The sequence below is a fragment of the Chrysemys picta genome, chromosome 8 (assembly GCF_011386835.1).
Source record: "Chrysemys picta bellii isolate R12L10 chromosome 8, ASM1138683v2, whole genome shotgun sequence".
Classification (NCBI taxonomy): domain Eukaryota; kingdom Metazoa; phylum Chordata; order Testudines; family Emydidae; genus Chrysemys; species Chrysemys picta.
This window is the reverse complement of record NC_088798.1, coordinates 73,913,217-74,035,280: the sequence shown is the minus strand read 5'-3', so window position 1 is coordinate 74,035,280 and position 122,064 is coordinate 73,913,217. Positions and strand designations below refer to the sequence as shown.

Genomic DNA, 122,064 nt, shown 5'->3' with positions numbered 1-122,064 from the left:
GACTACTGTACCCTTTCAGGAGTCTGATTTGTCTTGTGTATCCCCAAGTTTCCCCTCACTGAAAAGGTACTTGCTTACAAAATCAGACATAAAAATACAAAAGTGTTATAGCACACTGTTACTGAAAAATAGCTGACTTTCTCATTTTTACCATATAATTATAAAATAATCAATTGGAATATAAATATTGTACTTACATTTCACTGTATAATATATAGAGCAGTATAAAGTCATTGTGTGAAATTTTAGTTTGTACTGACTTTGTAGTGCTTTTTATGTAGCCTGTTGTAAAACTAGGCAGACATCTAGATGAGCTGATGTACCCCTTGGAAGACCTCTGCGTTTTCCCAGGGGTACGTACCCCTGGTTGAGAACCACTGATGTAAAGCATCATATGCTAAAATCCTGTGACTTCCATTGATTTTAATGGAAGCATTGGCCAATGCCTGATCCATCTAGGTTCTTATACCCCAAGCAAGAGAAGATATAAACCTCCCATAATGCACTTGGTAATTTGTGCAATACTACACCACTTGGAGAAATTTATTCCTGACCAGGCAGTGATTAGCTTACATCCTGAAACATGAGGATTGACAGCTCCTCTAAGTTACTGTAATTGCAGATATTATTCATAGAAATGGCTGTTCTTTTTACAAAGTGTCTCCCAGCCTTTTTGGAAACTTACCTAACTACATGCATCAGTTTAATGGGACATCATATTAAAGTCTTTATCCATTTAAAATTTGCTGCTTTCCAATTTTGTTGAAAGGATCTCTGCCTTGCTGTTGCAGGCAACCAGCAACTGTTTCTTAATTTAAAGAAATAGGAAGATCTTAATCCAGTTCCCTGTGGACAGGTGTCCACATCACAGAAACCACTGCTACGGTAGGGACAAATTGCCATTCCTATTGGTAGACTCAGCTGAGAGCCAAGAACTGAAAGAGCCACAGGTATACTACCTAAAGGAGTCCTTCCAGGTCAGGGTCAAGGCTCTTGGCATGACAGGACTGGAGAGCTTGCGCTCTGCTGCCCACACTATTCATGTCCTATGCAGGGTTCTCAGCTCAGCACCTTTCACCAGCAGTATAGCTGCATACAAGTGGGATTTTAAAAAACTGAAAAGCCTCCCAATGAAGTACAACCCCAGAAATAGTCACTGAACACTCCCCCCCCCCCCCCCCCATCAATGAACTACAGGATTGCTCATTGCTGGGCCAAAGCACATCTTGTCCAGCAGGGCTACTGCAATGTGTGTGGTGATTACTGGAGAACAATGGAATACTTTTTTATAAGGAGTACTTGTGGCACCTTAGAGACTAACAAATTTATTAGAGCATAAGCTTTCGTGGGCTACAACCCACTTCTTGTAGCCCACGAAAGCTTATGCTCTAATAAATTTGTTAGTCTCTAAGGTGCCACAAGTACTCCTATTCTTTTTGAGGATACAGACTAACACGGCTGCTACTCTGAAACCTTTTTTATAAGGGTTGCTCCCTGCCTTCACAGGGGGGTTGACATACTGAGCTGAAGAATCAAACGTGGGGGTCATGTGGCCATGTGGAGTGACAGAGCTCTGAAGCGGACTCTTGATCAATCAGTTTGAATTCCTTGAAGGTGATGTGCAATGCAAAGAGCCCTGCAAAATAGCTCCCCTGTGCTGAGGACCGGAGCTGCTTTGTTTGAATGTTGTTAGCAACAAAATTGCTTTTTGATAATGGTGACCAGGTGAGGCCACCTCTAGAAAAATATTTAGAGCAAGGAAGTGAGTTATTACTGACAAACCCCAATGAGGCTGCTCCTAGCCAGAATGCTGGCGCTGGATTTGCTTTTTAAGCAAACCGCCCTTTCACATGCCTTAGGGGGAGCATTTGCTATTGATTCAGATGATCTAAAGCCGTGTAACAGACACGGCGCAGTATGACATGTGAATGTGGGCTGTTTGTCTCATTACTCACCAGGGAGAGTGAGGGCAACCAGCCAGTCCCAGAGAGAAGATCCCTATGTCCAGAAGAATATGTGCAACTAAGGCAACAGGTCAAAAAGTAATAACTGTAGCTAAAAAAAGAGGCAGACTGATGATGATTTTTAATAATACCTTGCAGTTATACAGGGCCTCTCATCCAGACAGATACTGAAGTGTTTTACAAATGACCCCTGCTGGTGGCTGGCTGAAGCCCTGAAGCATAAGCTTTTAGGAACATAAGACATAAACCAGAAATGAGCCCCAGGGCTTCTGAGCCCTGCCCCCTACCATCACAAGTAACCCCATCATACAATCACACTCAAAAATTTATCCAGCTCTCTCTTGGATATAGATATAGTTCAGCCATATTATAACATACATAAGGAAGAATACCACATCCTATAACCCTGACAGATACGGTGGCCTACAACATGGTTATGATATTTTCTTTCTGTCCACACAGTAAAGGATAAATCATAACAAGATTGGGCCATTAGCATGTTACAACAGCCTGGTTTATACCTGGTTATTTTTGCTGTGTAGACATGGTCCAATGTATGAATTCCATAGATCTTCTGTCCACACTACAGTCTGGGAGGGAATCTATCACCCTTTCACTACTGTCGGTGCAGCTCCACGAGAGATAGCAATGACAAGAGCCCTAGTATGGACATGGTGCAGATGCTTTTACCACCGCGTCAGCTACACTTGCTCAGAGCTAAATGCCCGCAGCTAGTCTCCACCAGCTCTCCCACCATTGCTATAGTACCAATACAGACCCCCAGTGCTGGTAACAGAGGGAGATTTTTGAAAACAGTTCAAGATAGATGCAGCTTTTCTTTTCCAGAAGGCCTTTTATACATCAAAGACCTACACACCTGTAGATGCCGAGAAGGTACTGTGCTGGTGGTGAAATATCCAACAGGGGAAGGATTTAATACCATGGGCCAAAGAGGATGATGGTTACAGAGGTAGTAGGAAGGAAATGGCACATGGAGCACCTCGGGAATTGGTGTACCTTGTCCTGTTTATCCAGATGATGAATGATCTGGAGAGGGATGCAGATGACACAAGTGGAGAGATGAGCAAATGTGAAAGAAGCTCCATGGAGGCCTGGAAAAGGTGAGAGAATGAATGACCAAATAACATGCATTGTCATGTATCAAACAGTGTAAGCAAGTACGTGTAAACTGCAGTGATCCATAAGCTGTCCACCCACAACTGCCAAACCCACCTATTACCTCCCCAATAACTGCCCCAACTTTCCTAGGTGCCTATCCCTGTTTCTCTATGCTCCATCAACATTAGCTGCCTGTCCCTCTGCTACACTGCACAGATCCTATTGTCTCCAGCACACAGTGCTTCCTGAGGAGGAAAGGAAAACTTGAGCTGAATAGCAGGAAAAAAACTCTTGGCAGCAAATTCTATAATATTGTGGCATAGTCTCCCAAGGGAAGCAATAGAAACCCCATTGTTTGAGTCATGAGCAATTTATAACTGGACTGGACAAAAGACTGAAGAATGCACAGTGGGGAACAATTCCGCACTAGCCCCAGGGCATGGACTAGGCTATGATGGCTATGATCTATGAAAAGCTCTGTGTGGCAAAGATGACTGAGGAGAGCACCAGCACCCTAGCTGGGCTGGCAGACTAAAGCTCTACAGCTGGCACACAATAGGCCATCCAGCAATAGAAATGCCAGTCACAGATGACAGCTTCAAAGTCCATTTCCAGATGAGATGACTGGTGAAGGTTAACTACTCTCATAGGGTCAGTTCCTGGTCCCACTCTTGAAAGCAAAGGGCAGAACTCCAATTGACTTCAATAGGAGCAGGATTTAGCCCTCAGTGCTAATGACCATCCACTTGATGTGTGACAGCAATTAGAAGGCAAACAGAACATGGGAATGTATCAATAGGAGGAACCAAGTCTCACTCCCACTAGCTGTCCCCTTCAACCTTAGAATTGCTCTAGCCTGGGTTTCTAGGAGACTAATGAGCTTCAGTTGCTAATTAACCCTTGCTTCCCCAGCCTGGGACCCTGTTGCTTTCTATTCCCACTATGCGCCACACTGTCTAGACCTCTGTGGTGTGATAGACTCTACTACAGAGCAATTCATAGCTCTCAGAACTATTATTTCAGGTTGTCTGCAGACTCAGGCAAACATCTCTGTGTCAGTTACACTGTGTTCACAATTTGAAGATTTTGTTTGCAACCAAAAGGGCTAGGGCACCAGTTCTCAAACTGTGCATCGGGACCCCAAAGTGGGTCACAGCTCCCTTTGAATTGAGTCGCCAGGGCTGGCTTAGACTTGCTGGGGCCTGAGCCCCACTGCCCAGGGCCAAAGCCTTGGCGGCAGGGCTCAGGTTTCAGGCCCGCTGCCTGGGGCTGAAGCCCTTGAGCTTGAGCTTCAGCTTTGGCCCCCCTGCCTGGAGCGGTGGGGCTCAGGTTTTGGCTCCCTCACCTGGGGCAGTGGGGCTCGGGCAGGCTCAGGCTTCGGTCCCCCCTCTGGGGGTCATGAAGTAATTTTTGTTATCAGAAGAGGGTCACATTGTAATGAAGCTTGAGACCCCCTGGGCTAGGGACTTAATTTTTACCAATGAAGGCTGAGATTCTGGAGCACAAGATAGCAGACACCAAAACCTCTCCACACCATCTCCTGGTCATTCCTGGCCTCTGCACCATGGCTTTGCATTGCCATGGCACATCAATGCTGTATTCTGCAGCCAGCTGGCAGTTCTACTGTAGCTTGAGAAATATTCTTAAACAAGGCGTTGTGTAAATGGATTTCTGTGTAACAGCTTTGATTGTTATTCATTTGACTATTAAATCAAAACCCTCGCAAGAATTTTTCCCCCACTCATAGCAGGCTGCAAGATCCAATACCAACTGCCACAAAACCAGGTGGCCTTATGGGCGAATGTCAGCTGTGTGTGCCATATACCCTTCTGCTGCAGAGGAAAAAGAGGACAGCACTGGAAGGGTGTGGGCCTGGGTTCTAGTCCCCTTCCTTGTGATTACTGCTATCAGCAGAGAGGTATAGGAGGAGGGGACAGAGCATTCAAGGAAAGCCCAGAAAGAGGGAAGGGAGCAGGGGCCGGTAGACAGCTCTTTTTACAGACAACTTCGAGGCTGATCATGCCTCACGTCGAAGGGCTGATGGGAGCACCAGCCTAAGGGGTCTGGCCTTGTCGGATTGGTGAAAAATAGAGCTGGTGGAAAATTTTTCCAAGATAATGCTGATTTGATTAATTCTAAACATTTGCAGGAATGTATCAATTTTGTTGACATTTTCAATGGGAAGGTATCAAAATGTTTCATTTAAAATGTATATTATATTATATTATATTATATTATATTATATTATATTATATTATATTATATTATCAAAATGAAATATGTCAGAATATTTTGGTTTGCAAATAATGCCGAGATTTTGACTTTTTGTCTCAATTTGGGACAAAAAACAAATTTCAAAATCTCAGAAAATCACAGGACATCCATTCTGGTTTTTGGACTTCTTTAGTGAGAAGCAAGACCACCGGGGAAGCACCAACTTTTGGCCCAGCTAGCAAACTCATGGAGAAAAGGAACATGCCCACTGTAAACAGTTAGAACTGCCCCATTGCAAGCAGGAGGAGGCAGGCATGGAGCACAAAATGGCATCTGAAGACAGCAAAACTGGACCCAGAAATCAGGATTTCTGTGGCCAGAGCGTCCCAGAGTGGATTTCTGGGGCAGCTGCCCCAAATGCAAACTCTGCCGCCTGCAATTGCAGAATTCACAGGACCCTGATCAGCCAGGTTAATTTTAATGCTCCTACCGGAACCACTGAAATGTACTTGTGTTGTATTAGTGAGGCTTGGGGAGGCAGGGAAGGGACTTCAGCTGCAGAGCTGCTGCTGGTGGAGCTGCCTTATGGGGGGGTTCAGAGCTGCCTAGACATGACCCAGCCTGATGTGGGATCATAGTACACTGAGAACAGGAACCCAGGGTGGGGGTGTCATTTTTTGGAGCATTGCCCTTTCACAAGACTCTGGCTGGTGATCAGCATACAGGATCAGTTACCTGCAGGTGAAACTGAGGCCCAGAGAGGTGAAGGGAATTGTCCAAGGTCACACACGGAGTCACTGTCCACTCCAGGCCACTAATAAAACTCAGGCTTCCTGACTCCTAGACTCCTGCTCTAAGCTCTGCTTCCCGCCTGGCTTTTCAATTTGCCGGTTTCAGCAGGAAATGTTGTGGCCGGTGACACATAAGGATTTTTGCTGTATTTCTGGCCCAGGCTGCATGTCCGGGGGGATGGGGGGGGGGGCAGTGTGGGGCTCTGCAGCGTGGAGGTGGGGGGAGGTTGGAGTCTGCATTCCTGAAGGCCTCGGTCTGCATAGTTTCACAAAGCATATACGCTTGGCAGGCTCCCCTTGTATTCAGCTTCTGTGTTGGCAGCTGGAGAGCGGGTGGGCGTCGCGCAGACTGGAAAGGCTGATGAAGTGGAGGGGTTTGAACCCAGGCGAGTCAGGAGCAGCCAGGCCAAGGCAATCAGGATCCACTGGGCAACTGGTCAAGGCTGGCATCCACATTGGCTCCTGTGATCCAAGAGCTATTTACTGCTTGGGTTTCTGCTGCTCTGGCTCAAGGTGAACACTGGCACCTGTAGCTGTTCCCCCCACCCCCTGGTGACCGTGCAGTCAGCTGTTGGGGTGACTCCATGCGCCTCGGCTGCCTGGACATTCCAGAGCGGGGCTGGCTGCCACACAGCATGGTCTGTGAGAGGCCAGCCGAGGGCTCAGTCGCCATGGAAACCAGACTTCTCATGGAAAGGTCACATATTTGGTGTAGCTGTAATCCGGACCCCTCCAGAAATGGAACATTTTCCCCATTTTGATGCCGCTGGCCCGTTTCCCAAGGACACACGGAGAAAATCTGTAATAAGGGTGGCTGCTGGGAGCCCGCCCTGCCCCATCTGGTGTCATGGGCACGGCCACAGCTCCCTGGGCTGAGCTCCCTCTCAGAGACAATGCTGGCATAGAGAAGGCAGCCAAGATCGGGCTGTGGAGGCATCAAAATGTCCTTGCTATCCTCTTCCTCTCCCTTGCAGCAGTGGTACTGCAGCCCCCTCAAGAGGGGGCACAGCAGTGCTCTCTGACGGCTTTGCTATCAAACACATAGCGAAGTCGGGCTGGCGTTGACATTATGAAGGGTTTGATCATCGACTCCCTGCAGAACCCCTGCCTTCCCCAGTTATAATACAGCCATGGCACAGTGACACTGACAGAGGGTAGGAGTCTTAGAGCAGTCTAAGGGAGTCAGGGGAATTTCAATGGTATCTGGGCACCTAACTCCCTTAGAGCATGTCTCCACTGCATCTGGGTGCCAGCCTCCCAGCCCAGAGCCACGCTCTCATGCTAGTGCTCTAAAAGGAGCTGTGTAGATGGTGCTTCGACGTTGTGGCGCAGGCTCTCATGGCCCCTCAGGATTCAGAGCCTGAGCCCCAGATCGAGCTGCAGCATCTCCGCTGCTATTTTTAAAGCACTAGCATGAGCCCCACTATCATGAGTCTGTGGGCCTGGGCTGAGCGGCTCACTCCCAGATGCTCCGTAGAGCCCTTAGGCTCCTTTGAAACATCCCACCCAGAACTGCTGCTGCCCCCTCGCCAGCACAGAGTCCCTCTTCTCCCCCCCTGCCACCGAGACACACAGAGCATATGTCTATGTCTAAGCTGTGCCTCATGCGCTAAGAGAGTTAGGAGGAAGGCACTAGAGCACAGAGGACAGTCCAGCCACTTACACGTGAGATGGAGCTGCTCGATTGTGCACTCAAAACAGCACCCAATTTGCTGGGAAAATGCCTGCTTGCCCATCACTCTCACCCAGGCCTGCCTCTATGTTTGCACATTGGCCTGTTTTGTGCCATATGACAGCATCACCTCTGACTGAAGTCAGGTTACAGGCCTGGTGGTGCCCCACTCAGCTTCTTTAAAACACCGTACAGATTTAGCTGAATTAAGGGTGCTGGTGAGCTAACAATGCATCTTCCACGCACTGTGATTTTGTATGAGGCAAACCTCCCACATGCCACCAGTGGGCCTGATTCTGAGGTCCTCTACTCCAGTGCTGAGAGCAAGAATGGCGGGGAGTGGGCGCAAAGATGGCTTTAAGCCAAGGAGCTTGGCATAGAGTTCTTACGCCATCTCTGTGCTGGGCAGGGAGCACATCACACAAGAGCAACAGAGAATCAAACTCGAGTCTAAGAATACAGAGTGTTTGGCCATTGTAAGTACCATGAACAGCCTCAAAAACTGACCCATTGGTGAAATGGTTTGCTGTTAGCATAGCTTGGATGAGACCAGCTCAAGGGATGCTATTATGGTCAACGGTTCTCAATTCCTGGGCAATGTCTCAGCATAGATCATGTGTGAGCCGTTTTCGTCCTTCTGAGTGCACTCCGTGCACTCCTCACCAAGGTGGACAGTTCTTCTGCTCCCCCTTCATGAGGCTCCACCCCTTCTTGGCGTCAGTGCGAATTGACAGGAAAGTCACATTTTTCACTTCTTGTCCCAGTTGGTAAATGGGATTGATCGTGATTAATCTAAACACTGACACCTGTCACTAGTGGTAGGCACAAAGCTTTACTGTGCCATAAAAATATCACTCTGAGTACCACAACATGTGCTGTCTAGTGCTTTGAGTCACTGGAAAGTCAATTAGTTGCTTTCGTCTTGCAGCCACTAAGCATTTTCCTTCCTACCAGCCGAATGGATATGTAGAAGAAGGAGGCACTTTCAGAGCAGAAACGAAACCATCCCACTTGTGACAGATGGCAATTTCCTGCAATATCTTGGACAAACGTTACTGAATTAAGATTACGTATTTTAAGAGCCCACTGTATTAAAAATGCAAATGTTTATGTATTACTGGGGGATTGTTTGGAACTTCTTGAGGAGGAAGACAGGATTAATGGCATGTCTGGGAGGGGCTGTGATCTGCAAACAACTGTGGATTTGTCAATACTTAAAATGTTGCAGTGACACAGCTGCAGTGCTTCAGTGTAGACACTACCTATGCTGACGGGAGAGATTCTCCCATCCGTCTAGGTCAGGGGTCGGCAACCTTTCAGAAGTGCTGTGCTGAGTTCATTTAGTCACTCTAATTTAAGGTTTTGCATGCCAGTCATACATTTTAACGTTTTTAGAAGGTCTCTTTCTATAAGTCTATAATATATAACTAAACTATTGTTGTATGTAAATAAAGTTTTTAAAATGTTTAAGAAGCTTAATTTAAAATTAAATTATAATGCTGAGCCCCCTGGATCGGTGGCCAGGACAGTCTGAGTGCTACTGAAAGTCAGCTCATGTGCCGCCTTCGGCACATGTGCCATAGGTTGCCTACCCCTGGTCTAGGTAATCCACCTCCCCAACAGGTGATAGCTAGGTCAATGGAAGAATTCTTTCTAGCACTGTCTACACTGGGGGTTAGGTCATCTTAACTATGTTGCTCAGGGTGAGGATTATCTCAGGGGTGACTCAGCAACGAAGCTGAGTCAACCTAACTTTTTAGTGTAGACCAGGCCTACGTTGAACAACGTAGCAGATGCAACTACTCATTTGGGCCAGTACATGTGACATGGGACTTCAACTACCCCACCTACGGCCATAGCTTTTGAAGCTTCTTCTGCTGATGACCCATGAACATGAGGCCAGTTCAAAGCCCTCCAAACTGTAGAAAGGATGGACTACACTTTTCATGAGGGTTCTTGTTTTGGGCAAAAGGGAATTATGAGATTGAAACCCCAAGAACACCCTGAGCATGGTTTGAATGACTGCTCACCTGCCAGAGCCCATGTTGGAATTGGGAGATCTCAGGTAAACTTGTCGCATGTGTGTAGATTCTTTTATTATTTTAAATATGTTTTTTCTGTATTGCTTTTACCTTAAAAACAAAATATGGGTGCTTAGGAAGAACTGTGTGCTAACATATATTGGGGCAATTACACTGTGTACCATGTCTGAGAAGAAACACAAAGCAGGCCTGCTTCAGCAGATTGTCTTTTGTTGGGAATAACATAGTGAAGGCAGGGAACTGTTCATCTTGGAAATACCCAGTCAGGAGGGTGAGAGACGGGGGTCTCCAGCCAAGAGAGGTGACCAGTGGGGAGCCGGGAGCCTAGAGTGGGGGGAAATACAGGTGCAGTTGCCCTGCACTGCTCTCCTCAGAAATAAACAGAAGAACCAGACAGATGTGGACAGCAGCTAGTAAACTCAGATGCTGCGGAAACGGTGACTGTGCCCCTGTTAACCATCTGCATCCTATGCCCACAAACACCGTTCCATTAGCTGCTGAATCTCTGAAAGGCTCCCCCCACCACATAATGCCTCTATTTTCCATGTTCAATAACCATTTTGGGGTGTCCTGTAGTCAGGCCCAGGACTATGGCTGCCTGAAGCAGAGCTCTGTGTGCAGCTGTTAGGCTCATGACTCTCCACCCCACCCAAATCCTCCCTCCAAGTCCACTCATGGTAAAGAAAGAAGAGAGAATGCACAGACACGATTCAGTAGTTTCCCATTGTTCTCAAACCCTCAGTGACTAATTTTGGTGATAGATGCTATCTTGACAGCTTTGGGGAGTGGAGCTATGCCCCGGACAGGTACATTATGGGCCGGGCAAACTTTCCACCTTCTGCTCCACTGCAGACTCAGCTCAACCCTCACTATAGAATTGACAGAGTGGTACATTCATCCCCAAGCCCCAGTCACTTCCCTGCTGAGACTGGCAGTAGCATGGGGAGTTTCTGTGACCACCACCTTCACTTTGCATGGGCTCCAGTCAACAATTGCTTCTGGCTGCCATTAACCTGATCTGGGTTTGTCCTTTGTAGAGAAAGGCTCCATAGCCTGTTACTAATCCTTGGAGCCATTCATTATTTCCCACCCATAGCAAACATTAACATTCCAGCTGTCTGCAGAAAGACATCCTCTTGGCTACCCAAGTGACTTCCCAGCCTGCCAAACACACTGTTCTTGGGGATGCAAAGGTATGGAGGAGGAAAAGTGAAAGGGAGGTGGCTAAACTTGGTCAGATAGGAAATCCTAGAGATGACCCTCAGGTATGGTGCTCTGAGTCACTGCAGTGGATGTTAGCAAAGAGTTGGCTAACACGGTGGAAAGGATGAGAGGCAGGAGTGGAGTATTGTAGGGATCATTACTTCAGTAATACAGGAATGTCAGCCAGAACAAGAGAGGACAATGAGAATGAAAAAAATGGAGAGCAGCCTTCAAACTCCAGGCATTACACAAAGTGGAACCTAATGTTCTTTCTTCAAGAAGATATTTGGAGTCCTAGGGAAGGCAGTGGGAGAACGTGTAACTGGCAGGCTTCCAACAAAATTTAACAAGTTACTTCTTATATGCTATTCTTCTCTTTCAATCAAAGTGAGACCTCTCTGCTGGCTTCATTTTCAGATGTAGGGTACAAAGTTTGGGTGCTACATGGGGGTCCTCAAATCACTGCATAAGCCCTTGAATGTGTTACTTATCTAAGGAGGGAATAAACATTATATTGGTCCAAAGGCTGGGACTTCACAACCAGCACTAAAATGCCCTGTTAAACTAAGGAATGTCATTAGTATCTAAGATCCGGATTTCACATGAAACATCATTAGAAAGGCATGCCCAGAAAATTTGAGATTCATGGCTTTCCAATGGTATAGGGCTTTTATTTCTACACCTGGCAAGTTGTAAGTTGTTGGGCCTTAACATTGTCACCTTTTACCACCATTTTACCCCTTTCCTTCCACTTTGCTTGTGACATGATTTTAGTGGATCTCGAGAACCATTAGAGATTGCAATTATTGCTTCATACCCTGCCAAGTTTATAAATGGTATAAACACGTTAGCATTTCATGAGAGATCAGCTGTGAGGATCTCATCTTAAAGGAAGTAGAAGAAGAAAAAGAAGAAAAAGCTAGATGGCAATCAGCACAACGTGATTTTAAGGACTGATACCTCATGCTCTGCCAGAGCTAGACTTTGGCATGATCAGTGCAAATGCTTTAAAGGACTAGTAAATCTTAGAATCATAGAACTGGAAGGGACCTCGAGAGGTCATCTCAACCAGTTCCTTGCACACATGGCAGGGCTAAGGATTATCTAGACCATCCCTGACAGGGGTTTGTCTAACCTGCTCTTAAAAATCTCCAATGACAGAGATTCCACAACCTCTAAAGGCAATTTCCAGTGCTTAACCATCTTGACAATTAGGAAGTTTTTCCTAATGTCCACTCTAAACTGCCCTTGCTGCAATTTAAGCCCATTGCTTCTTGTCCTATCCCCAGAGGTTCAGAAGAACAATTTTTCTTCCTCCTTCTTGTAACAACCTTTTAAGTACTTGAAAACTGTTATGTCCCCGCTCAGTCTTCTTGTCTCCAGACTAAACAAAGCCATTTTTTTCAATCTTCCCTCATAGGTCATGTTTTCCAGACCTATAATCACTTTTGTTGTTGTTCTCTGGACTTTCTCCACATCTTTCCTGAAATGTGGTGCCCAGAACTGGACACAATACTCCAGTTGTAGCCTAATCAGCACGGAGTAGAGTGGAAGAAATACTTCTCCTGTCTTGCTTACAACACTCCCAGAATGTTTGCTTTTTTTGCAACAGTGTTACACTGTTGACTCATAGCTTGTGATCCATTAAGACCCCCAGATCCCTTTCTGCAGTACTCTTTCCTAGTCAGTAATTTCCCACTTTGTGTGTGTGCCATTCATTGTTCCTTCTTAAGTGGTGTACTTTGCATTTGTCCTTATTGAATTTCATCCTATTTACTTCAGACCATTTCTCCAGTTTGTCCATATCATTTTGAATTTAAATCCTATCCTCCAAAGCACTTGTAACCCCTCTCAGCTTGGTATCGTCTATAAACTTTAAGTATACTCTCTATGCCATTATCTAATCATTGATGAAGATATTGAACAGAACTGGACCCAGAACTGATTTCTGCAGTACCCTTGATATGCCCTTCCAGCTTGACTGTGAACCACTGATAACTACTCTCTGGAAACGGTTTTCCAACCAGTTATGTACCCACCCTATAGTAGCTCCATCTAGGTTGGATTTCCCTAGCTTGTTTATGAGGTCATGCGAGACAGTATCAAAAGCCTTACTAAAGTCAAGATATACCACATCTACCTCTTCCCTCTATCCACAAGTCTTGTTATCCTGTCAAAGAAAGCTATTAAGTTGGTTTGACATGATTTGTTCTTGACATATCCATGCTGATTGTTACTTATCACCTTATTATCATCTAAGTGTTTGAAAATTGATTGCTTCATTATTTGCTCCATTATCTTTCCGGGTACTGAAGTTAAGCTGACTGGTCTATAATTTCCCCTAGTTGTCTTTTATAGATTGGCACTATATTTTCCAGGACTAGAAAACAGAAAGACAAATATTGCTTAGTGCCAAGATGAGACCCCAAATGTGGAAATGGGTGGGCGGACTTAGGCACTCCAGTCTGAAAATGAGCCCTTGTGTAGTGCAGCCACACAGGCTAGAGAAAGGCCGATTTCCCATGGAAAAACAGCCAGCTCTCTCTGCTTTGACACTCCCTGCTACTGTCTATACATCACCTTGCTTTCAGGAGGCTTTCCAGCATAGGGCTCAATGAACAGGAGACAAGTGAGTCTGGGTTATTTTTATTTTGATTGTAACATCTGAACCTGTTCTGGAAGCACTGGATGTAACAACATGAGGTCGCTCACTGCAGCCTCTGAAATTTGACACACACAAGAACTCAAACTTGTTCTAACGCAGGAATCTCCATGAGGGAAGAGAGCCCATAAGACTTCCTTGGGGTCCTAAAGACCACATAGAGCCTATCTTGAGATAGTTCCCCCCATGTTTGTCTCCTGCACCTTTGGTGTTTGGCCTAGGCTTTGGATTTTGAATCAACCCTCCCCTTTTTTCAATTGCAGAGGCTGGAGTAAGCACCAGTCAAGTTTCGAATAATAGAAATGTTTGGACAGTATAGGTCAGATTCAGTGGAGCTGCACTCACTTACAGCAGGTCTGAGTTTGCCCCCATACATATGATTCCCCTCGCCTGCTGTTTCTCAGCAAGAAGGGAGAAGGGGACATGCAGAAGTATTGAAATCTGGTTTTTGGCTCATGCTGTCCATATTTTTCCCCTTATAGTGCCACATGAAATATTCCTTTTCCAGTCATCATTAAATAATATGTAAGCATTTGTAACAAAGTGTTAATTATTAGACCATTATGTTGCACATTAAAAAGTGAGGGCCAATCCTGCTGTCTGAACTCATGGTAAAGCTCCCATTGATTTCCAGACTACAGGATCAGACCCTAAATAAATACTATGTACAGTATATCTAAAATAAATATATAATTTAACATGAAAAATATCTTGTTAAATAGTTTCCCTCCCCTGCCCCCATCTAATAAAGCCGCAAAGTCAGTCTCCGCGGAGTTGAAGTCTTTCACAGTTAGTTCCTCAGCGTGCGTTTGAAGGATCCAAATTCAGGTTTGGTTTTAGTTACTCTTCAGTCCCTAGCAAAGCACTAAAGCGAAGGTCCAGCTTTCCATCCTCAGCAGAAGCCCTTCAGCTGAGACTCCTCAAGGAATTCCATTGCTTATTGGAAACCATCAAGTAGGAAGTCGCCTCTCCTGCCACCTTCTTTCATTCCAGCAGATCAGGTTGGCTCATTGAGATGTGTGTTTCAGTGAAGTCATTCCCTGACACAACCCCCAAAAACAGATACTCCCCTTCCACTCCCATTGGTTTTTCAATAGGTCCAATAAACAGAGTCTTAAGTTGCTATGACTGGCTTCTTGGTGGAGGTAGAATCGCTTCACTGCTCAATCCTGAAACACAACACAAGATTGGGTTATTTCACATCACGGCTTGTGCCTTGTGCAAGGTGATGTGCTTTGCGGTGGGTGCCGATCCTCAAAGAACACCCCGCACTGACGCGTTGATTCAGGAAAACACTTAAGCTTGTACATGAAACTTAGGAACATGCCTAGGTCAAAAGAACTCAAGCACATGTGTGAATGCTTTCCTGAATCAAAGCCAGAGTCAGTGTCCCATCCATCTGGATGTGGAGTACTCTGAGCTCCCACTGACTTCAATGCAGCCTCTCAGACCTTACAGGATCAGGGATGCAGATTGGTATTAATAATATGGCTCATCTCCACAGGTACTGATCACCCACAGCTCCCACTGATTCCATGTGAGTTGTGCCATCAGATCGAACAACCTATATTTACCTTTTTGATAAAGTCTCCCCTGGAATGACACCCACTAATTAGTAATCCCTTCCACATATTAATTCACCCACCCGGGAGACATGACATTTTCCTAATTGAAAAACCTGGAAGCATGTGTGATATCAGCATTCGGACCAGCGGAGGGGGCATTTCCCCTTCCCAGTGCCTGCCCACCACTGAAGCGCAGCTGCCTCTGGGGTGAAACAGCCTCTGATTGCCAGTGCAACACTGGAAGAATACCACTACACCAGTGGCTGAGGAAGGGAGTATGGAAGAATGATACAGTAATAAGGTAAGGACACATGGGAGCGAAAAGGAAGGGCTTTTTAAAGGCAAGATTTAAAGAAGGGAGATGACTCAGTGGGTCATAGGAAGGGAATCCCAGATAGACAGAGAGGAACAAGTGAAGAAACAACCTCCAATTACGGAGAGGGGAGGCCATGACCAGAGGAGTGAGCGAGGGAGTTATGTGGTTCCGAGATCAGAGAGGCAGAGCAGAGGGAGTGGGTGGGGGACACTGTGAGCAGGGTATCAGAGCAGTAGAGTGGGTTGGAAAGGAGGAAGCACAGAGGAGTATAGAGAGGGACTGGGGGAGCAAGGCAACCTTGGCCTTTGGAAACCAGGAGGGTGATTCAGAATTGGGCTTGGCCGGGAAGCCAGAGATGGGTACAAAGCGATCCATTCACTTCAGGCTAACGGCAGGGCCGGGAGACCCACTGCAAAGTCACAGATTTGCTCCTCTGGGGGCTGAATCAGAGAAATGGGGTTTGTTCCCTATCGGCGCTCTGGTAATAGGCACAGGCTATTGAGCTCCGAGTCTCAATCCGAGAAGGACACATTAGTCATTGTCAGACTGCACGAGAGAACAGAACTGGCCCGGTGTGACAGAACGTCTGCAGAACCCATCAAGCTCCATGCCCACCAGGGCTGGCTCCAGGGGTTTGGCCACCCCAAGCAGCCAAAACAAAACAAACCAAAACAAAAAGCCGCGATCGCGATCTGCGGCGGCAATTCGGCAGGAGGTCCTTCGCTCCCAGGCGGAGTGAGGGTCCGTCAGCCGAATTGCCGCCAAATACCTGGATGTGCCGCCCCTCTCCGGAGTGGCCGCCCCAAGCACCTGCTTGAGAAGCTGGTGCCTGGAGCCACCCCTGATGCCCACTAGCTGCACCTGTCACTGCCCAGCAGGGCCGTGTGCAGTCTTGCAGATGGAAGCTGCCCCTGCCATGCCACAATGCCCATGCTGGAGGGTTACCTTGCAGGCCCCCCGATGCCATCAGTGGTTTCCGGTGATGCCCAACTTAATTTTCTCTTCGTTTTCTACATCATAAACTCCTCTTTTGTGACACCTGCAAACACAAGCAGATAGACATTCACCAGCGTGCCACTGCTGCTCTGGTCAGGGTCACGAACCCACCCGCCGCAACAGGAGCCGCCTGGGGCTGTCACTGTTCTCATCTTGACCATATGATGCAATGCCACATCTTCCATCTCGGTGCCTCCCTTGGGGCGAGATGCAGGAGGCTGGATATCTCTGATGTCTGGAGAAAGAAAGCAACTGCTTCTCATCAGCCCGCTTCTCCCCCAGCTGTTTGAAATTGCTGGATCTTCCCCTACAGAAGCCAGGGCAGAGCTGGGAACAAACCCAGCCCATGGTGTGCATAAAAAAACCACCCAAGACAAGAAGGACAGAGAACTGGACAGCAAGGTGGTCCAAGGCTATAAATGCCATCGGCCACTGAACCAGGGAGACCCCTGCTCCCATACACAGAGGGCTTGAGCCCCAGGGAATACCAGCAGTGGTGTCAGCGGGGGCAGTTTACCCAGGTTGGGGTCAGGGCTCTGGGTTTAAGAGCAGGCGGGTGTATCCCATGCAGTGCGACCACAGGGAGCCTCCCTCCCTCCCACCCCCGAGTTGCGGGGTAGGTCTTGTGACCAGCACGTGGCAGCCCATTCCCCATCACCTGAGCATCAGCAATGCAGCGATGATGATGAGACACAGAGAGGAGAGCACCACCGCTACGACGGCCAAAGCTGTGGTGTGGTCATAACTGGTGAAGGGGTTTTCCACGGGGAGAGTGAGGCCATGGCACCGCTCGCCATGGTACCCTGGCTGGCATCTAGTTTGTTGGGGGGGGAGAAAAGACAGTTTAAAAGACAGTAGCAATGGGACACTCTAGGAGTAAAGTTTTGCCCTGGGTATTAATCATCATCGGAACTGTTCTCCAGCCCCTTCCACCCAAGCGTCACGGAACATCTCCGACCCTCTCCTAGCTCTCAGGACACAGCACGACCTCCTCCTCGCCAGTGAGACAAGGCCCAAGCCCCGAACCTTCGCTCAGTGCGTCGATCTTTCAGGCCCGGCATCGCCATTGCTGACCTTAGCTGCACCCGCTCCAGGGCAGTCATCTCCTCCCAGGGACAGTGTCCCTGACAGGTCCAAGTATCACCTATTGCTCTCTACTGTCCTCCCCACATCCAGTACAGCCCAGCACCCTGCCCAACCCTTTGGCATTGCTGCTGGGCACTGGGCTGGGATTTCCCACAGTGAACCAGAGTGGGTACTGGCCCAAGCATCAGGACGGGGTTTCCTAGACCACCTGGATCCCCAGCAGGATGGATTCAAGCCTTCAGCCTGAATATATTGGACTCCATTCAGCTGGTCATATGGAGGTCTTCCCCATAAGACTTTTGAATCTAAGGGTCTGTGGAGACATTAGCGATCCCACGACATTTTCAAGGACCTTGCTCCAAAGTGCCCTGCTGGCGTGCAGCGTGTTGTGCTCCCTTTAACTACCTTGCTCCTCCCCAGAGCTAGCCGCATTTCATGGGTGAGTAGAATACTGAAATCATTCAGTGCTATGCAAAATAAAAAAAGTGTCAGAATAGCTGCCCCATGCATGATGGGCTCCCAGCTCCAGCCAGTTCTGTTTGTCTGCCCTGAACCATACTAGGTCACCTAAACCCTCCAGATCCTGTCATATGCCTTCCAGCGCTCAGAAGCAGGTAAGAGGGGGTGAGATTAGTGAGGAGGCAGGCTGAAGGGGTGGGAGCAGGGGCATCACTCCACCCTGACCATCAGGATCAGAGTTTTGTCATTGGGGCACGCTTGAGTCATCCCAGCTCCCGTTAGATATAGGCTGAGAGGAGGCCGTTAAAATATGAGCTCAACTAAGTATCGTCCACTGCACAGAGATCCTTGAATTCTATTAGCATGTCAGGGACTTAGAGCTCAGCACTGGTACAAACCTCTTCAGCTCCCATTTTCAGAGCCTGGAAATCCCATTTAAGAAAGCCAAGGACAGGTCTGACCTCACGCTTGGTAATGGAGATGAAAGAGGTTTGAATGCCTCCTCTGGGGATATTTCCCACAGACGCACTTCTCAAACGGGAGCAAACCAACACTCGTGACCCATGAGCCACCAATCTCTCCTCTGGCCAGGTAATTATTCATGGAACAGAAATAAAATCTGCATCAGAGCCAGGAGGCTAATTACCCAAACACCCCTTGCAGTTAGTCAAAGGAGAATCACGTAAACAGCCTAATATACATGCCCCCCCATAGCTCTGGACCCTTGCCAAGGCCCAATCAGAGGGATGAGCTTCTTGTCAAACATGTGGACACATGCCAGACATCAAGATCAAGTGTCCCATGTTTAGATCGAGCGCCATTAAATCCAGCACATGCCATGTATCAATGTCATCTTCAGCCTCCAATATTCACATTACACCAAAAGCAAAGAACCATAGGAGCTGAAGGGCCAGAAGGTCTCCAGGAAACCCCGAGCCCTCTCCAGAACAAAGTGCTGCCAGTGCCCTCAGCTAACACCATAGTGTGCTACATCAACATGTTCTCCCAACAACCACAGCAGGCAAAGGTCGCAATGAAACTCAAAGCAGCAGCCCTGGATCCGCCAAAGATGCTGGCTGAGCAGAGCAAGGCTGGAATCTCACAACCCCTCAGCTTTCTCAGCGGGTGGCTACTGGATACCAGCCACTGCAGCTGAGAACCTCAGACTCCTTTAGATCTTGTTAAAGGCAAGAGCAGTGGCCTTAGTGAGCCACCTCGGAGCCTCTGCTCTCATCAGGGATGGGGGAACTGAGGCAGAAGAATGCTACTAGGGAAACTAGCTCGTGGGAATGTGGCCTTCTGAACAGTGGAGTCTGCCTCCTGCTGAGGTCTGGATGGGTGAGCCTTAATCCAGCCCTGGCCCTTGTCCTCCAGACATCTCCTTCCATCGCTGCCCTAAGGCCTTGTCCCCGCAGGAAGCACTGGTTAAGGAAGAGTGTCCCCAGCAAGATCCATCAGGAGTTCAGTCGGGTGCCTGACTGTCCAGAGAGTCCGTCCCCCAAGCACCTGCTGCTCTCCTGCAAGAGGTGTCATCGACCTTTGCAGCAGCCCAGATAGTGAGCTGCTTAGGACCCTGACAGCAGATACTGCTCTGTGCTGGCGGCTGTTGCGAGCATCATGTTTCAGGAGACGGCTGCTCAGGCTGCGTTAGGAATTCCCTCAGATGCAGCTTCAGGGCAGAGAACGCTCAGAGGCTCCCAGGGCAGCACTCGCTGATCTCCGCAACACCACGCTGCCCCACGTTTCCAATGCCAGAAGGCTGCACAAGACGCGAGCCAGAGCTCTGCGATCTTCAGCAAGTTCTGTGGACAGGCATTGCTAGCTCAGGGGATGGGTTACAGAGCACCACCAGATCAGTGTTCTGTGAAGTCTGACAAGAAATGAGCTGCGAGATTCAGGCCAGTGTCCACATTGCAACAAACTCTCGCCAGCTTTAGCTTCCCCCGCCTGTGCAGTGGGCATGGGTGACTGATACTTCCCTACTTCCTGAGGGTGATAGCAGAGGGAGTCCATCCATGTCTGAAAGAGCTTTGAGCTCCTCAGAGGAAGGCACCCAGGAAAGGCAGAGAATGATTAATTAACAGCAGTAGTTCAGCTCAGGGAAGCAGCTCTAACACGGGAGTAAACAGAGGAATGGCTCATAATGGAGCAGCTTCAACATGTTCCTGGCAGGCTGCCATGCACAGTGCCCTCAAAGCTGTTGTCTCCAACCCTGGCTGCTTGGAGCTGGGACAGAGAGAATCTGAACACCAAATTCTCCTTCTGCTTGCACTACTGCACTGGTGCAACAGACAGGGCTGTCACATTTGAAGAGGTGGATGAAGAGGTTTACTTTCCCTTTCCAGCCCCCAAGCCCCAAACTGCTGCAGAAGAAGAGCAGAGCCCTGCACTAGATGGTCTAGGACAAGGAGGCCTTGAAGGGAGCTCCTCAGAAAGAGACCTCTGTGCTGGAGAAGACCATCTACCTCATCTCCATGGTGAGACAGTGCCAGACAAGCCGAAGTGATCATAAACTCTAATGCATAGGGAGAACTTGCTTGCAGCACTCACAACAAATACATCAGCTTAACCAAGAGAATCAGAGATGGAAGAACCCAGTCACGTCTAGCCCCATCTCCCGCTGGCCACTGTAAAAACCTTCCCTACAGTGTGTTCTCCAGGGCTTTTGTTTTCAGCTTCCACTGTTTCCCTTTGAGAAACTATTCCATGGCCTAGTGCAAGGTGGGCAAACTACGGCCCGTGGGCCACATCTGGCCCACCAGCTGATTTAATCCGGCCCTTGAGCTCCCGCTGGGGAGCGGGGTCTGAGGCTTGCCTCGCTCCTGCGCTCCAGCCAGGCAGTGGGGTCAGGGACCGCTCCGTGTGCACGTGCCGCAGCTCCCAGAAGCAGCCGCATGTCCTCCCTCCGGCTCCTACACATAGGGGCAGCTAGGGGGCTCCCCATGCTGCCCCCGCCTCAAGTGCCGCCCCCGCAGCTCCCATTGGCCAGGAACTGCAGCCAATGGGAGCTGCAGGGGCAGCACGTGCGGACAGAGCAGCACACAAAGCCGCCTGGCCGCAGGTCCGCATAGGAGCCAGAGGGGAGACATGCCGCTGCTTCCGGGAGCTGCTTGAGGTAAGCGCCGCCTAGACCCTGCACCCCTGATCCCTCTCCCATGCCCCAACCCCCTGCCCCAGCCCTTATCCCCCTCCTGCCCTCCGAACCCCTCAGTCCCAGCCCAGAGCACCCTCCTGCACCCATAACTCCTAATTTCTGGCCCCACCCCGGAGCCCTCACCCCTTCCTGCACCCCAACCCCAATGCTGTGAGCATTCATGGCCCGCCATACAATTTCCACCCAGATGTGGCCCTTGGGCCAAAAAGTTTGCCCACCCCTGGTCTAGCGGGTCTCGCTGCTAGACTGCGTGACAGTAGCCAGTGCGTATGCCTGATGCTGAACGAAAGCATTTTTCAGTTTTGTCCTTTGAAGACATTATTCAAGAGTAGGTTCTTGGTGTGGAAAGAATACTCCGTCACTCTGCCAATGTCAGAATCTCCCAGGGCCAAGTGGATCCTTCCAGCTTCCCCGTTCTCTGTGACTCTTCCTCTACCCCCTCCCCAGCCATCACCAGAGCTGCTACCTGCATAATGTACCATGGGACACATTAATTAGATGGGCCCATGAAGATAGGAAAAGCCATGTTCAAGAGCTGACACTGAATTCAGGTGCCTCTGTTGCTGGGTGCCCAGCTTGAGACGTCTATGGTTAGATTTTCAGGATAGCTCAGCCCCCTGCTCCCAGGGCGTGATCTTCAGAGATGCATCATGCAGAACATCCCAGCTCCTACTGACCTCAGCTGGAGTTGGGGGGATCCAGCACTCCTGAAACACAGGCTACAGGCACCTGAGTCTGGATTCCTAAAGTGAGTGCCCACTTCTGAAAGTGTGACTGGAAAGGGCTACCAAGTGCCCTGCAATAGACAAACACGCCACAAAGGGAAGTTGTGTCATACTGACTTCCTGAAGGCTAAACTCCATGCTCACTCAGGGCCCACGGAGATTCACGTGGCATCCCTGAATTCAGACCACTGGGGAATTTAATGGAAGGCTGATGTGTGTGACAGAGGGACACACATCTGGACCTGTGCCTTAAACAAGACCCAACAGAGTACAGGGTTGATCACAGGGTGCCAAAGTGATGCAAAAACCCAAGCAGCATGTGAAACAGAAGAGAATCCTCACAGAGTGAGAGTATGTGGAGCCCTGCAAATCCGCGGATGTATTGTTCACCATGTTTGCAGATCACGGATCGGATGTGGATCCAAATTTTGTATCTGCGCAGGGCTCTACGAGTATGCACTAAAAATATCTCCTACACATTTCCTGTGTGTGGTTTAGAGAATTCAAGGAACAATGACTAAGGTTCCCCTAGGTCAGAGATATGCCAATAACTTACATGCAGGATGGAGCTTTCAGTTCACTGATGTATTTGCATTCTCCATGAATACAGAAGTCCTTGTACTTTCGCAGACATGGGTCTCTCTTCTTCCCCTTGCCTTTGCCCTTCCTCCTTTTCTTCCCATTCCCTTCTTTTTTTGGAGTAACCAGACCTTCTGGCTTGGACAAGAAGGCAACTGGAAGACAATTTTAAAAGAACACAATTCAACTCAACTGTATCCAGCACAGCATTTTGTCAGGCATCTGCCTCAGCTCTAGCATCACTGACAGACTATCTGCCCACAGCCAGAGGTTTCACCATTTTTGCAGATTTCAACAAATATCAGAGCATTTCTGATTCATAAAAATGCTAAAGGAAAGAAGGGAACAAGTTAGTGCAAATTCAGAGAGAAAAACAGGACAGTACATACCTCACGTGTTACTATTATATATGCTGGTTTCTACTGACCACAGAATTGAGTCTTTATCTACCCTTTATTTCTCTGATCAGTCTGATCTTTTGTAAGAGGCTATTCATAGTCCTAATCAGGCTGATTTTCCTGTGGTTACAATGATGGCTTGCACACAGGACACATGTAGTATTACAGGGCACTGGCAGGTCAGTTCAGGCCCCAAATTTAGGTTTTCTGAAAACAAGCTGATGTAAACAGACACAGTTCCATGAAATCTGACATTTTTGAATTTCAGTGGAAACAATTTTTAAAGTCAAACAATGCCTCCCCCAGCTGTGCTTGGAAATTACTCTGATGACAGCCAAAGCACCAGGCCATCCTGGCTATTCTCAGCCTCCAGGCAAACAGCTTGACCCTACCAGGTGCTGAGCACCATGAATTCTGAGGGACTTCGGTGGGAGCATACAGCACTACAGCATGCCTCATTGGCTCAGGAACAAGAAGATGGGAACCTTGGGAAACCTGAAGAACTCTTACACTCTATGGTGGTGTCAGTGACACAGCTAAGGAATCATCACCTTGTGCCATTACCACTCTGCATCCAAACATCACGCTGCAACATGATGTCAACTTTCAAGCCTTGAAAACCGACATGTTATAAGCTACTGTGTTGCCCCCTGCCCACACACACACACCAGGCCTGGAGGAAGTGGTATTCCTCACTGAAACTGGGACAGCCCCAGATAACACCGGACATGTGGTAACCATGAGTCAACAGTGTGATGCAGTTGCACAAAAGAATAACATCATTTTGGAGTGTATTAACAGGCATGTCGTATGTAAGAAAAGGGAGGGAACTGTCCCACTCTACTCGGCACTGGTGAGGCCTCAGTTTTCTAATTCTAAGGTAGTGAAGCTCTGGAGCAGTTACCAAGGGACGTTGTGGAATCCCCATTGCTGGAGGTTTAAAGAACAGACTGGGCAAACACTGGTCAGGATGGTCTAGGTTTCCTTGGTCCTGACTCAGCACAAGGGCTGGGCTAGACGACCTGTCGAGGTCCCTACCAGCCCCACATTTCTATGATTAAGGGCTAGGGTCCAATACCCTCCTCACTTGGAGTAAGGCCTGAATCCTCCAGCACCCCGTGGTGGGCAGCAGAATCTGGCCTCCAAGTACCACACAGTGTGGGGGGCCTGGCAGTACCGGCAGGCTCAGACTCCACCAGGGCCAGAGAAATAGAAGAAAGAGCCACTCAGGGTATTGCAGGAGCTTTGCAAGTTCTCACTTCATGAAGAACCACAGAGACAACAAAATGCACAGGAACTGCGTGTGTCCGATGGGAGCCCTGCTGGCTTATCTCCCTGCCGCAGGCACTGTGACCCGCAGGGCAGAGGGTTGCTATCGCAGGGAAAGGGGAAGGACGCTCGGAACCGCACTGTGGTGCTTTCACTTCTCCCTGCTTGCCTCCCAGGCCCTTGTGTCTCTATTCCAGAGGTGGGCAAACTTCATCTCACGGGCCACATCCGGCCCCCGGGACGGTCATGCCCAGCCCCCGAGCTCTTGGCCCAGGAAGCTAGCCCCGGGCCCCTCCCCTGCTGTTCCCCCTCCCCTGCAGCCACAGGGCCGGGGGGTTGGATAAGGGGCAGGAGATCTCAGGGGGCAGTCAGGGGACAGGGGGCGGTTGGATAGGGCAGAGGTTCTGGGGGGGTCAGGGGACGGGGAACAGGGGGCGGTTGGATAGGGCAGAGGTTCTGGGGGGGTCAGGGGACGGGGAACAGGGGGAGTTAGATAGCAGGTGGGGTGCCGGGGGGGGGCGGTTAGGGGCAGGAGTCCCGGGAGGGGGCAGTCAGGAGATAAGGAGTGGGGTGGGGGGGTTTGGATGGGTGTGGAGTTCTGAGGGGGGCAGCCAGGGGGCAGGAAATGGGAGGGGGCAGATGGGGGCGGGGGCCAGGCTCTTTGGGGAGGGACAGCCTTCCCTACCCGACCCTCCATACAGTTTTGCACCCTGATGTGGCCCTTGGGCCAAAAAGTTTGCCCACCCCTGCTCTATCCTCTTGTCCACAGATCAGAGATCAAGGGAACTCTGCAGGTGGAGGACAGTCATTTGAGCGAAGCCATCTCACAGGCCTGTCGTTCCACTCTGGCCAGCAGGGATCAGTGGCTGGCTCACAGGCACAAGAAGTAGGAAGGGTGTGGTAAGCCAAGAGCAGAAAATGATGGCACAGACCCCTGCATGCAGAGAGCATGTTCCAGACTGATCAGTGCCTCAAGATAGCTCAGGGACGTCTCCCTTCCGCTGGGTACGGCTGACACAACAGCTAGAGGCATCAGGAGTGATGGGGTTTGAGGGAGGGCCTCCGAGGCCAGAGAAAAACTGAGGGCCTCTTTGAGCAGTGTGTCTCAACCCATCCACGCTGGCCACCCTTCATCAAATATTTTCACAATCCACTTACTTTCCAAAGCAAGGGTAGCAATGATCAACCTACGTGATTCATTTGTGTGTGTACTTCGAGAGGCTGACAGAGAACACTGACCCCAGAGGGCAAGGGTGTGAGGGGCAGCCAGATCTTCTCTGCTTTAGACTTTAATAAAATTTCACCCTTGCAATCACTCTGACTGCTCTCCATGACCCACCCCGACTGAGAAGCGCTGCCCTAGAGAGTGTGGAGGAGGCAAGAACAGGTGACTACCACTCCCCGAAGTACTAGGGTCACATCTAAGCATCCCACTCCCAACTGATCCTCTTCTCAAACCTGACACATCAGAGGCCTGTCAGCTCACCCACACTAGAGCGAGACACCTCTTGGCCTTCCAAGCTCAATGCTCAGTGCTGGCATTCAGAAAGAAGAAATACACCCACCCCAAGAGGAGCAGAAAGATGTGGAGAAATGGAGAGGAGAGGGTGGCCCAAGGAGCGTGGGTGTGAGGTGTGGAGAACTGTGACAGCTAGTGGTGGGCAGAGACAGGAAAGGAGGAGAGTGAGGAAAGGTTTGTGCTAAGGACAGACAGGGAGAGAGGATGAGTCTCCCCAGACTCCACCCCGTGGTGCAATAGATCAGCCTCATTTTGCAAAGCTGATGGACACAGAATCACAGATGGAGAGGAACCATGACAAGCCTAGAGAGGAAACAAAAATGAGGAAAAGCCACAGAGCGTAACAGGCAGACGGTGTGCGTGTGTGCAATCTGAGTGATGTCAGTGAAGTTACACTGGTAACGCCAGGTCTGAATTTGTTCCTGTGTCAAATCCTGGTCACGACCAAGCTAACGCCCACACTCCTGCTGTTTTCAATGGGATCAGCACTTCGCCCAAAGAATGTTAGAGAAACCAGACATAAATGGTCAGGCACAGCAGGGTGAAGGTGGACTCAGATGCCCCCAGCTCAGTGACTAACCCCTGGTTGGTATGAGGAGTAGCAGTGTGTGGGCGGTGGGGTGTGACTCACGGGTGGTGACCACTCCAGATTGGGATGGCATGCAATCTCAGCTGGATGGATCCACATAGGGGAGCGTCCCAGATGATGTAATACAGAGCCCTCAACCTTTCTGTAGGCTTTTGGGGACCATCCTATAGAAGCGAATAGGGAATCCCATATATTTTATAGATTTCTACATAGAGGTGCAAAACACCTATGGAACGAACTCCATCTCTATTGAATGATGTGGGGTTTTAAAGCCATTTCCACAGAGCCCTCTCAGTGCCCTCACTAATCTAGACTGGACGTTTTCCTAAAAGATCTGCTCTAGGCATTATTTTGGAGCAGTTCTCTGGCCTGTGGCTGATCGTAATGGTCCCTTCTAGCCTAGGAATCTATGAATCTATTCTGTTCTATAGGACTTTCCCACAAGAGAGGGCATTACTTCAACAACTGAACATTTACAGGACCCCTTAGCTACGGAGTCTCCCTCTCCTCCTGCTTTGGAGGGGGCTGTGCATTAAACATGCCATGAATGACTGCATGTGACAAAGAACTGCGTGCTGGACCTGGGAAGAGTCCCCAGGGACTAGGGATAACAGGGATGCAGCACTGGGGATATGGGTGTTACAGGGAATGCAGCACTGGGTCTCGGCAGGGGACTGGGGACTCCAGGGTAACAGAAAAGGCAAAGAGCACAGACAAGGAAATACTAAAAACAACTGAACCGACACAAAGCAAATAAGGCAGGAATTTCCGTGGGAACATTCTGGCCTGGCTTCCCCTCCCTCATTGAATTCCTGCTGTCAGGGCTCTGCACACATCAATCAACAACAGAACTGCCCCCTCAGCTCTGGGGCTTACCCCACTCCTGGCCTCTCCCAGGGACACTCCTTGCCTTTCAGTGCCCAAGAGAAACTCCCCAGAGTCAACCCCGCTCTAGTTACAAAAGTTTCTCCCTATCCACCCAGCCTAGCCAATCACACCATGCTCCTCACCCCACCAGCAGCCCCAGGAATAATCTCCCGTCCCAAGCCAGGCCAGCATGTAAACACCCCCTTAACGCCATACCAGCTCAGCAAAGCATGTGGTTAGCTTTAAGCATGCTCCCTGGAAGCCAATGGGCCATGCTTAAAGTTAAGCACCTGCTTATGTATATTGCTACATCTGACTCACTCCCTCTCCTTCCCCCTCTCCGCCATGGTATCACACAGAAGATGCAACCTGTGACACTCCCGAGTGGGGAAAGGGTCCCCTGGGACCGGGGTCACTTCCTCCCTTACCCAGGAGATCTCAGCGCTGCCAGAGTTAAATCAATTTCCCTTCAGCAGCCCACTGCGTTTGTTCCTGAGCTGGGCTCGAACCTCTCACCCTGGATCCGAGCACCCAGCCTCTGGGCAGCCCCGGATCGGGACCCGCGGGCTGCCGGATCGGGACCCGCGGGCTGCCTCCTCAAGGGAGGCCACCTGCCGCTGCCCGTCCCCCGCGCCCGGCGAGCCCCGCACACACCCACCTCTCGGGAGCTCCAGGAAATAATCCCCCGACGAGACCCCGCCGCCGTCCGGGTCGCGCTCCTCCTCCAGCCCGCTCCGGAGCAGCCGCGCTATGGACCGGCCGCCGCTCGCCTCGTGGAAGCCCGGGCCCCGCAGCACTTCCAGCCCGGCTCCGGGCGCCGCCACGGAACATCCTGCGGGACAGAGAGCGGCGTTCCTGAGAGGACAGCGCTGGGCACCGCACCACACCGCACTTGCCGGACGCTCGCCATACGGCAGCCCCGGGGCCGGGTACCGTATTTATAATCACAGCCCCGGGCCGGGCCGCCCCCCGGATGAATGAAGCTCCGCGCCCCGGCAGGGCACCGGCCGCAGAGCCAGGGGGGGGACTCGGAACGGCTCCCGGGCACAGCAGGGCCCTGCCGGCTAGGGAGGGGACTACTGGAGGGAGGCCAAGGCGAGGGGCTCCCCCGCCAGAGGGAGCCCGACCCCGGCCCATTATGCAAGCGCGGCCTCCAGCACCTGGACACTGGGCGCGTGGGCAGAGAGCTCCCGGCGGGCTCGGCCGCGGCGCGTTCTGCTGCGGTGCCAAAGCACGGGCCATTCGGGGGAAGGGCAAGGAACAAACTTTGCCCGCAGCCGCCGCTCGCGCTCCCCTGCGGGACGGCGCCGCGTGCCGCTCGCCCAGCCCCTCACCTGCAGTCAGAAGGACGCTGACAGCCACGAGCAGCCGCTTCATGTTGCTCCCTGTCCGGCTCGTGGCTCCCGCACTGGCCGCTTCCACCCGCTGGCCGTGCCCGCAGCGCTCTGGGCTCGGCTCTGCGATCGCCCCGCTAGCTCCCACGGCACCCCGCCGAGCTGTGCCGCCTCGCGTTAGACACAGCTGGGCTCCCTCGGCACGGACAGCGCGCTGCGGGGCCCTCGGTCCTGCCAGGCGCCTTGCTCTGCCCGACCTCCCAGGCGCACACGTGCCCAGCTCTCGGCAGGAGCCCCCTCTCTCTCTCCCGCCCCAGTCTGTGCCAGCACCAGGGGTAGAGGCTGGAGGGTGGGGCCATGCTGGTGTGTGTGCCACGCCCGCTGAGGGCGGGGGGTGGCGTGAGTGCTCTGGGGACTGAGTGGGAGGGGGATTCCCTCTGTCAAGCTGGTGCTGGGTGACTCAGGTCCCCTTAACTTTGGGGGTGAGACAGCCAGGTTTCTTGGAGGTGGGGGCAATTTGCAAGTCAACTGTAAAAGTATAATCAGGCATGCCAAAAAATAATTTGGAGAGCAACTAGTAAAAGACTCAAAAACTCACCGCAAAAAAACTTTTTAAGTGCTTCAGAAGCCGGAAGCCTGCTAAACAAGCAGTGGGGCCACTGGAGATCAGGGTGCTAAAGGAACACTCAAGAAAATGTCATTGCAGAAAAACAAAATTAATTCTTTGCATGGGTCTTCACTGCAGAGGATATGAGGGAGATTCTCACACCTGAGCCATTCTTTTTTGGTGACAAATCTGAGGAGCTGTCCCAGATTGAGGTGTCAATAGAGGAGGTTTTGGAACAAATTGATGAATAGTGATTGGTCACCAGGACCAGCTGGTATTCTGAAATAACTCAAATATAAAACTGCTGAAATACTGTGGTAATGTACCAGATGACTGGATGGAGGATAGCTAATGTGACACCAAATTTAAAACAAGGCACCAGAAGCGATCATAGCAATTACAGGCTGGTAAGCCTAACTTCAGTACCAGGCAAATTGGTTGAAACTATAGTAAAGAACAGAATTATCAAACATATATATGAACACTCTACATTGGGGAAAGAGTCAACTCAGTTTTTGTAAAGGGAAATCATGCCTCAACAAGCTAATAGAATTTTTTGAGTGGCACAACAAACATGTGGACAAGGATGAGCCAATGGATATAGTGTACTTGGACTTTCAGAAAGCCTTTGACAAGGTTCCCCATCATAGGCTCTTACGCAAAGTAAGCATTCATGGGATAAGAGGGAAGGTCCTCTCATGGATCAGTAACTCGTTAGAAGTCAGGAAACAAATGTTTGGAATAAATGGTCAGTTTTCATAATGGGAGAGAGGTAAATAGTGGTGTCCACCAGTGATCTATATAGGCACCGGTGCTGTTCAACATATTCATACATGATTTTGAAAAAAGGGTAAACAATGAGGTGGCAAAATTTGCAGACGTTACAAAATTATGAAAGATAGGTCCAAAGCAGACTGTAAGGAGCTACAAAGGGAATCTCACAAAACTGGGTGACAGGGCAACAAAATGGTAGATGAAATAGTGTTGATAAATGCAAAGTAAAGCACATTGGGAAACATAATCCCAACTATACATACAAAATGATTGGATCTGAATTAGCTGTTACCACTCAAGAAAGAGATCTTGGAGTCATTGTGGATAGTTCTATGAAACCATCCGCTCAATGTGCAGCGACAGTCTAAAAAGCTAACAGAATGTTAGGAACCATTAGGAAAGGGATAGATAATAAGACAGAAAATATCATAACATCACTATATAAATCCATAGTACACTCACACCTTGAATACTGCATGCAGTTCTGGTTGCCTCGTTTCAAAAAAGATATACTGGAATTGGAAAAGATAGAGAGAAGGGCAACAAAAGTGATTGGAGTATGAAACAGCTTCCATATGAGGAGAGATTAAAAAGACTGGCACTATTCAGCCTAGAAAAAAGATGATTAAAGGGGGGGTATGATAGAGGTCTATAAAATCATGACTGGTTGGAGAAAGTGAATAAGGAAGTGTCATTTACTCCTTCACATAACACAAGAACCAGGTGGCACCCAATGAGGCAGGTGGCAGGTTTAAAACAAACATAAGGAAATACTTCTTCACACAACGCACAGTCAATATGTGGAACTTGTTGCCAGGGGACGTAGTGAAGGCCAAAAGTAAAACTGGGTTCAGAAAAGAATTGGGTAAGTTCATGGGGAATACATCTATCAATGGCTATTAGCCAAGATGGTCACGGATGCAACCCCATGCTCTGGGTGTCACTAAACCTCTGACTGCTGGGACTGGGCAACAGGGGATGGATCACTCAATGATTGTCTGTTCTCTTCATTCCCTCTGGGGCACCTGGCATTGACCACTGTCGGAAGACAGGATACTAGGCTAGATGGACCATTGGTCTGACCCAGCATGGCCGTTCTTATGTGTGCTGATGGCAGCCACTCCTTCCACCTTTCCTTCCCAGTGTGGGGTACCCAGCTGCTCCCTCTTCCCCTTGGGTTTTGTACTTCCTGTAAGGAGCAGGGCCTCTCCTGCTGTTGTCTTCTCAGGGACTGGGGGAGGTTACAAAAGATCTCAGGGTCCACCCTGCTGGGTGCTTTTCTCCACATTCCTCGCCTGCTCTTTGGAGCTGGTGCTGTGCCAGAGATCCATGCTTCACCAGGCCGAGCGAGCCCAGCTCCAGTCAGTGCTGGTCCCATGGGTTTGGCTAGGATAGCATTTGCATGCTGGGGGTTGGAGGATGAGGGAAGGACAGTGCCACTGGATCTGAGCTCTGACTCAGGGCCGAGTCTCCCAGACAGCTTCTAGAGGTAGCTAGGTTGTTATCTGAGACAAACCAAGAGGTGCTAAATCTAGGGTGTCCTCTAAGAAGAGGTTTAGAGCCAGCCAGGGAGGGGAATGCCCATAGCACCATTTGCTGATCTGGTGATCACAAAAATTACTACCTTACTCTGGCACTTAGCATTTAGGTGCTCAGGCATAGATAGTATAAGTACATAGACAAATGCCTTTGCTCCTTTCAGGAGAGTAGTGGCATTAACTCTGCCAGGCTGGCCAAATTCCAGCTCAGTTACTGAGACATTCTGTTGACCTAAAATTCTCCCTGCAGTTTCAGTTAATGCTGAGCATGACGATCCACTGCCCTGGGCTAGGTGCAGTCATTACATTGGTGCAAAGAGTTACCAAATCAGAATGGATTTTGTACCCTCTTTGCACTCGCTTTCTACCAATGCAAATGACTCCACAAGGGGTGGGGCAATGGAGCATCAGGATCTCGGTGTTCTTCATTTCCTGTTGTATATTATTTCTGTGTGCTGTTAGACAGCTGCAGTGCTCTACCCAAGAGGGGGCTGCATTTTGCTGGTGGGGAAAGTAAATTAATGCATTCATTAAATCAATCCCTTAGCTTTCTCAAAAGACCATTATGAGGCTTAAATTGTTAGTACCAATAAAGTAGTAAAGTGCTCTAAGATCTTTGCATGAAAAGATGCTAGCGAAGTACAAAATATTGTTAATGGTGATTCACAGTCATTTTGTTGATAATCATAATACTTCCTCCAACAGAGCAGCAGGATGTCTAACTCTGCATATGCACAGACTCTATGGGTAGCTGCTTCAGCAACAGGACCTGGGTGCCATTGTAGACAGCTCAATGAGACCTTTCTGTTCACTGGGCAGTTGCAGTCCAAAAACCAAACAAGACATTAGGTTGCAGAAAGAATGGGATGGAGACGATGGAAAATATTATGTCTTTATGTAAATCAATGGTGCAGCCTCATCTAGATACTAGTTCTGATCACCTCAGCTCAAAAAGATGTTGCAGAATTAGAGAGGTTCAGAAAATAGCAATGAATATGTTTAGGGGCCTGGAAAAACTCTCCTATGAGGAGTTTGAAAAGATTGGGATTGTTACCTTAGAGGGGATTCAAATAAAAGAGGTTGTGATAAAAGTATATGAAATACTGAATGGTCTAGAAAGGGTAGATGAGGAGCTTTTGTTCCCCTATCTCAAAGAGACATTCCAAGAAGCTACAAGGTGGCGAATTTGAAGCTGATAAAAGGAGACACACTCTCACTTGGTGCATAATCAGATCATAGAACTCAAAGCCAGAAGGCGATGTTGAGGCCGAGAACCTAGCAAGATGGAAAGAGGGATTGGATGTGTCTATGGATAACAAGACTACCCAGAGTTACACCAGTGAATGCTAAGAGAAGAGCATTGCATGGAAGATAAAACCTTGTGCTTCAGGCAATCGCTGACTATGAAACCTAATCTGTGGGTCAGATCATTGCACATCTGCTAGGTGCTTTCACCTTCTGCCGAGGCATCTCACGCCAGCCATTGCCAGAGACAGGCTACAAACTAGCTGGACCATGGGTCTGATCCAGTCTGGTCGTTCCTATCTTCCCCTGAACATTTTGACATATGTGTTTGTCTTGCCATTTTAAATGTAATGTTCATAGACTCAGAGAGGCAGATTTTTTGCCGAGCCTCCCAAGAAGCACAGCCAGAAAGCATGGCCTGGGTGCAGGGCAAAGCTGGTTTTATACCACCTGTGCACTGCCCAGAATCAGAGCTGCTGGGGAGGCCCAACTAGCCCCTGGGGTTGCTCTAATTTAGGGCAGCCTATCAGGAACTGGCTGCAGAATCCCCAAAGCACTAAATGCTACAGGTACGTCCCCTCTCACCTTCAGCCACACCCCCTACACTGAGGCCTGCAAGGAGGCAGAGCATAGGACCCCATATGTTGGCTCTGTGCTGCTCCTGCAGCAGAGAGTTCTTCCCTGGGCCCTGGTTCTCCCCCTGCCTTAGGGTTTCTCTGCAGTTGGCACTTTGCTCATGTAAAGTCACCGAGTCACTTGTTACGCCGCTTGAAAACAAGGGACAGGACTCCAACGAGCATTTGTTTCTGAGGTCCCATGTCCATGATGCTAAGGAGTATGTCTTCCCCAGAGCCATTTGATCTGACCTGAGGAGTAGGATTGCTGCATCTAAAGCCTCACTCTGTGGCACCAACTCAGCACGTCAGGACATTGGGATGTTTGTATCAGTCCTGAAAATATTTCAGGTCCTAAAAATTGGGGCAAGTGGCAAATCTAGGAGTGAGAGAAGCAACTGGCACCATATGGAGAAATGGTGGCCATTCTTCTTGCCAAGGGATCAAACACCTGTACCCAGCTCAATGCCTAGATGAAGAACCCCTTACACAGGGCTATCCACATCATCGCCAACACCTCATGTTCATCAGTCTGAGTCCAGCTGGCTCCTTCCATTCCCAGGCACCCCCTTTTTGTTGGTTCCACTCTGCCACACACACATGTTCAGGTTCGTTGTGTTTCTGTGAATGACCCCTAGCTCTGTCTGCCCGTGCCATGGATGCTGGTACCTTGGCTCAACCTGTATTTGGCCTAGATCCCATCCTAGGTGACTTGTTATTAAACACTGCTGAGGCTAAGCGTTGGGAAAGCAGAGATGCTTTGCATTGTTCTGAGTCATCACCTGGCCCCCTCGGATTGTTCCTCCTGCTGAGTGGAATTCCCAGGCCCCAAAATCTAGCTGTCAGTTTCGATGCAGAGAGGTCCATTAACAGTGTGATTACAAACCCTGTGGTTGCTGTTGTTGTCTCTAAGGAACACGGCCAGATCTGGCAACTCCCGTTCACACCCAGTTTCTTGCCCAGACATGACCATTGTAATTATTTGTTTGTTGAGGGCTGTTCCTTCCGGCTCCTCCTACCCTCATTAGTCCTTACAGACTTTGGCAGCCAGGAGGTATTGCACAGACAAAACGATTTTATCATAACACTCCAATTCCCACGGCTCCGCACTGGCTTCCAGTTCAACCGGGGTTGCCCAGAAGAGGCTGCACTGTTTATTTCCCAGGTTATGTAACTGCTTCCGCAGAGGATCCTTTTCCCCAGTGGTTTGCTGCCACGTTCCACTGATATCCCAGAGAAGCGTGTGACATATTTGACAGGTGGGGCTGTGCGGGAGGCGTGTTTGGGCTGCCTTACCTGGCACATGACATAGCGAGGGAGAGAGTTAAGGCACATAGGAAGCTGGCCATTTGATTGGCTGGGAGTGTTTTGCCTGCTCTGCTCCCCAGAACCTATGAAAATTCTGGTCTCTGTGTGAGAACTATTGGCTCCACTCCTCACACATGTTTAGGCACCGGTTTGCTATGGTCACTGAGTAAAGAAAGCATTGTATTCTGGGGCATGGAATCTCTGTGGGTCACACACCAGGCAGGTCAAGGATAAAATAATTGAGATGGTGCCATATTCTGCTTCTTTATAAAGGATAAGGTTTAAAGTTGGTGGTTCTTTCTTTTTTTTTTAAATCTTAGAAATATCAGGAATGGTAAGTCTTGTCTTCTCTGGTGTTGGTGCCGGGCTCATTAGTGGGCTCAAAGGTGGACTGTGAGATTTGGGGGGCTGAATCTTTAACAAAGACATCTTCCCTCCCAAGTGTTCCAAGGGTGTTTGAGTTAACAGAACCCAACAGCAACCCGAGAGTTTTAAAGCCAGAACAGAAATCACGTCTCTGCTCCAGTAATCAGCTTTTGCCTCCCTGGTATCTCTGCTGTCGTCATCGTTCCCAGCTCAACTCAGTGTTGGTCTCTGCTGGAGGCAGCCACCAGGAGTTATTTCCAGCCATGCCCCGAAGCTCTGACTGGCTGTTTTTTTCCACTTCCCCCCCTCCTGGGAAAGAACAGCCAATTGGAGCTACTCCGGGCAGCAGAGTGCTCTCTGCCCCTCCCCCCAGGAGCTGAGAGAAATGATTGGGTAGGGGATGGGTGAGAGGGAGGGGCTGCCACCATTTTCACAGTGTAGGAGGATTGAGCAGCTCAGGGTGGCTCGTGCCGCGCAGCCCATTAGTTCTCCTTGTAGCCCAGAGGCAGAATTGAGGTGCTGTGTTTTCTGAGCAGACAGTCACTGGGCGCAGGTGCCCAGGGAACAGAGCTCCTGTCCCAGCTGCTGCTAGGATTTTGACTCTGTTGTCCAGTACTGCCCCAGGGTGGCAGCGTGGAGTGCCTTCGTCAGTGGCAGTGTCCTCAGCTGTTCAAAAGGAGCGGGGTCAGTCAGCCCTGGGTGCCTCCTCTCACTGGGCAGCTGTGGCCACTTGCCAAAGGTGCCGTGTAGCCCAGAGGGTCGCCCTCCAGTGCCCGGGGCCAGAGCAGGTCTGATGCTCCCTGGAAGCCTGGCGCTGTTGCCAGGGTAACAAGCCCTGGGAACTGTGGTTCCTCTTAGGCTGCAGCCTCTTTCTGGTGCTCCATCACCCACCTCATGAGCCCATTCATTTCCCTCTGGTGTATGTGGGGGGTTGGGGGCATATTGGGGAAGCCTGGCACTGGGGGATGGGGAGAATAGGGGCTCATGCAGCCCCTGGCAGGAGGGAGATGGGGAAAGGCCCAGAGATAATGGAGAGCAGCTAAAGCCTTTGCCATGGGTGGGGGTGGGGTACAGGGGATGCCAGAATGGGTGGAGGGGATCATGGTGGGAGGGGGGGGAAATTGGATGACCTGGTATGGGGGGGAAGGAAGGAATGAGGGAGGGAGGATTAGGGGCACACAGCCCTGGCATGGGGGAGAATGGGGGGATCCTGGTATAGGAGGAGGGGAAATGGGGCGCATACAGACCCTCTGGCCGGGGACATTGGGTGGAGTTGCAGCGAGTCTCTGCAATAGAGGGGGATGGGAGGGTGGTGCACAGGTAGCTTGTGAGGGGACGGAGGGATGCAGGGAGCCCCTCAGGTGTGCAATGACCTTGGCCTGTACAAGCTACCAAGTGCACGACTCACTCATGCAGATGGGCTTCACCAGCCCCTCTAGCTCCCAAGGTCTCGTCAGAGCAGGCGCCTCCCAAGCTGGCTCTGAAGCAAACCCCATGCAGTGCAAAAGTCACCCCCTTCCTGGGCTTTGGCTTTCTTAGCACAGACCTTAACAATCCATGATAGCTGCAGCTCTAGCCTCCTGGCTCAGGACTTCTCATCCCCAACACTAGACCTTCTCCTTCACAGCCATTCCCTGCTCCCTGATATTGGGCGGGGAAATGTCTCTCCTTAATCCTTTCCCAGCAGGATCTGTTACAGAAGTGCTGTATCAAAGAGCCATTTCTGTACACAGATGTATATGGAAAGAGCAGGTTCAATAAAACTGTAATGCTCTGCAGATGGCTTCCTGAGGCTGGCTCAGAACAGGATCCACACCTGCTAACAGGGTGTTTCAGAGTGATAAAAATGGGTTCCCTGAATCCCTATGACAATTACTGTGCTTTTGCAGATACATTTTTTCTGTATTTTGAACTGTGTTTCCCTCGGGTTACTTTGTGAAAGACCCTACACAAACAACTGGGGAAACTGACTAACTAAGGGATCCTGCAAGGAAACCTGTGAAACTGACCATACACAATGTGCTGTCACATGCACAAAGTACATTGTAAAGACAGCAAGTTAAAGATCCAGCCAGTCTGGCAGCTGGCCTCCCTTGATCTCTGCCTCCTTGTGTGTATGTGTTACAATGCCATTATTAATTCCCTGATGCCATATTACTTCTACACAGGCCCCCTGCCTCATTCAGTGCACTGAGTGGACTGAGCATAGTGAAAGAAGGAGCTGTTTAATATTTATACTTATCCTCACACATACTTTTATGAGTCATTTAGAATGAGGCAGGGCTCCTTCAGGGAGAGATTTGTCCCATTCAACCCTCCCTGCCCCATCATATTCTGCATGCACCTACACATTAAAAATGAAATTCCATTCAGTTTTCTTATGCAACTCTGTGAAGGGCTGAAAGAATGAATACTGACTCAGAAATTCCACTTAACTCACAGCACATACCCATACATGAGCAGTGCCAATAGCCCACTAGAAGCACACTCCTTAGTAAAGCCGTTTTATCAGAGAGCAAACACAAGCATGGAGTATGGCTGTGGTTTGCAAAGCCATCTAGGAGATTTGGATGCCCAGTTCCCCATAGTTGAGGCAGCAGAAAGTAAATGCAAACTCCCTTTTTCAGACGCCTGCCAGTGGTGCAGCAGTAGGAGGAGCTGGACAGGGAGGTCCAAGGAATGCGCTGATTGAAGGGAAAAAAGGATAAAGTGTAAAACAGGAGAGCAATATGTGAACATAATTGGATGGGTTTATAATGTAAAATCTCCCCAAACCTATCTGAGGACCAGATACAGGAGGAATGGCCAAGTGACAGCCAGGCCAGAGATCAAATCCCATAATGTATTGCACACCCAGAGGAAGATTCCCTCCAATTCCTAGGGGGGGGGGGGAGTGGGAGGGGGGCTGTGTGGATCAGAATCCCCAGTAAGCACTATTCAATAATCGATCAACCCTAATGATAGACCCAGGGGAGGTCGTGGGCAGGCCAGAGGCTGCTGGGGGGAGAGGGGCGTTAGGGAGGAGGGGTGATGGCCCATGATAGGTCCCCTCTCTTACTGAGCAATCCTCAGACTGAAAAGGCCTGAGCCATTGCAATGCAAAGCACCTGTTCCTTTGGGACATACTCATAAAAGGAGTTCCTTTGGGTGCAGTGTTGTGGAGAGGCTCCCTCCTGTGGCAAGATGGGGAATTACAGTTTGGCTACAGCTGCAATGATCGGCCTGTCACAGCTTTCTGTCACTGACTCGGGCAGGTAAAGTCCAGCGAAGCCCCGTCACTTGCCAGTCCTGCTGCCTCATGGCTTGTGCCAGCCTCAGATCACCTGTGTCACCTTCCTTATGTGCACTCTCCCCACCGCTGTCACCCATCTCTGCGGCGCTGGTACCAGAGGAGAGGTGGCGTTTGGGCCATTTATCTAACCCAGCTGCCAAGTCAAATCCCTGGAAAGGCCCAGCGAGCAAAGTGGCTCGGTAAAAGCAGGACTAGGAGCAACAGCTACACACCGCTGGGACACAAACCTGCAGCATGATATGCTGGGGGAAGCCACAAAGCATCAGCAAGGCCTGGGACTGCAGAGCCAGAACCACCCTGTCCCGGAGCAGTGGAGAGCCCAGTGGTGGGATACCAAGAGCAGTTGTGGGCATTGCAGCACCACAAAGGGACAGACAAACTGGCAGCACTTAAGAGACAAGCCCCAAAACAACACAGAGCCCTGGTCCATGCTTGGGTCTCACAGGGGCTCCCATGATACTTGTAACAAACCAGAATAAAGGAGAATATGGACACAAAGAACCTTGAGTGTGGGGGGTAGGAGAGCTCGCGCCAGCTCCTGGCAGAGCGCAGGTCCTAGGGAGAGGCACTGCCCAGGGTAGGCCAAGGGACTCTAGGTAGAGGTGCAAGAGGAGGCAGCATGGTCTAGCTGAGCAGGCCCTGGTGTGGGCAATAAACAAAAATTCAAGGAAACCTGTGACCCGTCCCTGACTTTCACTAAAAATGTCCCTGACAAAAGTGGTAGGTGGGTTCAGCACCCACTGCTGCTGGGGCTCCTGGGTCCCCCACTGCTGCATTGCGTGGGAGCTCCGGGGTCCCCCTGCCCATGGAGCTGGGCTGCTACGGGGTCCCCTCCGGGGCAGCTGGGAGCTGCAGGGTCCCCCAGCCACTGGCCACGGTTGGGCAGCTGCAGGGTCCCACAGGCAGTCCCCGCTGCCTGCCAACTGGGCAGCTGCAGGGGGGTCCCCCTTGCCCGCCATGGCTGGGCAGCTGTAAGATCTGCTGGCTGGCCACCATGGCTGGGCAGCTGCAGGGGGGTCCCCCCCACGCGCCATGGCTGGGCAGCTGCTCAGAGTCCCCCACTCCCTGCGGCGGATGGGCAGCTGTGGGGTGTCTCCCACCCCCTGCGGCGGCTGGGCAGCTGTGAGGTGTCTCCCACCCCCTGCGGCGGCTGGGCAGCTGTGAGGTGTCTCCCACCCCATGCGGCGGCTGGGCAGCTGTGGGGTGTCTCCCACCCCCTGGCAGCTAGGAAGCTGCAGGGTTTGTCAGCTGCCCAACCAGCAGGCAGCACGGACTCCTCACAACTGCCCAGCCACAGTGGGTGGCAGGGACTCTCCACTGCTGCAGGGTCCACCAGCTCCCTCCCATGGCTGGGCAGCTGCAGGGTCCCCCCCACCAGGGTGGGGGCTGGGAGCTGCGGGGGCAGGGCTGGCTGGGAGCTCCAGCCCCCGGGCAGAAAATGTCACGGAGGTCAATGGTGACTTCTGTGACCTCCATGGCGTAGCCTTAACTATGGACCATTCCCTCATTGGAGCCACTGGAAGCCCTGCTCCAGGAGTCATTTACCAGTAGGGATGTGTCTTCACTGGGAAGGGGCAGGGGGTAAATTCCAACTTGGGCTGACATACAACAGCTAGCTTTGATTTTTAAAAAAATTCCATCACTATGGCAGCACAAGCAGCAGGATGGGTCAGCTGCCGAGGTCATACCTAGGGTCTCAGACGGGATTGCACTGAGGGAGTATATCTACACTGCAATGTAAGCCTAGAGGTACTGGGATGTGAATCAGCCCACCCTGGGTTAGAGAATCCAAGGCTTACACTGATTGTCAACCCTAGGTTAAACATTTTCTAACCTGGGCTCTGGCATCCACACATTATATGTCTACACTACAGTGCTTTTACTCAGGCACAAGTCTAACCCTCCTTCCATCTACACACAAATCATGCTTAACCCAAGTCTCAGACCCAGAGTCCCAGGACCCCACAGGGATGGAGGGGTTGGAGGCTGAGTCAAGCAGGGACTCTATTGCTTTGGCAGACTGGAACTGGCTGATGCTGCTTATGACACTCAATATAGCAGCAGATGCCCCCTATGTAAACTGACACTTCTGGAGCAGGGCCACAAGCACAGACTGGTGGGACCACGTTCTCTTGCAGACCTGGGATGACCACAGTAAATCCAGAAATTCTCATGAAGAAAGCGACATTTCTGGGGCTTTGTGAGCTGCTTGCCCAGCCCCTCCAGTACAAAGACACGCATGAAGGCAGCCATACCGGTCGAGAAGCAGATTGCTGTAACAGTCTGGCGACACACTGTTACAGGTCTGTTGCTAGTCAGTCTTGTGTTGGAAAGTTGACTGTAGGTAAAGTGGTGGCAGAGGTTTCGGAGGCAGTCAGGGTGTGGTTTACCCCAAGATGGTGGGCATCAAACATATTCCTGAAGTAATTGCTGGCTTCACATAAGAACATAAGAACGGCCATACTGGGTCAGACCAATGGTACATCTAGCCCAGGATCTTCTCTTCTGAGAGTGGCCAGTGCCGGATGCTTCAGAGGGAATGAACAGAAGAGGACAGTGATCCATCCCCTGTCATCCACTCCCAGCATCTGGCAGCCAGAGGCTAAGGGACGCCCAAAGCATGGGGTTACATCCCTGACCATCTTAGCTAATAGCATTGATGAATTTTATCCTCCATGAACTTATCTAATCCTTTTTTTAACCCAGTTTTACATTTGGCCTTCACAACATCCCCTGGTATCAATTATTCTTATTCATTTTCTCCACACCATTCCTGATTTTATAGACCTCTATCATATCCCTACTTAGTCGTCTCTTTTCCAAGCTGAAAAGTCCCAGTCTTTTTAATCTCTCCTCATATGGAAGCTGTTCCATACCCTTAGTCATTTTTGTTGCCCATCTCTGTACCTTTTCCATTTTTAATATATCTTTTTTGAGATGGGGCAACCAGATCTTCATACAGTATTCAAGGTTTAGCTGTACTATGGATTTATATAGTAGCATTATGATATTTTCTGTCTTATTATCTGTCCCTTTCCTAATGGTTCCTAACATTGTTAGCTTTTTTGACTGCTGCTGCACAATGAGCAGATGTTTTCAGAGAACTATCTACAGTGACTCCAAGATCTCTCTATTGAGTGGTAACCATGAATTTAGATCCCATCGCTTCATATGTATATTTGGGATTATGTTTTCCAATGTTAATTGATTTGCATTTATCAACACTGAATTTCATCTGCCATTGTGTTGCTCTGTCACCCAGTTTTGTGAGACTCCCTTTGCAACTCCTCGCAGTCTGCTTTGGACCTAACTATCCTCTGTAATTTTGTATTGTGTGCACATTTTGCCACCGCACTGTTACCTCTTTTTCCAGAATATTTATGAATGTGTTGAATAGCACTGATCCCAGTACAGATCACTGGTGGACACCACTATTTATCTCTCTCCATTGTGAAAACTGATAATTTATTCCTACCTTTTTTCCTGTCTTTTAACCAGTAACTGATCGATGAGAGGACCTTTCCTCTTATCCCATAACAGCTTACTTTGCTTAAAAGCCTATAGTGAGGGACCTTGTCAGAGGCTTTCTGAAAGTCCAAGTACACTACTATATCAGCTGGATCTCACTTGTCCACATGTTTGCTGACCACCTCAAAGAATTCTAATAGCTTGGTGAGGCATGATTTCCTTTTATAAAAGTTGTGTTGACTCTTTCCCTACAAAGCATGTTCGTCTTTGTGTCTGATAATTCTGTTCTTTACTAATGTTCCAACCAATTTGTCTGGTACTGAAGTTAGGCTTATTGGCCTGTAATTGCCAGGATTGCCTCTGAAGCCTTTTTAAAAAATTGGTGTCACATTAGCTATTCTTCAGTCATCTGGTACAGAGGTTGATTTGAGTGATAGGTTACATACCACAGTTAATTGTTCTGCAATTTCATATCTGAGTTCCTTCAGAACTCGTGAGTGAATATTATCTGCTCCTGGTGACTTATTGCTGTTTCATTGTTTAATTTATCAATTTGTTTTTTGACAGAATGACGTTTTCAAACTGCACCGGAGCTATTGATGGGACTCCTGTGCCCACAGTTTGCCCTCTTCAAGGAGCCTGAGTCCATAAACCACAAAAGGCACTACTCCACTGCTATGCAGGTCCACGTGTACCACAGAGGGTGATTTATGAATGTCAACATGGGCTGCACTGTGAAAGTTCATGATGCCGGGGTTTTCCACTGGTCAGGAGTCTACATTCGTGGGCAGGCTGGGCCACTAGTCCCACCAAATGACAATGTCCTAAATGGAGTTACTATTCCCACTGTAATTTTGGGGACCCCGCATGCCCCCTTTTGCCTTGGCTTGTGAAACCATACCCTGATCTTAGAGGCCCTGGCAAAAGACGGTGTAGTTACACTCTCAGCAGGTGTAGAATGGTTGCTGAATATGCTTTTGGCAGATTGAAATCCCGTTGGAGATGTTTACAGACCCATTTGGATGCCAGTGTCATCCCAATACTGTCCGCATCACAGTGGCTTGCTGTGCTCTTCACAAACTTTGTGAAGCCAGGGCTGAGCCATTTCCCCCTGAATGGGCGTATGACAGCGAGGGGCAACTGAGTCAGAACACTCAGCCAGAAAGTGCTCCAACCACAGCTGGACCCGGGGAACAGAAGTCAGGGATGCTCTGTGCTCCCACACTATGGACTTGCCTGGCCCAATGGAAGAGGGAGAATAGTACCTTTATGGATGTGCTTGGGGAGTGGGGGGGAGGCTGATTGCTTGGGGGGCGTTCAGGGCTTGGGGATTGCCATGCAATGTACTATGAATGACCTGACCGGTTATCAAGTGGGGCAGAAGGGCGGTTGATTTGCAGTATGGATTGATGCAAGGCAGTGATGGAAGTGATTGCTATAGATGACCACACTGAGGAATAGTGTTTGCATACTAAGTCCCAGTTGTCCCTGTCACCTTTCTTATCTGAAATACACAGTATGTGATGTCATGCAGTGACAGCAACAAACTTTCCTGACATAATAAAAAGCTTTTTTTATAAACATGTATTTCCATTGCTGTTCTCTGTTTCCAGGTGGCTCATGACCCCGGTGAGTGGTTACCCAGCAGCGTACTGACATGCATGGCAATGTAAGGTGGTTATTTTTAGGAAACAGGAATGGCTGTAGCAGAAATCTGCACTTTCTGGTAAAATATGTCTTTTCAAGACTTTTTTATTGTTTACATTTCCAGGTCGCCATTTTGAATTCCACATGGTGGGGGTGGAGGGACACCAAGACTCTGGCGCACAATCTGCCAGTAGCAGATACATGGTGCTAGCTGGGGCTTGCAATAACTTTCGCATTGGTTCCCAGAGTGGAAATTCCTCCCATTCCTATAGTAATAAACACTAACATAGAGCCAGAAACTTACCAGGCTCTGGGGCGGCTTCTGTGTCTGCTGCTGGTTCCATGGCTGGCTGTTCCTTGGGGTGGGGGCGGAGTTGGGGGTAGGGTGTCCCTTAAACAGCTCCTCCGAGTATGGCCCCAGGATGTGCTGCTGCAGCAAAGCCTCCTCTGGAACTGGTTTCAGGAACAATCACTTTGCCTGCCTCTCTCTGCACCTGCTGCTGGCTCCCATCAGTCTCATGCTGGTCTGGGGCTAGCAGGGCTGGCCAGGTCATCATGCACCACCACTAGCTCCAGGCTGGGCACAGTGCCTAGCACCCTCAGAAAACAGGCATGATGTTGGTGAGTTGCTTGAGATGCGGTTCTGGTCCCTGGTTTGCCAGTATTTGCTCTTGAGCTACTTAATCTGCTCCCTGCACTTGTCACCCAGTCCAGTAAATTTCCAGCACTGCCAGCTTCTCTGCTATTTGCTGGTATGCGTGGTCATTCCTGGTGCTCTTACTAAAGTCCCTTGTGCTGCTGGCCTCGCACCAGAGATCCAACAAAATCTGGCTGTGCTCCCGTGACCACAAAGCAGGGCCCTCTGCAAAGGGCTTCTTCTGCTCGGTCTTCACAGCAAGCACAGAAGGTTCTTGAAGGCGTGTTCGCAGCTCAGAGGTCAGAAACCAAAGGAAGGGTTAAGTGCTGACCCGCCGAGCTACAACAAGAGGGGTTGCGTCTGTTTCCCTGGAGTTGACTGGTGCCTCTGGGGATAGAGAGGACAAAGGAAGCTGACCCATGGGAGCATGGGATGCTTTTGGTAGACATGGGAGGCTGCGTCTACACTGTAAAGCAATAGGTCTTGAGCCCTGGGGCCCAGCTTGACTCAAGCTCAAAGCCTCCTCCCCTGCAATGTCCTAGGCCCCCAGGTCCAAGCCTGAGTGACTTGTGTGTAGATAGAAGGGGGCTGAGCCTGGGCTTACATTGCAGTGTAGACGTACCCGGGTGGCTAGTACTTCCTGCTGCTTTTGCAGGCACGGCTACACTTTTTTTGGCATGCTCACTCACTCAGAGCTAGTGCAGCATGTCTGCCCAACCTGGACACTACACCTGTGTACAGATGCAGTGGTAAACAGTGGGTAAACTCTGTAGTCTCCTAGGGAGAAGTGATTAAACTCCATTTACCATGTTCACCCTCGTCTAGACTACTGACCATCCAGTTCCAGAGCAGACATGCCCTTTGTTGGCCAAAAGCTAGAAGAACAGATTTTGTGTAGGCAGCAAGCCTGCCTGGCCTGGGAGGTGCATGGATGGGTGAGATGGGAAGTTGCTCTAATGAGACTTCCCCTGGGAACTTGCTTTTGATTATTTTGCAGCTGCCCAACTGCTGAGCAATGTGCTGATCCCTTAACCTGGGATCTCTCACCCTTGTACTGAATGAACGGCTCATTGTGAGGATTAGAAATTCGCTCTAGTCCCTTCCCACAAGTGGGAGAACCAGGGAACCAGTGCTTTACACTGGGACAGGCGCTCGCACAGCCCTGGCCTCGTCTCCCTGCTTCTTCCTAGCTGAGTGACAGCTTTCATGTCCCCCAGATTTCTTTCAAGCAAAGTTTTGGGCTTTGCAAAGAGGTGCTGATATAGCAATGCTGCTGCTCTAGAGTTACAGTATCCTATACCCCCACCCCTTGTTCTCCAAATGAAACATGACACCCCACATGATCTTCCAGGCCACTGGCTGCACCCTGCCCATTTAGACTGGCTGGTTACAGTACAAACAGCCCGTGTTTGCTCATGTGCTGGGGGCGTGTTGCAGTATTTGCACTGAATACAAGGAGGTAGCTTGTTATCTTGGAGAAAATTGTAGCAAAATGCTCAGGGAAGCTTATTATGTCTGAGTGAGTGAGTGTATTGTAACAACACGGCCATCTCCTCCTAAAGCCAGCCTGGTCTCCTGAGCGCCAGTGTTGTGCTATGCACAGCTACCACGGTAGAGACTGTTCCTGCTGGCCCTGGAGAGCCAGGGCCTCTCCACATCCCCCCGAGGGTGACACATGAGCCTGCATGTAACATTCACGCCAGCTCCAGCCAGTACGACTGTGTGGGCTGCTGCTTCCCTGCACCCAGGAGCCCGGCCGGTGTGGGAGCCTGCAGCTCTTGGCATTTCTGCCACGGTGGAGCTGCTGGCAAGCTGATGAATGACAATGCAGCTTGGCAGGGTGCCTCCAGCCTGGCTGATAACTTGGTCAAGTGGAGCTCCAGCTGCCAGGGACCGCCAGGGTGGTAGGGACCCAGCAGGCAGAGAAAGCCCTGAGGACTTTCCCCGTCTCCTCTCTCTCTTTCCCTTTCTCGCTCATTCAGTTTCCCTCTGTCGGGGGAGAAAGGAGGTTTTACAGGGGAAATCTGGGGGTCCCTTCTGGCCTATGACTCCATGACATCAAAGAGCACAGGCAGGGCAATCCCGAGAGCCAGGAGAGAGTGACCTCACTAGCTGGGGGTCATAGGCCCTGCAAGATGCATGATGTTCTGCATTTCTCATGGACAGCCCATAGACATGGGACAGACCTGATCCATACCTGAGCTCTGGGGTCTCTGTGCAGATATTCATGTGAGTTTAGTGCTGCTGCGGTGTCTTGGATCAACAGCCCTGATGAATGGATGGGGCTGGGCCAACATGGGCAGAGGCAGGGCCAACATGGGCAGTGGCAGCTGCAGCTTTCTCCACATGCCCTGGCTGTAGAGCAGCTCCTTGATCTGGCTGGACCAACACTAGGGATGAGAGGGTCTTTCATTGTTTGTGACCTGCTCTGGCGTCTCAGCTCAACAAGGAGGCCAGTCGGTGCCAGTTGTGATGGTGGTGGTTGTAATATGGGCACCTAGAAACAGGATCTGTGGATTGTCCACAGTGTTCCAGGCCAATGGGGAAGGGATCGCCGATTGGTGGCTGTGAAGGGTAAGAATGCGGAAGATGGGGCGTTGGCAGGGAGAGGTGGGAAAGGGTTGCCTTCTGGTATTGATCAAATAGGCGTTAACTCAAAACACACTTAAGGGGGCATGTTTCCTGGGAGCAGAAGCTGCCCCATTTCGCCAGCTCCCCTTGAGGATTTCAGCCTCACGTGCCACAGACTAAGTGGGGAGCAGCCACGTCTCTCAGGCTTGTTTCCACAAACAAGGAAGTGGCAGCTACCCAGTGTTTACACACAACCAGGAGCGGGGACAGTGGGTTGGTGATGACTAAAGCTCTCGGGCTGGCAGGAGTCCTGCTGCAATAGGGAGCCCAAAGCAAGTGTTTACCTGCTGCTCAGTGACCAGGACTGGGGGAAATGTAACTTAGTCCCCCAGGACCAAGTGCAAGGCTCGTTTCCTCACCTTGCTGGGAGCACATTGCAATTTGTACATGCCTTGCATTAAGCCTGGGGTCGTTGATCTGTGCAGTATCCCACCATGATCCTTGTATGTTTGTCAGTAGGGGCCCTAAAGGTCTTGGCCAAGCTTTTCCTTAGTGGGGGCTTAAAGCTGAGCACCTAAATCCCCAGGGAGGTTCTGAAATATGGGGTCTGGCTCTCAGAGATGCTGAGCACTTTGCATCTCCCACTGCCAGCTTGGGAGCGGTGAGCGCTCAGCAGACTTTATGGAGGTGTTGTATGTCTTTGCCTGACGTTAGCCTACGTCTTGCCCACAGTATTTAGCTCTATGGGCCAAACCTTTGGTGCCTGATTGCATAGTGAGGGCCCTGATCTGGGCCTGTTTGCAGGCGTATTGACCACATGTGGGGGCACAAATGTGGTGGGGGTGGGAAGAGGGGTCCATGTACATATAGGCACCTACACAGCCAGGTAGCTTCACAGATCCCTTCATAACTGAACATCCCAGAGGTAAAGCCGGGCATATGTGGGATGCTACGTGTCTAAAGCTCAGCCCCGCGGTGTAACATTAATACAGAGGTTGCACTGGCCCCAGCATGTTCCTGCCCAAAGCTGGTTGTGGTCATTGTTTTGATTGCGAAATTCTCCCAGCACCCCATCCCCTCGGAAAGCCACTCTGAATACGCTCTGCACATCCCATCTGATAGCCCAGCTCCTAGGGTGGGCCCGAGCAGCACTTGGTGCTGTTTTACAAGGCGGGGCTCTCTGCCCAGCTCCAAGCATAAACACAGAGCAGCCTCTGGGTCATTCAACTTTGCACCAGCTGCCCAGGGCTGCTAAGAGCCATTCCAGCAGCCAGGCATTGCTAGAGCACCGGCCCCTGACTCCTTCCCCCTAGACATGCCCCTGCAGACATGCCATGGGCCATGAGGGACGTAGTACAGGATCCAGTACAGCAGCCCTGCGCTACCCACGGAGCTTCCCAGACCAGAGGAATCCTTAGAGCTGTCTCCAGAGTGGCACCTAGCAGCCAGCCCAGGGGCCAGGATCTGTCTGTCTCTGCCGGCTTCACTGTTCTCCAGTTCAACTGAATGCTAAGTATCACTATTATTAGGTCTGCTGTAGCGGCCCCCAGATCTAAGCACCTTGCAAACACAGCAGTCAGCACAGTCCTTGCCCTGACGAGTTTAGTCTGACCCCGCAACCCAGCTGAAGGGTGGTGGGGTGGACAGCACCAGGGCCAGCTCTAGGCACCACCAAAACAAGCTGGTGCTTGGGGCGGCACATTTTTAGGGGCGGCATGGCCGGCGCCAGAATGCCGCCCCTAAAAATGTGCCCCGGCCGCCCTAGCTCACCTCTGCTGCTGCTGCCACGGCGCGCGAAACAGCTGATTCGCGCGCCGCTACTCGCCCTCCCTCCCAGGCTCTCAAACCTGGGAGGGAGGGGTAGCAGCGGTGCACGAATCAGCTGTTTCGCGCGCCGTGGCGGCTCAGGGTCTCCCCCTCCCTCCCAGGCTCTCAAACCTGGGAGGGAGGGGGAGACTCCGAGTGGCCACGGCGCGGCGCGGCTTCTCCCCCTCCCTCCTAGGCTTGAGAGCCTGGGGGGAGGAGGCAGGGCTGGGGATTTGGGGAAGGGGCGGAGTTGAGACGGGGCCGGGGCTGGGGTAATTAAATAAGGGGGGGGCGGCCAAAATTGGTTTTGCTTTGGGCGGCAAAAATCCTAGAGCCGGCCCTGGACAGCACTGCAGCAGACAGGCAAAGGGATCAGGGTGGAGGCAGGAACTCGGCTTGTTAATTTCACGAGGGTTTTGAAGATTAGGTTAGATGTGAGCATGGAAAGGCCTGTTTCTGATCTCGGCCTCGGGGTCCCTCTCTCCGAGACGGACAAGGCTGCTAGATCACAGATTCCTGAGCTCTTTGGGTAACTGGGCCAGATGCCCAGACTGAGTCCTGGCTTGTACCAGCGTCCCATTCAATTGTGCTTCTAATCCACTGTGGAATGTGGACAGTGCTTAATTTGTGCCAGGGCTTGGCAGAATGGCAGTTGTGTAGGAGCAGTCTACCAGGCAGGAGTTCACAATGCTAGGCACAGCTCTATGGAGTATCAGCACTGATGTGCATGCCAGGTGTAGGGACCCATCGCTATTTCACAATGCCCTGAAAGCCACTCTCCTGCTTTATCACAATAGCAGAGGCCGACATGCCCCAAGTTGCACCAGCAGGATCTAGTGCATGCCGGCCTCCTGGTGTTTACTGTGCACAGCCCTGCTCACATGCTTGGCATCTCCACCTGAGCTTTGGTAACTGATGTAGCATTTCGTAATGCTGCTCAGGTGTTTGCATCAGCATTCACTAGCAAAGAGCAAGGACGGTTTCAGCACAGTCGCAGCCATGAGTTGACAGCTCTCCATCCTGGCAAGCCTCTGGCTTCCTCCATGGTTCCGTTTTCTTTTGCTCGGAAATATGCCCTCTCCAGTTACTGCTGCTGCCCTGCGCAGTCCCTGGAAATCAGGCGTCTTCTCTGGGTGCTTCTGGGAAGCTGCTGGGCTTAATCAGTGTCAAATGTGATCCTGGAATGGCCACTTTGGCATTGTCATCAACAGTGCTTAATTTGTGCCAGGGCTTGCCAAGGCTGAGCCCCGGCACCTCTGGGCTCGCCAGGTCAGTTATGAAAATAAAAAAATTGCTTGAGTCCCGGCCACTCTTTCATTACAAATTAAGTACCGGTCAGCAGTAAATCCTTGATGGACTAGGACTGAAGTCTGTGCAACGCGGGTAGCTTTGGAACTGTTGTCATTTTGTTTTCTCTGCATTGCACCTTTAAATGCCAAGAGTTCGCCTGGCCCCTGGAGCAGCAGTCACTTTGTTAGGCACACCTGATGCAGCATGTCACAGAGGAGTCGCACACTGGGCTCTCTCAGGGAGCCTGGGCGTTTGGTCTGATTTTCCTTAATTTCAAATAAAAGCCATTCACAGAGGAAGTGAACACCTGCGCTTTGTGCATGGAAAACACCCTCCCCTGCCTTTCACAAAATAAACTGGGGGTGGTTGGGAGGTTTGGCAGCTAGATGGCTCAGGGGACAGATATAAGGATATGGATCCTTTCAACTCTTGGGATCCATCTCAGGATGGTAGCGACTGGAAAGCATTAGCAGGTGAGGGGGTGGCCTGTGTGAAATGGGTTGTGGGTTTCATGCCAGTTACTACCATGGAGCTGCCCACATCACACAAATAACTATCACATAGCACGTAGTTGGGGGGGGGTCTCTAGGTGTGGGTTACAGCAACGCCAGATAAAAAGGGGGAGAGGGCAACCAGAGCATTGCAGGGAATTCCAGCACCCCATGGGGGGTCCCGATCATCCCCCTCATACACACCACATGGTCCACTGGCCTGGAGTCCCTCTGTCCGAGAAGTTTCAGAGTAGCAGCTGTGTTAGTCCGTATCTGCAAAAAGAACAGGAGTACTTGTGGCACCTTAGAGACTAACAAATTTATTAGAGCATAAGCTTTCGTGGGCTACAGCCATGGGCCATGAGGGACGTAGTACAGGATCTAGTATAGCAGCCCTGTGCTACCCACGGTGCTTCCCAGACCAGAGGAATCCTTAGAGCTGTCTCCAGAGTGGCACCTAGCAGCCAGCCCAGGGGCCAGGATCTGTCTGTCTCTGCCGGCTTCACTGTTCTCCAGTTCACCTGAACTCTAAGTAACACTATTATTAGGTCTGCTGTAGCGGCCCCCAGATCTAAGCACCTTGCAAACACAGCAGTCAGCACAGTCCTTGCCCTGACGAGTTTACAGTCTGACCCCCCAACCCAGCTGAAGGGTGGTGGGGTGGACAGCACTGCAGCAGACAGACAAAGGGATCAGGGTGGAGGCAGGAACTCGGCTTAGAAGTGGGCTGTAGCCCACGAAAGCTTATGCTCTAATAAATTTGTTAGTCTCTAAGGTGCCACAAGTACTCCTGTTCTGTCCGAGAAGGGAATCGCCCTAGCTGCTCTATGGCCTCTGACTGAGTCTGAAGATGGGGGGCAGAGCAGGGTGACCTCTGTGGGGAGCTGTGCTTGGCCTCTCCCGTGGGGGTTAAAAAGCCAGCTGTGGGGGTGGGGGGGGTCACAAAGGCAGGGTCTATGTGTACTGACTGGGGAGCATAGGAAGAGGGAGGAGTGCCTGTGTCTCCAGTGTGTGACGCTGGTGATGGGTTTTGGATGGTGAACTCCCTGCCGCGGTCACCGAACATTAGAGGACAATAGACAAATGAACAGCAATGCCAGCAGAGAGCCAGGCACTGGCCAGGTTCTCAGCACTAAGGGCCAAAAGCCGGTGGCATTGCTGCCCATAGGTCATAGTTTGGGCTCCACAGGGTGGCCGGAAATGGATTTCAAACAGGTCCCCGATACTGGGGCTGCGGCAGGCTGCCTGTCCTCTGCTGTGACCTCTCCTCCAGCCGGGGGCTAGCCGCTCAGGGAGTGCCAGCCCTGCACCTAGTAGGTGATGCGGACTAGCGAAGGGACTGGAAGGAAGGAAAGAAGGAAGGGTAGAGGTAAGAGAAGAGAGACAAAATAAGTTGGGGGGAGGGCTATGTTAGGAGTTTCATTCCCAACAGGGTTTGGTTCAGGGGGTTCTGGGTAATTGGAGATCTCTGCTGAGCCTAACTCCTTCAGGGTCCTAACCTCTCCCCCGTGTCAGGCTGTCGACGCCCTGACCCCCGCAGCTCAGACTGCAGCACGTCCGGAGCAGGCTGATGTTTCCAATACGGTACGATGGTAAACAAGTGTTTTGCAGGCAGCATGGGGCGGCAGGAGCAAGCTGGGGCTGGTGCTTGCAAAACTGGCCTCCTTATTTTGATAAAACTGTTTGGGGCTGGGCTCCCAGGTGTTGGGCTGTGTCCGGCCTAAACAGGCTCAGGGCTTTTATAAAGACAAAATGCCTAGAATCACCTGAGTTACTGCTCAGCCTGGGGCTTGGAGGGAACCCAGGGCGCTGGCAAGGGAGTTGTCCAGGGACGGCCAGCGCCATTTGAGACAGCAGGAACCTGACACAATGAAAGTGCAGGTGAATGAGGATGTTCTCGCTTACGTGGAGGCAGATGCTGTTCCGGAGGCTCAGAGCAGCACCAACCCGGCAGGTCCAGATGGGCCCCAGAGCAGAAACTCCGTGGTTATCTGCCAGGCAGTTGGCCGAAGCATCTTCACCTCCAGCGTCTCCTCAGCTGCTGGGCGAGTTGGCTTCCTGCTGCAGAAGGAGGAGGGAAAGGAAGCAAGCTGCCCGGTGCTGTTCATACAGCTCAATGAGCTGTTCAGCACCCCTGACGGCCTGCAGTGGAAGCAGACAGCCAGGTAAGCACTCTGGTGCAAGAGCTAGCCCAGAGAGAGGCGCATTGGAGACCATGTAACGGGGTGGTCTGCCCCTTTAAGGGGACGAGGCCAACCTGCCCTGTCCATTAATCATGGGTGGCTGAGGGAGAGTGGCAGCCCCAGGCTGTCAGGGAGGAAGGGGCAGCAGCAGCAGGAGGAGGAGGAAGGTCTTTGGTGGGAGGGGAGGCATTGGAAACCTGCTGTAGAAAGGGAGGCAGTGCTCAGGGAAAAGAGCAAGGAAGAGGCCTGCAGGAGGCCCTGGAACAGGAGGGACTGAGAGAGGTGAAGGGAGCTGTAGCCCAGGGCGGGCTGAGGAACCATGTTGGTGCTTTGCCTATGTTGGGAAATAAAGCTGCCTGGAAAGAGACTCTGGCTGTGGGCATGTGTCCTTTGTGGGCTGGGGACAGGCCAGCACTTTGCAGACCACCAGACCAATATAGGAACATACGGCTTGCCAAAGCAGAGCAGAGCAATGCCCCTGGAAGTCTAGTCTGCTGCTGCTCATGGAGATCAATGCAGGGGGTTACAGAGAAAGATCTAAAATAGCCATGATGCTCCTAGTGGCGAAATACTATCTTACTGCGGGGAGGGGAGAATTCTTCCTGGCCCCAGCTGGAAATATGCTTCCACCCTGACACATGAGGATTACTCCTGGGTATCCTAGCTTGAAATCAGAGATGTTAGATTCCATCTAGTCCGTCGTCTGAGGACCAATATGCAGGTTGTTCCTCACAGGGCCTCCACCAACACAGTTTCAAATGACTCAACTTATTTGAAACTGAAAAGGCCACTTGCCCCAGCCCTGTTGAGAGGCAGCAATTCCGGAGTTTGTACATTGTCGAGCAATGTATTACCTTCTCTTTCCCTTTCTGCCTTCACTTTATATTTGTTGCCTTTCAAATCCATTGAGCAACCTTTGTCTGTGTGGTTTGGGTCATTCTCTGGGTCCCAGTTTCGAAAAGCCACTGATGGGATCATGCTGGTGTGTCACATGCAAGCTAAGCCTGAAGCCCACTGGCATGAGTGTTTTTGTGGTGACGCAAAAAATGCCAAGTGGGTGAATAACACTGAGGGTGGTGCGATCAGCTATTGTTCAGGGGCGGCGGTAGCCAAGGAAAAAGTAAAATATTCTGCAGAACAAAACGCACGGGGGACATATAATGAGCTGCAAAGGGCACATTTCCTTTTTTTGCTGTTGTTAGGGAGAGATGGCTCATTTAAACAAATGGGTCTGACAGACGCTTTACTACCAACTAGGCTGTCACTGGTACATGCCCGTGTCTGTCATCCCTCGCTGGAAACAATGCAACGGTCAGGTGCTAAGACAGTTCCTGAAAAGGGCAGTTATGCCATCAGACTGACAGGCCAGGAAGAGGAGTTTAGTGTCAGCATGTTGTGCGGATTGAAAGGGGTGATGCGTGGGAGACCAGCCGGAAGGATGCTGCAGTGAGGATGGGAAGGAGAGATCTGGCTTTGATGCTGAGGAGGAAGAAGCGGCAGGATTTGGAAATGGCCCTGATGAGTGGGGCAAGGAAAGGAAGGAGTCGCAAATAGCCCTGAGATTGTGGGCCGGAGTGACTGGGAGGCGTGGGGGGGTGAGACTGGCAGGGACAGAGAAGGAGGGAAGGAGTGTGTTTGGGAGGGGAGGGAAGGGAAGGAGCTCAGTTCAGGTGATGACCAGACATCCAGGAGGAGATGTCAGAGCCACAGGCTGAGGTGGGTGGAGGGAAGGAGACAGTTTAATGGCGGAGGGACAGATCTGCAAGTCATCAGTGCAGAGATAACTGAACTCCTGGATTGTCACCAGCATGGATCCCTTAACTTCCAGGGGCCAAGTTCAGAGAGGATCTGTGAGTATCTGGGGGATGTCTGAAGGAGGCTGAACTGGAGTCATGTACTTATTGAGGGGGTGGGGGAAGGGGTACGTTGCCCCATCGGAGACTCATCTCTGAATCTGGGCCTTAGTCTGGTAAACTTGGACCAATGCCCCAAGAGTGGGGGGGTCTCTTTCCTGAGGGTACAAAACTGCTGCTGCTGGACTGATCCTCCTCAGCCTGGAACACAGGCTCCGGAGGTTATGGGGCTGCAGGTTTTTCTACATTCAAAAACCAACGAGAGGATCCCCAAAGCCTGGCTGATACTGCCACACTCATCTGGAGAAGTTGACCTTATACCTGAGTCCCGGGCTGGGCCAGGCTCTCAGAACAGCTCGGGGCTTTCCTCTGCTGGATACACAGTCTCCAAGGCCCCCTGCACTGTGCATTAGCCAGGGAGGTCAGGGCCTGTGACTTCAGGGGAATGACTTGGCACTGTTCCCTCTGCAGATCACTGTCACGCTGTTCTCATTTTGCAGCCTAAGCCGGCATTTGTCAGAGCAGCTTTCCAGATTGGCCTTAATACAAAGGAAGCCTCTGTGTGCTGTCGGAGTTTGAATGTTTGGAATCTGGCAGCATGCGTGGGCATTGCGTGGCGTTCCCAGCAGGCATGCTGGGACTCCCCCAAAGGGCACTTAGAGGGCACTGTGCTGTCCTGTCCTGCTGAAGAAGGGACAGATAATACCTGTGTTTACAAGAGAAAAGCTAAGTTCAGCGCTGTGGAGAGGTGCCTGGCTAACAGCCCTGGAGCCAGCTCTGCTCTGTCCATAGTACAAGCAGCATCTCTGCTCTGATCTGGAGGCACTTCCCTTTTGGTATGAGGCTAGTTCAGTGCCCATGGCCCAGCCAGTCCTTGGCTTCCCTCCTGAGGCTCTGCCATTATCGACCCCCGAGCCATCCCGCCCCCAAGAAAGACCTGTGTGTGACTCAGCCTCTGATGACTTGGTGCCCTGCCCCTCCGTGCTGGCCTCTCGGGGCTCTGATGGCTGCTTCAATTGGTCCTGCAGAATAATCTCTTTGGTCATTTCCCGCGTGTGAGTTGTGTGAATGGGACCCCGTAGCTGACAGCTCATCTTCTTCCTGCACCCTACCCCGACAGAGCCACGCACTCCCGCTCTGGGAATCCTGCTGTGCTCGTGTGCAGATGCATCTGGCTCAACCCTTCGAGCTCCGCTGACGGCCTTCTGGCTTTCTCTTTTCACAGGTGGATTAAATTTGAGGAGAAGGTGGAAGATGGAGGAGAGCGATGGAGCAAACCCCACATCACAGCCCTTTCCTTACACAGTCTATTTGAGCTAAGGACATGCATCAAGAAAGGGACGGTCCTGCTGGATTTAGATGCTCACAGTTTGAAGCAAATAGTGGGTAGGTGGATAATGTGGGAAGGTCGCCTCCCTGGCCACACCCTTCCCTGGCCACAGGTCGGGCTCCTGGGAGCGCCTTTAATGAAAGCACTGACGCCTGCTAGCAAGGTGCATCCCTGGTGGGCTTTATTTGGATTTGCACTGCAGCAGCACTGGAGATCCGAGCCCCATTGCACATTGTAAGGAACAGGCCCTGCTCCAAAGAGTTTTCCATTTCAATAGACAGGCCAGGCCAAGCATTGAGGATTATTGTTCAGAGGGGGAGCTGCCTGACACTGCTGTGCTCACCTAACCCCCAGTGCAGACCCCGCTATGGCGATGAAAGCCTGCTTCCTGCGACGTAGCTACTGTGCTTCAAGGCGATGACGTCTCGGCACCGACGGAAAACCCCTTCTGTCAGCATGGGCTGCGCCTGTGCTCCGGGGCTGTGCCGGTGACATCGCTGTGCTAGTCCAGGCTCCAGAGTGTAGATGCAGCCTGCGTGTGGCTGAAGCTAGCAATGCTTTGATGCTTTCATTTTGTGTTCAAGAGAAGGTGATTGCCACGCAGATCGATGCTCATAACCTGAGGCCGGAGGTGAGAAAGAAGCTCATGTCTGTGCTGCTCCGCACCCCCCAGCACCACACCACCAAGTCCCAGCTGAGGAGAGTGGCTGAGCTCGGTGCAGTCTGCTGCAGGGGTGAGTGTTGTCTGGGCTATCACCCTCACTTAGGGTGACCAGATGAGAGATGTGAAATATCGGGATGCGGGGAGGTAGGGGTGGGGGTGGGGGTGGCGGCGGAGAAAAAAAAAACAAAACAAAACCAAGAGCTGGCAGCGGAGGAAAAAGCAAAAAGCAAAAAAAAGAGTCGCCGGAGCATAGGAAAAATTGGTGGGGGCTGAGCACCCACCGGCAGCTCCACGCCCCACCCGCCCCCACCACCTCACCTCCGCTCCGCCTCCACCTTCCCTGAGCTGGGTGCCACGTCCTGCTTCTCCCCCATCCCTCCAGCGCTTGCACCGCCATACAGCCGATTAGCGCAAGCCTGGGAGGGAGGGGTGAGGAGGAGGAATGCGGCGTGCTTGGGGAAGAGGCGGGGCCAGGACAGGGATTTGGGGAGGGATCCAATGGGGCATCGAGGGAGCGGGCCTGGGGGCGGGGCAAGGGCAGGAATGTGGGGAGGGATCCAATGGGGGAGGGAGGGGGCGGAGTCGGAACGGTGCCGGGGCAGAGTTGGGGCGGGGGGGGGGGGGGCACGAGCCCCCTCCACCTGTGCGCCGGGGGGCAAAATATCGGGACAATTCGTGTCCCGACCGAACATCGGTCAGGATGCAGGACAAACAAGTAAATATTGGGACAGTCCTGATAAAATCGGGACGTCTGGTCACCCTACCCTCACTTTCCCTTTTCCCTGTGTAGCTAAATCACGCGGTCCCTAGCTCCAGGCTGCAATCGGACAGGACCCTGGGCTTGTAAAACACCTGGGTTAATATCGTCCAGCATGAATCTTCTGAAGAGGGACGAGGAGAGATGCAGGGAGCACCTCTCTGCCTGAGGACAGGCCCCCAAACAGCGACTCCCAGGGACTTGTTCAAGGCTGTCTGAGGATGTCCCAGATCCACAGCACAACCTAGCACAAGCAGGCAGCAGCGGCAGCTCCAGGCATCAGCACTCCAAGCTTGCCTGCGGGAGGTCCGCCGGTCCCGCAGATTTGGCAGCAATTTGGCGGCAAGTACGCCGAAGCCGCAGGACCGGCAGACCTCCCGCAGGCATGCCGCTGAATCCGCGGGACCGGAGACCTCCCACAGGCATGCCGCCAAAGGCAGCCTGCCTGCCGTGCTTGGGGCGGCAAAAAAGCTAGAGCCGCCCCTGGCTGGCAGCCTTCTCTTTGGGAGGCTCAGGCCTGGAAGAGCACGGGAGGCTGAAGGTCAGGCCAAGGCATTTGCAGAGCCAAGGAAGGGCCCCTGGTGGAAAAGCCAGGGAGGGGATGCAGAGCTAGGTGATGTTTCTAGGCCTGGAATAGCAGGCGGGGAGGTGCATTAGCAGAGCCTGGTAGGGGCCCAGAACTAGCATAAGGGGTTGGGGTACTGTGGAGCAGAGTGGGGTTTCTAGGAATAGAATAGCAGGGGGTGAGGTGCAAAAGCAGAGCTGAATTGGGGGGGCCAGGTCAGCAGTTCCGGGGAGTACAACAGGTCAGGATTCAGGTCCACTGGCAAATCCACAAAAGGCTCCGTTACCCACCACTTCCTGGCCAGTGCCTGAACGAAGCAGGCGCTGTTACTTCTTCATCTTTACGAGCAATAAGTGCACTTGCTGATTGAAAAGTAAATGTCAATGGCTGTGGATTTCCTCCTGCTAGAGAGCACTTATGGGAGCAGTTCTAACCAATGGGTGCACGCTGGCTTTGACGTTAAAGCCATGCAAAGCAGCATTATACGTCCCTCTGCAGCTCCTGATTTTAGTGTGTCTCTCTTTGCATTGCAGACAAAGCTCGTAACCAGTCGGATCCAGGAGCTGAGATTTCAGAAGCACCCCTCAAGGAGCAGGTATGGCAGGCCAGCTCTGGGCAGAGAACACAGGGTCGTTAGTAGAGCTGGATGGAAAATTATGACTTTTTGGTGAAAAACTGCAAGCTGAAATATGTTGCTTTGGAGGTGATGGCACAGGGCCTCAGAGGAGTTGTGGTTTGGATGCATCACGCTTCCCTTCTCCCCTGAAATAGTTCAGCCTTCAGGACTCAGTCAGACACCTTCCACCAGCACTGAATGTCCTTATGTAACTTTAGCGCCCTCGTGGCCAAGATGGTGTCTGCTCTGCAGGCAGCTCTGGCCAAGAGAAGGCGTGCACAGGAATGCAGCAGGAGAAATCCCTTCCACCCCAGGGGAACACACACACCCACAGGAAAAGTACAGTGGATATAACAAGGGAAATATTTATTTACAGAGGGATGAGAGGAGAAAAGCAACAAGGGGAAATATAGGGGGAGCAGTAAGACAGGGCTGCATCCAAGCCAAGGCCCCACAGGCCCAGTGGTAGCACAGTCTGGAAGGGCAGACACTGAGCAATGTGTCTGCACACAGAGTTCAGGAGTCCTGAGCAAAGTTCCAGTCCAGTGGTGAGTCTTGGGTGCTCCTGGTCGTCTTCGGCGCCAGTGAACTTTCCCCCAACAAACCCATCCGGTGCCCTCTTCTGCCGCTCTCTGCAAAGCCACACAGAGCGACCACCTCCCCACTTAACTAGCTAGCAACCTCCCTCCTTGTCCCCAATGCAGAGTCACAAGCCCCAGTACTCACAGCCCCATGCAGCTCTGGGCAGCATGATACTGGGTCCAGCTCCGGCCTGTCCTTCTCGGGCAATCCCTCCCTGGCACAGTGCTCCTCCTGTCCTGGGGTGTTCCTGATCAGCCGCCCTGTCCTTCCCAGGCTTCAGGCAGGTTCTCTGCTGCTTCACTTTTCCACGGCCTGCAGGCTGCCTCCACCTCTCCGCTGCCCCCTGGAGTTTCCCTCCTTTTTTCTTACTCTCCCCCTCCCCCTTAGGAAAAAGATTTAAAGGGCCATGCTCTCTAAACCCCAAAGGGGTTACACTTAAATAGACCTTGACCACTGAATAGCAATCTGGGACTAATGCGTGCTCGGCCCATCCTGGACTGAGGCTCTGTTTCATTTCAGCTAAAAAACCAATTCCAGAAGAAGATCCCAGCCGAGGCTGAAGTGTCCAACATTCTTGTGGGTGAAGTGGACTTCTTAGAGAAGCCATTTATTGCCTTCATCCGACTGCAGGAGGCCGTGGGACTCGGGACCTTGACGGAGGTTGCATTCCCCAGCAGGTAGCCATCACCAGAGATCACTGCACTGGAGCCTCTTCTTCCTTTTCCTGTCTCATCAATTCCTTCCAGCATCACATAGTCACTTCCATGGTTGGGAGCACAGAAGTGAGGCTGAGGGTTGGTGATATGGGATGAGACTTTGCTAGCTAAGTGCCAGGGTCGGCTCTATGTTTTTTGCCGCCCCAAGCGGCGTGTCTGCGGGTGATCTGCCGGTCCCGCGCCTTTGGCGTGCCCACCGCCGAATTGCCGCCGAAGCCGCAGGACCGGTGGACCTCCCGCAGGCATGCCACCGAAGGCTGCCTGACTGCCGCCCTCACAGCGAACGGCAGGCCGCCCTCCGCGGCTTGCCATCCCAGGCACGCACTTGCTGCGCTAGTGCCTGGAGCCGCCCCTGCTAAGTGCTTAGGAGTTACCCAGAAACCATGCATCAATCCTCCCCTGAATTTCCCAGGGTCAGAGCTCCTTGCAGATGCTACTACCAGCTGTAGCCTATCAGCCAGTCACTGCAAAGATGCTCAGAGAGCAGCAGCTGCTGATCTGTTAGGTATAACTTGGTACGAGATACATTGGTTGGGTTCTCAGAGTTCTCCTCGGTACTGACTTGTTTCCCTACCTGGGACCCTGCAAGCACTGGGTCTGTGGTCCTGAGAAGTGACTAACTCAGGGAAACCTGGGCATAAGTGCTTAGTGGCATTTCTGCCATCACAGTGCCTGCCCCCTGCTAATCCAAGAAAATAAAAGCAAAGCAAAGCAAACACCCCTTCATCTCAATTCTGTGTCCATCTCACTGCGAATGGCTAGTCCGAATGAAGGATCTGCCTGGGGACAGCTGCTCTGGTGTCAGTGTCACACATTCATAGTCCACTGTGGGGCTGCTAAGCATCAGCAGCTCCAGGAGCTCCATAGACAATGCCATAGCACATGGACAAGGTTGGGACGCTCTCCCGATGATAATCAGATATTTGCTGTTCAGATGAGCTGCGAGCCTCACCTACAACGCTGACCCAGAACTGCTGGGAGCTCCTATCAGCCTGCATTTTGTCACAGTGTAGGGAACAGTTCTCCACTTGTCCTTGGGAAGTGGGCTAGTGGAGACCTGCGGGGAGGTGTCTTCATCTCTGATGGGCAAAGCCCTGGACTGTAGACAGTGGGGAATAACCCTGCACTGGCCCTCAAGGAGGTGGATCAGCTGGGTTCTGATGGGGGTTCCCCAGCATGAGTCTAAGACTCTACGTCTCAGACTGCACTTGTCAGCTGGTCTCTGGGCTGCGACAGGAGACACCATGGAAAGGGCTCCTGGGAAGCCGGCTGGCGGCACTGCGGGAGTTGGGAATGGGTAGACCCTGATTTAGCAAAAACAATAAGGAGTCTGGTGGCACCTTAAAGACTAACAGATTTATTTGGGCATAAGCTTTCGTGAGTAAAAACCTCAGAAGTGAGGTTTTTACTCACGAAAGCTTATGCCCAAATAAATCTGTTAGTCTTTAAGGTGCCACCAGACTCTTTGTTGTTTTTGTAGATACAGACTAACACGGCTACCCCCTGATACCTGATTTAGCAGAATTTCTGCTGCTTTATCACAGCCGAGCCCCACACTGCAGGGGCTTTGGCACCAGCACACGACAAGCCATCCTGCCGCCTGGATTCTGGGATCTCCCAGCCATCTACATGCTCTCCCAGGACAGACACTTGCTCTGTGCCACCTCCCAACTGCTGTGATGAAGAGCCTGACTGCATGCAGTCAGCAGAGGGGCCTTGCCTGCTAAAAGGGGATGTGGGCTGCAGGATGTGCCAGGTGGGGGATCTCGGCACGGAGACAGTATGGAGACGGGTGCAGTGTAAACACCTAGACGAAGAGACTGATCTAGTGACAAACCCACCATGCTCAACAGCGTCGAATCTCGGTGCCTCACTCTAGGGCCTCTTTACCTCACATCTGCTGAGCGTGATTTGCAAAAGCCCGCAGCGCTGGAAGTCAACAGCCAGCTGTTGCCGGCAACTTCACCAGGAATTTTATCATGAAGTGACTGAGATGGGGGCGGGGCACATTTGAAAGGTCATGGTAAGGCTGAGGCAAAGGGCAACACGTTTACCCCAATCTCTCCAAGCCTTCCGATACCAGCTGTACCACAGCCCCTCTCTGTCCCTGGGTGACCGACCTCTTTCAGCCAATTCAGAGAAGTGGTGTGTCCTTGGCCCTCAGACACACTGGGCCCTGGCCCTAGGAGAGCTCACTCCAGAAGTGGGGGCATTTCTCACTGTTTCTGTGCTCTCCCTAGGTTTCTTTTTATCCTCCTGGGCCCCAGAGCCAAAGTGAAAGCCTATCATGAGATTGGAAGGGCCGTGGCTACAGTACTGACGGACGAGGTGAGCCCATGGGTCGGAGACAGTGCTGCGGGTGAGAGATCTAGTGACTGTATGGAGTATCAGTATTAGACGTTGGCACTATCTCTGGGGAAAGCCGGGGGGCCAGTCTTCACAGGCAAAGCCAATGAGAACTCGTTCTCACCCCACTGCCAACCTTCTGATCCTCTTCTGTAGATCCCAAGCTGGAAGGATGGAGAAATGGGTCAGCACTGGATCAGCCCACTGTTCTCCTTCGCCCTTCCCAAGGATTAGATGGCAATGATATTAGGGCTGTGCTTTTCAGAGACTTTTCAGAGGGAGTTAGGAGTCTGAATCCCAGAGAAATGCAATGGGAGTTGGGCTTGGAACTCGCTCAGGTTCCTTTGGAAGCCCCATTTGAAAATCCCAGTGCAGGGAGGCTGGCTTAGCACACAGGGCACATAGGGTGGGAAGGGTCCTTACCCCATCTAGCATTAGCAGAAACCTGTAATCAGTCCTAGCAGCTCCCTGTGCCAGGATGCAGCATTTAGCGTTCATCTCAGCCAGTGGTCGTGCACAGGGATTCACTGGATAATGTAACTGCGTTTCCCTCCAGCTCTTCCAGCGAGTTGCCTGTCACGCTCAGGACAGAGAAGACCTCATTGCAGGGATTGATGAGTTTCTGGATGAGCTGACTGTGCTGCCTCCAGGCAAATGGGACCCGACCATCCGAATCCCTCCGCCAAAGTGCCTGCCCTCTTCTCACAAGAGGTACCAGAGGGGGAGAACCCAGCAGCTTTCTGGGGCTCTTTTACTAAAGAGCAGAGCTGGGCCCGAGACACAAAGCTGAGCTCTGGCTCTGAAATTCCCCCTCCCTCCCCCGGTGCACGGCATTCAGATTCAGCCCCAGCTCTGCTGACGCTATGCAGAGCATTAGGAGCGGCAGCAATCAGAGACCAGGAGCTTCACACTGACAGGGTAGTGTCCCGCAGCTGCCTCCCCACTGCCATAGCCTTTCCGCGCCCCAGGGAGCTGTCAGAGCCTTTCCCCACTGCAGTGAAAGGCTCTAGCATAGGGTAAAAGCCATCGGCAGGGAGAGTCAGTGGGGAAAGACTTCGGCAGTGGCACCAGCTGCTGAGCTGTTCCCTGCAGTGTGTAGCTACACATGCCCTACATGCTGCTGCATGTGGTGTGCAGTGTAGATGTAACCTTAGCTTCCCCAAGGGATCCAAGGTGACAGGACTGACAAGAGAGAAAACTGACTGAAGGGCAGTCTAGAGAGTGGATGTGAGGTCTGGCAGCCTCAGGGAGCATCACCATCTGTTGGGGTGAATGTCCACCCTTTGCCAATGCAGTCCTCGCCATTGGGGCATGCTCTGGTAGCCTCAGACAGCAGCAATGACTCTAAGTGCCTTTGCCCATCCAAAGTTGGGCAAGACATTATGGCCCTCACAAGTGGCCTGCCCTGTGTCGCCTGCACGTGTGATTCCTCCAATGCACTCTCCATGGGGCTAACCTTCACCTTGTGCAGGTGAAACACACCTTCCAGTGGGGCAGGTCACTAGCAGCACATGGCACTGACACACCATGTTCTGCATTGGCTCATGTGTCAGGGAGAGCTCCCACGGTGACCAATGCAGGTCATCCAGGTGGAGTCAATTCGAGGTCAGTTCACCATCTTTCCAGCCCTGAATGGGGTGGGACCCAGTTAACTGAGGCGCCCCCCGCCCCTCAGTCCCTGTCTCCCATCCCCGTGGCTAAGCTCTGCAGGATTCTCTCGCTGCCCAGCTGGAGCGGCAGGGTGTTCTAGCAGGAAAGGCTCTCTGCATCGCTGCAAATTATTTCAAGTCGTGGTTTAAAACTTAAGTGCTCTGCATGGCCACCACCTGGCCTCTAGACCCTTCACTCCACTCAATGATAAAACTAGTATCCCGCTTCTACCTCCCATTTCTGTGTATTTCCTCTCCAGTGTATCTGGACCGCTGAGATGCATCTGCCTCTGGGGATGGAAGGGGCAGCATCAGCTGTACTGAGACTCCCAGAGAGCAGTAGGGTTGAGATTTCAATACCAAAAATTGCCCGAGGAACTAGGTTGGGTTTCGTTAATGAGGATGGTTCTGGGCTGACACCCGCCCACTTGAGTTTCTCTTGTTGTATTAGGATCTCCATGCACCTCCGGGAATGGAAATCTCACTGCAACGGAAACGTGTCTGCAGCTGATGACAGACATACCCATGGGCACCAGCCTGTCAGCGAGGAGCTGCAGAGAACAGGAAGGTAAGTGTCCACCTGGGGAGGCTACAGACATTTGCCTTAAAGAAGCCAGCTAGAGTCAGCCCTGGCATAAGTAGGTGCAGTTCTCCTGAGTCAGTGGACTAGTGCCCGCTTACACCAGGGCTCAGTTTGGCTTGGAGCTGGAGGCCCCGTAGTTAGTGCTCTGCGCTGGCACACAGTAGACACAGGTTCATTCCTGGACCTGGTTTCTCACTGCCAGATTGGTAGCCACTGAGGGCTCTGGAGAACCTCAGGAGATGCCTGAGTTGGGTTTCTGGCCCTGATCTCTTGTTTTCCGGACCCTGGGGTCTCCTAGCAGCACATCAGAGACCCAGATTACATTCCTAGCCAATGTCTCATCTTGGGGATGCTCCAGACAGGCAAATAAAAGACCAGGATTCAGTTCCTTGGGATATTCAGAAGATATGGAGCCAGGTATCTCCTGACTTCATTTCAGTAAACGAGCCTCTAAGTTCTGTAGGGCAGGGACCAACCTCACGTTCATACAGCGTCTTGCACAATGGGACCTGGTTCTGATGGGGGTCTCGAAGAGCAACTCGGTTACAAATAAGAAAGAAATAGCACTGACAGGGTTTGCCAAGATTTTCTTGTAGTCCCCAAGGTAAATATTGACCACTGGTCAATAGAGATAGGCCTGAACCAAACCCCTGGTTCCAATTTCTGTCTCCAACCTTGAGATCTGGTGCGCACCAGAACTGGTGCAAACTGAACAGTCCAGAACTTGGCATTTCAAAATCTGGATCTGAATCTGAACCTCCCAGATTCCAGGGTGTTGGGGGCTGGGACTCAGTGTTCACATCTGCCTGGTACAGCTGCAGACTCAGACCTGACCCTGGGACTCAGGGGGGCTCAGGCTTAGCCCATCTCTGACATTTCTCTCTGGTCAATACATCAAAAGGAGTCAATGTCTGCTTTAAAATAGGCCCTCAAGTGGGCCAGCCACTAGGGGTTTGGTAGCTTCCTTGAACATGTTGCTTCCAGAGAGAAAATAGCTCTGTTCTAGGATTTTTCCTGCAGAGCTCTCTCAGGTCAGCCTTGGCTAAGCAGAGGATCTTGCTCGTACAATATAGAGTGATTGGTGTGGAGGATTCCTGCTCTCTGTCGTGAATCTCCTTGTTTCCATGTTGGTCTGCAGGTTATTTGGAGGGCTGGTAAAGGACATCCGGAGGAAGGCCCCTTGGTACTGGAGTGACTTCTATGACGCCCTGAACATCCAGTGCTTTTCGGCTATTCTCTATATCTACCTGGCGACTGTTACCAATGCAATTACTTTTGGTGGCATGCTGGGAGACGCTACCGATAACATGCAGGTCTGTGCTAGCCTCCGGTGTGATGCCCCTTTTCCTGTGCCACGGTGATGTGTCATCCCCTCTGTAGCAACATCATTGTCTTTCTTGCTCTGATGGACATTGTGTCTTGCACTGTGTCCAGTGCTGAGTGAATCATAAGTAAACCAGGTGCCAGCTGCCATATTAATAACAGAGCAGAGGAAACAGGGCAGTTGGGGTACAGTAATGCCAATACATAGCATTTAGCTAGAGCTTTTCATTTGGAGATCTCAGAGCACTTGAGTTCCTGATGGTGCCTCTATTATGAGATGTGGTCCACCAGTCTGAGTAGAGGACTGGGAGCCACCCAATCCTATTTCCTTAGGCAGAGCTGAAGTTACTGAAGATGTGCTGAGACTCTAAAGAGAATTGCACCACACCTGACAGCAAGCATTTCTACAGGTGCCAGCTGCTCACTGATTCAGACAAACAAAACTAGCACTGTGTGTAACAGCGCCACCTGGCAACTCCCAGTAAAGTTACACCTGTCTCCTCTCACAGAACTCCTAACCTTGTGTCTTTCTGAACTGCTCATGTTTCACTGGGTTTCTCCCTGTGTTTCAGGGAGTGCTGGAGAGTTTCCTGGGCACCGCTATTGCTGGAGCTGTCTTCTGCCTCTTTGCTGGCCAGCCGCTCACCATCCTGAGTAGCACTGGCCCTGTCCTAGTCTTTGAACGGCTCCTCTTCTCCTTTAGCAAGTGAGTAAAGGCCTATCTCAAAGTGTCCCCCCTTGTCCTGAATGGGTAACTGCGTCCAGTGAGCTTCCTGAACCGCTTCAAATGAGACTTGCAGCTCTTTGGATACTGACTAATCCCAGGTGTTTAACACCTTAGCCTGGCTGGTTTCCTAAGGGATCTGTTGGGCCACTGGGGATACTGCTGTGCTAGGGGACAGGGAGGGCTTCTGCTGTGACTCTGGAAAAGAGCTAATCCCCCATTCGGCCCTGACACCCCTGCAGGGAATCCCCTTGTTTTCAGCCTCCCAGCGAGACCAGCCCTCACCCCCGGCCTCAGCCACTGGGTCAGTCTCTCAGTGAAGAGCTTCAGGGCTTCATATCTCAGACCCCGGCATGGCCCAGTTCCAACATCACGCAAAGGAAATGATTCCTGCAGGGATTCACGGCCAGGCCTAGAGCAGAGAGCTGGAGCCAGCAGTTCATCGGTGATTCCCCAGATGTGCTGAGCTTGGCTCAGCCACCACTGACCTCAGAATTGTGCTCCATATCTCTGTGCAATGGCCATGGCATTAGAAATCGCTCTGGAGACTCAAACACAGCCTGGGAGTGGGGAGAGCTGGGATCAATTCCCAATCTTGCTACTAATGCACAGTATCACCTTGGGCATGTCTGTTAGTGTTTGCTTCTCTAGGCCCTGTTTCCCAATGTGTAGAAGGGGGCTAATGATGCTCAGCTGCCTGGCAGGCTGTCATGAGGTACTAGCAGAGTGTCAGATGTAAGACGTGGGAGGTAATTGTCCCACTCTATTCAGCACTGGGGGGGCGGGGGGCCTCAGCTGGGGTACGGTGGCCAACTCTGGATGCCATACCTTGGGGAAGATGGGGACAAACTGGAGAGACTCTAGAGGAGAACAACAATAATGGCAAAAGGTTTAGAAAGCCTGACCTGTGAGGAAAGGTTAAAAAACTAGGCATGTTTAGTTTGGAGAAAAGAAGACTTGGGGGGCATGGGCGGTGGGTGGAGCCCCCCCTTCAGGGAGGCTAGCTCTGGCTCTGCCCTTTCTGCTCGCCCCCCCTGCAGCCAGAGCCCCATACCTCCTGCTCCCCCACACGCAGCGCTGGCTCCAGGGTTTTGGCCGCCCCAAGCAGCCAAAACCAAAAAAAAAAAAGCCGCGATCGCGATCTAAAAAAAGCCGTGATCGCGATCTGCTGCGGCAATTCGGCGGGAGGGCCTTCACTCCCAGGCGGAGTGAGGGACCGTCCACCGAATTGCCGCCGAATACCTGGACCTGCCGCCCCTCTCTGTAGCGGCCTCCCCAAGCACCTGCTTGAGAAGCTGGTGCCTGGAGCTGGCCCTGCCCACACCTGGAGGAGCCCCGAGCTCCCCCCCCGGCCAAAGGAGCCCTGAGTGCCACCCCCCTTGGCCGGAGGAGCCCTGGACTGGCCAAAGCCCCAAGGGCCCACCCCCACCTGCCTAGAGGAGTCCCAGGCCAGTGGCAGCTGAGCTGCACCTCCCCTCCCCAGACCTCAAGCCGCCTGGGAAAAGTGTCTCTGGTCCAGAAGAAGGTTTTGCTATGCCCCATGCAGGTTCTGGGGCAGCTGAGGAGGTGGTATTTGCTACTCAGTCCAGAGTCCAGAGAGATTACTGATGAACCCAAGAAGCTGAATAGCACATACTGCCTCCTCAGCTGCCCCAGAACCTGCATGGGGCATAATAAATCAAAAACTTCCCCCCAAAACCCCATAACCGGGGGTCCTGCGGCCGCTGCAGCACCAGGGGAGAATCATAGAATATCAGGGTTGGAAGGGACCTCAGGAGGTCATCTAGTCAAACCCCCTGCTCAAAGCAGGACCAATTCCCAGGGGATCCTGGACTCCCCTGGCTTATTATATCTGCTGCCCATGTTGGGGGGGGGCCTGATAACAATCTACAAATCTGTTAAGGGCTGTTCTAAAGAGGATGTGATCAATTGTTCACCATTCCACTTAAGGTCGGACAAGAAGTAATAGACTTAATTTGGAGCAAGGCAGATTTAGTTTAGACACTAGGAAAAAATTTCTAACTCTAAGGGTAGTTAAGCTCTGGAACAGGCTTCCAAGTGAGGTTGTGGAATCCCCATCACTGAAGGATTTTAAGAGCAGGTTGGACAAACATCTGTGAGGGCTGGTCGAGGTTTCCTTGGTCTCGCCTCAGCACAGGGGCTGGACTTGATGACCTCTCGAGGTCCTTTCCAGCCCTGCGTTTTTGTGATTCTGTGTGCTCCATCCAGCACGCTGAGGTCATTGGACAGGTGGCACTAAAGACAGGCAGAGCATGCTGCTATTAGCGATTAGTAGGGCTCTGTATCTGTCACGGAGGTCGTGGAAGTCACGGATTCCATGGCTTTCCATGACCTCTGTGACTTCTGCAGGGGCCAGTGTAGCTGACCCCAGAGCTGCCCACGCAGCTGGCTCCGGTGCCAGCTGCTCAGGTAGTCCCCAAGACAGCCACATGCGCTGCTGCTGGAATGGCCCTGGGGACAGCCACACCAGCTGCTGCTCTAGTGGCCCCCGGCAGTGGTCCCGGGGTGGCTGGAGCAGCCACACTCCACTGGCCCTGGCAGCAGTCCCCAGGAGGCCAGCCAGAGCAGCCGCGGTCCACAGCCCCGGCTGGTGGTCTCCAGGCAGCTGGCTGGGTGGAGCAGCTGCGATCCCTGGCCGGAGCAGCTGTGGTCTGCTGGCCCTGGCAGTGGTCCCTGGCTAGCTAGTCAGAGCATCCACAGTTCACAGCCCCCAGCAGCTGGTGCCGCTGGCCCTGGGTGTCCCCCCAGCAGCGGCTCCCCCATACGCTCCCCCCCCACAGCAGCCCACTCATGCCTCCCAGCGCCCCCTCTCCCGCCAAGATTTAATCACAGGTATTTTTAGTATAAGTCATGGACAGGTCAGGGGCCGTGAATTTTTCTATGTTGCCCGTGACCTGTCCATGACTTTTACTAAAAATACCCGTGACTAAATCATAGCCTTAGCGATTAGAGTTAAGTGTCATGTCTTGTGTTTGACTGATTCATTGAAACACTTTGGGCCCATCCCTTCTCCAGAGACTACAGCCTGGATTACTTGGAGTTCCGCTTCTGGATTGGCCTCTGGGTGGCCTTTTTCGGACTGATTTTGGTGGCCACCGAAGCAAGTTACCTGGTGCAGTATTTTACCCGCTTCACCGAGGAAGGCTTCTGTGCCCTCATCAGCTTCATATTCATCTATGACGCCGTGAAGAAGATGCTGAGCTTGGTGGACAGCTTCCCCGTCAACTGGGATTACAAGATCAATGACGTCACCCTCTACGGCTGCATCTGTAACTCGTCTGGCACAGGTAGGAGTGGGTTGCCTCCAGTTGGGAGGGTCCCTGCATCTCCGTTTGCCTGGGTGGCTGCATGTTTCTGTCAGTAGTGCTGGGGCAGAGCTCTGTGTATTGGAATGGGTCTTAGAAAACAGCAGTTCAGCAGTGCTTGTCCCCTCTGAAAAGGAACTGGTGTTATTATTCGTATTGTGAAGCACCTAGGAGCCACAGGCACAGACCAGGCGCTAGGTGCTGTACAGACACAGGACACAAAGACAGTCCCTGCCACAAAGAGCTGACAGGCTGAGACAAGAGACAACAGGCAGAATTCAGACTGACGGGGAGCATAAGGAAACAACGAGACAATACTGTCAGCATGATAAGCTGGGTGGTCTCTGTACACCAGCCGACTGCCTGTTGTTAAGCCTTGTGCAGGCAGTACAGCAATGGAGAGATGTAAAGAGGCATTTGCAGGTGGACAGTGAGGTGGCTTTGCAGATGTTTATGGGGAGCACCTCCCAAGCATGAGGGGCAGCAGAAGAAAAAGCACCAAGGGGCTTGTTTGAAAATGTAACCAGTGAGCAATGAAGCTTGGCAGCCTGGGCCGATCAGAGATGGGGGTCAGCATCTCAGTGATGTATGAGAAATGAGCCAGAGTGTGGGAATAGGCCAGGAAGGGACTCAAAAGTAAAGATTAGCATCTTCTATTGGCTGTGGAGGAGAAAGGGGAGCCAGCAGAGAGATGCAAATTGGAGGGTGATATGGTCAAAGTAAAAATGATCTTTGCAGCAGTGCTTTGAACAAATAGGAGCAAGGTAAGGATGCATCAGTCAAAGCCAGAGAAAAGGGTGTTGCAGCAGGGGTGCTGGAATGGGGGGGAGGGGGCCAAGGCCCCCTCATTTTTTACCGGCCATAGGGGTGAGCGATTGGGGGAAGGGGGCAGAGAGGAACAAGTGGGGGCAGGGCCTTGGGGGAAGGGGTGGGGCAGGGACTCGGGCGGGGGGGGAAATGGGCAGCATGGGGGCAAGGCCTCAGGGGGAAGAGCTGGCGTGAGGGTGGGGCCTCAAGGAGAAGGGGCAGTGTGAGGGCAGGGGAAGGGATGGTGTGGGAGGGAGGGGCCACTTTTAGGGAGCTTTCATCACCCCTGTGTTGCAGTAATCAAAACTCAAGATGATTAGAGCCTGGGTGAGAGATTTAGCTGTGTGGGTGGATAGGAAAGGCCAGATCTTACAGATGGGAGGGGAAGGTATTTTGTCAGTGTCAGCCTTTAAAGAAGTGAGTGAGTGTGTGCAGAGAGAGAAGTGGAGGCAGGATGGGGAGAGGGTTTGAGGAAGGAGTCAAAGGCGGCTGGGATTGTGGAGTGGGAGTCAGTCAGGGTGGAGAAGTGGAGGCATTTGGCTGGGAAGGCGGCAGAACTGGAGGAGGAGAGAACAAATCTGTATTGGAGGAAGTCAGCCTGGTTCCGAAATTTCGGCCAGAGATGCTTGGCAGCACAAGAGCAGAAACAGACGAGGTGGATGTTGGGTGTGAGCCAGGGCTGGGGGCTGGGAGGGCTGGGACCTTGTGAAGGGAGATGGGGGCAAAAGAGTCAAGGGTGGACGAGAGCAAAGCATGGAGAGAATCAACAGTCATATCAATGGAAGAAAATGCCAGATGGCCCCCTCTGATCGAACAGAGCTGCTCCCTGGGCATAGCAGTCACGCCTTCCCCACGCAGTGGCAAACAGTACAACTTCTTACTCGTGTGAGCCCTTCGGGCCAGCACCATTGCACGGGAGGGAGCTGGGCTGTGTGCTGACTGGTGCAGCATCCGCAGAGCTGGTTGGTATCTGAGTACAATGCTACCTTTGGCTCTCAGACGTCTGCCCAATGCCAGCAGCGGCAAAGGGGCTGCCCAAATGTCCCTGAGGGTAGGTCTGTACGGCAGCACATAACGGGGGGCAGAATCTGGCCTGCAGGATTTTTACAACTGACAATGGTGTATGAGAAGGACGAAACCCAGCTTGACTCTCCGATCCCAGGAGGAGTGTGCAGGGCTCTCAGTTAGGGACAGAATCTCTTTATGTGTGAACTCAGTAAATAGGATGTGGTTTCAGTGAGGCTCAGTACACATGGGACTGTCACTTTCCAGAGCAGACCCACACCTTGACATGGGTTAGACTGAGTTGGGTGAAATACTGATTGCAGAGAATTCCCCGAAGAATATGGCTCTTGTTCTGGTGTGAACCAGTCCTGAGTTCGGAGACTGTAGGAGCCAGGGCCAGGGAATCACCAAATAGTTTGGATGAACCTGCTTTCCAGCAACTGTGACTCTAGTGATGGGTCAGTCAGCCCCTCAGGGCTCTTGATTAACTCCTGAAAACCCCTATCCTCTGGGAGTCAGGTTATTACCAGAAAGGTGATAGTAGTACAGGGCATCCCCTCATTAACAGAGCCGCCCTCTTTGTGTATCCAGCCCTGCCAAGAATAACAAGGTCCCTAGAGGGCGAGACCTTCACTGTGGCCCATATGTGACTGGAGCAATTGTCCCATTGACACCTCCCTGCTATATAATGTCTGTGTAGCAAACTGACAGCACATGTCCACATGGAAAGGGATATGAGGAATGTACTTGTGAGGATGCTCCTGCAGCACTTACATGGCCTCACCACTAGAGGGTGACAGAGAGCCATGCTGCATTGTCATGAGTCACATCCTGCTGTATTTTTAGGCCCCAGATACAAGGTTGGGTGCTCAGACAGAGTTAAGGGGGAGAGTCCATATCAGTAACTAAAGTGTTACAGGCCCCAATGCCAGGGTCCCATCTGCATGCAGGAGGCATCTCAGCCTGGGTGTGAACTCAGCCAGAGAGCTCAGTTGTCTGTCCCCCGCGGGGACCCTCATGGAAACACTGAACTCCAGCCCCTCCCCCCAGTCCAGTGGTAGTCTCCCGTGCACTGAGAGCAGGGAGCGTGAGGGGGAGTCAATTCAGTGATAGATCCTGACTCCGATCAGAACTGTGCTGGGCTTGTTTTCTGCTACTGCTAATTTCTCTCTCCCTGTTGCATTGATCTGCCCAGTGTCTCCCATGGACTCGGACTTCCTTTGGGTCCATCCCCTCCATGCTCCCCGGTTTCGGCCTGCCAGCTCTTTAGGGGAGAACACAGCTCTCTGCAGGGTGGATGTTCCTGTTCCAAGGCAGGAGAGGAGAATTGTCCGCTGTGGCCGTGAGAGGCAGGGGCTCAGCAAAACACTAGCAGTCTCGGTCCATTCCCCAACACCTCAACCCCAATTCTATGGGACCCCCTGCTCTCCCTGCACCATCTCTTCCCAGCCAAACTCCTAGAAACACTCGTAGCAGGACCTGTCTGACAGCAAACTCCCAAAGACTCAAACCCTCTTCTCCCCCGAACCAGAGCGGGGAGAGATCACGGCTATTTTCTTCATAACCCTTCACTCTATTGTTTGTCCGGCTTCTCAGTCGAGCTATAGAATAACCCAGACCCCACATGGCCACATGCCAGCCCCAGGGAAATCTCAGGATCCGGGAAGAGACCAGCTCCACCATTGTAGCTCTCAGCAACGGGACAAATTCTCATGGTCTCTGGATGCAGGGATTTCCTTGCCCTTGGGTGCGTCTGTGACATGAGCCTGGGCACCCAGCTACTTTGCTCCCACTGCGCTGAGCTACTGAGCGTCTCCTGGGAAGACAGGCCAGCCTTCTCTTCCACTCTGGCGCAGCGCTGACCGCATCGCCTTCTTCACAGCTGGGCTTTGTGCTGAAGGGAAGACCTCATGGTGCGCAGCTGGGATGCTCTCCATGCCTCTTCGCTTAGTCCCATAGTCAGGCAGTTTTTTACCTCCTCCACATCTCGATGAAAGTCCTTTGCTAGTGGATGGTGTGAGGCAGCCACTCTGACAGGCTTCGCAATCAGGAGGTGTGGGGCAGAAATATCTCTAATTTTCAGTCTCTCCTCTGTCAGGTTGGTTGCACAATCAATCATCTCTGGGTTTCCACTGCACGTGGGGTCTCCTACTGTCTTCTCCCAGTTTGGGATCAGCGAGCTGCAAGTTTTGTACGGCTCTGCTTTGATTTCTGGATTTCACTGTGGTGAGAATCTGCTAGTGGGAAGGTTCTGATTAGAAACTTGGAGCTGCTTTTGATTTGTAACCTTTTCCCTGGTTAATTTATTGTCCTTTTAGTTCTTTGAGTTGGGCTCACTTCTGAGATCTGGCTCTTGACTCTTCCCTGTCCCTCCTCTACTCTTATCCCTCCTTCCTCCACTCTGCTCCTCCGCATTCAAGTCAGGCAGGTTTCTTCTCATCTGCACTCCAGCAGGAGGCGCACCAAGCACACAGGAGAGACAGCATTACATGTTCAGTCGCTCTCGGGGGACAGAGCATGTGCAATCTGGTCAGCACATATGAACTGAGTGGGGATGGAGCATGCTCAGTGCAGTTGGAATCCTTTGAGAATTTGGGTACCAGACTCTAGGAAACTTCTCCTGAGCGTGTGTGAACTGTGATTTTCCCAAGACTTACAGAACTTGGCTAACTTTGGGTGGCTGGTAAAACACACACGTTTCTGACACCAGGGCAACCCTCCCTGCCACATTTCAAGTCCCTGCTCCAAAGCAGAGAGCTTCTCAAGGAAACAGTTTGAAGAATTTTTAATATGGGCAAAAAAAAGCGTTTCCCCCGACTTCATTCTCAGATATGGCTGGAGCATTTTAGCTGAACCCTTCCCACAATCGTCAGCCTGAGGCAGGTGCCTGGCATGAAACATTTCAGCCTGATCCGTTAAAGTTTGCCCGACTTTAGAGCAGCTGAAAACCAGGTCTTATAACAGGAAGTGTCAGGCAACCTTACCTCTAGGCAGTGCTACTACCAGCCCCACCTCCAATCAGGGGACACCAAGAGAAGCCTCTGGAAACGAGAAGATGGAGACAGCTCCATGTGCTGTACATGCAGGCCACAAGCAATGTTCTGTGGGGCACAGTTTGGGAAGCACTGTTCTAGCACAATCCCCGGGGGCAGATGCCCCCCTAACAGCTCCCAAAAGCCAGGAAGGGGTAGAACACACCAACAGGGGGACCGAGGTAATAGAGGCAAACATCCTGTTAGTGCCACTGTACGTTTTGTGGGTTTCCGTAGGCGGGATGAGCTAAATGGAAAGAAAAGGGTGAGGGCAGGGGAAGGGGGGGGAAGGCAGAGGAGGAGGGGCAGGTGTGGAGGGGACCTGAGTGGAAATGACTGTGGGTGTGTCTACACTGGAGCTGGTGGTATGATTTCCAGTGGGGGTAGGCACACCAGCACTAGCTCTGATCTAGCTAGCGCACTAAGAACAGTAGCGTAGCTGTGACAGGAGGCACTAGCCACCCAGAGGACATACAGGGGTCTTGGACAGGATTGTGCTGTTTGCACCATCGCAGCTACCCTTCTGTTTTTAGGTGCTAGCCATCAGCGCTAGTGAGGGTTTATCTGCAAGAAATGACACCCCCAGCTCCAATGTAGCTGCACCACCTGGGGCGGAGGGGGAGCCTGGATCAAACAGCCAGTCAGTACAGGCTAGAGAGAAAATTCAAGTTTTGCTTGGACTGTCCAGGGGTCCTTCCCCAGCTGGCTGGAGTCTCTGGCTGCGGTAGCTCCCTGCAGTTCTCCCCCAAGGTCTCGTGATGGGCAGTAGGAAAGGCACCGCCTGGGTCCTCTAGTGCAGTGGTTTTCAAACTATGGGTGACGACCCAGTACTGGGTTGCGGAATGGAAGGCACTGGGTCATAGTGGCTCCGGTCAGCACCGCCGACTGGGCCGTTAAAAGTCCCGTCGGCGATGCTGCCCAGCTAAGGCAGGCTAGTCCCTACCTGTTCTGCAGGGCTGCCCAGAGAGGGGGGCAAGTGGGGCAATTTGCCCCAGGCCCCGCAGGGGCCCCGCGAGCCCTGGCCGAGGATCCCTTCCCTGGCTACTCACCTGGTGGCGGTCCGGGTCTTCGGTGGCACTTCAGCGGCGGGTCCTTCAGTGCTGCCGAAGACGCAGAGCGAGTGAAGGACCCACCGCTGCCGCCGCTGCAGACTTGGAGCGCTGCCCAGTGAGTACAAGAGCCGCAGCGGGAGGCGCCTTTTTTTATGTCCATTCCCCCATTTTGCCCCAGGCCCCCTGAATCCTCTGGGCAGCCCTGCTGTTCTGATACCGCGCTGCACCCTGGAAGCAGCCAGCAGCAGGTTCAGCTCCTACACGGGGGGACCACGGGGCTCCGCACGCTGCCCCCACCCCAGTCACCGGCTCCATACTGCCATTGGCCGGTTCCTGGTCAATGGGAGCTGGGGGTGGAGGGGCAGTGCCTGCGGGTGAGAGCCTTGCGGAGCTGCTTACGTGCCTCCACCTAGGAGCTCGACCTGCTGCTGGCCGCTTCCAGGGCGCAGTGTGGTCCACGGTGCCAGGACAGGCAGGAAACCTGCCTTAGCTCCCCCACTACGCCACTGACCGGGAGCTGCCTGAGGTAAGCCCATGCCCCAATCCCATGCCCCAATCCCCTGCGCCAGCCCTGAGCCCCCCCAAACCAAGAGCCCCCTCCTGCACCCCAAACCCCTCATCCCTGGCCCCACCCCACAGCCCTCACCCCTGCATCCCAATCCTCTGCCCTAGCCCTGAGCCCCTCCCACACCCCAAACCCCTCATCCCCAGCTTGATTGGGTCACGGGCATCAACAATTTTCTTCAACTGGGTCGCCAGAAGAAAAAGTTTGAAAACTACTGCTCTAGTGCCATACGAGCATGTGTGTGTGTGGGGGGGTCCTCCCAGGGACAGTTCTGGGTCTAGAGGGATGCATGGCCCCTGCTTTGGCCGCTTCTGTGCCTAGCATGCCTAGTATAGCGGCGTGAGAGTCTTCTGTTTGGGGAGGCTCACACGCGAGTGCCAGAAGCTCCCTAGAAGTCGGGGGACACCAGTGCCTGGCCCCTGTGGCCCTGCCCCTGCTCGGCCTCTTCCCCTGAGGCCCCACCCGCTGCTTGCTCCTCTCCGCCTCCTTCCCCGAGGCTCCGCCGCTCACTTCTCTCTGCCTCTTCCCCCAAGACCTCACCCGCCTGCTGCTCACTCTTCTCTGCCACCTCCCCCAAGGTCCCCCATTCTATACTCGCTCCACTCCACCTCCTTCCTGGAACAGGGCAGGCCATGGGGCCATGCCCCCATCACCTTTTCCTGCCTTAGGCAAGCGACAGGAGATGAGGGGGCAGAAGAGCAAGCGGTGAAGGGGAGCCTCAGGGGAAGAGGCGGAGCAGAGCACGGGCAGGGCCACGGTCCGGGCACCGGTGGCCACCACTTCTATGGAGCTTCGCTTCGGGAACTCCAAAGGTGGTGGCAGGCCGGCATGCCTTGAGAGGGGTGACCCATGCCACATCCGCAGCATTTCCCCCCACATGGCTTAGCCTCCCCTGGCCTCTTATATGTGCTGCCCATGCGGCTGAGTCTCAGTTAGCATCATCCCTAGGAGATGAAGCCTGCTGATCCGACCACAGCCCGCTAGCCCTAGGCCCAGGGGGAGGAGCCTTGCTGATAGCTGACATCCAGCACAGTCCACGCCCCCATCCCCTGCACTAATGACTGGGGACCAGCTCCACTGTCTCACACCAGCCCCAGGCCGGAGCCCTCCGAGATCCCCTGCGAATACTCAGGAAGATGCTGGCTGGGCGCCATGGTTTGGGGAGGGGGAGAGAAATGTCTGATAGTTCATCTCTTGCAGGCAACGTCTCCATGCTGACTGAGATGCTGCTCCCACCCCCTGGCAGCGCTGGGATGGTAAGGACCATTCTCTCCAGCCGCTGGGGTGAACGAGGGGATGCTGAGGTCCTGGCAGGCTTGTTCTGGGGCGGGGCTCCCTGTGCTCCTGGGGCACTGCTGGCATCATTGGATCCCTCCCAGGACCAGACTGTCTCAGCGACTAGGCAGTAAAGTGATGGTGCTGGGCCAGGCCTTTTACCTAGGGGCTCTGCATGGGGGACCCTGTTCCTTGCATGGACTCCTCTGATCCCTTCTCTTTGGCCTGTGGGGTTTTCTTCTTGTCCAGCCGGCTGGCTCTCCTCTGCCTCTGAAATGTCTCCCTCTATCCCCACAGCAGCGGGGTCTGGAGGCTGCAAACTGGTCCCTGCTGACCCGGACAGAGTGTTTGCGAGTGGGAGGCCACCTGGTGGGGAACAGCTGTAACTACGTGCCTGACATCACCTTCATGGCCTTCATCCTCTTCTTGGGGACGTTCCTCTGCTCCATGACGCTCAAGAGCTTTAAAACCAGCCGCTATTTCCCCACAGCCGTGAGTGTTTCTCATCCCCTCCCCTGCTCTGCAAGCACCGAGGGCATTGTGAGGAGGGTGCAGCTGTCTCTTCCTGTGCAAGGTTCTGTACATTTAGATGGCTTTGTGCAGAGAGCTCCTGCTCCCCCTACTGAGTGTAAGCATCTCAGCACATGCAATACAGCTGCTACCAGCCAGCCATGGCAGGAGAGCCCCAGAAATAACCCTGAAAATCAGGAGCATTGCTTTAGAAAGTTATACAAATCTCCAAGTGTTGCTCAGCCTAGCAACGTCCGACACCCTGCAGCTCACAGAGGCGGCACTGGTGACCTGCTGAGTGCTGTGCTCTCTCCTGGTCGCGTATATCTCACCCCAACACACATACAGGGCCTCCCCCAATAGGTCTCAGAGTGGTGGCACCAAGGGGGTAAGCGGCATTATCCCCATTTTACAGACTGGGAAACTGAGGCTCGGAGAGACTGAGGCCAACATTCCCAAATGTGCTTACTGCCTGCGGGCGCCCAACAGGACACTGCTGGTGGTTTCAGGCAGGACACCTAGCAAAGGAAGCACCCAAAATCAGTGGCCCCTTTTGAAAATGTCAGCCAAGCCCACAGCGGAGGACTGGGAATAGAACTCAGGGCTCCAATTCTGAGTGGGGTCAATACCACCCCAAAGAACAGTTGGGGAGCCCGCCTCAGTAACACTGGGCTTCCCAGCTCCCACCAGACAAGAAAGAAGTGCTATTTAACCTTCCTGGGTTCCTCTTTGGGGTTGGGGCCTCAGCTTCACCTTCATCCTGTCCAAGAGCAATTTAGTGCATCCACCAGAATTATTCGCCCTTAATCAAAGCTAGCGGCTTCCCCTGGTGGTGGGCTATACTGGGCACACGTGGGAGACTGGCTTTATAAGGAAAGGCAGAGAGCCTGGGCCTTGCTACTCACGATCCACCAGACTTTATTCCACACTCTCCATAAATAACCTCCCCCAGCTTCCTAGTGAGCCTTCTGCAGGGTCATAGCCCAGCAGTCTGTCCTACGCTGCCAAGTACTATCATTAGAACTAGGTTTCAGGGGTAGCCATGTTAGTCTGTATCAGCAAAAAAAAAACAACAGGAGTCCTTGTGGCACCTTAGAGACTAACAAATTTATGTTAGTCTCTAAAGTGCCATTAGAACTAGCAGCAGGGGACATTCAAAACACTTATTACCTCATCTCCCGCATTCCCTCCATCCCAGTGCAGGGGGTTACCAAGATCTCTTATGAGAGCATGAGTAAGTGCTAGCTTCATTGTGTGATGTCTCTTGCTTTTCACTGTGGAGTGTTTCTGGAGGACAGGGGCAGGGGTATCTCTGGGATGTGCAGATTCCCCCGCCCCGCCCCGCCCCACCCCGAGCACACAACAACTAAGCATGCAGAAAGCACAGCATGGCCCAGACCGGGTCCCAGATAGCAAGTGGGACAAACCTTTTTCCCTGGGGATGGAGGGCTGTAGTTGCATATATAAGACAAAGACCCTACCAGCAGGACAGTCCCTGTAATATTGAGAGGTCTGATCGCCCTACCTGGGGGTGTCTGATAACTCCCTCCCAATGGCTTTCTTTGCTCCCTTAGCTGAGGAAGCTAGTGAGCGACTTCTCCATCATCCTGGCCATCCTCATCTTCTGCGGGATTGATGCCATTCTGGGGCTAGAGACCCCCAAGCTCATCGTCCCCAGTGAGTTCAAGGTGAGAACTGACTGGGTAATGAGTGGGGGAAAACAGAGAAATTGCTGGGAAGTGGGGCTCACAGATGCTTGGGAAGAAGCGATGGAATGTGGGGAGCTGGGATGATGTATATAGGCAGTGATAATGGATTTGGGGGGAAGGAACTGTGCATGGGGCACCCACGTTAGATTCTGATGCAAACTATGCATCAGGTATAGAGGCTTTTTGCAGAGCCCATGTAGACAGGGCTGTCTGTGTGCAACTTTACTGCCAGTTCAGGGGTGTAGAGTATGGCAGGTCCCAGCATGCAAAGGGACATCCAGGTCCCAGTGGCCAGCCTGCATTGCAAACTGGGAACTGCATTTTCTAAAGGCCTCACCCCCCACATTGACAGTGGAGATGGCTGCACTCTGCTCTGCTCCACGCAGATCAGATGCAGCCCTTGGGTTCCCATGATGTTGCCTTTCATCCCTTGGGTGGGCGAGATTTGCGAGCCCTTACTCCTGTGAGGAGCCCTCCACGTTTCTCTCTGGGCCAGAGCTGGAGAGCATATTCCTGGATCCAGGAGCGCCGCTAGCTTTTCCGCCGCCCTAGGTGGCGGAAGGTCCCGCCCTGAAATGCCGCCCCCCTACAGAGGTGGCGGGAGGTCCCGCCGCCAAAATACTGCCGCGGTTGCCGCCCCCCAAATCGCAGTGCCCTAGGCGACCGCCTAGGTCGCCTAATTGGTTGCGCCGGCCCTGCCTGGATCACAGCCCCAAGGCTGATGCTGGGGATCCACAGGTATGTGCCCAGCAAAGCTGCTCAGTAGTCTGTCCATAGACCCAGTGAGCAGTTAATTAGTCCTACTTCGCTTTGGGTTGACCTGTTCTTGCTGCAAAGGACACATCATTCCTGCCGCTGCTCAACCCCAAGGGCTGGAAGTGCTGCAGGGCTCATGTTGTCTGGAGACTGGATGGCTCAGGCACTGGTGCCCACAGGCAAAGATGAGTGATGCAGCTGCCTGGGGTCCCATGTCGCCCCTCACTCGTAACCCTGCCTGCCAGTCAGAGCCACACTCCAAATCTCTCATCTCTGCTCTCCATGGTCTCCAGGCATTGTTACAATGGGCCCCCAGCCTTGGGCCAGCCCTGGGCTCAGGTGACAGGTAATGAAATACAAGGCGTTCCCCTTCATACTGCCTCACAGCTTCGCACCCAGCTGGAATTGGAGAAGCTGGAAGCTGTTACCCTCTGATCATGGTGATCTGATCCTGACATGAGCTGAGTCCCTCAGTCCAGCATCTAGTGAGCCATCCACCCTACAAACTCCTCCATTGCAACTGGCATGAGCAGGCCCCCTTGCTGGCAGCCTCAGCAGAGAATCCTGCATGGGCCATGGAGAGTGAGGCCCCTAGCAAGACTGCAGGTGGTGGTGAGTGTGATGCCAGCCCAGCTGCTGGCCCCACTCTGTGGATCTAGGGCACCACTCCATTCACTGTAAAAAAAAAAAAAGGGGCGGGATTCCATGCTGCCCAGTTCAGTGCTGCTCTGGACCTGCCCCCTCTGCTCCAGGGTTTGGATGGGCCCCTGGGGGACCTGCTGCTATAAGGCCTGCCCATCTAATTCCCTCTACCCCACGGTCTTGACTCATCTCCTTCAGCACTAGAATTAGAGCAGGACCAAGGAGCCCTTGAACCTGCTCAGCAGCTGGAGCTCAGGAGCCAACATGCCGACAGGGCTGGACAGCTTGTTGAGACTCCTCTGCAGAGCTTGCAAACTGCCTGGGAATCCAAGGCAGCCCTCAGAGCATAAGGAGGAGCTCCAAAGGAAGGGGAGAACTTTGCTTGAGCTCCCCTTCCAGATGGTCGGTTCAGACGGGTATCTCGCAGACTGGGAGTGTAGGTAGTAAGGGATCCACCGTCCCAGGGCCCCATGCTCTGAGGCCAGAAACCCTCTCCAGAATTGTCCAGCCCATCACGGAGGTCACAAAGAAAGGAAGAGAACAAGAAATGGCACCTGAGAACTTCCCTTGGAGAGACCGTACCTTTCCTGGCTGCGAACTCAATGCCCCCTATGTCACCTGACGCCCCGGGAAAATTGGTAACATAAATCTGTCACACCTTCTGAGTCACAGCATCAGCTACACCTGGGCGATGCAGGAATAGGGGCCAGATTGACAGCCCTGGGGACTGACCTCATTATGTTAGCCATGGAACAAATGGGCAATGGCAGGGCAAGCATCCTCCAGGTGCCAGCATGCCCCATACCTGCCCGATCCTGGGCCTGCTGAGCTAGTCCAGCCAGGGGGCAATCAGGGAAAGCTGCAGTGGTGGTGTCATGACACGGAGAGCTCTCCACTCACAATGGCACTGAAAAGTCCATCTAACTCACAGGCCACCAGATGATAATGGCTTTCTATGACCTCTCCCTTCCCCTCCTTCCCTCGCCTGGCCAGTCTGTGGCAACCCTTCTCTTTCCAGGCCTGCTTCTTCATGCTGCCCCTAAAGGTGACATGCAGACCCACTCCTCAGTCCCCCACTGGTTGTTCAAACCTCTTTGTGCAAGCCAGAGCCGTGGGGCTCCGTAACCCCTCAGCTCTCCAGCCCTCCATCCCAACCGTGCAGATGGGAATGTGCGGGGCTGCATCCCACCTCGTGCATTCCCCCACATTCAAGTCAGCTCCTGAGAGCTGGGGGTACGGAACAAATCCAGAATGTGCAATGCTGTGGAGCAGGGAGAATTTTCCCCACATTGGGCCACCTTCCTCCCTGGAGTAACTCTGCTGAGTCCTCCGGGCTGACACCCGAGATCAATCTGGCCCCTGGGTTTTCCATCCAGCTCTTTCCCTTTCAGCATTCTCTGTAATTGCAGGGCCAAGAGGGATCTGCAGAAAACTCAGGAACTGTGGGATTTTATAGCCCCTTACCTTGACACTGCCCTCCCCGCCCAGCTCTGCAGGGTGACTTCCTTTCAGAGCTGTTCTTGTGAAGGAGGAGGGGGGAAGCTCCAGCCAATCCCTTGATCTATAAATAACCTCAGCTTAGCAACTGGACCCAAACTAAACAGTCATGTAATCATGCAAATGATGCCACAGCACGCAGCAAAGCAGGAGACACCAGCTCAAGTCTGGGCTTGGGTTCCCTCTCCCTCCAGGCCTGGGTGTGGAAAGGAATTAGCAGAGGCTGCAGAGCTAGTGTGCAGGCTCCATGGCGGCCCATAGCTCCCTGTCAGGCGGATTGTGCATCAGGTTAATGAGGGAGCCACTTGCCCGTTCTCCAAGCTGGAGACAAAGTGCCACCTGGCAAATGTGGGGGAAATGCCAGGCCTGAGAGGGTTAGGGCAAGGCACCCTGGCCTGAGCAGGATGGCTGTTATGACATGTTTTGGCTGAAGGCCAGGGTGTATTAGGACATCTGTAATGATTAGGGCCCCTGGCAGCTTCTCTCCATAGCTCTCAAAGGGTATTTCTTAATTAAACCACATGCAGCACCCCTGAAGCCAGAAGGTCCTATTATGCCAATTTTAGAGATGCTTTCACTGTGGAATTATATGATTTGCCTAAGATCATATTTTGTCAGTGGAAGAGCTGGGAATGGAGAACGGGAGATATCTCCCACACTCCTTCTCTAACCACTGTCCCAGCTGCTCTTTCTACCTGCATATTTTTAAAGCACTGGGTCTTTTCGCATTCATCATGTTTTTCTAGATTCTCCATACCTACCTTCTTACTATGGATATAGGGCTCTATTGCATTTGCCCTACTGGGCCTGGTTTTCAGACCCCAGGGAGACATGTAGAAATGTGTGCACAAATTTGTGCCTGATTTGTGTACTGACACAGGCACCTGCATGGATCTGGATTTGCCTGAACACATGGCCAGACAGACATCTTCACTAGACGGACAGCCCATGGGGATGTGAAAACCAGGCCCACAAAGGCTGCCATGAAACTAGTGTTACCAGCACTCACAATTGCAAATTTAGTATTTTTCTTCAAACCTCAGCTCCTGGTGTCATGTGAATACAGGATAATCCCAACTTTAATTTAAAAAAATAAGTGTTGCTAGCCCTCGTGGTGGCAGAGAAAAGCTTGAAAATGTGACTCAAAGGTTTTAAATCCAGCAGGCAAAGAAAAAGACCCCCCGTTTTTAATATTTTCTAAAAATCTTATGATTTTAAATCAATTTTTGTGGGTCTGACTCACGATTTCTGAATGTTGGGTTGGTACCAATATTAGGGTTACCATATTTTGTGCCTCCAAATGTGCCTCCAAATGGACTCCCCGGGGGCCCGGCCCCGCCCCCAGCCCCGCCCACGCCCCCGCCCCAACTCCGCCCCCTCCCAAAGTCTCCGCCCCCTCCCCTGCTTCCCGCGAACATTTAATTCGCAGGAAGCCTGAAGCAGGTAAGGGGGGGGGGGGAGGAGGCGCGGCCCAGGCTGGTCCCCCCACGGCTCCAGCCTGGGTCGGCTCGGGCCCTGGGGTGCCGGCCCCGACCGACCACCCCCCGGCTCCCAGCCCCGCGGGCCCGGCGCACCCCCCGGCTCCCCGACCCCGGCTCCCGGACCCCGGCGCACTCCCCGGCTTCCGGACCCCGGCGCACTCCCCGGCTCCCGGCCCCGGCTCCCCGACCCCGGCGCACTCCCCGGCTCCCCGACCCCGGCTCCCCGACCCCGGCGCACTCCCCGGCTCCCCAACCCCGGCGCACGCCCCGGCTCCCCAACCCCGGCTCCCAGCCCGGCTCCCCGACCCCGGCTCCCAGCCCGGCTCCCCGACCCCGGCGCACTCCCCGGCTCCCCGACCCCGGCTCCCCGACCCCGGCGCACCCCCCGGCTCCCCGACCCCGGCGCACTCCCCGGCTCCCCGACCCCGGCTCCCAGCCCGGCTCCCCGACCCCGGCTCCCCGACCCCGGCACATGCCCCGGCTCCCCGACCCCGGCGCACGCCCCAGCTCCCCGACCCCGGCTCCCAGCCCGGCTCCCCGACCCCGGCGCACTCCCCGGCTCCCGGCCCCGGCTCCCCGACCCCGGCGCACTCCCCGGCTCCCCGACCCCGGCTCCCCGACCCCGGCGCACCCCCCGGCTCCCAGCCCCGCGGGCCTGGCGCACACCCCGACCCCGGCCCGGCTCCCGGCTCCGCGGGCCCGGACCGGCTCCCCGACCCGGCTCCGCGGGCCCGGACCGGCACCGCGCCCCCCGGCTCCCGGCCCCGTGCCCAGCCTGGCCCCCTGCACCATGCCCCCGGCCCCGGACAAAGAGGCCCCGGCCGAGCCTCCCGATTTTCCCGGACATGCCCGGCTTTTGGGGATTTCCCCCCGGACGGGGATTTGAGCCCCCAAAAGCCGGACATGTCCGGGAAAATCCGGACGTATGGTAACCCTAACCAATATGAGACCATGGCCTGGATCCCTCCTCGTGTGCCGTGCAACAGGAGCAGGTGACTGCAGAAGACTGGCCCCACCTCGTGGGGCAGGACTGATGCCCTTGCACAACAACAGGGAACAGTGGCTGTTGGTTAATGTTAATCAGCTAGAGCATGGCCAGGAGCGAACGCAGATGGGGCTGTTCACAAGCATCCAGCTTGGGACTTGCTTACTGCCTCTTGGGGCCTGGCTACTGCCATGGTGCAGAGCACAGATCACCATTCCAGTTAGTCAGGAGAAGCATTTTCCCCCAGGTGCAAAATTGTACAATTGCCAGGGGGAGGGGAGTGAAGCATCTTTTGTTGGCCATTGCTGACGACCTAGTGGAGAACCGTCTGGGCCAGTGGTCTGACCTGCCCAGCCCACCCCAATGGGCTGTTGCCCAAAGTGCTCTTTGCCCATTAGTAAGTGCAGTGCAGGATGCTAGCCCTGTAATGTACAATCTGACCTCTTGCACTCCCCATGCAGCCCACAAACTCCCAGCGAGGCTGGGTCGTGTTTCCATTGGGAGTGAACCCCTGGTGGGTTTGCCTGGTCTCCGCAGTGCCTGCTGTTCTGGTCATCATCCTCATCTTCATGGACCAGCAAATCACCGCCGTCATCCTCAACCGCAAAGAATACAGGCTCCAGGTCAGTGTGGGTCAGGCCATCCGGGGCATGGCAGGAGGCTGGCGGTGGGGATCTGGGTATAGTGGGAGGCTGGCAGTGCAGGGCAGACAGGCCCAGGGATGGTGGGAGGCTGGAGGTGCTGGGGATCTAGGTATAGTGGGAGGCTGGCAGTGCGGGGCAGGATGGCCCAGGCATGACGGGAGGCTGGCAGTGTGGAGCAGGCCAACCTGGGGATGGTGGGAGGCTGGCAGTGCAGGGCAGACTGGCCCGGGGATGGTGGGTGGCTGGTGGTGCAGGGCAGGCTGGCCTGGGCATGGCAGGAGATTGGCAGTGCTGGGGATTTGGGCATGGCAGGAGGCTGGTGATGGGGACAGGCCAGCCCGGGGATGGCAGGAGGCTGGTGGGGTGGGGCAGCTTGGCGTGGGAGGCTGGTAGTGCAGTGCAGGCCGGCCCAGGCATGGCGGGAGGCTGGCAGTGCAAGGCAGGCCAGCCCGGGCATGGCAGGAGGCTGGCAGTATGGGGCAGGCCAGCTCGGGCATGGCAGGAGGCTGGCAGTGCGGGGCAGGCTGGCCCGAGCCTGGCAGGAGGCTGGCGGCGCGGGGAAGGCCGACCTGGGGATGGGAGGATGAGTTGTATTAGAGGGAATCACATAGGCTTGTGCCCTGTTCAACACCTTGCGGGTTTCCTTAATCCCAGGGCTCCAGGGAAACAGTCGTGTCTGCCCAGAAATTGGCAGCCGGTAGGTTAAATCCCATCTGTTCTAGGGGCTCTGAGGGGCGGGGCTCGGATTGCCAACTTTCTAATTGCACAAACCCAAACACCCTTGCCCTGCCCCCTTCCCCACCCCTGCCCCAAGGCTCTGACCCTTTTCTAGCCCCTTCTCCGAGGCTTGGTGTCCCACTCACACCATCCCCCTTCCCTGTCGCTCGCTCTCCCCCATCCTCACTTGCTCATTTTCACTGGACTGGTGCAGGAGGTTGGGGTCCAGGAAGGGGTAAGGGTGTTGGCTGGGAGTGCGGGCTCTGAGGTGGGGCCACGGATGAGGGGTTTCGGGTGCACGAGGGGGCTCCGGGCTGGGGGGGGGCAAGGGCTTCAGAGTGTGGGAAGGGGCTCCGGGCTGAGGCAGGGGGTTGCGGTGTGGGAGGGGATATGGGCTCTGGGCTGGGGGTGCGGGCTCTGGGGTGGGGCGAGAAATGAGGGGTTCAGGGTGTGAGAGGAGGATCTAGGCTGGGGCAGGGGGCTGGGGTGCAGGAGGGAGTGAGAGCTCCGGCTGGGGGTGCGGGCTCTGGGGTGGAGTGAGGAATGAGGGGTTTGGGGTGCAGGTGGGGCTCCAAGCTGGGGCAGGTGGTTGGGGTATGGGAGGCGTTTCAGGGTGAAGGCTCCGGGCAGCGCTCACCTCGGGTGGCTCCCCAGAAGCGATGACATGTCCCTCGGCTCCTATGCGGAGGCATGGCCAGATGGCTCTGCGCACTGCCTCTGCCTGCAGGTGCTGCCCCCACAGCTCCCATTGGCCGCTGTTCTCGGCTAATGGGAACTACAGAGTCGGTGCTTGGGCGTGGCAGGGGCAGCACATGGAGCCCCCATGGCTGTCCCATGCCTAGGAGCCAAGGGACATGTCACCACTTCCAGGGAGCTGCATGGAGCCGAGTAGGGAGCCTGCCAGCCCCGTGCCAACTGGACTTTTAACGGCCTGGTCAGTGGTGCTGTCTGGAGCCGCCAGGATCCCTTTTCAACCAGGCATTCCGGTCGAAAACCAGACACCCTAGGTGGGGCTCCCTGCAGGCTCTGATCTGGAATCTTGCCCTAATGCATGGAGGGCAGGGCTGGGGAGGCATTGGGTGCAGGGCCCCTGCTCTAGGCTAGTCTCCCAAGCATTGGTGTCCAATGCAGTGTGAAGGGCTGGATTATCACGGGGTCACCTCCCCTGGGTTAAAGCAGATCAGACAGGAAAGGCTGATAATGCCAGGTCTCCATGTTAACAGGAGATGCAGCTTGCTGGTATTGTGTAGTGATGGGCACAGTGAGGTCTGTCTCTGAATGGAGTTCTGCCTCAGCGAGCCAGGCCCGAGAAGGGGGATGGGTGCCTGCAGAGCTGGGGAGGGGCATGTTGCAGCTGTTCCCCAGCCCAATTTCTATCAGCATGAAGAGTCTGGACTAATGCAAAACCAAATCCAAACTGTGGGCTGTCTGTGGGCTGGTGAAGGGCTCTCCTTGGGGAGTGCTGGGCCCTGCATGCCTGTCCCTGCATTTGGGGACATGGTGACATTTGAAAACAAAGGTATTATGCAAAATCAATGCACTGGGGGGGGGGGGGCGCTTTCTGCCCCCTCCCCTTGTCAGAAGGCAGGGAGCCAGGAATTCTCCCTGCTAATTGCCTGGTGGAGGCTCTCAGCCACTCAGGGACTGATCCTGTGAGGAGCTGAGAGCCTCTGGCAAGGTGCTGAGTACCCTCAGTTGGCCCTGAAGTCACTGGGAGATGAGGGCACTCAGCACTTCCCAAGATCGAGCCCTTAGCTTGGGCCGCGACAAAGCCCCTAAATCCACAGAGGCCTCTAAACACAGTGCTCTCCTCATGACGTCCCTCTGAGCCCTGGGACCCCTGGCAAAGCAAAGGCCAGCTCCTCCCATCACCCAGGGAAACAAGGGCTTCTTCCCCAGAGCCTTTCATGCTAGGATCTCAGCCCGCTTCTCCAACGCCAGTCAGCGTTGTCAGCTCCATTTTACAGCTGGGAAAAGTGAGCCCCAGAGAGACTAGTCATTTGCCCAGAGTTACACAGTGAATCAGTCAAGACTAAATGCCCAGTTTCCTGCCTCCCAGTGTCCTGATCTAAACACTAGGCCACACTGCCTCCCTTCAGACAATGCCAGCAAGGGACCTTTTCTTTGTGTTCCTCCCCTAGTCTCCCTGTCTCAGCTGCCTGTCTGTCCCTAGCATCCTATGGCATCATTTGCCACAGGCACTGACGTCCCAGCTGAACGTACTAGCAGGAACCTGTCTGGTTGAGAGAGTGCCAGCTTTCTCTCTGACACTGCTGTGTTGCTTGGCCCCTGGCCATCAGGGCGCCTTACCCAGGGCTGGGCCCTGCTGGCACTTGTTTTTCTCATGAGGTGTACTGAGGTTTTCCCTAACCTGCTCGCACAGGCACAAACTCAGAGCCAAGGATGAAGCCTTCTCCAATCATCAGACCTTGTGCTAACACAAACAGGTTCACTGGGCCTGGGAACGCACCTGGTTTTGCTCGGCGGAGCTGGGATTGTGACTTATCCGATTGCTCTTGCTGTGCTTGTTCACCTTCCTGATGCATATCAGCTGCCCTCCGAAGGCATCTCCTAAGAGTTACCAGCAGGAAGATACCCAGTCTCCTTCCTCCCTGGAGCAAACCCCTGCAGCAGCTGTTGTGTTAGTCTGACTTCCCTGCCTGCTTCTGAAGGCTGGATAGAAACGGCCAGCTTAGCTTTGGGGAAGAGAAGGGAAATGAGCTGCCAGTGCCAGAACAAGGTGCAAGCAGGCCTTAGTAAACAAGCCCTGCTGCATTCGGCAGGAAGCCTCCAGAGGCCATGGTGCAGGCTAGACTCACCCCCTAGAGCCAGATGAATGGCAGCAGAAATGGATTCGGGAATAACTTGGCAGAAAAAAGTACTGAGCTCAGTTCCCTGTGATTCCTGGGTCAGAGCATAGTGTTTGTTCTTTGGAGATGTCTCCATGTGGATTCCGTTCTAGACTGTGCATGTACTTCATGCATGTGAGCCTGGAGTCTGGATAGCAGTGGCTGTTGGGGCGCACCTGTGCTGTGCATGTGCTCCCACCCCCTGCCAGCTGACGGAATACCGTCACCATCCTTCATTTCCTGCTTACAGCCCATGGCAGCAAGATGGAACCAAACCTGCTGCCCCTTCATGCTCACTTGTCGTGCAGTGACTTAGGGTTCATTCCCTTAGAATGACATTCTTTTCTTCCTCGAACTTTTGGGGTTTTTTTTAACCCCTATTATTGTTTTGGCCCCCCACCACTACTAGCTCATATGGCAGACTCAAAGCTTGCCAGTCCTGGGATGGTCCCATTCCTGGCCCTGCCAGACAGAACTGCTGTTTATTTTGTTTAGGTGAGAGTCCCCCCGCTACACACACACCATGCCTGACCGTGGCTCTATCTGCCGGTCCTTCTTGCCAAGAAGGAGAAACACCCAGGAGACATGAGACTAAAACCTTTTCTACTGGAGCAGTCTAGGAGGGGCACTTTGGACCCAGCAGAACGAACATCCAGCTCCAAGTCATGCCCTTTCACTTCAAAATCTGCGTCATCAGTGCCCCTATCAGCCAGGCTGTGACTCCTAAAGCCAGCACCAGTGTCTATACTCCCACCTTGAGGTGGAAGCCCTTCAGATTCTAATCTCAGACCAGACAGAGAGTACCCACATACTTCCAATAACAACCTGCTGATTATTTTCCAAGAAAGGAACCCAGGTTCTCTCGAAGGAAACCACCTGCTTACAGGCTTTTTACAGGCTCAAGACTGGTTTGTGGTTCTCAAACTCCAGGATGCAAATTTCTGTATCGGGATCCATCTGGCCCATAAAAAGGTCACATTTCACAGTAGGGCACAACCACTATCAATACCATGTCATTAACAGTGAGAGTCTTCACAAAATGCATGGTTGTGGTGGCCGCAGATGTAACGAGACAAGGCATTCTTGTCTATCCATATCTAGATGATTGGCTGATCAAAGGCAGGTCTCATCAGGATGTTATCACAGCCCTAAACATAGATTGTGACCTGTTCAGGGAGTTGGACCTGACAGTAAACTACAAAAAGTAATCGCTCAACCCTTCACAGAGGATAGAGTTCATAGGCGCTGTCATCAACTCAAATTGGCAAAGGCATATCTTCCAGAAGAAAGATTTCAGTCTATACAGACAATATCCAACAACAAGATACATCCGTCAGTTACATTGAGAAGCTGTCTCAAACTTTTAGGCCACATGTCATTTTGCACATGTGACACCACTAGCCCAACTTCACCTATCCCCGTTACAGGACTGGCTGAGGTCAGTGTATCCCTATAAGACATCAAATGGACATGCATGTCATGATCCCAGCTCATATCCTGCCATCACTAGGATGATGGACAGACTCACAGAATGTGTGGAGAAGAGTACCCTACTCCACCTCTCCTCCTCCCAAGACAAACAGGGTAGGGTGCTCACTGGAACCATCTCCAAATACAGGGAATGTGATCCCAGCAAGAGATCGGACTGTATATAAACCTCTTGGAACGCAGGACAATCAGGTTAACCTGCAAAGCGTACCTGCCAGCCTTAAGAAATTCCAGCACACAGAACCCAACAGACAGCACATTTGCAATATATTATCTAAACAAGAGGGGAGTTGCCCATTCCTCACCCCTGTGCCAAGAGGCATTCAAACTATGGACTTGGCATTGACTTCCTAGGATTACTCCAATTGCTCTTATCTCCCAGCAGCCAACAGCAAACTGGGGACAGATTGTCTGCTGAGACAATCATGGTCTCTGAAGAGCACCATCCTCAGACTGAGATTTCACCGGTGGGGAAATTCCACCACAGAAAACATGATGTGTCCAGTCTTTTGCTCCTGAGTACATGAGCCCAGGCTGTGTGCAAGACACTGAATCCAGGTCTCATGTATGCATTTCGACACCGCCCTCTGATACCCAGGGGGAAAGAGAAAATCAGTCAGGATGCAGATACACCAATCCTGATTGGCCGAGGCAGTTATGGCTGATATCTCGCCTCCGATGGCACTTCCAGACCATCCTGACATATCACAGAGCTGAGATCAAATTCTTCACCCAGACCCAAACTCATTACACCTGATGGCCCAGATGCTGGTTGGTGAAGTGCTACTGACTGTTCCCTACAGGTATGAGAAGTCCTACTGCACAGCAGGAAGCCCTCCACAAGGAAAACCTGCTCCTCGAAGTGGAGAAGGCTTTCAATTTGGGCAGCCCAGCACAACCTTGATGCATTGGAGGCCCCTGTTCCCAAGATCTTTGATTACGTCCTGCACCTGAAATTCTCTGGACTCTCATTCAGTTCAACAAAGGTTCATTTTGCACTGATTTTGCCATGCCATCCTCTCTTCCAGTCAGGCCCAGTATTCTCCCATCCTGCTGTTTCTAGGTTTTTAAAAGGATTGCTTCACACTTATCCACCAATCAGGGAGCTCCAACCTACCTGGGATCTCCATATTGTCCTTTCTGGTCTCATGGAGCCCCATATTTGAACTTTTTTCTGAAAGCTCTCTACACCACCATACTCTCAAGATGGCCACAACATCAGCATGTGAGCCCTGAACTCTCCTCGTCCACCCTCCTTCCACACATTCCACAGAGATACAGTAGTGGTGAGCCCTCATCCCAAGTTTATTCCCAAAGATGGCTTGGACTTTGAGTTAACTCAGTCTATTCATTTTCCCTCCCTCGCCCCAAGCCCCGCTGCTTCCTCAGAGAGAAAAAACTTCAGATCTTGGATGTCTCAAGGGCTTTGCTAAATTGCCTAGATAGGCCAAAGGGCTTTGTCCTGCCTCCCCTGCTGTGCTTCTGAAGCCATTTCTTCAAGAGAATGTCTACATGGATCACCCAGTGCAATTCAGTCTGCTCTCACATGATCGAGGGGATATTCCTCTGGGTATCAAAGCTCATTCACCAGAACTTAGGCTGCCTCTTCTGTGAATTTCAGCAACATCCCCATACATGAGATCTTCAAGGCAGCCACGCAGAGTCATACCCCTGCACTTTCATTAAACATGATGGCCCTCAGCGTGGCTTCGAGATAGGACGGCAGACAAAACATCCCAAAGAAGCACAGTTACCACAAGGTGTGTAATTATTCTTTATCCTCGAGGAGTTGGGCTGCTGCTGGGTAGCTGTGAAAATGTTCCAAAATCCCAAATTTTAGCATGAATGATTTTTTGTCTGTAAATTTGTAGTGGAGAGCACATTATATGTGATTCATTATCCCCCTGTTCAGTACATCCAGCCAGGATCAGGGACAAAATGTGACTTAAGCAACCAACCCCACACCACTAATATAGTGACTAGAGCAGAGGAGGTGAACGGTTTGTGAACAATCCGTGCTTTATGGATGATTGTTCCACAGCCAGTCCTACTGAAGAATGAATACATTTGCGTTATATTGGGATTTGATTACAAATGACAGGCTAACCAGAAAGAGGACTAGGTACATAATTAGACTCTATCAGCTCAAGTCTTTGCAGTGACTGTGTTCATCACTGTACAATGCTAGTATTTTTATTTATAAGCCCTTGTAGTTTTCAGACAGACCAATGAACAGAAACAAAAAAGAACCAAAAACCATGGAGAGAAATAGACCATCCATGAATAGTCCCAACAGACAGCATTAATAGCAGCTACCTTGTTGTGTAGAGACACTGGTCACTGGAATGTAGGGTACACATGCATTCTGATTGGATCAGAGATTGGATCTCATCCTACACCTTGAGCCAATCAGGAACTAACAGGATCCTAACTGTACACATTTTTCTTCTGTTTTCATTGAATTACTGAGAGACAGTTGGCTTCGGGGTGGGGGGGGGGGGGGTGAGGGGGAAGGGCAGGGGGAGATTGTTTAATTATTTCCCTGTAGGTTATTAACATTTTTTCCCAAATATCTATCAAAGGATCATTGTCCACTAGACAGCAAGCTGATTGCCTAATTGGTTGGTGATGCTTGAGGAGCCAGATTTTTAAAGGTATTTAGGCACTTAAAGATGTGGATAGGTGTCTAGTGGGATTTGCAAAACCCCAGGGCACCTGACTCCCAGCAATTTCCACCAGCAAAAATGAGACCCTTCCCATATGACCATCCCATGGTTAAAAGCCTGTAGATAGGCCTGGCCGTGTGAGCTGAAGATAAGATAAGGCTGTGTTAGCCCAAGGGAGGAAGCAAATCCCAGAGTCAAGGGTTCTTCACTGAGAATGTCCTACCCCCAGCCTCTAGCTAGGGTCTGTCAGCTCAGGTGCCCCCACAGAGCCCAACTCCCCTGCAATGACCCTTGGCTACATGCACAGAGCTCCTGCTACAGCCAGTAGGATCCATTGGAAACAAGATATAACCCTTGATTCCCCATTCCCTGCAGGCTGATGTCTCGCTGAGCACTGATGTGTCTCTCATTCCAGAAAGGGGCAGGTTTTCATCTGGATTTATTCTGCGTTTCCCTTCTGATGATCCTCACATCTGTGACGGGTCTCCCCTGGTATGTGTCTGCCACCGTCATCTCCCTGGCCCACATGGACAGCCTGAAAAAGGAGAGTACAACTTCTGCACCAGGAGAGCAGCCCAAGTTCCTGGGAATCAGGTATTGTGCCCCCCTCCCATTAAGCAAAACCACCTTGACAATTCCAGCTGGCGTGCTCTCCAAGGGCCAGGCTGACCCTGGAATTCCAGTGCTGAGTCGTGGTGAGCTCTGTGGTGAATATTACTGGTAGAAATCACTAAACAACAAAGGGAAAATGTGTCCTGCTGATGATCTGGTGCTGGAAGTGCTCTGGGAATTGTCTTCCCAGCTAACCTGACTCCATGCTTCGGAGTGCAGGGTGCTACGGGAGTGAGGAAAGAAGCTCCCCTTCCCCAGCTCCTCACTGCACAGTTGGCCAGCTGCATTACGGGGGAATTTTGCATTCCTCTAAAGCACCAGGTACCAGCCACTGCTGGAGGTTGGGATTTTGTACAGACGTATGGCTGATGTATAGAAAACCAATGAATGGATGGGCACACAATCAGATCCATCTGTCTGTCTAAGTAGACCAGGGGTAGGCAACCTATGGCACACGTGCCAAAGGTGGCACACAAGCTGATTTTCAGTGGCACTCACACTGCCCGGATCCTGGCCACCAGTCCAGGGAGCTCTGCATTTTAATTTAATTTTAAATGAAGCTTCTTAAACATTTTTAAAACCTTATTTACTTTACATACAACAATAGTTTAGTTATATATTATAGACTTATAGAAAGAAACTTTCTAAAAATGTTAAAATGTATGACTGGCACATGAAACCTTACATTAGAGTGAATAAATGAAGACTTGGCACACCACTTCTGAAAGGTTGGCGACCCCTGAAGTAGACAGTCAACTGGGAGTTTCGTGTTGACTAGAAAGGTCTGTAGATGCTCTCTACTCACTGGGCAGAGCTACATACTGTGCTACAACAGCAAGTACTAAGTATGCATGGATTTTTTATTACCGGTTTTCACACCATGCTAAGGCACAGCTATCCGTGCAATGAGGCCATTGTATAGGGTGCTTGTAACCCCATACAATTCCTGAACAGTCCGTTGTCACTGTGCTGCAGGAGCCAATGACAGGGAAAAGTCTAGGGCGATGGCAGACGTTTTTTCCTTGACTCTGACATCACTTCTCCTTTTGCTATGCCTGGTTTGACTCTGAGATAGAGAAGTGAAGGCTGGTGCTTCATAGCACCTGGTTCAGAGAAGAATAGCAAAGCAGAACAGGGGCTTTTGCACAAGCCCTTCTCAGCTGATGCCTGCAGCTCCATTTGGAGCACCTGTGTGCAGTTCCTTGCTTTGTTCACATTCAGGTTAGCCCTAGAGGCAAAGCGGAAATGGAGCATTAGCAGAGGCTTAGGGGATACTATGGGCAGGGCTACTTGCAGCTTGGGCATCTTCGTACGGCGTTGGAGCAGTGCACTGGCTGTTCTACTCTGTATCTCTGGCCATAGATTGGGCCGGGTAAGAAGAGCTGTGGTTCAAACATGAAATACAAAGTGTCTAACAGCAGGAGTGTTTTCTGCAGGGAGCAGAGACTGACTGGCCTGGTGGTCTTTATCCTCACCGGAGTGTCGGTTTTTTTGGCCCCGGTTCTCAAGGTAATAAAGCATTTTTGGTTTACGTCATTATTACAGAAGTGGGAAAAGGTTGGACTATCAGCACAGAGCCCACAGCGATGGATGCATCACAAATTCTGATAGTCCTTCTCAGTTAATTTTCACTCATCTAAGCCCAAGAAAGTACCATTCACCATCCCATATTGTAATGGATGACCTGCACTCCCCCATCATCTTCCAGCCACAGCTCTTCCTCCAATTCACCCCCTCCTGTGCCAGCTTCACCTCCTATTTTCCATATGCAGGCCAAAGACCTCCCTCCACCATCCCCATTCCTGTGCTCATCGAGAGACCACAGCGTGGTCACATTTTACCCTACTCATACAGTCCCCATACACTCTCCACTCTATACTGTTCCACTACAGTATGTCTCCCCTTGGAACAGGAGGTGTAAATTCCAGCCTGAGGAGACATACCCACAAAATACAACAAAACCTTAGTGATCCTACCTATGATTTGTCATCAGATGGACAATTCAGGGTATAATGGGGTTTGGGGGCAGAGTTAAGGGTGTTTGTGGAACCTTTATTCAGAATTTCCTGACTTTCAAATATTTGTGCTTTGAAAACATTCTCTTACAGCAGAATTTCCTGGTTTTCAAATATTTGGATTTTGATACCCACAACTTTCTAGCAAGTTGTTTTCTGCAGTAGCTAATCTGTCTTTACCACCATAATGCTATCTTAACCAAGTGTGCTGCATAGGAATATATCCAAAGTTTCAATTCTTTATAACTTAAGCAATAACCGTAAAACTAAGCTGCTGTGTCTGAAATGAAACAACCAAATGGGCCAGCCATACTTGAAGACTGATCTTATGGAAGATGATTCAATTCCATAAGTTTTTGTAAGGAAAGCTACATCTGACCATGCTGATGCTTCTCACTTGATTTCTCCAGTATATCCCTATGCCTGTGCTGTATGGTGTCTTTCTGTACATGGGCGTGGCTGCTCTTAACAGTATCCAGGTGAGTACAGATCCATGGAGGTCAATCACCTTAACATGTCTGCACCAGTTTCTCAATGTTCTCAATATGTGGGTTGAATTCAAGGGATGTAACATTTTTGCTCAGTTCTGGCTCTAGCCATATGTTGTGGCATGGGGGCTTATTTATAAACTTGTTAATGTTTGGAGGGGAGGGAAGAGGGTGACATCACAAATATATTGTGCAGGTCATCCCAAACAAATGCTGATAGACCCCCTATCCCACCACCCCGTGTATTGTCTAGGTTTCCCATCTGTTACAGAAAACCTATTGTAGAGAATTTAAACACACACATTTATTGGGACGATTTTCTGTGTTTTCTCACCAATAAAGGTGGGTGTTTTGGGGTATGTCTACACAGCAAAAAAAAAAAAATCCCACGGCAGCAAGTCTCAGAGCCTGGGTCAGCTGACTTGGACACACGCTGCGGGGCTAAAAATAGACATGTTAGATGTTTGGGCTGGAGCCCAGGCTCTGAGACCCAGAAAAGGGTGTGGATCTGAGAGTCATGTCGCCAGCCTGCGTGAGAAACATCTTCACTGCTATCTGTAGCCCCATAGCAAGAGCCCCATGAGCCTGGGTCAATTGAGCCAGGTTCTGAGACTTGCTGCTGCGGGTTTTTGTTTTTTTGTTTTGCAGCGTAGACGTCTCCTTAGTTACTGTGAGCTCGTGACTCCTACTGTTCAGGGCCCAATGACCTGGAATACAAAAGTGTCACAATGTCACCCAAAATGTTTGGTATCTCAGGGCCTGTCAGGTCAAGAAGAGGGGCTGGGCCCCATTCCCTAGTGCTACTGAGCTCTCATTTCTAGCCCTGTGCTACACAATAACAGAGCGCAAAGCTGGGACTTACATAAGCATAGAAAAGCTGTTCCTGGTGCAGGGCTGGCTTTTGCCTTTCCTGGGCCCTAGGGTGGTGTGATTTCAAGGGGGAAATTCCACATTTGGAGGGAGAGGAGGGAAAATTTCTGTGGCAGGTTGACAAAAGCAGGGCCGGCTCCAGGCACCAGCTTGGCAAGCAGGTGCTTGGGGCGGCCACTCCGGAGAGGGGCGGCAGGTCCAGCTATTCGGCGGCAATTCGGCGGACGGTCCCTCACTCCTGGTCGGAGCGAAGGACCTTCCGCCGAATTGCTGCCGCAGATCATGATTGCAATCCGGCTTTTTTTTTTTTTTGGCTGCTTGGGGCGGCCAAAACCCTGGAGCCGGCCCTGGACAAAAGGAGGCTGGTTGGAGCTGCGCCGGGCACATTAGAAGAGTCCCATAGAGCTTGATTAGGGAGCAGAGTGCAGGCAAGACACTCAAAGGTGTATGCTAAAGAAACGTGTCCCAAGACACTGCCATTTATCACGGATAGGCATCACACACTAAGATGGGTAGAGGGGTGTGAATGGGGATGGATGGATAGATTTTATCACTTAGATAGAGGAAAGGAGATATTAAAAGAACCATGTAATAAACTACATTTATATTACACCTTTGAATGCCTCAACTGCCCTATTGCCAATATTCCAACCCTCTGGACAAGTTCAAACTGCTATGGGTTGGTTTTTTTTGTTTCTGTAGAAAAATGTCCTGCCCCAGAAATCTCTCTTTCTTTCCCTAAATGGGGCATTTCCCCCCAAAATGACCCCACCTTGAGACATGGAATGGGAAATATACATCCCAAACCTGTGCCAGGTTGGAAGCCTGGCATTCTGCAAACTGTTAGTGCTAGAAGCTGGAGGTTTATCTGATTGGAAAGGGGAGGTTCCCAGCTTTCTAATGGGGGACACAGCATGGAAGGGTCTGAGATATCAGTCCTTGAAATCACAATATTTACAGAAAAGCTATTTTAGGCCAGGTTTAGATGCGTCTAACATTCCCCTTGTTTGTAGGCAGCCAGCTCCCATTGTTGGATCCATGGATTCACTGTACAAATAAAATAAACACATCCTCTCTAAAACACTCCGAAAATAGCTGATCTGTAGCACATGTGGCAGATGCAGAATCAATGGCGGGATGGGGGGTGATAGAAAGGGTTTATTGGCTCTGGTTTGGCATGACCTGCCTAACTCACTTGTGATTTCAGCATCCCGGTCTCATGCCAGTAAAACTGTTCTACCCCCCTGCCCATCAGGTATTCCCTATTAGCGGTGGGTCTGTCGAGGGCTCGTATGTTACAGCAAAGCTATTGGAGAAAGGTCTTTAGAGAGTCCTTTACAAATGGCCTGTCCTAGCCCTCATTTGTCTGTCCCAACTCTAAAGAGAGCTTTGGCCCAGCCAGCATCTAAACTGATCCGAGTACCTGGTCTCAGTGCTACAGCGCTGGAGGGGCTGTGCTGGAGCCAAGAAGCTGCCAGCACAAGCACTCTAGAAACAGTGTCAGTGTGGAGGAGCTGGTGCCAGGGCGCTTTGCTTTTAGCTGGGACTCTGTCTCCAGGGTCTTTTAATTTTGCTCTTAGCCCAAGGGGGCAGTTGCTGTAATGATTAACCCCTCTGTGCTCACTGAACTGAGGGCTGAAATAACAGGAGACAGCTCTGGGAGATGGTATGGTTAGAGGTGACTGGTGAAGGATGAGACAAGTCAGGTTTGAGCCCTTCTCTGCATCATTGTGATGAATAATAAGGCCTCAGAGAAGCGGCAGGGGGAAGGATAAGGGTTTTGGCGGGAGGGGATTTTTAGTTTGGTTTTGCTTTTTTTAAAATATTACCTGAAAAGCATCGGGGATATTATCTCCTGTCTTTCCTGGTTTTGCTGGAGGACTCCTTGGATAGCTCAGTGCTGTGGTCTTGGAGCTTTCTCAGCCATTCACGGAAAGGGCATAGTGTTCAGACTCTTAAAGAGAGAGAGAGAGAGAGCTTCTCGCCTAAGGGTTTGAGTCAAGTGTTAACAAAAACAAGCAAAAGTAGAGTGTAAACAGTCTGAATAAAAATCCCTTCCTCTCTTGATCACTCCGGGTTCACCTCCACGCTCTCTGTGACTTCAGAACCCTACCAGTTCTCCAGGCAGCCATGGAGCCTTCCCAGAACAACATGATTGATAAGACCTCGATTTCTAATGGAAATATAAATAGTGGGAGTCCTTTTTCCTTTGTGATAAAACCCTCCAGGCACAATCCCATTTCGCCCCTTTGGCTAGCTCTGTGGTTCAGGAGAGCCTGCCTCTGTGTTTCTGTCTCTCTCTCTCTCTCTCACACACACACACACACACACACATGCAGAGCTGAAAGTAAATCAGAGCTGCTGCAAGTGAGTGAAATAGAGAGAGAGAGAGAGAGAGAGAGAAGAAGAAGAAGACGAATTTTGTCCTGTGATGTGTGCTTCTGACTGTTGGATGGAACTCCTACTAGACTGCCAGGAGCTGAAGACTGCAGTATGTCCAGTCTTGCCAGCTCTTGTGATTTTATTGCAAGCCTTGTGATAGTTGGTGTTTTTCGTAAAGCCCCAACTCCTGGAGGCACGTAATTAAGAGAGAATCTGTTTTCATTAAAAAAAAATCAACCCCTCTTCCTTGCAGAGAAGCTTGAAATCATGACCCAAGTTAGGGCTGGCAGCACCGCATGTCGTTGGAAAGATTTTCCCCAGGCAGGTTTCCAATCTGAGCTTGCTGTAGGACTTCAGTGGGGTTTATGGCATGTAAATCAGCATAGCAGAATTTTCCTAAAGTGTTCCCTCTTAGTATAGGAAATGTCTGTGGGACTACTTTACCCAGAATCCTTAGCGGGAAGTTGGGGTTGGGGTTGGGGTTTGGAATGTGAAAAGCAAAGCCTGGCAGATTGCAATCTGCAGACCTCAGGGTCTCGGACTCTCCTTACCAGAAATAAATCCCCGAGATGAGTGTAGAATATATCCTGGGAACCTGAGTGTCCTGTCTCATTGCTGGGCCAGGGGCTCACCCACTTGGCATCTTGTGACCTGTTTGCCCTTGTTCCATTTCAGTTCATGGACAGAATCCAGCTCCTTCTGATGCCTGCCAAACACCAGCCTGATTTCATGTACCTTCGCCACGTCCCCCTGCGCCGAGTGCACCTATTCACCCTCATTCAGATGCTCTGCCTGGCTGCGCTGTGGATCCTCAAGTCAACTGTAGCTGCCATTATTTTCCCAGTGATGGTAGGAGGTCCTCATATCCGGGCAGTGACAGGCTCACTGTGCCCTGCTAGGCTGGGTGGCTTTCTCCTTACGTAGAAGGGGAGCACTTGTTGATCTGCATCTCCCACCCTGGTCCCACTTTGGTATGGCCCAGAAACAGCCAAGTCCCAGGCCTCGGACAACCCTAGCTCCTGTCTCTTGGGCTTCCTCCCTCTCCCCTCCTATGAAGTGCTCATGATTCCCATTAGACAAGGCCCTCCAGGCTTGCTCGAGAGAATGGGCTGCTGAAGGGATCAGCTCCCACTCTCTACCCAAGGGTGTGAGAGACCTACAATGTGCTTTGGCTTCCCAGACACACAGCCTGATGCCCTATGTGTAGAACTGCCCTTGATGAGCATCTGGAAACTCCAGCTGCTGCAGGAACTCAGAGGCCTCTCTATTGATTGGATTGGGCCACCCCGTGCTCTACAATGGTTCCTGTGCAGTCCAAGATTGCAATACTAACTGTCAATGCCTTGCCAGCTCTGAGACCGAGGCCCCGCTGGCTATATGTTCTCACATGGCAGCTGAGGGCTGCTGGGATGTCTCTGCTGTCTGAAGGTGGTAAACAGGCCTGGTTTGGAAAGCTTCAGACCTGAAGGATGGAATCTCCATTGCTGGAGGCATCGAGGGCCTGCTCCTGCTCCTACTGAAGGCAGTGGAAGTGTTGCCACTGACTTCACTGATTGCAATAATGGGATAGGTTCTCAAATGGGGACCTGGGGTGAACTGACATAAGACTCAATCCTACACTGGATGGGGATGTGAGCCACTTCAGTAATAATACTTTGCACCTATATAGCAGCTTGCATCCAAGGACCTCAAAAAATCCCCCACTTAAATACTAATTTAGCTTTGCACCCCTGCAATATATTATCCCCATATTACAGATGGGAGAACTTAGGCACTGAGCAACACTGGGTCTTGCCCTAGGGCTCACAGCAAGTAAATGGTAAAGTCAGAATAGAACTCAGGAGTCCTGACTGCCACTCCCATGCTGTGACTACACTCCCTGTGGGTCACTAATTGTGCCCATCCTTTGCACGATGCTTACTTGAGCCTTTGGTTTGGCCCCAGCTCCTGGCACTGGTGGGGATCCGGAAGGCGATGGAATGCATCTTCTCCCGGCAGGACCTCAGCTGGCTGGATGACATCATGCCAGAAAAAGACAGGAAGGAGGAAGAAGAAAAGCTGCAGAGGAGCCAGGAGAAGGAGGAGAGCGACAGCGAGGATGTAAGTGGGGCAGGAAAGAGCCGTTTGCCCCAAATGTCGTTACACAGACACACAGGGTGGGGAGGCGTTCCCCTCGCTGTGAGTGGGGACTGGCCTCTCTCACCTGCTCGAGAAGCGCCATCATGGGCACGTTGCCCCTTTGGTCTCAGCCCAGGCAGAGAGAGCTGATAGCCTGTCACAGGGGCCTCCATCAGGCCCAGCAAGGCAGGCTGAGTGAACAGACTTGCTGAGGAGGCAGCAACAGTGTGGGGGGAAGAGAGGGAGGAGATGATCCTTCCTCACCGGGGCTCCTTGGAGAGGAGTGATCCTAATGTATGGCTAATGAGGGCTCCAGCACAGAGCGTCTGAAGAGTGGGAGGGACTTTGGATGGAGACTGTAGCTCCCACATGAGGGACAGTGCCCAAGAGGCTGCCTTGGTCCCATTCCAACCTTGGCGCCCCACAGCTCACCTCTGTCAGGAGCAGCAGATGCTGGCAGCTCTTTGGAGCTTCATTTTCTATTGGAAAGGCAGGCTGAGCACGGTGGGGCTTTGCTCTGGGTCAGACAGACACAAATACTGCCACGAGGATTCCACTCACAGCCAGCAATACAGGGGGACTTCGGGAAGGGCTTCTCCGGAGCTGCTTCCTTTCCCCGTCTCCCAGGCCCTTTCTGGAGCTGGAGTTACCATAGGAACAAGCAGCCAGGCCTTTCTCATCGCAGGGGATATGACAGACAGTAGCAAAGTGGCCAGCACAGACCTGCTACAAATGCCTGATGAAGCAGTAAATTATTTAGCGTGCTAGCGCCAGATCTGGGCAATGCACCAGGCGCCAGTACTCTCCTCATAGCTCTGAAAGGCTTTGGATGCAGTCCCACAGGACATTCACACAATCAAACCAGGGAAATGTGATCTAGATGGAATTATTAGTAAGTGAGTGCACAACTGGTTGAAAGATGTAGTCAAAGAGCAGCTAACAGTGGCTTGCTGTCAAACTGGGAAGGTGTATCTAGTGGAGTCTCACAGGGCTCAGTCCTGGGTCCACTACTAGTCAGTATTTTCATTAATGACTTGCATAATAGAGTGGAGAATATGCTATAACACTGGTGGATGACACCAAACTAGGAGGGGTTGCATGCACTTTGGGGGACAGGATTAGAATTCAAAACCACCTGGACAAATTGGAGAATTGGTCTGAAATCAACAAGATGAAATTCAGTAAAGATAACTGCAAAGTACTTTGCTTAGGAAGGAAAATCAAATGCACAACCACAAAATGGGGAATAACTGGCTAGGTGGTAGTACTGCTAAAAAGAATCTGGGGGTTACAGTGGATCACAAACTCAATGTGAGTCAACAAAATGATGCAGTTGTGAAAAAGGCTAAAATCACATCAGGAGTGTTATGTGTAAGGCACGGGAGGTAACTGTCCTGGTCTACTCGGCGCTGGTGAGGCCTCAGCTGGAGTACTGTGTCCAGTTCTGGGCATCACACTTTAGGAGAGATGTGGACAAATTGGAGAGACTCCAGAGGAGAGCAACAAAAATGAGACAAGGTTTAGAAAACCTGACTTGTGAGGAAAGGTTAAAAAAGCTGGACATGTTTCATCTTGAGAAAAGAAAACTGAGGGGGGACCTGATGATAGTCTTCACACATTTTAAGGATTGTTCTAAAGAAGACATTGATCAATGGTTCTCCATGTCCACTGAAGGTAGGACAAGAAGCAAAGGGCTTAATCGGCAGCAAGGGAAATTCAGGTTAGATATTAGGAAAAACTTTCTAACTCTTATGATAGTTAAGATCTGGAACAGGCTTCCAAGGGAGGTCGTGGAGTTTCCATCATTGGAAGCTTTTAAAAACAGGATGGACAAACACCTGTCAGGGCTGGTCTAGGTTTATTTGGTGCTGCCACAGCTCAGTGGCTGGATTTGACGACCTCTCAAGGTCCCTCCCAGCCCTACATTTCTGTGATTCTGTCTTAAGATCCTGAGGTGTTCCTGGCTGCTCGAGGGGTGGTGGAGGAGACTGCCATCAGGAATACAACAGTATCCGTCAGCCTAGGCACTCCGAGTGCTTTGCTTTATGAAGCCTCCAGGCAGCCCTCTGAGTTAGGTCTAAGTCCCATATCACAGAGAGGGGAAATGAGGCACAAAGATGATAAGTCCAACATTTTCAAAAGCGGCCTCTCCTCTTGGGAACCTCAATTTCTGGGCATCTATCTTGAGATGCCAGGGCCACCTCCTCAGACGTGCAGAGCACACACAATTGCAGCCGTAGTCAGTGGGAGCCGCAGAGTGCATCACTTCTGAGAAGATCAGGCCCTAGGTGGCTGAAAGCGGGCACCCAAGACCAGAGGCCACTTTTGAGGCTGAGTGACCTCCGAAAGCCACGCCGTGCTAGGGCTGGACAGGTAACGGCTTTTTCCACTTGCCAGCGATTCCCAAAAAACGTAATCAGGGAGAAAACTAGTTTCAGGTCAAACCAAAAACAATTATTTTTACCTTTCAGAAAGAAGTTGTTTTGCGTTGAATCAAATATTTCATTTAGATTTTGAGCATTTTTTATGTTTAATTTTTTTAATAATAAAGTTAAAGGAAATCTTGAAACAGAAAGTCGTTTCCACTTGAAAAATCAAAATGGTTTGATTTTTTACTAATGTTTTTTGTTTGTTTGGGTTTTTTTAACCAAAACAATTTGGTGAAATCGACATGGATTCACAAAATGGGGCAGGGTCCCCACATCTGCATTGTTCACTGAAAAAAAAACATTGGTCAAAGTATTTCACCCAGCTCTGGTGGATAGTTCAGGTAGGACTAGAACCCAGGACTCTCTGATCCCTGCCCTAGCCACATGTGCCATGCTCTAGAGTGAGTTAGTCATACTTATGCCATAGGGAGGACTCACCACCAAAGCCACAGTAAACACTGTTGTAGCCTGTCTGAGTGAGGCTAAGCAACAGGTTGCAATAGAGAAGCTCATTTAGGCAGACAGCATGATTCTGAGTGAAGAATGCATCTCTCTGCCACTGGAAGTGTAGTGTTTGAATGACGCTCCACGGTCAGTGGACAAGCCAGTAACGCCTGCCTTGGCCTCTGCTTCTTTCCTACAGTCTGAATTCATGTACCAAGAAAAAGGACCAGAAATCAACATCTCTGTGAATTAGAGGAATCCAGCCTCGTGGATGGGACAAGGCAAAAGGTGAGGGACAGTAACTCACGTGATGCACCTATCTGGCCAGTGGTGAGCCAGCTGTGCTGCTCCTGTCCCTATGTGTAGTCATAAGGAGCATGACCACCTGCAGCCTCCTGGGGAGTAGCGGGCGCTTAGCACCTCAGAACATCAGGCCCCGGGAAGTCTGCAGGAGCAGGATGGGTCACTCCTGACAGAGAGTACCTTACCTGCCTTAGCTCACAACTACCTCCACACCCTGCAGGGCTGGGGCTGGTCCTGCTGCCACATGGAACACTTCACATCCCCACAACACACAATAGGATCTCTCCTCTGGGTTCTCCCTTAGACACCTAGGGCCTGCTTATCCCACCCAGCACAACCAGGGCGTGCCACAGCTGAGCTGGGGTGCGCCTTCTGCCAACTTCACCTGAGGCATTTGGCAGCGCAGGAGGTGAGTGCCCCTAGGCAGTGCAGTGAGCCAGGTGTAGCCAGATCACTTGTTAGCATGGCAGGTGACTGTACCCCGAGTGTTGTGTTCCATTTGGTGGCTGCAACAGCATCCCAGTGGGTGTGGTTCATGCTGTGTACATGGTACGTTCAGCAGCAGGAAGCATGCAGCCCTGCTGACATAACCGGTGCATCTTGCAAAACACTGGCTGCATTGCATGGTGGATGCAGACACACCTAGTTCATTTGGCAGCATCCTGGCACTTGCACTCCTCTGTGCAACTGCAGCATGGCAAGGCTGTTCTTCCAGACAGGCCCAGACCATGCAGCACATGGCAGCGGACCTCCCTCAGGTGCACCTGCACCATTAGACAGCCGGGCAGGTGCACTTCAGCAGGTGAACTGGGCCGATCAGGAGCAAACAAGGAATTCATAGCTACAGTACCAAAAGTTAAATGTCTTTGAACACTCCCCTAATCACAGCAGCTGACACAGGATCACACAGGCAGGGCAAGGCAGGGCACGTTCCAGAGCGCTGGAAGGAGGCCCACACTGCAGTGATGGGATTTCTAAAAGTGTCAGAGGAGGAGCAACTTGTTCTGGAAGGCCAGGCCGAAGGAGCAGAGCACACAGAGCTTTCCTAAAGGCAGCTGCATGGGAGGGCAGGTTTGGTGAAGCTTTCTGAAGGCCTTGCCAACATTTTCAAAGGACTCTCCCATGTGACAGCTGCTGGCCTTCAGTGAAGGAAAGCGGGATGTGTGACTCCCAGGTGGAGCCTGGCCAGGCTCCCCTCACCCGGCTGCTGGGGGTGCTGGGGAGTGTCCTAAGTGAGACAGGAGGTGGGATCAGCAATTGGTGGGAACTGAGCAAGGGATGGGGATGAGAATTCTTGTCTCCAAATGTCTGTCCATTGTGCGGGGGGTTCTGTTTTGTAAATGGAACAGAGCAGCAGAACTAGACAGCTGACAATTCTTGGTTCATCTAACAGATACCAAGGAAACACAGTCTGCTCTAGTGTCAGCTGGAGCTCCGCACGGTGACTGGATCAAAGGCATCAATGTCCCTTGCCAATAAACAATAGTCTCATGTGATTTTCTTCCCCCTACATGACTTCTGTGTTGAGCAGGGAGTGTTTTCTGATGGTCTCATGCATGTGGGAAGCAGACAATTTGCATTTCTGGGAAGAGGTTGATCTCCAGAGCTCCATCGACAACCCAGGAACTGATCATGGCTGGTGCATGGACGGTTTAAAGGGAAAATGCAATGAAGGGAACAAGTGTTTTTAAGCTTAAAATTCTGGAACAAAATGGACAAGGCAGTCTCTCTCCCCCTCACATAACCTGCTGTGCTCGGTGTGATGACATTACCAAATACCTTTGCTGCATAGTCCCTGACTGGATACCATGAGTTGTTTGCAGTGTTGTTATAGCCATGTTGGTCCCAGGATATTAGAGACAAGCTGGGTGAGGTAATAGCTTTTATTGGACCAACTTTCTTTGGTGAAAGAGACAACAGAAGACTTGAAGAAGAGCTCTGTGTAAGCTCACAAGCTTGTCTCTTTCCCCATCCACCTTGTCTCTCTGGACACTGTCACCTAACTCCTGTCTGCCACTGAGTAGCTTAACAAAACCAACAATGTATGTAACTATTGTCCTATTTATTAAAGTGCTGCAATTCCTCTAGTAACTGGATCTCCTGCTTGTGCGCACTCTAGAATCATGCAATTGAAATGAAACCAGAGACTTTTTGAAACTGGTTCATTTCCCTACTTGTTGGATTCTGCATAGTTGGGAAGAACTGTTAATACCAGTAACAATCTTTCCACTGTCAGAGTCTCACCAAATGCCGCTGTTCTCCTACAGAGCAAGAAATAAAGCCACCCCAGCCCGCTCTGCGGTCCTGCCGCATCTCCACTGTCAGAGCGCTCCAGATTTCTCAGAGGGAGCGTATTTGACTAAAAGGAGGCGGCTGGACTCACACTTTACTGCAACTTGTGAAAATCTCTCCCTAGGGCATGTTCAGCTTGTCACCAGAATTCCTTCCCCAGGATGCCCTTTAGGCTCTGGGCAGGGTCCCCAGCACTCAGCCAGGCCACTGCTCTGCAAAGTCTGAGTGGTTTTCCCACTCCACTTCCAGTCCTAAGAGACTCCACCCTCTGACTGGGTCCTGGGTAGGACTCCTGCCCCTTCCCGGGTTGTCAGAACAAAAGGGGAATTAAAACAAAGGAATAATCCCACAGTCGGGTTAAGGCTGTTCCTTCGGGGAGTCCATCAGGCTGTGGTCCTAAACTGAGTTCCCAGGGAAATATAGAGGAATAGTCCCCTCTCAAGATGAGCTAGCAGCAGGCAGCAGTCATCCAAGGAGCTCCTGCCTCCAGAGGTAAAGGTCTGCTCTCCTCCCTGGTCTACCCTCCACTGAGCTGGGTCAGATATTCTCCCTTGTTAGCTCCTGCCTCCACTGCTGACTTGCCTCACAGGTGTGTCAAGGTGGGGCTACCAGAGCCCACATTAACTCGTTAACCCCCCGTTGACCAGCATGGGGTCGGTATACCCCATCACAAGCTCTAAACAGCACCCAGGCACACCCCATGGGAATCCCCAGGAGCAGGCCTCTCAGGGAGTTATTGCTACACCGCATCAAGCTGGGGCTCAGTGCAGACACATTCCATCACAGCTGGCCATAGAATTCTACACCGTGCGCCATGACAATATGGGTGGGCAGGCCACGCGGAGTACAGGTCCCAGCAAAGCTACTGCGTTGAAACGGAACATGGCATGCTGGGACCTGTAGTCTCCATGGGTTGCATTTCTGTATTAAAGGTGGAGAATGCTACAGTTTCCTCCATTTTATGCCAAGTAGTTGCAGCTTTTAAGCTGGCACCTTATCATTGTGACTGCCCATGCCACTAAGGGTGGTATCCCTGTCCAGTGTAATATCATGCTGGGCTCTGTCCTTGGGATCCATGGTGCATGGGTTCAGAAGAAAATGGTTTCATAACAGCTCTGCACAAATCTCTTTGTATTGTGGGAAGCAGCAGCACCCCCAGCCTGGAGTGGTGCAGACCACTTCTCACATGATGGAAGCCCAGCATAATGGGCATAGATCTCAGAGCCATCCGTACACTGGCATGAGAAGGAAGAAGGAGCAAAAAAATTTTAACTGTGACCTGCCACAATGATTCCTTGTTGTAGCAGGGTGGCTGCCTCCTGAGTGCCCCCTTGTGGCTGGAGTTGGCTCTATGATCTCTGCCTCGGTTTCCCCTTGTCAGGCCCCCTCAGTAAACTCCACAGTATTTAAAACAAAATTCCCCTGTTTGGGTGGAGTCTAATTTATATAATCGTTCACACACTCTCCAGTGGCCCTAAAGGCCACACCCGGCCCTCCTAATTTGTCCTTCCAGGGCTTGGGCTGTTCTTCTCCTTGGTCCCTTTGATTTGCCCTCTACTGTTGCCACACAGAGGGGAACTGACGTCTTCTATGAACAGAACTCGATCGTGTGTCTCCCCTACAAGTCCACAATGAACACAATGTTTCCAACTGGGCCCAGCCTCTCCATCCAAAGGGTCTGTCTTCTTCGGCTTCTTGCCTAGGATGTGGTCTGGTTTCCCAGCAGGGACCCCTATAGGAGCTTTCTAACTCCACCATGCTGCTCTCCTGCCTTCAGCCTTCCCCAGGAACTTCCTTACAACTCTACAGTGTCTGCAGGCATCTGCCAACAGCCATCTGTGGCATCTTCTCTCCCCAAGTCTCGTCCTGGCTTGATTGGGTCCCCTGACCCTCCTTGTTCTCCCCACCTGGGGAGAAAAGTTGCCTGTAGCACAGGCAGGGCTGGGCCCACTTGGCGTTCTAGTACCATAGTGATTCCATTCTGCTCCTTCTTTAAGCAGGGAGATTCCGCTGGCCAGATTCCTGAGCTGGACGTACTAGGCAATGGGCTAGTGAGTTTTGCTGATTAATAACACCAGCGCTCTTTGAAAGCTGCCATCACTCAAGACTTATCTGGGGAGACTGTAAATATCTGTGTTCAAATTAGAGTCTGTATTTTGATTTCCCTTTGCCGGAGTTCCAGGTTTCCTAATTATTTGTAAGGACAACTGTCATGTGTTGGCCACTAGGTTTTAATTCGTCCTCAGCTCCTAGAGAATGAGACTTCTTCACTTTAGTCTACACCTGAGATAGGTTTCAGTACCTGGAGATCTATATTGGGCCACTGAAAGTAATATGAGACAGTGTTGCATTATGGGTAGATCATGTCCGATTTCTTGGGATGATGCTTTTGCTTTGTATTTTGTGAATTTCAAACAGATACCAGAAAAAAACGGTGTCAAAAAAATGTAGCTTTTCAGGTCAGATTACAGCACCGTCAGGATCTTTAAAGTAGGAGCTGACACAGGAGCTGATGGTTAGCAGCCGTCGTTTTCCCCATGTATTACTACTAGAATGCAGCTCAAAGGCTGTAAATGTTTTACAGCAAAAGAAAATCCCTCCATTTCCCAGGTTAATTTGTTTCCTCTGGCTTGCCCTCTTCATAGTCTAGACATGGTGGTCAGCACTGTATGGAACTTCCCTCGCCTGGCTCCGACCATCCATCAGCTTTTCCATTAGCAGAAGACCCCAGACTGTCCAAACAATGGCATATGGCCGGGGGCCTCCCGTCTCCAGGGCCGGCTCCAGGCACCAGCTTGGCAAGCAGGTGCTTGGGGCGGCCACTCCGGAGAGGGGCGGCAGGTCCAGCTATTCGGCGGCAATTCGGCTCGGAGCGAAGGACCTTCCGCCGAATTGCTGCCGCAGATCGCGATCGCGGCTTTTTTTTTTATTTTTTTGGCTGCTTGGGGTGGCCCAAACCCTGGAGCCGGCCCTGCCCGTCTCTTCCAAAATGTTGGCAGCTTACAGAGCCACACTAAAGCAAGCCCAGGAGCTAGGGACACCCTCTCAGGGGCACCCTCCTGGCGACACATGTGTGCCGTAGCCATGCCCGTGCACAGTGGCCCCACCCCTAATTAGGGTGGTCACGACAGAGGCCATCCACACTAGAGCTGTCAAAATAGGTCCCCACTATTTCAGCAGGATGTAACTCCCCACATCCTATCTTCAGGCAGACTTGGGTCCATCCTGGAGGAGGGAGGACTCAGCCCCCACCCACCCAAGCAGAGGACTCTGGGAAGAGGAGGGTTTCCCTCCTGACACCACCCAACAATGAGGGTCCACACCACAGAGTGTCCTCTGCTGAGCTGGTGTTGGCAGGGCCTCCAGAGCAGGTTTCAGAGCTTAGTACTCCACAGGAGGAGGAATGGGGTAAGTCACACCTCCCAGAGCTGGTATTTCATCCTCACTGCAACTCAGGTAGATATTGCTGCTTCCATGACACTCTAGTCATATTTTCAAGCATTTCTTCATACCCAGATGGGCTATGTTTATGATTTAAAGAAAGCTGTTATCCTGCTGTCCTCCTGTGACCTGGAATGGGGTGCATTGCCCCAAGGGCTGGAGAGCCTGGGGCTAAGTCAGCCCTGATTCCAGGACGAGCCCCACCTGAGAGGAATATGGGGCTTCCAGTACAAAAGAAACAGGAAGGTGCAGCGAAGAGAGTAAAGTGTAGCCAAGCCTACAGATACTGCAGGGCCCTGAGTTGGCAGGGAGAGAGCACTGTCTGAGAAGGGCAAACTCCAGGGAAGAGGTGCTGGGAAGCAGACAGACTGACCCTCAGGGAGGCGGGGCTGTGCCCACGTGAAACTTGGGTAACGGCTGGGAGAGTTTGTGTTCTCTTTTCCAAGCCTCTGTGCTCTTTTGGGCTATTGGAAGAGAGGCTAGCAGGGCTTGGGGCCTAGGGAGCTAATACACACCTGAGGACTCAATAAGTGGGCCCCCTTGTGGGGATTGTTTGAGCTACCTTTGACCTGTGAATTTAAAGGGCCCTGAAGGGGCAAAACAGTCTGGCTGTGGAGGGGGTGCTCAGGAGCTGGCTGCTCCTGTTCTATGACTCTAGGGATTGGGGCTCTCCGTGCAACCCTACAGAGACTATGCCTTAATCTGATCCTGCCAGCCTGAATCCTGATCTCAGGGGGTGTGAGTGATTTTCTATGGTGCAGTCTTTATACCCGGGGCCCCCAGAGCATGACCAAGTGGCATCATCTTTGCTACAACCATGATGGGGTTTTAAATCCATGCCCAGCATGCCTGTGCACTGGGATGTTCCATCAGATCCAGAGGAAAGTACCTTTTATTCTACGCTCTCCCCAACCCTCTCCAGCATGTTTCTTAGAGACATATTTATCTTTATTTCTCTCTGTATGTCTGAGTGTTAAAAGGGTTTTAGCTCTAGCCAGCCAAAGCAAATTATCCCCATCCCAGGTTTTAAAAATGCTGTGAGGAAGAGCTAGTTTATGAACACTGAGCCATTTGCCAAGCCAAAATTGGGAAGATTCCCTGGTGCACCAGAGCCATGCTCAGCGCCTCCCAAGAAAGGGACGGTGCATCAGTCTTTTATGCTCCCTCTATGATCTCCTCACCTGGAGGATCCATACCAGGCTGCAGCACAAGTTAGAGGAATCCTGAGGCTGCACTGACTCATTTTGGCACATAAAGGTCCCCCCGGGCTGCCACATAAACTGGAATTGCTTCCTTCTCCCCCCTGACATGCCCCAGCCTACCCCAAAAGATCCTCTACATCTGTGGGGTCAAGAAGGGCTGGTGTAACCAGTCCTATGCCATCTGAGGTTTCCCTACCCTAGGCTGCCTTACGGCAGCTTTAAGTCTCCTTTGCACCACAGGAGCAGCACAAACAGGGAGGCATTGGGCGGGCCCCAAAAGCAGAAGTTGATCAGGCTCCCAGTTGGGTTCATGCTGTCTTTATAGTTTGCTTTGCATTGGTCGTTTCTTTCTCATGGTATTAGCACCATACTCGCCCAGCGCCACAGATGTGTTTACTGTCAGATAGGAAAGCACTTAAATCTTCATCCTGTGATTACTGATGTCAGTGGCAAAACTGCCATTGATCTCAGTGGTGCAATATTAGGCCTTGGGCCTAGTATTACTTTCCTCAGTTTCGTGTTGGTGGTACTCCAGTGGTAGGGCTACCATACGTCTGGGTTTCCCCGAACATGTCCAGCTTTTCGCTCTTTAAATAGCTGTCCGGGGGGGATTTCTAAAAAACTAAAAATGTCCGGGATTTCCCCCCGGTCGGCTATTTATTGACTGAAAAGTGGCTGACATGGCGGCCGAGCACCGCTCGCATTGGGGCCTCGGCAACCAAAGCCCCTTCCCGGCTCCCCCCATCCCCTGCAGCCTTAGCACGCCGCCCGGCAGCGCTGGGGGGCGGGGCTGTGCGCCTGTGAGGAAACGCGGCGGCGGCGGGGCTGGCAGCGGCGGCCAGAGCCCTTCCCCCACTTCCCTCCTCCTCCACAGCCTCAGCACGCTGCTCGGCAGCGCTCGGGCGGGATGGGGCAGGGCGCTCCTTGGGGAGCGGAGCCAGACACCTGCTCTAAGCCGAGCAGCACAGTAAGGGGGCCAGGGAGTTGGAGAAGGGGGGCAGTCAGGGGACAGGGAATGGGGGGGGTTAGATGGGTCGGGAGTTCGGGGGGGGCTGTCAGGGGGGCAGGGGTGTGGAGAGGGGTTGGGACAGTCAGGGACAGGGAGCAGGGGGGGTTAGATGGGTCACTGGTTCTGGGGGGGCTGTCAGGAGGCGGGAAGTGGGAGGGAGTGGCTAGGGCTACCCCCCCCCCAATGGAGTCTCCTCTTTTTTGAACGTTCAGATATGGTAACCCTATCCAGTGGAGTTGCTCCTGATTTCTGCAGTGTAACTGACAGCAGACTCTGGCCCCATGGTTATAAGCATTTTAAAATACAAAATAAATACACTGTCTGCATCCCTCTGGTAGTCAGAGACCCCAGGTCGAGTGCTCTCAGAGACCCCTGGCCCAGCTTCTGTAGGCAGACGTGGCTTTTGTGTGTAGCCCTTTGTTAGGTGAGGCCTGTTAGGTAGGTACCAGATTACAAAAAGATATGTGTGAAATGCTAATAAAACACAGCAAAAAATAAAGCTGCTCTCCTGCCTCTGGGGAAGTGCAGTCATGTTATGCTGCAGGATCGCCATTGTTCCTCGTACTGCTCTCTGCAGGCAGTCCTCTGCAGGCAGTAGTATACTGTTCAGCGTGTTTGCCTTGGAGCTGATGTATCATTTTGCCCCTCGCACTGCATGTGTAGTTGTGACTCTCCTGCCCTTGGTTTACGTTTTCCTGGTTTCAGAAGCACATCCAGGTCAGGCAATAGTAGAGCAGGGTGGTAATATGTGGATGTTTGGGAGGTAGGGGGTAGCGATCATACCAGCCAGTATGGGTACATGTGCCCCCCCTCCATGCCCCACTCATGAGGTGAGCTGCACTACTCACTGAACAGGTAGCCAGTGGCTGCCACCTTCTCTGGATCGTGGAGCATCTTTGCAGAAATGGGGAGCAGTGCAGAGTCACCATTCATTCCTGGTCAGGGCTTGCTCCTCTGCTGGTGGCCAGGAGATGAGAAATCATGCAGGGCACCCAACAGGGGGAGTTTGCTTGTCTTCAGATGGCACCCAATAGTGGAATTATGCTAGTAGCTAGCTGGGTGGCCAGTGGGGGACTTGTATCAGTCATCACCCAGGCAGCCTGGGTGAGGAATTGCACTGGTTACCAGCCAGTCAGCTAGCAGCCGTGGGCATGCACTGGAGGATATGTAATATGAATGGCATCTATGGAATGTTCTTGGGGCAAGATTCCCACACCTGGGAGGGGAGAATAAAACTAAAATCCCAGAAGAGTCTGAAGGGCTCATTTTACCTCTGCTTCCTTGCTGAGTTTGGCTCAGTGAATTCTCACCAGCTCCCTCTACAGAAATCACATCTGCATGGTTGAACTGTTCTTTATCTGGCTTGGATTCCTGACACATGAAATGTGCAGGATCATGGCTATTTTTATACAGAGAAAATTGTTAATAATTAGTTTGTAATAATGACAGAGGGAGGAAAGTTACAAGTTAATAGAAATTTGAACAAAAACAACCTGACAAGTATTTGAGCCCAGGAGCTGTGATGCTTCATCCATCAGGCTGAGATTGAAAATCACAGGGATCAAAACTGCTGAGGTACTTTTCAAATAACTAGTGAATAGAGTCAGGCCAAATTCCAACTCTGATAAATAACATTCCACCTGCCTTAACCCCCCTCCCTCCCCAGCTATCCCCCATAGTAGTTTCAATTGCATATAATATTCTTCACTTCCCAACCTAAATTGTTATGTGGTGTTGCTCTGTGTCGTGAAACAGCTGATGAGTCCCACCACAGAAGTAGCTGCATTTCAGTCATGGGTGAAGTGACTACTCTGTATCATTTGTACCACAAGCCACGTATGACACTACAATTCCTTACTCAAGTGACTAATCTTACTCATGTAAGCAGTGCCTTTGACATGACTGAAATGCTCATGTGAGTAAGGAGAGTTTGTATGGGGAAGGGCTTGCAAGGTTGGGCCTTGAGTTTGTCTTTAAAGGATATTCTGGGATAACATAGAGAAACATCTAATGTTATAGCGTTATATGGCCTTTGATTGGCCTCTATGGTGATTTAGGAGCCACCAAAATCTTCTGCCATTTACCAGTATTGCAATAGAAACAGGGAGAGACTTAAATCAATACAACAATGAATAGAGGGGATACAGATGTGAAACTAGCATTCTCTAGTTCCTGCCGAGATAAAAAGGCATTCACATACTCACTGTTGGTTTGCTTCAGCAGAAACGTCAGAGATGTTTGTGGCTGTCTACACATAAACTTGCACAGATATGCAGATAAGCTGATTTTCAACCATTTCAAGAGTGTTCATATAGGGGTTTGCACCATTTTAACTAGATTAGTGCAAGTTTGGGTGTGGACAAAGCCTAAACTATAAAGTCCCCCTAAACAGGGCCCTTATTCAAGTGAACTTTTGTAGGTGATGGTTGTAGCAACCTGCCTGGAACCTGAAGGATGGAGCACAGGTTATAGGAGGGAAATGTTTGGAGGAGGCAGCAGGAAATCAGTCTGTGAGCACATGGCTTGAATGCTAGTTGCAGTTGCAGCACCTCTGTAAAGCATTTCTTAATATAGAGATGGTTTAGTGTGAGAAACACTGAGTCGTCTCCTGTCATTACACAGCACATGGTACATGCAACAATGCTAGAGGCACTGGGTGTGTACAAAAGAACACTGTGTGTTTAAAGAGCACTTTCTGTTCAAGGCTCACAAAGCATGCCACAAAAAAAAACCACCACTGTAAAGGAGCATTGTCCTCATTCTTGGAGGTTAAGTAACCTTCCCAAGGCCACACAGTGAGTCTGTGGCACAGCTTAGATCAGAACAGACCTGGCCTGAGTCCCAGTTCTATGCTTTAACCATACCATCAATTTCCCTGTAGCAGAGGCGGTGCTACCCCACTGGGGGCCCTAACCCACACACAACACATACTATAAAAGCGAATGGGAGCCCCCTTGAGCTGCTTAGGGCCCTAAGCAATGGCTTAGTCTGATTATGCCTAGCGCTGGCACTGCCTTGCAGACAGGTGTACAGAGTAAGGTTCCAGTGCTAGGTAGTGCTGGGACACTCCTCTGGATTCTCCACCCACCCAGGCCTTGTATCAATAGTAAGGTGGCAGCTCATTTACTAACTTGGCTCAAGTCTCTGTTGTGAGTCTCAGTTAAACCAACCTCAGTGTCATTGGAATAGCATGCAGTAGCTGTGTGCCATTAGCCCCATTGTACTCTACTTCCTAGGATTAGCAAATGTTTTCACTAGCACAGACTCATTAGCCTCAGTGTCATTATGAGAAATTCACTAACAAAATCCAGCCCTAAAGGTCCCAAGCGCCAGACCCCTCAAAGTGCCCCAACACCTGCTAATTACCCCCAAATCCACCCCATTTCTTCACTCTAGTCAGCCTTTCTCCAGGATTGGCTGCCTCACACCTCTGAAGTTCAAGTTTTTCTCTTTCTTCCAGCTGAAAGTAAGGGCCCTAGGAAGCCACACCATGGATAAATTCCAACACACACATTATCCACCTCAAAATAGTCCTCTAGCCAGAAGCACCTTGCTACCCTTTGGTGACAAACTTGTGAGGAGGATCCCAGCCCTCAAACAATCTCCTGAGTATGGCACTTGCTCCTGGACTGGGCTCTGCTGGCAGTTCCTGTATCAATAGTAAGGTGGCAGCTCATGGAGCCTGCCCTCCAGGTGAATGCTGTGGTGTATCTCCACTTTTATAGGCATGGCACTGTCTGACGGCATGTGGTGAACTCAGTGCAGCAGTCTGAATTAGTCACATGAACTATTCATTTCACATGCACAAGGGCAGGTTTTCAATGTAATTGCTCTCTGTGTAGGGTCCTTGTCTCTCCTGCTCTGATCCCTGCTGATAGTATCTGCTCTGCTTAGAGGAGCTTTCCAAACTGGTCCCCTGCTCCGGGGGGCAGGGGTTGAGCCTACACAGGTGTGCCAGGAGTTATGAGCTGCAAAGTAGCCAGTTCATTACCAAATGGCACTGGAGAAAGCCTCATCATTATTACCACCTGTATCATTATTATAAATTCTGTTCCTGTGGCTTCTGGGCATCTCACAAAATAATCAGTCCAGGGCACCCTGATGCTGCATCATGGGGTTTGTGTTCACTGCTCTACAGCCAAAATGCTTCTGAAATAAATGTAGTCAAACTTTACTAATTCTGGGTCACTAAGAACGAAAATTATGCTCAAAATTGCTGATTGGCTCTAGTTTTCAAGATATGCTATTGGGTCAGTATATACTACCCTTGACTTGGGAATGGCGGAGGATAAGTGAGTTATAAAGGGAAGGGATCTCAATTTAAACCAGAAATGACTAAAATACATCTTTGACTGGATCTATGAATAAATCTATGACTGGGTTTGGACAGTACTTGCTTTTTAGGCAAAACAATGAATGATGCAATCTGAAGCTGGTATTGCATCATACATGATATGAATTGCATCATGTTATTCCTAGAAGTCATGGATGGTGCAATCATAACGAAGCTTACATCTCTCTGCTGCACAAATTGCCCTATATCAGCTCTAGAAATCATACAGTTTCGTGCTCTCTTATTTGTCAGTGTTTGATTTTGCAAAGGGACACATTTCTGTTTAGCCAAAGTGAGCAGAGATGCCTCGTACTTGTGTGAACAGTGCAGATAACTTCTGCTATGTTTGTGGTGAAGTGACTTTTGCATCACAAAAGCGCGGTATAACCACTATGGTTAAGAAAGCCTATCACCTTTATTTTGGCTGCAAAATTGGAGATCAGGACAAGAGATGGGCCCCACACATATGCTGCAACACTTGTGCAACAAATCTTCACCAGTGGTTGAACAGGAAAAGGAAATCTATGCCTTTTGCAGGGCCAATGATTTGGAGAGAGCCAACAGATCATACCAGCAATTGTTACTTCTGCATGGTGCCTCCAGTTGGGAAAGGTGTGTCAAAGAAGAAAAAGTGGACTGTGCATTATCCAAAGATTCCATCAGCTATACGCCCAGTACCCCACGGAGAAGGACTGCCGGTTCCTGATGCACCAGAATCATTCTCACTTGAGTCAGACGAGGAAGAGGAAGAGGATGAAACTTCTGGTCCTGAACCATCAATGTCACAGGACCCACATTTTCTCCCATCCTCCTCCTCTGAACCACATCTCATAACACAAGGTGAACTGAATGACCTTGTCAGGGATTTGGAACTACCCAAGAGTAAGGCAGAGCTGTTGGGCTCCAGACTACAGCAGTGGAATCTCCTGGCAGGTGACGTTAGGGTTTCCATGTTCCGTGACCGTCAAAAGGATCTTGTCCCATTTTTCTTCATGGAAGGTGATCTTGTAGCCTGCAACAACATCGATGGTGTGATGGCAGCCCTCAACATCGTTCACGATCCAGATGAGTGGAGACTGTTCATTGATTCATCGAAGACGAGTCTTAAAGCTGTTTTACTGCATAATGGGAATGTTTTGCCATCAATTTCAGTTGGTCATGCAGTCCATATGAAGGAAACCTATGACAACATGAAACAACTTTTGAGGTGCATAAACTATGACCAACATCAGTGGGAGCTTTGTGGCGATTTGAAGGTTGTTGCTCTCTTGCTTGGTCTGCAGACTGGATACACAAAGTACTGCTGTTTTCTTTGCGAATGGGATAGTCGTGCAAGAGATTCCCACTACATCAAGAAAGATTGGCCACTCCGACAGTCATTGGAGCTTGTGAGGAAAAGTGTTCAGCATCCACCACTTGTTGAATCAAGGAAGATTTTGTTATCACCCTTACACATCAAGCTGGGTCTGATGAAGAACTTTGTCAAGGCCATTGACAAAACACAAGTAGCTTACAAGTACCTCCGTGGAAAATTTCCAAGGTTAAGTGAAGCTAAGATAAAGGAAGGTGTCGTTGTTGGTCCTCAGATTCGTGAACTTCTTCGAGATGATGCATTTGACCATGCACTGCGTGGCAAGGAAAAGACGGCATGGAAAGCCTTCTAGTTAGTGGCAATAAATTTTCTCAGAAACAACAAGGCAGACAACTACAGGTTGTTGGTGGAAAACCTCCTCAAGGCATACAAAAGCCTTGGTTGCAATGTGTCACTAAAGATACATTTTTTGCACTCTCATCTAGATTTTTTTCCACCGAACTGCGGAGCAGTGAGCGATGAGCACGGCGAGCGATTTCACCAGGACATTGCAACAATGGAAAAACGCTATCAGGGCAAATGGAGCCCATCAGTGCTTGCAGACTATTGCTGGACAGTGACAAGAGATGCTCCATTTAATGAATACAAGAGACAAGCCAAGAAGCGCCGAGTAGACACTGAATAGGACTAAACTATGTACATAATAGTTTTTTGCCTTTTGTTTCATAATAAATTTTATTTATATAACCCTTTTGCTGATTTTTAAAGTGTTACATAAACAGGACAGGTGAAATATTATCATGTAAAGCAACCATAAACACATGAAAAGACCTAGGTTTACAATTTATGATTAAAACTCTACTATCTACACAATATACATAGACATAAAATGTAAAAACTTAAATATCTTAGAAACAGTAGCCAATCAGTTGTTTTAATTGTCATATTTGAATTCAGCACATCAAAATACATAATCAATAGCACATTTTATCTCTGAAGCAGACGACTTCTCAAAAATTGTAGACCAGAGTTATCAGGACTCCACGTCACTGTCTATTTACACGGCATGACAAGCCCCATGCAGCAATATGTCGCACATGCTGGGCCTACTACTGCATGGCTCTAATCAGATCCTGAGAGCAGTGTCTGGTGAGCTGGATGCAGCTGCATAGTTTGAGGTTCGGTAGTCTAAGGATTATTAAGTTCAGACACAGTAGCTGGATGTGGCAGGGCCCAGAAGCAGCCTCAGCTGTAGTCCATTGTCAAGCCTCTCTGTGCAAGCTGGTGTTTGCCCCATCATCTCAGCTATTATGTTTCCCAAGGGATTAGCCAACAGCTTAGCGGCATCTGCCTGTAGTTTATGTTTAGGAGAGACAAATGCCTCTCTTCTGTGGCAAGGATCCATGGCTGGGAGAGGAGCTGGGGTTGCTGGATGCTGTCAGGGGTGGCCTGAGGGAGGAGTGCGACATCCAGGATGATCCTGCGCCCCTAGATCTGGACAGCTGGCAACGTGTACTGAGCTGTCTCACAGATTTCCCAGGACAACTACTTAAAAAAAGAGACAATCATGGGAAAACCTGGACTGTGACTCTGCACAGTGCTGCATTGTTGGCCAGGATGCTTCTGGCACTGCACAGGGGGAATCCTCTGTGTAGACAGTGTATTGGCTCAGATAGATCTAGTGCTTTCCTATGGGTCAATGCCCAGTTGTATGCAGGAACTGACTTGCCAAGTGCCCCACAATAGGGAATCTCTCCTGTATTCTTCCTAGCTCCAGCCATGGTGCAGACAGGGGGAACAGCTCAGCCATGTGGGGAAGGGGTGGGTCAGCAAAGTTCCCTGCACTCCAGTACCTCAGCACATGGGCCATGATAAGAGGCTTCCATGGGCAGGTGCACAGAAGAAACCTCTGCTCTTGTTAGGACTCTCTTTTTGCCAGTAGAAGCAACAGCAGCTGTGGTGTCTGCACAGGGCCCTGCTTCATGCATGCAAACCCACCCTGGCAGCCAAAGAACCATCCCTGATTCCCCTTTATAGTGAGATATTTGTGGTAGATGTCACATGAACTAACCCCTTCCCCCACTTCCAGCCTAGCTAGGAGCATGGCACTGTGGCTCCACCTTCTGTCTACTGACAAGGTAGTTGAGATAATATCCTTTATTGGACCAACTTCTGTTGGTGGCAGATGCACTTTTGAGCTTCACAGATTTCTTCTTTAGATCTGGGGAAGGAAACCAGTGTCCTGTATAGCTTGAAAGCTTGTACCTTCCACCACCAGCAGTTGGTCCAATAAAAGACGTCACCTCATCCACCCAGTCCCTCTCATATCCTTGGACCAGCCACAGCTGCAACACCACATTTTAAAAGGTTTTAAATTTTGATATGCTTTTTTTCCTCAGGCATCCTGCACTTGTAAGGTAGTTTTATTTTAATAATAAATGCTGTTTTGTGCATTTTAATTTAATTTGAATTTTCATTCAAATAAAGCTTGACACAAAGCACAAGTAAAAAAAAATCATCCAGTAAATAAGAAATGTACTGTTCACCATTTTCTAAAATAATACATTTAAAAAGTAAGAATCTGAATGTATGTTAAATTATAAACTTGCATAAATAAATGGTTATAGATATAGCGTGTCTTCCTGCTTAGCAAAAAGAAGCACCAAATTTAGTGGCGAGGCTGTATTTAGTTGAAAGTCAACCTACTTTAATGGTTACCAACTAATGAGAATCAATGTTTCCTTAGGAAAGTAACTAAAAATACAAATAAAAACATGATTACAATAGATTTAAATCAAGGTTTCCTGCCTGCTGATTTAAATCACTTTGGTTGAAATCAGTCCACTCTGGTGCCACATGGAGATGTGGGACATGGCCATAGTTTGGCAAGGGGCGAAATGTAGCTGTCACGTGTTATCACACAAAGCCTGACAAAACATAGGGCCAGCTCTGCAAGGAGGTCCCTTCAAGTCACAGGGTTGGGGCACACTGGTATGGGATATCCCTGTGCTGCTCTTTGGATGCAGAGAGGAGAGTCTCCAGGGCTATACTGCTGGCACCTTTCACCAACATTACATTCCTCGAATGTCACCTCCTCTCCCTCCATGAAAGGCTGCTGTCCTTGTTGTGCCATTTCACACCCTGCAGCGCTGTCTAGGTGCAGAGTGGAGCAGCCTTTGCTCTCTCTTATGGTGATGGAACTGTTACTCTGACATGCATGTCCAGGGTCCCTGTGAGGAATGCTGGTTGAGTTCCTGCAGATGTCTCTAGCTGCCCAGCCCATTGCCTGTGCCTGCAAGAGGCAGAATGTCACTATGTTGCAAGGCTGGAATAGCCTTAAAGTAGCATAAGCTGAAACATTTGGGTTTTGGAAAAGAGATTTTACAAAATCCCACATTGGGAAATGTCATGGATGTGGCAATGTGTTGTCATAGTTTTTTCTCGCTCTTTTTCAAGATTTCCTGCAGTGCTTGCTCTCCAAATACAACTGCATAGTGCTTAGGGATTTGAACCAAAGGGAAACTGACTAGAATTAAAAGCGAACCTGATTTATCTATTTGCTGTTGTGTAAGGTGATTGCATTTTTAACAGGTGATTCAAAGGCCTGAGCAGTAAAAAGTACATGAGATTTGTAAAATCACTGTTTTGGTCACCAAAGGTGTTGTTAGTAGCACAGGTGAATACAGATATACTGTATTCATAACAGGTGGCTTTTAACCAGAGTGTGTTGTTTTTAAACA

At 51.5% G+C, this 122,064-nt stretch overlaps 2 protein-coding genes and 1 long non-coding RNA gene across 7 annotated transcripts; 1 reads left to right on the top strand and 2 right to left on the bottom strand.

Annotated features, from left to right (window-relative positions):
• Positions 1-13,635: 13,635 nt before the first annotated feature.
• HBEGF (heparin binding EGF like growth factor) lies at positions 13,636-28,868 on the bottom strand. Its single transcript, XM_005280827.5, has 6 exons — positions 28,524-28,868; positions 27,848-28,021; positions 22,525-22,702; positions 17,203-17,358; positions 16,494-16,587; positions 13,636-14,836 (listed from the first exon to the last, which is right to left on the bottom strand). Exons 1-5 carry the CDS (start codon positions 28,564-28,566, stop codon positions 16,515-16,517), a joined length of 624 nt encoding a protein of 207 aa, XP_005280884.1. The 5' UTR covers positions 28,567-28,868; the 3' UTR covers positions 13,636-14,836; positions 16,494-16,514.
• Positions 28,869-51,937: 23,069 nt separating this feature from the next.
• SLC4A9 (solute carrier family 4 member 9) lies at positions 51,938-121,595 on the top strand. Of its 5 annotated transcripts, none has more exons than XM_065555849.1 (22): positions 51,941-52,342; positions 55,439-55,599; positions 56,128-56,277; positions 58,063-58,124; positions 59,247-59,404; positions 61,684-61,771; positions 62,346-62,500; positions 63,890-64,006; positions 65,160-65,334; positions 65,917-66,050; positions 69,105-69,376; positions 77,056-77,111; positions 77,428-77,622; positions 79,215-79,328; positions 85,172-85,333; positions 93,490-93,668; positions 95,123-95,195; positions 96,112-96,180; positions 100,117-100,290; positions 101,386-101,541; positions 104,632-104,720; positions 106,267-121,595. In XM_065555849.1, exons 1-21 carry the CDS (start codon positions 52,047-52,049, stop codon positions 104,683-104,685), a joined length of 3,000 nt encoding a protein of 999 aa, XP_065411921.1. In that variant the 5' UTR covers positions 51,941-52,046; the 3' UTR covers positions 104,686-104,720; positions 106,267-121,595. The 5 variants fall into 5 exon arrangements, with proteins under 5 accessions (XP_065411922.1, XP_065411923.1, XP_065411921.1 ...); XM_042840764.2 differs by having other exon boundaries at positions 106,129-121,595; XM_042840765.2 differs by lacking the exons at positions 95,123-95,195; positions 96,112-96,180 and having other exon boundaries at positions 93,450-93,668.
• On the bottom strand, positions 92,580-100,123 carry LOC135973257 (uncharacterized). The gene is made up of 2 exons (XR_010590069.1): positions 98,889-100,123; positions 92,580-93,609 (listed from the first exon to the last, which is right to left on the bottom strand). It is a non-coding gene; the product is annotated as an uncharacterized LOC135973257 (long non-coding RNA).
• Positions 121,596-122,064: the final 469 nt, after the last annotated feature.

What these genes read in the sequence shown, in the direction of transcription:
- HBEGF (XM_005280827.5), bottom strand. Translation starts at nt 28,566, where the DNA reads ATGAAGCGGCTGCTCGTGGCTGTCAGCGTCCTTCTGACTGCAG. An exon ending in CAGCGTCCTTCTGACTGCAG is followed by an intron (nt 28,022 to 28,523) that starts GTGAGGGGCTGG and finishes TCTGTCCCGCAG; the next exon opens with GATGTTCCGTGGCGGCGCCC. An exon ending in GCTGCATTGCTGATGCTCAG is followed by an intron (nt 16,588 to 17,202) that starts GTGATGGGGAAT and finishes TTGTGTTTGCAG; the next exon opens with GTGTCACAAAAGAGGAGTTT.
- SLC4A9 (XM_065555849.1), top strand. Translation starts at nt 52,047, where the DNA reads ATGAAAGTGCAGGTGAATGAGGATGTTCTCGCTTACGTGGAGGCAGAT. An exon ending in AAGCACCCCTCAAGGAGCAG is followed by an intron (nt 58,125 to 59,246) that starts GTATGGCAGGCC and finishes GTTTCATTTCAG; the next exon opens with CTAAAAAACCAATTCCAGAA. An exon ending in CCCAAGTTCCTGGGAATCAG is followed by an intron (nt 93,669 to 95,122) that starts GTATTGTGCCCC and finishes TGTTTTCTGCAG; the next exon opens with GGAGCAGAGACTGACTGGCC.